Raw genomic sequence first — 144,179 nt, forward strand, 5'->3', positions numbered from 1 at the left:
AACGTGCCTTCCGAAGCACTTCGACAAAGGATCATCTTACTTTCGGACAATCAGGTGGTTAGCCTGTAATGTTCTAATCAAACTAGGGATCACAAAATGATTTTTGTGATATGTTTCCACCGGGATTCGAACCCGGGATCTCCGGATCGTGACCCCAACGTTCAACCACTGAACCACGGAGGCCGTTCTGTCTATTAAATACCTAGCAGCTTATGACATAAAATAGAAAATATGTAAACTTTCGCGGTTTATGTAAATGTATTCCACGACGGTTAACTTCAATCGCGTCTAGTTTCTCACATCAAGAGCCCACTTCTTGCAGTCTCTCAATCACAGCTGCACACACAATATCATCATCATCAGCGTACGGATGTCTGCACTCCAACACTCGTACACTACTTGCTTTTAATAACATTACCTACTTTCATACATCCGCTAAATGCAACCAAGCTTTACATCGCTTGAGACTTTGGTTTGTATTGGCATTCCAAGTAATATCGAAAACTAATAGAATGGGATCAATTTGCAGTTACCGACATTTTATACGATTCTGCTTTTTATCAGACAATGTATCTAAGCCGATCTCCGTACAGGGCATCGTTTAATAACGAAGAAGTGCCTTGTGCCGTTCAGTAGAACAGTTATTAAAATTATTAGTTGTACTTAGTAAATTATGTCAGTCATGTCAGGGGCCTATGGCGGCTCGATAATAACCCTGAAACCAGGGTTGATGGTGTTGGTAATCCACCTCACAACCCACACGATAGAAGAAGAATAAACAGAAACAGAAAAACGGTCACCGAAGCATTCTTTATTCCGTTCCGTAACTATCCAGGATGAGAGAATTCCATTTTCAAATTTTCGTTAAGTAGTTTCTATGCTTATTAAAACTATTCTTCCTTTCGAAAAATTACACATCCGGAGAAATGACTTTAATACTGGTGGGTGAATTTTGTTTAAATAAGTATTAACTAGGGTACTAGTGGGTGTATCCAAACCTAACCCTAACAATATAAACAGCCTGTATAATAGATATACGTCCCACAGCTGAGCATAGGTCTCTCCTTCCATGACCATGTCTTTATTTATAACTTGCTTTTCGGGGTACATTTAAGCCTACCTAAATATAAGAAAGATCAGACATAACCGGCGTGCGTGTATGAAACGATTGATGAATATGGAGGAAGCAAGAGAAGTGTGTCCGGATCGAAGCAAATGGAATTCCAGTCTCTGCTTACCCTGGTGAGAAATAGGTGTGAGTTTATGTATGTATCACATTTATTATCATTACACCCAATCGGTAGAAAGTTAAGCTAAGCTCATACTGGCTTATACCCTGTGTACTACTTTTACATCGGAGAAAGTCTTATCTTAAACGATAGTGGGATCTGGACACACGACCCACATAAATGTAAATAAACACGGGGATGTGAAATGGGTGAATGTTAAAAGAATAGTGTATAAGTGTATGGTCAGATACAATCTCTCGGAAACTTGGTCAGAGCAGTTGTATGTAGTTCTAACTAATCGTGTGTAGCTTTCCCATATTTACATGTTTACCTAAATTGAAGAACAATACTTACTTAAGGAAAAGAAAACAGTTTAACTAGCAGAAACGTTTCGTACCGTGATTTATTTACCCACTCGGGTAATCTATTATGTACCTGTGTAAATATGTAGGCTAGAAATAAAATACTATTCTACTTTCTGTTTGAAAAGTTACCTACGTAGGCATAACAAAAGCTCAATTATATCTATTGCGTCGAACAAAGCTACAACAAATCATAGAAGACAACATGAAGCCGCTGTTTTTATCGGCGTTCGAAGAAAGTGCTTTTACTAAATAAAATGTGACAAGACGATTTTAGCTCTATTAACATAAACTACCTTTATGAGTAGGCAGAGAATGACTTCCACAACGGACTACATCAAATCCATATTCAGAAACTCGTTATGCAAGATTAACGTTACATATAAACGATATTACAATACGAAAGGTTTTTAACACCGTAAGACCTACCTAATGGACACAATGCGCCATCCAGTCACCCACGGAAGTCATAAATTACATCTAAAGTGTAATAAAACCAAAACAAGATAGTGCTTTCTAAAAATATATTAGATAACTTAACATCTAATAAAGTGGTTAAATCACACATTTTAATCTTATTGGATAAATACGTATTGTGTACTTTTAGGTAACAACTTTCCCAGTTATTTCTTAAAAAACGTTACAAATGTGTACCCCTATATTTAAAATTACGAGGCCTTAGAATAGTGTTCCTTGTTACTTTCCGAGTTGGTGGGTAAGGACCCATCTGAACACAAAATGGTCTAAAGAAGAATGGCCAGGAAAACTCTATTAGTGAATATTATACTAAATCGCATCTAAAGCATAACGATCCATTTAAGTCACTTAGCTTTCATGAGAAGATCTGTAAAAGCAAGTGCTATACGACTATGAGAAAGTGAAATATAACTAAGTCCCTAAAACAAAACTCCAGGTTTTAATCAATCAGTAGTACCTCATCATCACTAATTTAAGAGCCACGCTCTTGCGACTTTTCTAGGGAAAAAATAGAGCAGTGGTTTCCCTCTTGCCTTCCGCTCTGACGTGACCAACTCAAACTACTTTTCCTTAATCCTGAATATAGATGTGTGGTGCACAATATTCTATTAAATTGAATTATAACTATTAGATTTTTGTTTATGTTTATGATTGTGTAGCCTTTTTAAAACCCTCAGTTTCTGGCGGTATCATCCTCCCCCATCCCATGTAGACAAAGACTGTTGAGTATGAGTACATGAGGCTTTTTGCAGGTTCATGTTTGCGTTTCTTGGCGATGTGAGGGGGTACAGGGGGAAGGTCGCGCGGCGGGTGGTTGACCCCCAGCTCGCCGTTGCCAAAGCAACCGACCAGGGGCGTATGAGGGAACGCTGCCCTGAAGTAATCCTGTTCTAATATATGCTTCCTATCGCGACCGACACACGCCAACTTCAGAGCCACACTGTGCTCGAAAGTCGGGACTTTCTTTGCGAACTGAAAATAACAAAAAGATTTTGAAAATTACAAAATAGGCCAACATATAATAAGACATAGGTAAATAAGCATTCACGAAAAAGCCATTTTATAAACAATACTTACCTCGTTTATAGCTTTCTCTATCTTTTGCTTTGACCACTCAGATGACTCTATCACTAACGAAAACATATCAAAGTTGCAAGTTTCGCCCCTCTCATTATTGTCTTTATTCTTTGGAACAGTAAACAATCCGATAGATATAAGATTTTCACTGACAAAGTCAAATTTACTGTTGATATTTTTAATCAGTGTCTCTATATCTCTCTCTCCAAACATAGTTTCTTCAATAAGGCAGCCACCCAAAGCATAAGGGATTTCTGGTTGTCTGAAACAAAAGTCACAAGTAAAAGAGTTGTAAAGTCGAATATCAATACAGAAATCTCATATTATAAATAAATACAAAATAACCTAACAAATTTTATAAAAAAGACAACATACACTTCCTTCAAATAATTGAGCAACATTATATCTTCCACAGATTGCAAAATATATTTCTCTGTTACAAAAACCAGCACTCCTTTAAATATTTGGTCTTCACACAGCTTGTCAATAACATCATAGAAATCTGTCTGCAAATCCATTGTATTATGCTCTCTCTGTTTGATGTTCAGTACATGGTACTGTACCCCGGGTAGTACGGGAATGTAGATACCAGCGTAGAATGGGAAACAATCCCCGTGAATACTGGGAGACACGGGGAACCCGTCTGTCTCTGTATTTGCCACTGGCATACACGTTAGAGAACTGGACACCACAGACAACATACAATTCTTCGGAACAGACACATGTTCTGAGATAACATCTATCACTGCAAAGTAAACAATATGGTTAGTATTATTTTATAAGACAGAAAAGTAAAGCCTTTATAAAAAAAATAACTCACTACAATGCCATTTATCTTCACAAGGTGTCTCACACATACTAGGTGATACATCTTTACATTCAACAGCTGTGTTTAGTGCTAGAGTGTTCATAAATGTCAGAATTGCTAGTGGTTCATTATAGAAATTGTCAGACTTCCTGAATGTGTTAGTTTGAGGTGTAGGATTATGCACCAAGATGTACAGAAAGTCTACAGGTGACAGCTGCTCACGTACAAGTGAATTTACAGCAGATCTCCAAGTGGAGCACACATGTTTGCACAACAACTTATCCTGCCAACATAGATTACTGAGTATATTCTTTGCAATTATATAGTTGGACATCACCTTCTCAACCAAACTTTTGTCACAAGATATTATCTCAGCATCTCTAATCAACTCCTTCTTCTCATAATATGCGGCAATATGTGCTGGAAGCTTCAACTTGACACAAGGGTCTATAAGCTGTGATTCCTCCTCGGGAGATGAGTCCTCACTAGCACAATCATCACTCAATGTTTCTGGATCCTTATAACTTAATATTTTGAACGGACGGGTCTCCATTGTTTAGATTTCAGTTACAATTTCGTCATCAGATCCACGTCTGATTGGGTTGCCCTTTAATAGTGCGAGAATAAAGCAGTACAGGTAAATAAAGAAGAAAACTAGGTAGTAGGCAATGTTGTACATAACATGCCTAAGGTGTCTTTTAAGCTGACCCCTGTTGTGGATCTCGGCCGGGTCGAAAGCCCCTAGGTTCCCGCTAGGGATCGTGAAATATTCAAACGTTAACCATATAAACATAGGCAGGTTGCACAGAAACAGAATCACTTGTCCATGTAGCAACAACAAGAACGTAACGAACGAATGAGCGATATACTTCGGCAGTAGCCAATAGTTCAGTTTCTCACAGCACTCTTGTGCATTTAGATAATCACACTCTAAATCAGATAACGTTATTATGTAGTAAACCAAAAGGAACAATATACCACCGCAATCGATCAAAGATAATGAGAACAACAAAGTTTCAGCCAATATCATAACTAAAACAAAATTAGTCTCTGTAGATAACCTTATAATGTGGTTGAACTTTGGAATACAACGTGTGTTAGTTGTTGGTAAACTGAAATTATTTGATGGAACACTAATAAAAACTAACTTGAGACTTGCAAAAATACAATAAGTTTGCTTTGGCAAACCAAGCCAAGCAAAATTAATTATTGATTTATTTTGACAATTTCAATTTTGACTTTGACGTATATTAACTTGACATAACCCTTGACAGTGACAGTGACAAAACAAAGGAAAAGGAAGTGTAATGATTTGCCATTTCAATGAATCACAATTTATTTTTATTGAAAACACAATCGATCGATTATAAAATTCAAAATAACTCAAAGAAAGTAATATTAATATTAAAGACAATCTGCAATATCCCATAACAGAACAGCGGAAATAAAACCCCTACCAATGCAATGCCAGAAGACGTAGCATGAAAGGTTCGATAAGCCCGTGGCTATTTAGGATACAAAATTCTGCAGTGAAGGAATGTAACCAGCTTTTAAATAGAAGCAGCTTCCCATGTTTTCCAATATAAATTATGGATTTGTAAATAAAACAATATTAAATTTGTGTCAAAAACTTTTTATTTCAACATTCTTTCCTTAAGCTAATAAAGGCTTGGTAAATATTTACAAGGCTTCATTACAGGGCAAGGTAAAAAACTATCCAATTACTCTACAGACACCGACTCCTGTGTTTATCACATCGTATTATTGAATACTTGGCTCTACTACTGACGATAGGCTTCAAGCCGACTTTATCTTATTATACTAGGAATAATTGTTTCCAATAGCGAAAATACGTGATTTTTATACTCATATATGCATTCAAATAGAGGTGATTAATACACTTCTCATCAAAAAAATCGAAACACTTCCATTTTCATTGTTTCTGTCCGAATTTAACACAAAAAAGAATTCATACGATGAAAAAAAATACATAAATGTATAGCTGGCAGTTTGGCCATTACAGTAATAAGCGAAAATTCTAAATTCAAAATTAGAATTTCATTTGTTTATCTTATAAACGAAATGAATCACTGTTTTGAGACAAATGTGTGTTTAGGGTTGGAGTACATTTAGCGTTTAAAAACTAAAAATTGGCGCCTATCCTTAAACTTTTTGTTTTTTATTTCAATACTGTGACTTTGGGACGTCTGAAAAAAGGTTTTTTTTCTAAAACGTATGGATACTTCGCCCACAGAAGCCGCCCAAGTTGTGGCATTGCTGGATTCTGGCCTTAGTCAGCGTGTTGTGGCTGCAAGACTGCATCTAAGCCTGTCATCTGTTCATAGAGTCTATAAACGTTATCGGGAGACTGGTTTGTTCACGCGCCGTTCAGGATCTGGCCGGAATCGGGTCACTTCTGAGCGAGATGATCGATTTATTGTAACAACTTCTTTAAGAAATCGACGCCTTAACGCTTTTCAACTGCAGCAGCGGCTTCGTGTTGTACGAAGGGTGGCTGTAAGTGACTCTACAATTAGAAGAAGGTTGAAGGATCGTGGACTGGTACCGCATAAGCCAGCAAATGGGCCGAAATTAACTGCAGACCATCGAAGAGCGCGCCTTAACTTTGCACGTGAGCACCTAAATTGGTCATACCTACAGAACCGCCACCATAGCTGACCTTTTCTTCAATGCAGCATTGTGCATAGCGTTCTCCGTCTCTTCTGTAGACCTTGTTCCTTCCGTCGTTACCATACAGCATAATTTTACACTCATCAGAAAAGAGAACTTTGCTCCACTGTAGGTATGACCAATTTAGGTGCTCACGTGCAAAGTTAAGGCGCGCTCTTCGATGGTCTGCAGTTAATTTCGGCCCATTTGCTGGCTTATGCGGTACCAGTCCACGATCCTTCAACCTTCTTCTAATTGTAGAGTCACTTACAGCCACCCTTCGTACAACACGAAGCCGCTGCTGCAGTTGAAAAGCGTTAAGGCGTCGATTTCTTAAAGAAGTTGTTACAATAAATCGATCATCTCGCTCAGAAGTGACCCGATTCCGGCCAGATCCTGAACGGCGCGTGAACAAACCAGTCTCCCGATAACGTTTATAGACTCTATGAACAGATGACAGGCTTAGATGCAGTCTTGCAGCCACAACACGCTGACTAAGGCCAGAATCCAGCAATGCCACAACTTGGGCGGCTTCTGTGGGCGAAGTATCCATACGTTTTAGAAAAAAAACCTTTTTTCAGACGTCCCAAAGTCACAGTATTGAAATAAAAAACAAAAAGTTTAAGGATAGGTGCCAATTTTTAGTTTTTAAACGCTAAATGTACTCCAACCCTAAACACACATTTGTCTCAAAACAGTGATTCATTTCGTTTATAAGATAAACAAATGAAATTCTAATTTTGAATTTAGAATTTTCGCTTATTACTGTAATGGCCAAACTGCCAGCTATACATTTATGTATTTTTTTTCATCGTATGAATTCTTTTTTGTGTTAAATTCGGACAGAAACAATGAAAACGGAAGTGTTTCGATTTTTTTGATGAGAAGTGTATAAATACGAAGCTATTATATTAGCTAAATATAAATACTTAATCTGCAGAGAGCTAAAACGTATTCAAGTCAGCACAATTTATCACTTCGGAATATAAATCTAGTTATAAAACAAATATTAAAACTCTCCTAAAATAATTACAACAATTATAACAAATATGCAGATAATACGCTATTTACCAAAACATTAATCTCACTTAGTATCTCGTTAAATACATTTAAACTAGACTCTTGATATAGAGTGTGTATGCTACAACAAAGCACTAGGCCTGTTTAACTTGTTGGAAAGTATCCGTAAGTTGACTCGAATATTTGGCTAAAGGGTAAAATTTGGATAATGAGCAAATAGAATTTATTAAATATTTATATCTAGAGCAAAAGGTTTATAATTTACTTAGATAATGGAATATTACTTAGTTTACACACTAAACAAAGCAAAAGTATGGTGACAGTGATTCAATATTAAAAAAATCTGCCCAATGATAATTGTTTGGTCGAGTTCACTCGGAAGGAACTCTTTCTAACCTAAGGATTGTTACTTGTTAATTTATTATTCCTTTAACATAGATCCACACTGTTATGATCCATTTACAAAATTACGAAAGATGTTACAATATACTTCTATATCAATCTTAACTTACATTAAATAGCACCATTCCATATGTGAGTGTACTTTAAACATGTTTACTTTCTAAAGTACCACCACATAACCACCAAAACATTTATACCAGACCATAAAGTTTCCTGCAAATGAACGACACTGTGAAACTTTCTAACACAGGGGGAAGTGAATATATGATTTATTTAACTGTAATGCACAAACACGATCGCTGTACACAAAATTGGCACATCAACGGCAGTAGAACCGTATTCGTTGTCAAAATGTTCTATAATTAAATTAGATAAATGCAAATAATGGCAAAATGTTACTGGTAATAATTTCTATCCCGATGAAATGGTCGACATGGCGAGCGAGGCAGGACACCGCGCCGCCGTCTACACTATATACATTAGTAGAAACACTCACACATAGTAATGAAACAACTGAACAGAACCAGAAGGTACACTTCAAGTGACATAAATAAATAAATTATACACAAATCACTCAAACGATTATGCAAACAAACCATACCCTCTTTTATAATAAAATTCGTATTAGTTGATACTACCGATAACGAAGTATATCGGAAACTTATCCATAATGATGCACCTATCCTACACTTTTAGACAATACATTGGAATGACACATTTCACATCGAGAATGTTTTGTTTATGCAATGTTTATGGGAAGAAAAGACAATAAAGATGCCCTTTTGAAAGCATCTGCAAACACCGCAACTTGTACCAAATTAAGGGTGTACAAGTCTTGGTAAGTAAATAGAGTACGGAATGTTTGCATAACCATTTGCGAGCGAGGAGCCGGCTCCCTACGTTACCTAAATGAATTCGTATCTAACATTGTTCCCGAGCTGGTCCCACCCATGACGATGGCTTGTGAATATGCACCTGCCTTCTCTAGCAAAACATGGTTCAAATAAACGCAGCATAATTCTTATACCCTTATAAGAATATCTTTACAATACATATGCATACAGAACAACCAGCTAGAGAGACAAAGCTTGGTGTGCCACATTCTGCACTTCAACAAGACTGGAATGTCACTTATTGATTTGGGAAATGGCCGCCCGTGCGACAGGGACAGCGGAAAGCGGACTTTAACATGCGACACAACATCAATCCTATATATTTAAACAAAATCGTAATTATTACTTATGAATGTGTACATAACCAGGTGTCTCACAGATTGAATGCTCGTGCCTCAACAAAAACAACGTTTCTTATGATAATTTTTTCCCTAAGTTTTAGTCATCGGGCGGAATGCAGAAATCCACAACTATGTTGAGTATTATAAATTAAAACTTCAATATATACATAAGTAGATATGCCTATAAATAGTAAATAAAATGGATTTATTACAATATGTGAGCCAAGTATGTATTACGCGCGTGGTGGCGACGCGCGCTAAACACTCACTACAATTTATCTATATTAACAACTAGCGACACAAACAATCCTATCAACTATTAAGTACCGAATACATATAAATTATGTCCTCTGTCGATGTCAACACTTTGTGTTTCACAACATCAAACTTTACGTTTAGGTTACACTAATAAGTTCACCATGTTGGAAGAACGAGTCACTGAAGAGAGACTAGCGCACGGCCGACCGACTACTCAGTAGCGGTAGCTCATAAATTCTATTATAATATTTGTTATAAATAATTCCGCACCAATAATTAAGGTCACCGGAACGTTCACGCGAAGCGTATCGCTCGCGACACTAGCGACATGCTATCGATGGACGAGTATGTGTCAGAGATCATGTGAGCAGCGTCAGAGAGCGACGGAGGGGCGCCGGACGGGAGCGAGGAGGGGTCAGGTGGCGTCGAACTCGATCTTGTCCCACGAGTAGTGCTTGCGGGCGGGGCGCGGCGGCGGCCGCGACAGCACGCCGCCCAGCAGCGGGTCGCACTGCGGCACGTGGCCACGCCCGAAGTGGTTGGGGATGATCTCCGTGTCCATGTAGTCGTACGCGTCGCTGTCCACGTTCATGTTCGATCCGAGGTCCGTCACGAAATCCTTGATGTCGAAGTCACACGGCCGCTCCTCGAAAGTTCCGAATGTTGCGTGGCGCGTGTCATCGTTCTGAAAGGAAGGCAGCGAGAGGTCGTCCATGTCGTCGAAGCCGGGCCGCGTGTGGTCCAGAATGTCGCCGTTGGTAAGCGGAGTCATGCTCATCCTTTCCGGTGGGTCCTCGCCGATGTCCATCGCCACGTGCGGCCTGTCGTCACGCTCCCCGGAGAGCAAACTCCGGAAGAAATCGTCGTGGTCCGACGTCGGATCCGAGCTCCCGAAGTCATGAAACCCGTCGTTCGACAGAAGATCGACGCCGAGATCGGGGTCGATGTCCGTCGGGACCGGTTCCGTCTCGTGTATGTGGTCGCCGACCGCGTGGAGGTCCGCATGCGACATGATCTCGTTCTGAATGTCATCCAACTCGCGCTGCAGCTCGTCCGCGGCGAGCGAGTCTCTGATCTGCGCGTCGCCCAGCACCTCCGCCGGGGAGAAGGGGTCCGGCTCCGGCAGGTACGACTCTATCGAGGGGTCGGTGGGCTCCGACACGGCGGACGGCGGCAGCTCGCCGTTCTCCACGAGGATTTCGAGCACGTCGTCCATGATCTGGCTGTCCTCGGTGCGGTCCAGCAGCGGCGCGGGCGGCAGCTGCGGCGGCGGCGGTGGCGGCGGCGCGCGCTCGGGCTCGTAGTGCGTGGGCAGGATGGCGATGGGCACCACCTTGACGCCGTTGAGGATGTAGGCCGGGTTGGCCTTGGCGGGCGCGGCGTCGGCGGGCGCGTCGGCGGCGGGCGGCGTGACGGTGAAGAGCCGCACGAGGCGGTCGGGCGCGGCGTCCGAGGCGGCCAGCACGAGGCGCGGAGGCGGCGCGGCGGCCGCGCCAGCCTGCAGCGCGTCGAGCTGCGCGCGCAGCTGCGACACGCAGATGTGCGCCTGCAGCAGGCGCCGGCTCTGGTCGCTGGCGGCAGCGCCCGCCGCCTCGCGCCGCACGCTCTCCAGCTGCTGCCGGCTCGCCTCCAGCTTGCGCTCGAGCTCCTCGATCTGCCGCCGCTGCGATACAACGATGTCCTCGGCCTCCTCGAGCTTCGGCTCGGGCGAAGCTACAGACGCGATGGACGCAACCGACGCGATGGAAGCGACAGACGACGTGACCGAGGCGGGCGACCGCGGCGGCTCCTCCTGCTTCTCGGCCAGGTACGGCCGCAGCCGATCTAACAGTTGCGGTTTCGGCCCGGACACGCGTAGGTTGCGGCGTTTGCACTCGGCGCGAAGGTCCGATACCTGAAAATAACAATTATGCTATAAAATATTATTCCTTGAATATCGAACTTTCTTAGGTTACATATTTAAATAAGTTTTCTTTTAAATATTGGTGTCAGTGAATGGACATTCTATTATAAATTTGTCCGTACCTTCATGTCCTCAAAGCGCGAGACAGGCGCGGGCGGCGGCGGCGGCGGCGGTGGCGGATACACGTCGGAGCCGTCCGAAGCGACGGAAGCCACCGAAGCGGCGGGCGACGCCGGCAGCATCAGTTGCAGCAACAGTTGCTGTTGTTGCAACAGCAACTCGTACGGCGTCTCTGTGCTGTCTGGTGGCGACGACGCCTTCTGCGCGTTCGGGGGACCTGTTCAATATAACATGTAAGTTGATCAATCCCGTGTCTCAATGTTTTCGTCCACATCCATGTTACATGAAAGCCCTTTCCATTACTACACTAGTCTAAAAATTTCATAGGATTAAGATTTTGGACCCATGGAGCACCAGACGCGCTATTTTTCGAATTTACTTTGTTTTTGTCTGACATATTGAAGATTTTCCTAGAATGGCATTTACTACTTTGCCGCAAGATTCCAATTAACGACAGTCCTTTAATACTCTATAAAAAGTATGTACTGACCTTTATACTCGTGGAACTTGAACCGTGCTTTGGGCTGTTGTTTCTGCTTGCTCTTCTTGCGGTTCTTGTCCTTGCCGGGCGCGGGGTGCTGCGGCGGCGACGCCACGCTCGCGGGCGACAGCGTCGACGGCGGCGACGGGGATGGTGACACCTGGGCAAATCATACGCGTCAATATCACACGTCTTCATATCAGTCTCAGTGAGGTGAGGGTGTTTAGATTATCTCACGATGGATGTACGTCTGACTACCCTAATTGGGATATAGCCGAGAGCTTATGTGTGTTCTTAACATAAGCTCACGACTATATCCTAACGGGTAGTCAGAGGTACATCAATCGCAAAAGGCCCGGTGAGTTATGAGTATGAACTTAGTATGAACCGAGGTTTTTGTTAGACCAACGTGATAAGTGGTGAGCCGTATCGTCGTCTAAAATGGTCGAGCCAACTGTGTTAGTGAAATTAATTAACTCATTGGTGCAAGACTTCTTCTAGCATGGTTTATAAGGTCAATGACACACTATTCAGCCGCACATTTAAGTACATAGCAGCCGGGACCGACGGCTTAATCTTTCGAACGCCGGAACGCGGATCTCGACCAGACACAATGTAAAATCTATTGTGTCTGGTATCTCGGCATATGAGAGGTTAAACATGCCCTCCGAAATACGCATCATCTTACTTTCAGACAATCAGATGACATGAAAATGATACATTGAACTTCCCCATGATGCATCTCACAAAGACAAATGAATTATCTAGCAAGTGAGGTGCCTGTGAACTTCTGAGCTTCCAGAAGGAAGGGAAAACAATGAGCGTTATCCACCGTGAGATCATGATCGTCTGTTGATCGAATAGGTAACTAAAATAATGAATAGGTTACCTCATCTGGTGGTCCGCAGTAGGAGGAGGGGTGCTGCGGTCTGCCGGAGGCGCCTTCGCTGGTGGCCTTAAAGGCGAGCACGCCGCTCTTGACGGCAGTCTCGATGTCTTCCTCCGTATGCAGGATGTTCTTCTTTATCAGTTCTAACGGCCCGGGACGGTGGGACAGCTGGTCGTTCAACTGGTCCGCTAAGCGCGCCTTCTTCAGCATACGCTGCTTTTCCGCTAGACTCGGATCTACATGACTCTCCTGGAACAAACAACATTGCATTATTAAGAGTTCATCTTAGGATGGCGTCTGTTTACTTATTCAGAGGAGTCTCTACCGTGGAATTTCACTTGCTACAACTTATGACACACTACTGTAAGTTAGAATGTCAGTATTGCAGTGCCCTTGCAGAGCCCATATGTATTGGATATAATTGTACCTATACCTACCGGGGTAAGCAGAGAACTAAGGAATTCCATAGAAGCAATAAATCATTTGAATTTGAATTCATTTCTTTCACTCTCATCAAAAGCTGGTTTAGAGAATTTTTGACCTGACCTTCTCAAAAAACTCCTGAATATAATCACGGCAAGTTCGCCTGAGCTACCTGTTTTACACCTTGATATAGGTAGGTATACTCGGTGCAGTGACCGAGATAACCTTGGGAGTTGCTACAGAGGTGACAGCATCGACATAAAATTAAAGTTAAACACCCTACCGGTGGCTTTTAGACAACGGGCATAAAGCCAAAGCTTAACAGTGGCAGAGATAGAATAACAAGAATACAAAACGTTGGGTGTGTTGAATTGAACTTAGCAATGGAATATGTCACGATGTTCATACCTGTTCCAATATATGTCTCCGTTCGAGCTCCTGGCGATCCGGCCGCCGTTGTATCTTTGCTTTCAGCAAGTCTCCAGTTTTGGCTCTCTCCAGTTGCTTGCATTGTTCAAAATATGCCGGTGGCGTTTTCAATGCTGCAATTAAATGACCAAAATATAAATTATTCGAACCGAATAAATCATCCGGTCCCACATGTGTCCTGTTTGTCTACCAGCTCAAATTTTCTTAAGTAAAACAGAATTAGGTCAAACACATTAGTCATCTACATTTACTTTTGCTCCATGAACGCTGTTTTGTTGTAACCAGTAAATCTAGTCAAACAATATGAAAGCTTATTTCCTTTATAATCATATTAATCAGAAAAAAAAAATGACTTTGAAGACATACAGTTACAAATTTACGACTCGCTCCAAGAGAAAATTATTTTTTATGACAGCGACCAATAAAATTGATTTAAAGGTTAACTATTAACATGGCTACCGTGTGTTTAGAGATGAGGCGGATTATTTCTTTGGTATTGGCAAGTTAGAAATCCTCATTAGCGGTGGCGTTCAGATCGTAAATAAAATTCTTTCTCCCACGCGCAACTCGCGCGCGGGCGCCGCCTCCTGCGAGTCGTCATTGTGCCGCTAACTGCTCGGCTTCGAATCACATTTAGCCACACCGGCTGCTGATATAACACTTCACTAAACAAATATGTTGCTTTATACTCACGCGGCATTATCCCCTGCGCCACCAGCTGGTTGATAGGCCGCCGCATCATCAGCTTCACCTTCAATGCTGCCCAACAAAACAGAATATTCAATTGTTTGTATCGATAAAACACGTCATTATACTAACGATACTGTTTAGTTGACTTATGGATATATTTTCCTCGAGTTCAAAACAATTTTCCTTCCTTAAAAATATTATAAACAATGATAATTTGAAGAATGTACTGAGTGTCCGGTCAGGATATTTCGATTAACATAGCGACGTTTATACTGACTGCCTTTTGCATACAACAATGAGCGATGATTGAATAGATGGCGCGTGTCGCAAAGAATACGCTGTTATGACGCCAGGTGACGAACTTTGACGTAGCATACCAACCGAATTATATGGCGACGTGATCGATACGTCGATCTACGATTATATCGATAAACTCAGCAGATGAGCGTAGGCGAAAAGCGCTATATTCTTGTTTGCGTGTAGACGGGCGGACAACGCTGGCCTGAAGCCAACATAAATAAACACTGCACAAGGAAACTAGTGTTATGCCGCGACCGTATTACAGACGAAACATTCACTACCACTGGGCCGAATATTGTGGGTTACTGGGCGGCTCAACTTCGCTCCATCCTCGCTACAGATAAACCTTGCAGATATTTACAGTTTTGAGCTACGAAGGTTGGTTTGAAAATATTGTTCAGCATGTTTTAATTAAACATCTATCCAACCAGAATAATATACACGTACTAAAGTGAATGCCAGGAAGTAGGTAACAGTCAAAATTTCATATCTCCACCTACACACCGTTTTATGATTAGTCACTTCAAAGTCTCAAATCCGTGAAGGCCTTTCAGAAAATATTTAGGTTAATTTGAAGGAACACTTTAATAGTTATCAAGAACACGAAAAATATATTTGATGTGCGGGTGGTAAGTATGTTTGTGTTGTATTGATGTGATGTATTGGAGTAGTGAGGCGCTGACAAGGGCCGGGCGCGGCTCGTTTGTTTATTCGCGAGTGCGGACGGACAGCCGCGCGGCATGGCCGGAAGCGCGCACCGCCCGAGCATTCTGATGCGGGACCAGCCAAACGCTGAATGCCTAATACCAAAACATGAGAGACGTCCACCATCCAAGGTAAACCAAGTTCACTACCCACAATATATCTTCAAAAACAATCACAAATAACCGCATGACCGTATGAACGTATTTACGAGTGAAAGGTTATTTTTTACACCAACCGAGAATAAAATGAAAGTCAATTTCCACATCAGTAAACATGGTATCATTTCCCAGCGACGTCTAGTTAGTACATTGTCCCAGTTCGCACGCGAGAGCTCTTCTTTCATTCACATTAATTCTTCATTCATAATTTAATCTCTAGATAATAATCTCGACAGTAAGTAAGGCTTAAATATTCAACTAGAATAGTATTATTGTTTCAGAGAAAACATTGTCCATAAAGACGACGTTTACACTACCTAGTTGTATGCAACAATTAAATAGTAAAGACCTGACAAAATATTTGAACGCCGCATCATTTGTCTTGAGGCAGATCCCAAATTCCCGATAGCACAATAATTTCGCATCAAACAACAGACTCCGAACCGCAAACTTCGCATAAATGGGTGCTGTTTACCTAGTCGTAAACATCGGTACGTTGTAAGCCCGATAAAGTTAGTTTGTAACCATAATTATCTGCTCCTATAGCATTTTCATGATCTCGTAAAAGTTCCGTTTTTGTAATTATAATTAGACTTTGTGAAATGAGGGCAGCTATCTTAGTTCGAGGAAACTTATCTATTTTTTCAGCGTACTGCGACTCTGAAAAGCGACAGACACACAAGCCACAGAGTCGTCATTCGTAATTGCGCCAGCTCAAGTCTGCGCGTTGTAGACCACGTAGCCTAGATCTAAGCGATGATAATTTTTCCGTTGAAATTTTTCCTTTTTCCTTTATTTACTATGAAAAACATGACAGCCTTCTTTAAAACAGTTACTCCCAATAGATTTGGAGCATGTGACATTTAAATGGATCATTTCAAATCGACGCCTGTATCGTCGACTGACATTTACAGACAGGGCTATCATTAGGATCAAAAAATAAAGTAGTAGTGTCTGAAGTAGTCTGAACTCGATTTGTGAGTGTCAAAGGTTAAACGCACAGTTTTGGCCCTAGATGTATCGATTACAAATTATACTTCTAGGAATGTTTGAGGATAAAGTCAAATAGACATAACGTATACATTTGTATTGTCCTGAATTTTTGGGAACTAAAATTCAACAAGCATTAACCCCTTAAATGCCGGAACGCGGATCTCGACCAGACACAATGTAAAATCTATTGTGTCTGGTATCTCGGCATATGAGAGGTTAACAACACTGCATACCATACATTTATACTACACATTATTGTATAAATCTCAAATGCTATTTGATTTGGAAATTACAAATCTCTGACAGGCGAGCATCGAGGTCGTAAGTACCCGAACCGTAAATATAACACTGACACAATAACTGTAATAATCTAATAATGTACAATAAGTACCTAGATTACAATGTTTGTTACAATTTCCTTCTGTTGGAGCAATAAAGTGTACTTTGTATCGGTATCGGTCATATCATAAATCATAAACTTCTTGTTCATCACAAAAAATACTATAAATAATGAAAATTGTCGCGGCTAAAGTTCATAGTCGTTACGTGACCTAACTTGTTTAGTCTATTTGCACTTCGACATGAAAAGTCAGGCTGCTTGTTGTTTCCGAGAAAACTGGACCTGTCAATAACATCGGTTAGGACTTTCTATTCTATGCTTCAGGTCATTACGCGGATCCCGGTATGAAAACGTTATAAACGCTTGTGGAGAAGGTAATGTGTGTTATAGTAGTGGTACTAGTGGCGTTGATGGTACTCACATTCCTTGTGTTTGCCCATGGCGGGCTGCAGCGGGCTGTCGTCGACTACCACCTTGGGAGGCGACACTCGCGGCGAGCTCGGCGGCTCGCTCGCGCTGCCACCCGCTTGACGTGTCGCCATCTCCTCCGCGCCCGAACTGTACAGTGAATACACTTATAATTCCTTGGGACACAAGCAACCACTGAACCAATACACAGTACTCTTAAGGCTGAATTTAATTACCGATGTCGTATGGGTCGACAAGATATTAGTCTATCAAGTCTATCATATATTTGAAGTCAAGTCGGAGGCCTATGAATTACTTTAACACTCTTGTGAATTGGTTACCAGGGCTAGAAACCTCCCTAATGGAGTACGCTACATACGCCCTCCGGTTGATTGAGGGAAGACATGTTGCCCAGCAGTAGAACGTACATACCATGATTATGTTACATTTCGATTGGATAAGTGAGACAAGGAATATAGAAGCGGTACCTGAAGGTGTCGTCCGAGGGCGGCGTCTGCGGCGTGCGCGGCTCGGCGGAGGAGGCGCACGAGGCAGGCGAGGCGGGCGAGGCGGCGCGGGGCTCGCGGCGGTGTTGCGGCTTGAACCACTCGGGGTAGATGGCGCTCAGCGTCTCCACAAGGTCGTGGTCCAGCGTAACGCGCCACGACGCGCGCCCCTCCGACCCCTCCGACCCGCCGCCTCCGCCGCACGGCGAACGGCTCTCTGGATGGAAAGGAAAAAATACCTTAGGTTCAAATTCATAATTGTACTGTCCGCTGCAAAAAGCACAAAAGGTGGTGTGCGTCAAGCTAGCGGCCTCAAAAAAAAAATGGGCACGAAAAAATAATTTGACCATACCAAAAAATAGTACTCTTATTGAAAAAAATAGTACCTGTTGTAAAAAAATTAGTACCATCACGGTTCTGGATTTATAGCCATGTTTTATTGCACTTGCTAGCTTGACGGTGAGCGAAATTTGGCGAGAGTTAACGACAAGGTCTTTCGCTTTGATTTAAACGCCAAAAAATAGTATCGAAATAGTACTCACCCCCTGCAAAATACCGAAAGTAGTACTTCAACGGTTCCAAAGTTATAAAGGTAGTTCTTTGATCCCGCTAGCTTGACGTTTTGAAAATACCTATTATCTGGGGAATGCTTGCATACTTCAGTTTGTAACTAATGTCAATAAACTCGTATGAAATAGTACTCCCTACCATCATAATTTGGACCTGATTCTCTTTGTAGAAATATGTCAAAAAGTCATTATAACCTATGTCATACATTTATCAAGACGAGTACAGTCGCGAACAAAATTATTACACATGGTCAAGAATGTTGTCAGATTTCAGTATTTTTCCCCATTTTTGGGTAAAAATTGGTGAAGTGCCAGGGTTGTTAGATGAAAGTAATATCATTGTTGAAACTCTTTGAGTTATTCTACAAATACTGCAAATTGTTTATTAACAAACACTTCGATCCGTAACAAATTCAACATGAAGGTATAAATTATAAAATAAAACAGCAGATTAAAAATGTATTATGATGTATTAAAATCACAGATTGTTTTCGATAAGAACTAGACCCATGCAGCCATTTTCTATTAAAATTAGTGCATATGGGTGTATGCAATAGGAATTTTTTGTAATAGCAGCACTGAAGTGCAAAGAAATGGTAGGGTAGACCTCCAAAATGGCAATACTTACGAATAAATTGTGAGGTTATGTAATTGTCTACGTGACTGTATCAACAACAAATGTATGGCATAGGTTATGATGATTTTTTAACATTTCTACAAAGAGAATCGGATCAAAATTATGATGGTAGGGAGTACTATTTCATACGAGTTTATTGACATTAGTTACATACTGAAGTATGCAAGCGTTCCCCAGATAATAGGTATTTTCAAAACGTCAAGCTAGCGGGATCAAAGAACTGCCTTTATAACTTTGGAACCGTTGAAGTACTACTTTCGGTATTTTGCAGGGGGTGAGTACTATTTCGGTACTATTTTTTGGCGTTTAAATCAAAGCGAAAGACCTTGTCGTTAACTCTCGCCAAATTTCGCTCACCGTCAGGCTAGCAAGTGCAATAAAACATGGCTATAAATCCAGAACCGTGATGGTACTAATTTTTTTACAACAGGTACTATTTTTTTCAATAAGAGTACTATTTTTTGGTATGGTCAAATTATTTTTTCGTGCCCATTTTTTTTTTGAGGCCGCTAGCTTGACGCACACCAAAAGGTGTTGCTTTGGTAAATCCACGCAATTTCGGCATCAGATTAGGTACGTTCAACAAATACCATGTTCTCTCTCATGAATGAGATTACGATAATGTTCAAACTAGTTTAGTATCACTTTGGTATGGATACACGAGTAAATAAATATTACGATTTAAGTGTAATGGATTATAATATTTTAACGAACGACAAATCACGACTTACTATGACAAATCCCCGAAATATCGGCATCAAAGGACGATAGACAGATCTCGCGCACTATGACGGTGTGATGGGAATTTGTATTCGCTTATAGGCTGAATGGAGAAGGCGCGGCTGGATATTGGGCGAGTTAGAGCATGTCATAATTCACCGGTGGCCCGGTTTGATTGTTTCGGGTCCTTGAACGTGTCCGTGTTCACGTTTCTTGCTCGTTGATGCAAAGAAGCTCGAGAGCCATTTGCTACAATGCGCAAACTATTGCAACAAGTAAGTAGGTACAGACCTCAATTTTAATTTTTTGGAATTCCAAAACATATTACGCATTAAAAATGTTCAGAAGCTAAACTTCGATTTGTTGAACAATCTCCAAACACCATAGCTGTAAAGAATAAAGATGTTTTCGGTTTCCAGCCGCGCGGAAAGATACGACGTGTTACGTAATGTTTAAAACTCGCAATAAAGCTGAAAATACGAGGGGGAATAATAAATAAAACATCTGTCCGTGTACATGAGTTATGTATAAAAACTAAAGTTAGGTAAACATAATGCGGACATCAAAAACTTCATACCTAATTATCTTTTACAAAAACATTAGATGCAGCAGTAAACTTGTCACTAAGATATTGACGACTATTTTATGGGACGTGTGGAAGTAAAGCAAATCTGATACTAGACCTTTCGAGAGTTACCTTGAGCGAGTAGGTACTTAATATTACACAAGCTCTAAGTTGAACGTCTGTTACGCATCTTTACGTAGTTATTACAGAACACAATTTGTAAACAAACTGACGCACGTGCGTGGCTGACTCATTGCAAAGTTAGCTGCGAATTATGATGGCAGATGTAGATCATAACGCTACTGCTAACTTAGGTCAGAATATGCAACGGAAGTATTTTAAAAACATGCTTATATTCGTCATAAAAATACTACATGGCAGTGAGCTTCCCAAATGCTATAAATATCATGTTTGTCGACTTTCATCCTCATAAATCACTAACCTACGCAACATACCTCTACAACGCGATATTATTTATACATTGATATTATACGTATACTACATGCGTAGGTGAGATAGGTAGGAGGTATGTTCAGAAAATAAGACAATTCACACAGCTCATTCTATTCTAAACTGGGTTACCACCGCTATAGCAGTAATTAGTAACAAGCTATAAGTAAATCAGATAACACGGATTTAGTATATCAGTGACGGATCTTTACTTCGACAGACAGTCAAGAATGGGACGGGCTATTAGGATTTAAGACAACCAAGACGCAGCCCACTAAATATGCAATCATTTTCTTTATTATTAGAGACACAGACAAAGCTGGTGATTAACAAAGTGTATTTATAGACAACCTGACTAATGTAATTTTACTCATTATTCTGGCTGAATTTGCCAAGAGGGAATATTTCTGCATCGGCTTTGACCTTGCCCTGTGATCACGCAGCGAACGTAAGAAAGTCGTTGCTTGTTTGGAGTGCGCATGTCGCATAATATGCCTCTTATGCTTCCTCTGGTTGTTTGTCTGTCAGGTTGGTAGTCATCAGTACTGATTTGTTTCGTGTCGTCGCCGCCCACGCACCTTGTATCATAGCTTTGGCATCACACGGAGCCAGTCGGTTACTTAGTCAATCGGTCAATGGATGGAGTCACCTTGTTTCTAGAAGATTATCCACTGTTTAAAATAAACACATTATATTATTATTAATAGCCGGTAGACACTGGGGTCAACTTGATAATTTTCTGTTTTGACTCGCGAGTCATAGGGCTCGTAAACTATTGTTCATTAAGTAGGTCAAGGCTTTACAATTTCAAACGAGTAGCGCATGTATAGGCACGTCAGAAAAATACGACAAAATATAAAAGCGGCGAGGTGGTCGCATGCGCGTAACACATCAATCAAGATGTCAACGTGAAGCAGACGCGGCGCGGGAGTCTACACCGACCACATGTGTACTGTGATTAAAGATTGTGTACAGCATACCAAAACATAAACCTTTTCCATTTGACTTCGATTTGATGAATGGACGTATATACATAAATTTAAATCTGATGACATCATCCTAACATAGCGCTATAGACACCACACGCATATGTATGGTCGATGAGAAGGAACTGTATGCCGCATGGAGGTTTGTGAATGGCAGCAGGTCAGCGAAGGTCCGCGTCAGGAGGCTGCTGCGGTGACGTCACGCGTGCACACGGCACTACGAGCGTGGGCGCAGCACCTGCTCCGCCCACACGCAGGACTATTGACAATCTCCACGATGACGCTATCGATTAGTAATTACAAGGGACGAATCATAAACAACCAATACAAATAAAAGTTGATCACAATACAGCATCGTCTGTGTTAACTAGCCAGTCTCGGATTTAATGCAGTAGTTTTAGGCGGATGAGACGTTCGTTATGTAAAAATTGACGATTCAAAGTGTAACTGTGTTACCTACTGAATAAAGATATTTTTGAATTTGAATGAAAAACAAACATTGAACACACATTTTCTGCTATGAAAATCATACAAAATAATTTAAATGGTTCTGTTTAAAAATATGTAGGTCGTGTCCAGTTGTTTTGAGTATCAAGTGCCGCTTTCATTAAGGCGTCTAGTCTATTCCAAGACAAACAGAATAGTCGCAATTCCCGTAGTACAAAGCTAAATATGATTTGTGGAACGAATCCCGGTGCGCCGGCGGCGACGGAGTGGCGTGCTGAGTGGCTGACCTCGTTCTGCTAGACACGAGCATTCCGCCACACCTGTCACCTGGACCCTCTGATCGTCTCCCCAATACACACTGACAGATCCCTCTGGCTAACTGCCTAACCACATACCATTGAAGTAAACCTTTTTATCCCATATAAAGGCTATTGAATCTCATAAAGTTCAACGTCCCTAGTCTCTACTGGTTCTGACGTACGAACGAATATATTGCAAATGTTTCTATGTACTTTAAACATGGAAAATACTGCATGGGAACAAGGCTATTCCATTTCGGAAAGAGGATAAATCTTCCACTCAGCGTGAGTCATTGTTTGGATGGATTAGACGCACATTTCAGCAAAAATCAACATCACACACTGTTTATCTTAAACCGCGATATTGCATCAATGCTGAATGTTATAACATTTTTAGGTATCTGACTTGACTTCACCACTGCGCGCGCGGTTACACGTCAATAAACTGGGTACTTGCTAGCGATCCCTCGTTAATAGAAAAAGGATGTGTACGTTAAATGTATACGTTTTTACAATAAGACTCCCATTGACATTCAGAATTTACTTTTAAACAGAAACTTTGTAAAAAAGGTTATTATAAGGTTAGTAGTGGGATAGAATTAACTGTCTGGGAACTGATATTAGGCAGTCAAATTACTAAATTGTATAACAATATTTTATAGTTTTTTTTAAAGAACGTCTAGGGCCCTGTTCCGATGTTTTCCTTGCAGCTTCTTTTCCCGGCTATACAGGTTGTGAGAAGCTGCAGTAGTTTTAGGCGATGAGACGTTCGTTATATAACAAAATACAATTCGAAGTGTAACTGTGTTACCTAACGAATAAATATATTTTTGAATTTGAATTTGATAATGGAGTTAGCTAATGTCAAAATTTCGTTATGCATGTGATATCAAATACATGACGCACGGATAAATCTGAAAACGAATTTAGTTATACGGACTCTTTCGGATTGGTACCAATTTCCTTACGATGATGCAAGACAACCTCCGTGGTCTAGTAGTTAGGATCACGATCTGGAAGTCCGTCGATTCCCGATGGGGACATTGTCGAAATCACTTTGTGAGACTGTCTTTTGTTTGGCAAGGACTTTGCAGGCTTGAATCACCTGACTGTCTGAAAAAGTAAGATGATTCCGGGCTTTGGAGAGCACGTTAAACCGTTGCCGTTGGTCCCGGCTATTAGCTGCAACAACACCTCCACCAACCCGCAGTAGAGCAGCGTGGTAGAGTATGTTCCATACCCCCTCCGGTTGATTGAGGGGAGGCCTGTGCCCAGCAGTGGGACGTGTGTAGGCTGTTTATGTATGTACATGTATGCAGGACGCGCGTATACCACTATGTAGCTATCGGTTTTTATTTAATCGAAATACTGGCCCCGATTCCTGCAGACACCTTCTAATTTTATTTTAAGTTATACCCGTCATTATCTTGTCCGCCGAAATGGAAAGGGACGGATGATTGTTAACAAGTTAATTTTAAAATGAATGAATAACCCGTGCGAATAAAATAGGCATCTCGCTGGTATGCAATCCGTTTCACGTGCTGTCTACTTAATTCTGTCGGGTTATTGGCCGGTTGTTTTAGACGGTTGTTTTAAATTTCTGCTTAAAATTGACGTGTATTCCATAAATTTTATGCCTGTCGATTACCCGTTCCTTTCTTTTTCAACGGATAAGAAAATGACAGGTATAACTTAAAATAAAATTAGATGGCGTCTGCAGGAATTAGCACCACTAGCTAGCTGACAGTAGACCGCGGTTACTCCCTTTACACTTTAGACCGCAGTAGCTATTGAGTAGGAATAACACCTAAGTAGTTTAAAGAACACATAAAATTGGAATCTAAACCTTTAGCAGAGCATCTAAATATTATTTCATGCATCATGAAGTTCGCCGAGATGTCACCAGAGCAGGCAGACGCGTGCAAATTATTAGACGCGTCGGCGCACATTGGGTCGAAAGTGCTATTGCAGGGACTTACGATTCAACTTTCGATTATCACATATTTGATTATGCCAATAGATAGAGCTAATCAAACACAATAAATGTTATGTTAGGTCATTTTTTCCTAAACTTTATACTTTGGTCAGAAAAAAACATTTTCTGTTTTTTTTGTATGAAACGTATCAAAGACAGTTAAATTTCTGCCAAGTCCATACCGATCCAGCTGCGAGACCTTATTTTCTGAAATCTTTGTCTAGTTGACTACTCAAATGCAAAATCAGCATCTACCTAAAGTTGCAATTCTTTGAAAGAAATGGGTCAGAAAAGGACAAAAAACTCAACATTTCAAAATTCAGTTTTATGTTTTATTAATTTATTATAAGCTTAGTTCTATGTTAAATACTATATAGAAATACATTACAACACAAGTGACAAAGTTAAAATGAACAAAAAATTATTTTGAAGGTACCTACCCAGAACATATATAATTAATGAATAACCTTTACTTATGGTTTTTCGTTATAAAATTTCTCAAAATTAATTAACCTCTATATATCACTATTGCTCGCCATAAATTGTGACAATACATTCTTACAACTCTTATTAATTGGTTACCTACATAAGTTTTAACAAGATAATAATATAATCTTAAGAGATAAACAAAAATATACTAAGTACTTAACTTGTAAGAGACAAAAGATATTAAATACAAAAAAGTTAGCCATTATTTTAAAATGCTATTCACTTCACTATCACTAGAACTATCTTCTAAGTTACTTATGTCTATAAATTCTATATCAGATTCAAGCGGATAATGCAGCAAAAGCTCTCTGGCTTCGGAAGAAAGAATCATTCCCTTTTGCTTTGTCATTCGACGTCTAAGACTCGTTATCACTGGATCAGAAGACAATAGAAGATTATGCAAAATGTCTTCATTTGTCGCTGTCCTACTTATTTTTCTGGAATGGTTTTCTCTGTATTTCCGGAAGTCTTTGTTACGAGCTTCTGCTGCTTCTTCAGATAGTTTTCCTATGGGCATAGCACCAAAAATGGATAAAATCCAAAATTTTCTCAGTACTGTAAAAACACTGGTGGAATTTTATCCATGGTATTACATGCCATCGAGTTATTGATCCATGGAGCAGATATAATTAAACATTTTGGTGCTATGCCCATAGGAAAACTATCTGAAGAAGCAGCAGAAGCTCGTAACAAAGACTTCCGGAAATACAGAGAGAACCTTTTCAGAAAAATAAGTAGGACAGCAACCCTGACACCAGGGTTGATGGGGTTAATTCACCTCACAATCCACACGATAGAAGAGAAGAAGAGAGTAGGACAGCGACAAATGAAGACATTTTGCATAATCTTCTATTGTCTTCTGATCCAGTGATAACGAGTCTTAGACGTCGAATGACAAAGCAAAAGGGAATGATTCTTTCTTCCGAAGCCAGAGAGCTTTTGCTGCATTATCCGCTTGAATCTGATATAGAATTTATAGACATAAGTAACTTAGAAGATAGTTCTAGTGATAGTGAAGTGAATAGCATTTTAAAATAATGGCTAACTTTTTTGTATTTAATATCTTTTGTCTTTTACAAGTTAAGTACTTAGTATATTTTTGTTTATCTCTTAAGATTATATTATTATCTTGTTAAAACTTATGTAGGTAACCAATTAATAAGAGTTGTAAGAATGTATTGTCACAATTTATGGCGAGCAATAGTGATATATAGAGGTTAATTAATTTTGAGAAATTTTATAACGAAAAACCATAAGTAAAGGTTATTCATTAATTATATGTTCTGGGTAGGTACCTTCAAAATAATTTTTTGTTCATTTTAACTTTGTCACTTGTGTTGTAATGTATTTCTGTATAGTATTTAACATAGAACTAAGCTTATAATAAATTAATAAAACATAAAACTGAATTTTGAAATGTTGAATTTTTTGTCCTTTTCTGACCCATTTCTTTCAAAGAATTGCAACTTTAGGCAGATGCTGATTTTGCATTTGAGTAGTCAACTAGACAAAGATTACAGAAAATAAGGTCTCGCAGCTGGATCGGTATGGACTTGGCAGAAATTTAACTGTCTTTGATACGTTTCATACAAAAAAAACAGAAAATGTTTTTTTCTGACCAAAGTATAAAGTTTAGGAAAAAATGACCTAACATAACATTTATTGTGTTTGATTAGCTCTATCTATTGGCATAATCAAATATGTGATAATCGAAAGTTGAATCGTAAGTCCCTGCAATAGCACTTTCGACCCAATGTGCGGCGACCGCCGACCGCAACGGAATGTTGAATACAACCCGACCATACTAAATATAAAATATTAATATCTACTTCAATGTAATCCAACCGAAAAAACATATTTTTGAAATCATATTAATAAATTACAATATTGTTCACACTAAATCGTATTCGCGGTTACAAAAGTAGTTTCGGTTAAGTGTGAATTGGAGTTGCGCACCAAGAGGGTGCCGTACTAGCGTAGAAAAGTTGAACTCAACGGATAGGGTAAAAAACGCAGCTCGAAATGTCGTTATAATTATTAAGACACTGCAATTGACTTTAATGGACACACATGAATAAAGGCTCATACAGCATTCCCAGTGGGAATAGGCGTTATCTTACGTTATGTGTGTAAATAATGACAGAAAACTTTGAAGATTTAACATAAAATATATTAAATCTAACAAAGATCGTTTCAAATAATTTCTTGACCCTTTCCCCTTTAGTCAAAATTTAACAAAATAATAAGAGAATATAAAAGATGGTTTATTACTTTTTATTATTATTTTTTGGCAAATCCACCATAATAACCATAATCTGTAAAAACAATAATCCGGCCTACAGCCTTTTAAAATTGACAGATTGACCGACAGACACACAGCGTAGGCTTAGTATTAGGGTCCCTTTACAGTAGGTAAGTCATCATCCTAGCATTATCCCGTTTTTCACAGGGTCCGCTTACCTGTCTGTCTGACCTTCCGATCCGCGAAGGGAAAACGAGCCCAATATAGGTTAGGTCACATACCTCCGAAAAGGCATACAGTAGGTAAGTACGGAACCATAAAAACCTAAAAGCTCGCGAGGCTTACGCTCTTTATATAAGCGAAATGATACAAACAGTGAAATTAGGCAAATGGATACGTATCGCCATAGATGCCATGCTCCAACCAGAGCTTGCACAACGCGTATTTGGCTTACCACACTAGGCTAAATTCGGATCTAACTCAATTGACTTTCGTAAGCCGATGAATGAATCGCCAAACGACTAGCGCAGTTTCCTTTGCGAGCTGCCCGGAGATAACGACAACCGGCACGTCCAGGCCACGCTTCATATTTCAATTACATGCCAGGATAAAAGCTACGTTATATTATTCTATTAAATAGGTTTATTAACAACGGCGAAGAACAGATGACGGTCGTAAAACAACTTTGTTGTCAACTGTAGTTTCACAGGAACGTGTTAGCATTTTGCGAAATACCATTGGGTATTGAAATGTATTGGTAATAAAGAATGCCTTATTAGAGTATTTCAGGCCACGAAAATAACAACGGGAGCTCGGCACCGGCCATAGCGGGCCGATGACGTAAAAGGATGTTTTCAGCGGGGCGGCAACAGCGGCCGTCTGTTTATCGTCGGACCACAGTTAGAGCTACGGCTAGGCTGGCCTAAGCTGAATGCAGCTGTAAAAACACACGGAATTGCTCACTTATACCGCCATTCCATTTCACTGCAATAAATGTGCACGCGTACATTTTAATTGCCCGTCGCGTAAGCGCACCCGCGTATTTAAATGATCGCATACTCCCAAATTTCACAGACGAATTCAATTTATCACTACATTTCAGCAGATTTCTGGTATCAGTAACAGTAAAATATACCACACTCAATTAGTTTTCTAGATGGCGTATTCAGTAGCTTTGAGCAGGGAATGCTAAGCTTATTACGATATGCACGCAACAACTCGCTCATCGGCGGCGGCGGCTGCGCGTTACGGAAATTGTGGCAAAAGACCATTTAAAAAAAAATCCTGTGGTCCAGATTTTCAAACAATAGTTAAACAATGGGGTTTGGATATTAAAAGGATTTTCAACCTTAAGACCGTAAAACAAGTTTCCTGTTACCATATCTAGAACATGTATTTATGACTATTCTGAAAGGTAAATTGCATAGCCTTTAACGTCATCAATAATATTGACAGTAACAACATGCCATTGAGATTAGTCTAATACCTATTTCTCCTTTAAATATCAGCATTTTTTTAAAATTAATGTGAGAACGATTGTCATACCTCTGGTGCTTAGAAATGTTGCCAGAAATCCAAAAATAATCGGACATATTGTAATTGCACCTGCCTGTCGACAGATGTATAACTCTTCGCAAACTTGAATGAAATAAATGCCAACAATGCTAATTCCTATACACAATCAATCTAAATAAAAGTCACATTACATAACCAAAGACCTAAAAGCTAACAACATTATTCCTTGACGATGGCAAAATATGTTCCCTCAATATAACGGGTGGAAAATTAATCTTGTCGAAACCCAAATAAAAATCAAACATTTCTTAAATTAAATTTATAATCGTTTTAGTGAAGAAAGGCGTGGTAACCTTGAAAACTAGTTGCGTAATATTCTGGGACATTTTTGTCGTTCAGTAGGAAAAGTGTAGGTATGAAGATAAACATTTCCACAGTTTAAAATGTTCACTAAATTATTACCATCGCAAGGCGCGCCCCCGCGGTTTTTCAATTTTACTATGGCTACCAATCACATAGATCGTAGTCTAGCTGGAATATACGTCAAACATTAAAGATTTGCGCACGATTTTGAGACCGAGACAGATAACTTCATATTCTGTATCTACGTCTGTATACGTAATCCAATATAATGGAAATATATTATTTTATTATTAGGTGTAAAAGTCTCTGTCACGAATGTGCTCGTATGAACGTGAGCAAGAATTGCCGCCACAGTGGCTGCGCGGCAGAGGCATTTCAATCGGTCGTCGGTCTCGCCGCGAATTAATTTCTTTCCGCACACCGAGCACCGCCGGAGTTCTTTCACTTACACTCGTTTTAGCGCTAATATTTCATTCAACTCGAAATAAACCCAAATAGACATTTCTAAACTATGACGCAAATCTCTAAACGTAAATCATAATAACGCGTAGGTAAAAATGCATAGTACATGTGTGTCTTTCAAGACGCGTAGGTAAGTAAAAATATATATTTTATGTGTAAAGAAATGCTGCAAAAATAGAAAAATAGAGTTCCATTTCCTGAAAGTTTTATAGAAAGCAATGTAAATGAACTTAAATAGAGATGACGTAAATCGGACTACAACAATTTATTGGTAAATGAAGTAGAACAGCTGTTTACAGTATAAAAGATAATGTCGAAGCTGTGAGCCTGCGCCGCAACCTTGGCTGGCGGCGGTAATAGCCGAGACAATCACGACCGCTGATTAATCTGAATTTATAGACATTGGCAGCCAGGCGGAACCCAGTGGACAATTAGGTGAAACACTTGTAGATTGTCTTGAGAACGAAATAACTTTCCACTCTCTCGTCCGGCCACTCATTCCTTGGCAACATGTTAGGATTCGCTCAATATCAGCACCGCAGGTACGCCGCAAGAAAGAGCCAACAACCGTTAATCAAAAACAGAATTCTAATTTCAAATTAATAAAAAGTCACACATTAATTGGTAATATTAAGGTCAAACAGCTAACGAAATTCTGGTTCATATTTATGAATATCATCGAGCAATGAACCTCGAAAGAATTTGTTATAGGGTTGTGTTGTCGAGATCACAAAATAGTTTCGTTTACCTGTCGGGAACTAAGAAAATACAATGCTGTTTTGTCCATAAACAATAGCTCACCCACGCCGTTCAGTATTCTAGCAAGACGTAGTAGTCTAGTAACTCTTTACAATTTATGTGTGGTCCGTCTCTATGAGTGACAGGAGAATTCAGAGGGTAATGTAGTGGCGCGTGCGGTGGTGACCGGTGCCCGGTGCGCGGTGGTTGTTTCGAGCTGCGCGAGAGGTGGCGCACGTGCTGCCTCCCATTCATCCGTCACGTACCACGTGCGGCTGCGCTGGCACCGTGCCCCGTGACGAGACCACGCCGCACTTGATGGAGAACATCACTCGCTTGCAAAAAGTTATTGTTTACTTATTACTTCACTATCACTACGACTGGACTGGACTAGCAAATCCCGTCTCAGCCGCAGACTTACAGCTAACGGTACATTTACAGTAATAACAATCTGCAAACAACTGAAATGCACTTACAATACGGTACCGTAAAACGACATGTTGATAAATCAGTGGCCATCCATAAATCGTGAGGGCATAAGCAGAGGCTAATACCGTTCGGCCAATATATCTAAGTATGATGGCCAGCTAGTCGGCCACGCGAATAACAAACGAGCAAAGCAAGCTCTGTTTTAGGTCAACGTTGAACAAATACCAAACGGGTCGGTCGGGCGCTTCCGTGGTTTATTTCTGAACTGCACCTAAGCCGAGGACTGCTGTCGCGACTTTTGCGACGTCGTGCGACTGTACACTGCCGAGCTTGCTACTCGTACTACTAGTGAATCTTACGTTTACCACTCACTACACAAGGACGATATTATCGCTTTGTCTTTTTCATTACAGTTACACAAGCCTTCAATTCATTGTAAGACCAATTCGTAACTAATCAATGTATAAATTACCCATGGCGAAATATACTAAGAAATGGGTAATTAAAGTGTAGTCGACGACGTGGCCACATCTGATTCGGGCGGAGATGAAGGATGGATTCGGAGCAGATTGCGGAAGCTATCATTCGTATTTCGCAGAGCGGGCCGGCCCGAATGCGTCGGTCGTCTCCACTCCTATATCTAAATAAGGAGCAAAAGTTCAACGGCCGAATGACTAGGAAGAAACCGTCCAGAAAATGAGACACATGTTGTTCCATATCACGAAACTGTCCACTTTTTGTATGTGCCAATGTTTGGACAAGTCACTTTAAGAAACACGACCGACATACTTATAGGGCGCTTCGGAAAACCGTGGTAGGGATTGAAATTTACATTCCCAAACATTCGCTTGGAAATCTAGATAGTATTTTCATTTATGAATTATGTATGAATAATTTTCTGATTAGATGGAACTATAAAACATCAGAACTTAGACAAATATGTCATTCACGGTGTTTCTGTACATTCAATGTAATAAATTGAGCACTAACAGCAGCACATCGTGATTACCTAGTAATTAACTAGGTCATTATACCTGCCGTCATCCGCTCGACTCATTTTTGCCAATCGTAAGTGTGAAGCTCGCGTGTGAATGTAGGTCTAAACACATATGTCTGGAGGAACACTTTCCCCTGGCAGTTATGATGGCGATGTGTGTGACGTCGCCCCTTGGCAAGCTTCAAGGCGTGAGACAGAAATTGCGTAAAGGTGTCGTGAACACTTCATTTGAACTGTCTCTGGGAACTTTTCACGACAACACGAAAGTACAGAAATACCATTATCGTCTGTCAACAATGTCCGAAATAGCCACACGTTCAAAATAATAGTCACCCAGCCAATTGTTTATCTCGGTGCAGAATTGAGAGGTCTGTGTCACAGTTCCAAGTCCCAACACAATTTCAAAATCACGGCGCATTTGATAAAATGGCACGGAATGTATGTTTGTTATCGTTTTAATCTTATTATTCATTCAAATAATACTATTATTTTTTCAAAATAGCACATTAATTTCAATTTAAAATCAAACGATAATGCTCTTCCCATTGTGCAAATGCAATTTACAGAAATTAATGTAACTGCTACTTTTTCTCAGATGCTCTCAACGATTAAATAAATAGTACTATGATTTACAAAATAGCTGCACGTAGCCAGCAGTTTTGGAGACACTGGAACAAAATGCTTCTTTAGCTACATATAAAAATATCCTAAAATATGTGTGAAGAAAATAAAACAAGAGGTAGAGGGAGGGCGACAAGAACTAGTTGAAATATTGAACTAAACTACGAAACCTAAACGTGGAAAAAATCTTGGACTAGCTCCAAGCAGCTGATTGATGAGGATGGTCATTTCGTACACGGCCAATCCCGAGCTTTTTCTTATTATTTAGCAAAGTAGTGGACGAGTCTATTTCTGTGACGCGAAAAACAAGCCGCCACAAAATATGCCGTCCGCTCACAAAAAATCGAATCATACGATTTTTAACACCGGTATTACATTTTATTAGCAAAATCTATACAGGCGTCGGAGTATTTTAGAACACATAATCATGTGCGGAAATAAAACTTAGTGAGACACAAGTTTTTTTAATGCAGATTCTTTGCCAGAAAATTGGCGAAAAATTCACATTTATCAGTAATAAGCGCGAATGCCGTTTCCAACGTCATTGGTGCTGTCGAATTCCGACGTAAGTGGTCACGTTTGAGTTGGATAGAGATGGACAGCGGTTTATCACGTGTCGATAGGTTAATAGGTAACATGGAAACTGATTAACAAATAAGAAATAACGCACACTAATAATTATAAGAGGTATTTAAGTTACATATTACGATTAGGAAAATCATCGCCTGATTGCTATATTCACTAATTTTAGATGTAAATTTTTGAAATCATATTTCATGCCTGCGTAAAGCGGAGTGCATCAGCGAGTCACTTGTGCCGAGTAACAGCCTCGGCACCGTTACAGCTAGTGCTCGTCCCGCTATCTCTAATTAAGATTTAACACAAAATCCTCCACACACAAGCGCGGATTTCAGATACCTAACTCACATCATCAAATTCTTGGCCTTTGCAAATGGAAAGATATAGATCTAAAATCACAAGCAGTTAATTTGAAAGTAGCGCATGTTTTACCCGGCAGTGCAAACGTGGGTGCGCATGCGCTTAGCGACCAGATAAATAAAGCTAAACGCTCCACATTTTCAACCGAATTACATGTGTAATTTGCTCCGCGATAAAAGAAATAACAGCTGTTTTTCTTGATCTTAGAATTTGTATCGCATCACACTTTCAACTTCCTGTGATGCACTCGGCCGACGAGTCTAAGATATAAAGCAGAGCTTTGATTATACGCGTAAATTAGTTAGAATAAATTGTTGCATCGACAGCTTGCTAGCCATATTCAACCGAGAATTTTGTAAGACTTTGCTATGTAAACATAGATAAGTTTTCATCAAACTTGGATACAGTACGAGTACAAACCTTGAGGTTGCATAAAGACGTAACATTACGCAGTTGGTAGTTTGTTGTGCGCGACTAATTATTAGATGTTTGTCCCCGGACTCACCGAAATATTGTGGATTTGCCAAGCATTAGTCGTTCAGAATGGAGGAACGTGAAGGTTAATTACCTGAAAATATAAAATAAACAATTAGTACTGGTGCCGGCGGTCGCGGGAAACATTGCTAAAACACGACCGAAACCGCAAGGAAACATGTTTACGATAATGTAAACAATCGTGCGGCACAAGCTAGGCTGAAAAATACGGATTTGGCAATAACTGCGGTTTAAGCCAACAATTTGAATAAAATGTATGGCTCGCTACTAGAAATTAACTGCTAATTAGTATCGAAATAGAATTAGATAATTAATCACGAACGATTGCGCTGGCCAAAGGTTTAAAGTGGTTGGCGCCAGAGAATGGTTGTCAAAAACCAGTAATTGGGCACACAAATAGACAAATCGCAGTAAACAAGCTTGACGGTACGATGTGACCTGCCCACGCGCATTGTTGCCGCATACAGGGGGAATTATTCCCGACGTTTAGTGCATTAGGTACTCATAAATAAACAGGTGATTTAAAAGGTATTTTATATTTAATTTAAAGAAAATTGGGAATAGTATAGTCGGCTAGGTTCAAATGTGAAATCAAATGAAGTATCTAGATCAGTGGTTGCCTACCAGTAGGGCAGGCAGAGGTGTATTAGCATATTCTACTCCTCGCCAGTTATGTTTAAGGCCTATGTAATAGGGGGCGAGCCAAAACCTGGAATCCATGTGATATCAATTATCAATGCCAAAAATAAATTCAAACTTTCACAATAAAATTCGGCAGTTTAGAGCCATTAATAGCAATGGCTATTAATAGCAATGGCTATTAATGGCTCGACGAAAAATTCCACTTGATATTAACTCAGAATCATGGCCTGAATCATCCCCCTGAGTATTCGTTACGATGTCACTAACACCCTGTATAATAAATATGTCATTTATTGATATTACGATTTTTTTTTCTTATGTTTAGGAGGTTTTTGTCCCAATTTCGGAGATACCACGCCACGCACGGTTCACGCCAAAATACACTTTGAAACAATGACGTCATAAGAGGCGAATGAAGGTCATTGTTTTTTGGATTTTTTTACGTAATCGTTAACTTTGTGAGTCGAAAATATAGTAAATCAAATTATCTTCAAATGGTTTATTTTTCTATACATACCATCCACAAAAAATAGCATGACCAATTGAAGAATTCTATCAGTTGGGTCAAGATGGGCATAAAATCAAAACATTCTATATCTGAATGAATTATGATAGAGAATGCTTCTAATTCGGGGTTTACCTGCACCTGTTTAATAGGTCAGGCGGCTGAAGTTCGTTAATCTCTGAACTGACATTATTTTCGCCGACGGAGCGTTACGACTAGCGTATCGACAAGCCAAAAGGATCGGTCGTTCTGGCCACGTACCAAGGAACGCGATCGTCGGCCTAACAAATGTGCACTTCGCGACCCAACTTGGCATTTTGTTAGGCTACGATCGTCCGACATGTCCGACGCGTGTTCCCGCTACACAACATAAACTTTACTCCAACTTACACATATTGTAACATAAACATAAACTGCCTATATACGTCCCACTGCTGGGCACAGGCCTCCCCTCAATCAACCGGAGGGGGTATGGAGCATACTCCACCACGCTGCTCCACTGCGGGTTGGTGGAGGTGTTTTTACGGCTAATAGCCGGGACCAACGGCTTAACGTGCCCTCCGAAGCACGGAATCATCTTAATTTTTCGGACAATCAGGTGATTCAAGCCTGAAAAGTCCTTACCAAACAAAGGACAGTCTCACAAAGTGATTTCGACAATGTCCCCATCGGGAATCGAACCCGGACCTCCAGATCGTGAGCCTAACGCTCTAACCACTAGACCACAGAGGCTGTCACGGAAGTTGTACACATATTGTACAACTTTATTTTTACCTACATCTATGATATCATCTATAATTCCACACACCGGGCTTATTATGTCAACAAGGAGTTAATTTTTCTTTACCATACCTAATAACACGTTAAATAGTGAAAGCCAATTATTCGCGATCTTTCGTATGATATAATATGTGTAACAGGGACATATTCATCAGTTTTATGTTGCGCCAACATTGTACGACTCGTAATACCTTGTTGATCTTGGACGCGCAAAAGTGGCAGGTGCGACGTGCCGTTATTTTCAACGAGTAATATGTTTAACATAGTTGCAAATAAATACACGTGTCGTGTTCAGTGTCTAAATAAATCATATAAAAACCTGACCCACACTGCAGTGCAAAAAGTGTACTAGGTACTGTTATATTAATAACCGTAGCATTTACTACGAAAACGAAATACTCCAAGCGGCAAAATCAATTCAATTGTATGTACCGATTGCAGCGAATGAAATAATTATCTGTTTCGCAAACGCTTATGGCCCGTATTTCCATCGGCGGGCGCGCATCCGAGATGTTACGAAATTCGCGACAACAAGCGCCAAGCGCATTAACCGGCCGCTATGCCGCGCGTGCACCGCGTGCAGTCCCTGCCGAAGATGACGCCCCCAGATGACACCTCATTGCAGACAGAAATAAATCTGCAGGCTAAACAAACCAGGCATTTCCGCCGCCACGTGCCTCATGACAATTAACTCCCCAAATAAACCGCAATCGACGAGGATTCGCGCTCGACGGAGCTCCAAGTTTCTTTTTGGCGTCAACATGCCATGAATGGGCGTAATGTTACGCAAGTTGGCATGGTATTCGCTCGCGCTGAGTCACCAACACCAGAATTAACATGTCTAGAGTGCACTGGAGCCCCCACAGCTGCACCCCATATTTCATAACTGCGGCAATATGTATAATAATGCATAATCGGAATCGGGTGTTATTCGAACGCAGTATTGGGGCGAGACCGGTACAAACTAGACGGCTGATCGTAGCCACTCATCATTTTGCAAATTTATTCAGTTAATTAATTGTAGGTGACATGATAACAAGCGAAATGTCAGCAAAAATATTTAATATTTATTTATAACGCTGTGTATGTAAACGCAGGCGATGACTGCCTTGTCACGAGTGCCGGTTGATTCAGATGCGTTTAGTCAACGAACGGCAAGTCTGTATCGTCGCCTGGTGGATTGGCAGTTCTTGGCGGCGACTATTTTCACGCAAATTATCCCTTTGCATGAGTTACGGGCACGGCGGCGTAACGAGCAGTCCACATGTTTGCCAAAACTAGGATTATTGCCGACCTGCCTAACCGTCATAGATTAAGAACTAACATAGATTATGCAAGCACGTATGGAAAATGGGTTGATTAAAAACACATGTGATCGTGTTTAGACTATCATCAAATGCTAATTTTGCATATACAGGAAACTCCGTAAGAACCGCTGATGGACCTTATTTTATTAAATTGTTAAAGGTTGCTTCAACTGATTCTTGCAGTTGGTACAGTAAACAACAACAACGTCAGCTAGATATTGTACGGAAAACTTATTTTAACCGCCGTCCAGGGCCGCGCTGCGCACGGATACATAACAATATATAAATGCTCCATAACTGCAAACGCGCACGAGCCGATTGTGCGAACTATTTATTATTTATTACTTTTCTGTAACGGACCTAGTCTAAAACCAGAAGTCTACTCGTCGATAAATAATTTACCTATAAATAATAAATTTTAGACCTTCGTTTAGAGTTTTTAAAGCGAGAATTCTTGCTAAGTGAATCATTTACACATTACGCGCCACGTCTTGCATTTAAAAACATTGACGCAAAACGACGCTTGTTGGCGGAAAACAAAACTATTTATATATAAATCATTCTGAACTATGTCTGATCATTTGATTATATATCAAGTCTGATATTATCGATTGCATAAATACTTCTCACATGTGCTTTCGTAACGATAATACGAGAAAAAAACACATCCACCCAGATTAAAATAATAAAAGAAATCCAAATTCCTAAACCGAATACCAGCGCTGTGAAAAGCAACCGTAAAACTTTAAGCTCAGCATAATAAAATGCTACAAAGTATAAATACGACAAGAGTTATAACTTGTTCATTGGAGACACGAACCGGATAGACGAAACCAAGCAGCCACAAGTGATCGTGTCGTATGGAGCGATCTTTATTTTGGAATATATTTGGAGATGCTTCACGCTAGATGCCGAGCCACATTAATTACAACGGCTTTTCTTATGAAAGTTGTGCCTCCTCATTCCAACGCAACATGACCGAATTAAATTTTAATAAAAATGACGTTGATAATTTCCAGTTAAAGCAAATTCTTCTTCTTTTATCGTGTGGGTTGTGAGGTGGATTACCAGACTCAGCAACCCTTGTGTCAGGGTTATTATTGAGCCGCCAAAGGCGTCTGACATGGCTCATATAACGATTACTCACTTACATCAATAAGTAGTAACCGGGACCAACGGCTTAACGTGCCTTCCGAAGAACTTCGACAAAAAATCTTCTTACTTTCGTACAATCAGGTGATCAGCCTGTAATGTTCTAACCAAACAAGGGATCACAAAGTGATTTTTGTGATATGTCCCCACCGGGATTCGAACCCGGGACCTCCGGATCGTGAGCCCAACGCTTAACCACTGGACCACAGAGGCCGTTGTTACAGCAAATTTGACAAAGTAAAAGACTTTTGAATAGGTATATAAATACTATTGACTGAATCAAAGTAAATAAAGCCGTGACTAGATCAGTAAATAAATCTGAAAATCATTGAGATTCCACAAACAACAAGTCAGCAAGAAAATGTATCATGTCGAAATTTCAAATTATTCCAGAACGATGTTTTGAAAGCGACCGAGATATGTCCACACATAACGTAGTAAAGGATGACACAATATAACCCCGTCCTATTTCTAATGTATAAAAGTTGTTCGTACCCGTTAAGAAAACACGAGTATCCATTTATCTAGCCGAGCAGCGAATGTTTTTCCAAAACACGATCGTACGCGAAGTCGATAGGGCGTAATTAGAAATTGAAAGTGGTTTGTCAGCGTCCAGTTGACACGGGTCCAAGATGCTGTCGGCAGATAACGGTAATATGGTACGTGTGGTCGCACCTTGCGCTAATCGCGTTCGACGACACCCCAACGTTAATCATAATACACGTTCGAGAGCCAACATACTCTAGCGCTTATAATTTCCTGTCATTATTGGTAATGCATTTGGCAGTAAACCACGGCGGCCTTTATGCCATAAGACTCGTTCACGTAACATTATGCCATGACGATTACTCTCAAGAACACACATCCATTAAACCCGAACCAAGAATTACAGTGCATTGCTTAGGTAGTATTTTCATCGATTGCTCTTTTAAAAGAACTTTCTCTATTTTACAATGTATTGTTTGTGAAGAAAAATGCAAAGCCGGATAGTGTGAGCCGTAAAGCAACGAGGTCAAGGTAGAGAATTAGAACGAGGACGAACCCGCTAATTACAACGTCGATAATGTTAAAACTGTGTTTATGTCGAAGAAAAAAAGGACAGAAAACTCAAAAGTAGAGTTAGCACTTATATGTAACTCAGTGCGTTCTTATTCATCATCACCAGCCCATTAACGTCCCCACTGCTGGGGCACGGGCCTTCCCTATGGATGGATAGGGAGATCGGGCCTTAAACCACCACGCGGGCCCAGTGCGGATTGGTGGTTATTAACGACTGCTAATGCAGCCGGGACCAACAGCTTAACGTGCCTTCCGAAGCACGGAGGAGCTCGAGATGAATTATTTTTTTGTGGTCACCCATCCTAAGACCGGCCTTTGCGAAAGTTGCTTAACTTCAACAATCGCGGACCGAGCGCGTTTACCGCTGCGCCACCGTGCTCCTCCATATCCATGAGGAGCTCGGGGGCATTCTTATTACTGATTATTTTTTAAAATAAACGGATCATATAGGGAGTAAAGAGATTGAATAATGACAAAACTACAAATGTTTAAATATCAGTTTATATAAGTCTAAGGGTTAAAAGTAATGTGAAATTAATAGTAGACATAATTAAAATAATTAATTCAAATACATAAATATTAATAGCTATGTCTTGAACGCGAAAATTATGAATGGCATGTAATATTTATCACAGTTGGTAGTTGGTAGCCAACACCGCCGGGAATTTATGTAATAATAAGGGCCGACATTTATTAAATACCTCTGAGTTGGTGCAGTTTGTATTATTATAGTGAACAGATAGTTTAAACACAACAAGTGGTTTATAGTGAATTACACAACCACAGACAGTCAGTGCCAAAATTCTATTTGTGACGACAAACCGAGACGGGTATATTTAACTGCCACCCATAAACTGTCGAATACTGTCTCTGACAGCGCCGGGCTGTACACAACTAAACAAAACGTTTTATCCCGATGTTTTCAATTCCAAAAACCAACAGACAGATTAAACGATTTTCAAAGCGGTTTTTTCACCTTCAAACTACTGTATACTTAAATACATCTGCAGCTGAGCAAACAACAAGAAATTGACTCCTGTCTTTTATTTAATTAAGTACTTACGTACCGGAAAAACATTAAAATAACTTTTTTATTCTGTTTCTTTTGTCTTCAGAAAACATAAATCAGAATTGTTTCTCTGGATAAATGTCATGTCAGTTAGTTAGTATTTTATAAAGTCATAAAATGCGTTGTACGGTCCAGTTTCAAAACAAGACCCAGTAACCATTTTTCCTGCATATAATCCGAAGCTAACTACACATTGTATACAAGTACTTCTTTGAATAATTATGAGTTTGTTTGTGATTCTTCAAACAAACATTCCTTTCATATGTGTGGGACAGAATTATACCTACAGTACAACCGAAACGCCGACGCCTGGTGCATAAATAGACTCATTTCTTGCATGGAAATTCACGACTTTTATTTTAGGGCCGCCATCAAACCCGTGGAAATGTTGTCATAGTCACAGTTCTATTTACGACGCGAAAAACAACGTGACGTTCTCACGAAACTATGTAAGTGCATACATATATGGGTTAAAAACGCCGTCCACGTAAATTAGACAGATTGTAAAAATGTCACGACGTAAATATTTTTTTAAACAGATTACGAGTTTATTACCTTGGCATAGACTAATTATGAGAGTTTTACACGCCTTTCGAAAATTCTACAGCTCTGTATTAAACGGTTATGAGACCCAATCTCGTGACCGCTCTACCGCGGATGCGCGCGCGCACGTGGGCGTGCATATAGCCCTCGATTCGCGAAAACAAAGTTAGTATGTACTTAATGTATAGTTTCGTTTTACTATATATTCATTGTTCTATAGCACAGTGCAAATGATTTTACAGGACATTATGTAGTGATGTTGATAATATGGTCAAAAGTTAATGGCTAAGTATAGTTCAAAGAAGTAAATCACATTTAAAGATAGTATTTCGCGCTCACCCACGCCCTGGTCCAAGGAAAATAACGTCCACCTTCTCAGAAGTCATAAACACGATTAACAAGTAAACAGGATAATCCACGTCAAAGACATAGTACTCGTCAATAAAACTTTTGAATGGACGTGGTAGGAAATTTGAGATTAGGTAGTAAATTAAACAGTAATAATCTGATTAAAACCAATTGGCACATGGCTTCAATATAATTATCATCAATTATGATCTGTATCAGCACCACTACACGGCAGACGATTGTGACAGTCTGTAATACTTTTACGAGAGGACTGACAACTTGGCAGACCAAGAAGTTGTACGGTATTTGAGTCATTCAAACACTATTTCCACATTTCTATTCATAATAAAGGTCTAGTTATGTAAATTATAAAATAAAAGACATTATGAAAAAATACGTGCTATTAATTAGAACCGATAGAACCTCGCACAATGAAGTAGATACCGATAAATAGAGATACAGCGAAGCGAAATAATCTTCATTTCTCCAATGGTTGAACGGTTAAAGAGGATTGATTGTAAGGAACATACTTAGGAGATGTCTAGCGGCAGTGGATGAGAAAAGACAAGTAATATAAACGGATGAATAAACTGCAACTGATATGCATAAACAGATGAATCAGCTTCAGTGTGCTGGTACCGGAGAATGACTGCTTCGCCAGGCGGCGTCTCCTCGACAGTCTCGACGGCCTGTACTAATTAACTTCCGTCGCACCTCGGCGGCGGTTTACCAGTCACCTGTCACAACACGCCCGAGATTCTCTCACTACTCCACCATTTAGGTACAAACCCGAACAAAAAATACCCAGCCAGAACGCAAGTTTACGCACAATTACCTACTCCGAATTACCGACATATCTACACCTCTATCGGCACAATTATCGCTGCGAAATCGTCAAGCGTAAATGACTCATTGATTTTACGATGAGTACTACAATATTGCTATCATTATACGAGACACGTGTTTTAAACGAATTCCAATGCAAGAGTGAGACACGCCCAAATTATGCACAGAACAATCTGTACAGCGAAACATCGGTAACGCACGCAAGACATCCAAAGTGTATTTGTTTACGAGCTGCCAGTTACATAAGGCATCCCACTCCAGACCATTCTGGTAACTTATATGCACTTTTATATTTATATGCACTTTCCATATTACACATTTATATGCACTTTCCATTCCCGAGACTCCGTGACACATTTACTTAGTGCCATGACTAAGGGCGAGCTAAAGATATTTTTCCTGAATCTTAACCGGTCGTTAACTGATTTTGAACGCCGCCCATCATATTAGCATATTTATTTCGTAAAATGCTCACAAGGTGCACCCAGTCCCGTTAAGTACAACTACGGTACAGTAAGAGCAATTTAAAAGTAGAGGAATGCCGTATTTATGCCATTAGGTGTACAACATACCCATCTAGTTTATAGTGTTCGTCACAAATAAGTTACATTCTTGTGCACAAAACTCACGTTTATCATGATTTCAAGATTTATAAAGTCCTAATTACGACCGATAAGCACCGTAAGCAATTTGTAGAAATATGATTAGCTTGAAATATATTACTACTATCAAGTAATTGACATAAATTTGTCATATTTGTATTGTTTTTATTCAGGAACAATCGTCATATTTTAATTTTTTAATGAGTCAGAACCATAATTTTGTTTTAGTCCTCTTTTATACGAAACTATCAGATATAACTTAATCTTAACAAATATGTGACTTTGTAACATTCATTCATAGTTACAAGTTATCTCTAAACGTAACTACAGGAAGTAGAACATAATAACTAGTTCTACAATATAAATGGTGTGGCACATTTGCATTACCAAGTGCAGAGGAACAATAAACAAAACAAATATCATCAGAACTTCCTACCACCACAGACAATATGGAATTTCATTTTCTTTTAATAAAATATTATCTTTAATACTCAGCTCGAAGGCATTTTAGAAGGGGTTACGACAATCCTTACAGTCAGATTAGAACATGTTGTTTTCGGAGTAATTCATTATTTCACAAAAATAATATTAATTTGATTAGCTTAGAAGTAGCTAAATTGCCTTATCAATGAATTAGATATAGTTCAACTTCGCCTTTTCTTATCATACAAAAATTAGCAAGCAGGTGTCATCATTGAATGATGGAAGCAAGTTGGTGTTGTCGTACCGTCGCAGTGCTTGCAGCGTTTTGGCTGGGGGGGTGCGAGCTCGTCGCCGAGTTCGCGGTGTCGCACCGGCATGGCGGCGCATCCCGCGCCGGCGCCGCGCTACACCGCCGGGAGCTGCGCAGGCGCCAGGACTTGCCTCGCGCTCGGGCTCGCGATGATCGGCCGCTCCACAGGCGGCGGCGTCACGGCTGCCACTGAGCCTCACCAGTCCCGCCCGCCCCGGCCGATAGGCGGCGCCCATTCCCGATCTATTTTCAGCCACCGTGACTCACGGCTCGAACTGCTCGCGGCGCCCGCGCATCCACAGGCTCTTTGCTACCCCGCAAGCCTACGTGCCTTTCTCTACTAACCCTTCGCGTGTCCTTCTCTCCTTACGTCAAGGATCCACCCGTTATCCTTGCATGTTACAAATATTTTCATACTTAATTGAGCTTTAATTCTTATGTATATTTCCTACTTGAATTGTTGTTCTAAATGATTTGTGTTTGGACTTTTTGTATCCTTTTGAGACTTTCAAGGGCTTGACAAGGACATTGTCACATACCTATTAATATTATTACTGAAAGTATCAAGCAATCCATTACAGGTGCTTGCAACCAAAAATGATATTCAGATTTTTACAATTTCTTATTGGTTTTTCTAAGAAAATCTTTCTTGATTTATAACATTTTTTTATCTATATTTAGTTATAAGAAAAAAAATATTAAAATCTTAGTAAATATATGTTATGTATTATAATATATCCAAAATAAGGAAAACATTAATTGACACAATTATACTTTTTAACATACACAGTTAACTGTAAATATATTTTTTATAATACACCTTGGTATTACAATTATTACTAACTTATAGCAACAGCACAGGCAGCACTGGGATATTTATTTTGATTATACTATCAAGTGAGCAATAGACAGAGCAAATGCTATCTATGTGGATAAACATTGTATGGCAAAACAGAACCCACACAGAATGTGGTAATACCTGGGAACAGGTATAGAAATAAAAGCTATCATAATACTATATTTATGGACAGTCTTCCTTACGCATTTTTTGCTCCAATTACATTTTATTGAGGGTTTATTTTCATTAGAATATGCCATGTTCATAGTATTCATAGATTTATGTTTATTGACTGATGCTTGTGACTGAAAATTTATGTTCAACAACCCTTTGGATTTAACCAATAAACACATAAACGTGATATGGCACCCGGGCACAGAGATATTAAACAAACGCTGTTATAATACTACATTTACGGACAGTCTTCCTTATGCTTTGTGTGAATGATTGTTTCCTACAATTACATTAGGTATAATGAAGTATTAAAAACATGTTCTTTAAATAATGCATGTTTATATCAAAAGTTGTGCACATCTGTAATTAGTACTAGTCTATAACAATGTCATATTCAATGTAATTTGTTTGCACTGCTGGTGTGCTTAATATTAAAATAAAATGTTCTAGTGTGTAATTTAATGTAATGAGACTTACTTAGAATTTTATTATAATAAATCACTAACCTAATCAGGCTATAAGGCATTTAAGTTGTCCTACTTCCAATAAACAAAACATAGGTAACAAGATAAATTATGTAAATATTATATTAAAACCGCATTCAAAAATAATCACAAATGTTGTAGACCTACCTATTAACTAATACTTTATAAGTACTCAGTACCTTGATATTAAAAGTCCATAATATTTATGAATATGATAGCAGTGTTCATATTGGAAGAAATCACTTTTTAACGCATTGTTATTTACAAAAAAACGCAGATTACGTACTGAAACATTAAGAATGAATTTTAGACCAGTGAGACGTTCTTATAGAGAAATTGCTACGAAAAACAATGCCGGCGTAGAGAACGATGTGGAAGTCAAACGGGTCACATCCACAGCCTCTGATACCCTTCAGCTACCTGCCTGTCGAAGCCGCATGACCCTCGATAAATGTTCTAAACGATTGATCAACAAGTTAATAATAACTTACTAATGCGTAGTGTCTGGTTACCGAGCAAAATCCATGACAGCTGAGCTGAACTATTTGAAGCAAACTATTTGTCCCTAATTTGCATTTTAATACCAATGTTTACCATGCAACAACCGTTTTTATTGTTTGTAAAACAAATCTAGACAACATGTGCCACTGTGACAAGTAAAATAGTGTAAAATTTTTGACAAAAACGAAGCAGGTTGAATAGTGGGCGGCCAAAACTTACCTTTGTTTTGAAAGAATAACGTTTCATCCAATCGAACGGCACTCGATGAATTCAATATAAACCCTCAGATTATCAGTCCGAAATCACCAAAATTCCGTTATACCACGTCACTATGTACAAATTATCGTACAAACATAGAAATAAACACTATCGCTAGACATTGTTCTGCCATTTTGATCTGTGTTGCCATTGCCAAGGTACCGACCGACATTATTTTATTTTGAACTTATTGCCATTTAAAAAATTAGGAAACAATGTTGCCACATTAGAATATTTGTGCTTGGCGTAAAGTGCGAAAATACTGCCATAGATGGCGCTACAAGTCAAATAAGGCAAAGGCATGGACAACGTGGATATAAAATAGGTGTACTCTCCAAAAAAGAGCACTTATCGCCTCCGAAAGTAGTGAAATAAACTCATCACAAGAGCAAGGGTATGAAATGAAGCCTGATAACATTAGTAAGCAATAAAACGTTTCAAATTAAATGTTGAGCTGGAGGTAAATCAAACTCTTATCTGTGCGGGACGGAGTGTCCGTTCTAAAATTTTATTCTATGGGCAGACTAACTGCTAACACTTTGTATTTCACCTTCACAAAGTAACAAACTGATTAATGAAAATAAAAGAGCAATTTATCGTTACTATTTTATTTAGAAAGCGAATTCAATATTTCATTTTAATAATTTATTTGCAGAGCTGATGTTTTATTCAATTTTAAGTAAATAAATAATTTATAAGTATTTATAAATTTAAGTAAGTATAATAATTTGTACCTATTCTGAGTCCAGCAGCAGTTTATGTACATGCATAACAATTTAAATAGGATATACAATTGTATGTTTATAAATAATTAATTTAACTTATTTACAGTCACTGAAATGCTAACAAGTTCTGTCCGAATATTGTGTGTTTGTAGATAAAACATAAATTAGTTATATTTAATTTTGATTATAATATCTCGATGTTTCTTGTAGTCGTAGGAGTTCTTCATATAAGTATATATTTCCCGACATTAGGAGTAACTTAACACACAAATTTTATGTAGTTTAACTACTATTATTATTTCGATATACTTATGCAATATTGCTATAGATTATATTAATTTTAATGCATATAGGCGGGTACACGGAAATTTATATCCCTTCTACATTTAACAGGAGCTTAATAATTACAATACAGTATATTCTGCTTATAATTATAAACATTACACAGATATTCGGGATTTATTTCGATGAATATTAAAAGCAGAATCAAAAGTGTTTAGAAATTCACATTATAAATACTTTATGTGCTGAGAATAAACTTTTAATCTAGCTTCTATCAAATGTCTCAAATATGAATTAGGCCCCGACAAAGAACAAGTCTGCTTATATCTACAATTTTGCTACAACTTTAATGGGGCAGGTGGAAATTATCCAACATCCTAGGACTTCGTTCTATTGATGTATAGACTGAAGTCATGATATGAAATATATTAAAATGCCGTCTGAGAGTCTTCGATTGCTTTATTACCCGTTTGAGGCGACATTTTTAGTTACCGGCTTAGCAGTATCACTGAGCTACAATTACTGTTATCAGAAGAATATTTCAGTAGCCTTTATTATAAATTCTAATTCAGTAGCCAAAAATGTCACCTTCATACACGTTCAAGTATACCAGTAGTGGGCTTGAACATCTATGGCATCTTTTAAATTATACTTAATTTACATATCACTAGTATTTACTGTCAAATAGTACATGATTATTATCTAGCTTGATAGCACAATGAATCTATGGTATTTTTGGTATGTTTGACTTAGCTCGTAGTTTCGAGGACACAATCTCCGTTTTGTTTGGCGTGTTTCTTCTGCGAGGCCTTGACTACGGCTATTTCTTTCTGCTCCTTGCGGTTGTTCCGGTCCTCGAACTCGAGTCGATGTCGGATTATTCGCTGGACGATGTCGTCTGTCGTCATAGTGTTGCCGGAATTTAGAATCTGTTGAAGAATAGTACTATTTAAAAGAGTCGCATATTCAGAACAGCATATGTAGTCTCTTTGTAATTATAAACTGCGGAATCCCAACAGTCCTACCAACCCAAAATTAAGTGAACTTGTGAATTTTTCCACTGCATTTCTTATTCGGTTTTCAAACATGTAATGTTTTGAAACCCAATAGGTAGGTATAAAATGTTATACCTTAAAACAGCCCCTCTTCTTAGGCACGAGGTAGGGGTCGACCCCGTCGGCGTCGGGCGATATGGGCGTGAGACCGTGGCAGACCACCTTCACTTTAAAGTGGTCCATGAGATCCGCTGTCACACTGTATGGCGCGCCGATCACTACTTCGTGAACGTACTGGGGAAAAGAAACATATAAATAGGTACTCAGTTTATTATACACCGGACAGAACATAAAATCAAATAGATTGCATATAACCACAGAATAAACAATAATACACTGCCTCGCACAGACGCGAGCTTTTTTACCTCAACCCTGTAATGTGATTCAAGCCTGAAAAGTCCTTACCAAACAAAGGACAGTCTCAAAGTGATTTGAAAACAAAGTGATTTCGACAATGTCCCCATCGGGAATCGAACCTGGACCTCCAGATCGTGAGCCTAACGCTCTAACCACTAGACCACGGAGGCTGTTGACATAACACAGACAAACCGTTCTAGTTGAAATATCTTCCAGAAAACAATAGGTAAGAGATAGGCATACACTGTGGTTGACAATATGACCATTCATGCTACTACGTTAAACTATTTCAATTACTGTGTTATCATAGTAAAAACATCGAGATATAAAACATAATTGAGTTGCTATAATTAAACACGTCTTTCTCAGGATTCATTGGTGTAATATTGTATTCACATAATTAATAATTAACTGCTCGCACGGTAATTTCCGAGCTAAAATTATGTTTATATTTCTTCCTCATCTAAAATAGCCGCAACAGGATAAATCATTTAATATTCTTATGCGTTTTTTTGTTTGCTCTAAATAATTTTCCACTTGGCCACAATCTCAGGTAACGGTAATTGACAATGTGGCATTATGCGATTTATTTAGTTTTTATCAAAATCAAAATAGTTTATTTGCTTTAAATAGTACATCAATATATAACCTCGTTATTGGGACTTCCTAGTAAGCCTCATTTAAAGACCTGTGTCAGGAAGCCCCGCTCTTCCTAATCGGTCGAACTGAAAAAACTTCCTAATCGAACTGTAAAAACGTTAACTAAATATATAAATAAAAATAGAATAAAGCTCGCTTGTTTGCATATGTTTCTCTCAACACTAACTTGCCTTGTGCCGAGTTTCTACCAAAGCGGAAATCGAGTTACGGAATTACAGAGTGCTTGTGTGCGAGAGAGGTGACGCTGTATTGCCCTCTCGCTCGCGGTAATTGATCGATTGCTGTATCTCTTTCGACTTCTTTCCGTTTTGGTAGAATAGAAACACACCCTTTGTCTTCCAAAAACAGAAACGCGGTTGTTAAAAAGGCCACATCAAAGCAATTCATCTAAAAAAGCAATATTGCGACTTTTTGGCGGGAACGGGAACGGGACAGTTGCTTTCTTCATTGAATAATCTAAATAATTAATACGAAGTGGTGTTTTGTGGTTAATGATCGCATTAAGTTAGTCGGAAAACATTCGCGATAGTGTTATTATATCGGAATATTCAATAAACAAAGTGTACCTATCTAGTTTCGCTTCGTACCAACAACCCGCTTTATAACTCGAAAGTTGCGAACTTTTGAGTTAATTTGTTTAGGGGTTCGGAGTAGGAGTCTGCTCCGAGGTTGGGGGCTTAGGTTTCATCATTCATCGTTATCACCTTTCATCATTTCATTAACATCAAGAAATAAATACATAAGACATGGCTGTATGGGCATCGTTCCCTTTGCCTTGCCCTTCGGGGAAAACAAAAAAAAAGGAGCAATATTGCTATTAGACATTTGTTTGCATTGCGAACTTCCTTTTGTATGAGCAAATGTCAAATTGCAATATTGCTTTTTAACCTTTTAATGTGATAGAGATCACATTATGAGTATTTAAAGCTTACCTTACAAGCTAGGACAGAGAGCACACGCTCATGTAGATTCATGATGGGATAGTTGGAGCCTTTGTACCGGTTCACCTCCAGGTCGGTGTGCAGGCCCACTATGAGGAAGTCCCCTTGTTTGTGCGCCGCCTCTAGGAAGTCCAGGTGACCCACGTGGAATAGGTCGTAGGCACCCGCTACGTATACCACCTGGAATTGTAAGGATTATTCTTTAGATTCACGTCCTAGCTAATGATTTTTACCTACTAATTGTTAATTTAGTTCATTATTGTGATACAATATATTGCGATAGACATATTACTATTTGAGACTCTGTTTTTGTTGTATTTACAAGTCATTGCTATATTTTATATTCAGAATTAAGTATTAGCATAACGTTTCATTTAAAAATATAAAAAAATATCTTACATACCCAATTATCTACGGCTTAAAAAACACACATTGAGAATACCTACACGACATCTACACATAGCTGAGTAATGTGTAATGGACGATAACAGATTTGATTTATTAAGTCGTATTCTTCTTTTAAGTACTTTTTCTACTCCTCTACTTTAATCTGGCATTTAAATAACCAAAAAGTCTAATATAAGTACATACATAATTAAACTCTTTGAAAAAGTGTACGCTCTATGGCCTATAAAAGCATTGTTTACAAAGTGTAACTGTACTATAATGTCGCCAAAAAAGCATTGTTGTTGTTTTTTTTTTTTTGACCTGGAAACTGGCACCTTTACTTTGTTTGGTGCCATAGATATACTATAAAAAAAAGTATACATTTGCCGCCATTTTCCCGCGCGTTGGAAAATAAATTGGAAAATTTTTGTGTTTCGTTTCAAAACACTAAAAAGTATAAAATAAAAAGGAAAAATGGATGAAGAACTATTGATTACCATATCACACAATACCATTCAAAATTTACATCTTCATTTTTATAAATAAAATTTTTCTTTGTATAATTTTTGTTTCATTTAAAATTACGTCGTCGTAGAAAAAGTATTGTATGCAACGTTGTATAACTAGGTCAAAAAATGCTCGTGGCGTCTCTTATTGCGATGTTCGCCAAGGCTCACATCGCAACTCACGCCACTCGCATTTTTTGACCCTTCTTATACAACTGTTGCATAAAATACTATAATCTACGATAAATCATAAAGATGTTAGTTCGGTTTTTATCTGCCTTTTATTGCATAGTAATATCTTCTGAAATATCTATTTCATAAGGACCAACGATTAACCGATTGTTGCTTCCGTAAATAACGCAAACTGTAGACTGATCGGGGGATTTGTGGTGGCATTCCATTAGTTTCATTTATTTTAGTGAGTAATCGTTACATGAGCCATGTCAGGGGCCTTTGGCGGCTCAATAACAACCCTGACACCAGGGTTGCTGAGGTTCGTAATCCACCTCACAACCCACACGATACAAGATTTATATTTCCAAACACATTTACATCGAGTTCGCTCGAGTAAGAAGATTTGTGTGCTAGAATAATTTTTGTTTGTCCCATGCATGGTCTGAGAAAAACATACAAATTGAAAATTCTGCTGTTCTGCTGTGCTGTAACCAGCCGACCATGACAATAATTGAAGTAGAATTAAAACCACGGTTTGTGCATCTATAACCCAAGCCAGCTTATAAGCAATGACGAACTTTTCTCTACATACTCTGATGCTACCTCCTTAGTACTTAGTGTTAGCCTGTATGATCCCACTGCTGAGCAAAGGCCTCCTCCATATCTTTCCAAGTATCCCGGTTCTGTGCGAGCTCTATCCAGCCACCTCCAGCTCCGGCCTACTCACTGAATTTAAAAAAATCAGCAATGTTATGGAATTAACTCTAATTGTATCACAATATTTACGCATGATACGACATTATGTTAATAATTTGCATAACTCTTTTGTACTACTACAAGAATCTGTTTAAGTTTATTATACATACATAACATCATGCCTATTTCCCGTTGGGTATGCAGAAACCACGGAATTCCACTTACTATAATCCTAACACCACTATCGCTTCGTCCACTTCATCACAGGTAAAGTTTATTATATATTATTGAATATGTTAGTTCGCGACCCGAGTTGGTTTAAATTAAATAAATCATGTTCTAATGTCTTCTCATTAATATTTACTTCTAATACAAACCGAAACTAGGAGAATTTATTGGTTCTTGGAAATTCTTACTAAATACCGCTTCCTCAACGACACATAATTATACGTCAAAATATAACCCGAATAGGGAAGTTAGTAAATAATTAAGTAGGTATTAAGCCACCTAGTTAGTCATACACATATCTTTCTTAACAGGTTATGGAATAACATAAGCCTCATGGCATGCTTATGCACCGCTCATAGAGTCACGATCTTGTCGGTGTAGCATTCTCCAAGCTACTTTTTTTAGAAAAATAGGGCAGTGGTTTCCCTCTTGCCTTTCACCCCGCAGGGATGGCGCCCAGAGTAGTCTATTTCAACGCCATAATGGACTCCTGTCCTCTATCAGGTTGCAGGTTACAGCCCTGTTTATTAGGTGTATCAAATCAAAAATATGTAAGAATAAGACTTATAAAGGTCAAGGATAACCACTTGCAAGATCGTGCTTTGAGTGTATTAAAACATATCATTCAGACACTACATAACATACTAATGTTTCATACATATTCATATTAAGGAAGTTGCTCGTATAAGAACTACAAAAGACTTGTTTGTTATAGAACAGGTGGTATGAGTAGGAATTGAATTATATTTTAACTGACATGGTACCTGCGAAAATATGAAGAGAATAATGCTTTAAAATGTTTATAATAGGAAAAATTCCCTGCGGTTCCTAAGTGTACACGTTGTCCTTAGAAAAGTTTCAGTACAGTCATGAGCAATATCATGTACCCACTTTAGAACCCTGTCGCACTATCTTATTTGACATTTAATGAGAGTTACGGTTTAATTTGTCAAAAAAGTTAATGTGACATTATATCAAAGTGTATTATGCCCACTGTAATAGTTTTGTAATTCTATGGTAAATTCATCCTGATTAACAATAGCTGGTATTTCTGAGCTTTGTTGATGGACAGGCTGAATATCCGACATTATAAATGTTATTAAATAAGTTCACATTGATTCACAAGCATAAAAATATTAAAACACGTAAAATGTATGTAAGAATTTAGACTATGTTCGGTGACTAACACTAACTTATTTATCATTCAAACTTCTCTTATTTTGTTAATCACAGATTCATTTCACTTTCACAATAATTTAATATAACGAATTCTAATACTGTGAGTTATTTTCGGCACGAAATCAATTTATAATCACCAAAACACTGTTTGTTTACATTCGACAACAAACGAATTAAGAAACAAACATGGCGGCGCGGGGCATATACCGTTCAACCAATCAGCGCGCAAGGTGCGTTTCGTTTCACAATTTGACGGTTTCACTTCGATAAATTATAATCTACCGAAAAATAATGCGTTAAATTGTAAGCAATATGTTACGATTCACAATTTTTCGACAGTTCACAATCTCACGAGATAGATTATAATCTAACGTTATTTACAATTTTACGGTGACATATACATATTAATACTCGTGACTGTACGATCTACTCTGAACCGGTGTGCGTATATGAAACGATGAATGAATGTGGGGGAAGGAAGAGAAGTGTGTCAGGATAGAAGCAAATGGAATTCCACAGTCTCTGCTTATACCGGTGGGAAATAGGCGTGAGTTTATGTGTGTATGTTTCCTAAGTCTCAAAGAAGTTATGGTTACAAGACATCGTGAAAGCAACGTAGAGCCATGCGCTATTTATATAGTACATACGAGCATTATCTATCACAAATAGGTAGTGCATAGATAAACATTATCATTAGTTTATTAACCCCGGGATGTTATGAAACTTATGAATTGTGTGTTCTGGAGGAAGTCAGATAAACCTACATACGGGGCATACAGTAGCGAATAGCGTGGCGTGGTAGCATTCGGCAATTTGAGATAAGCAAGCGAAACGTTATCGGGACCTCGGTAATTTGCTAGGCGTCCATAAAGTCTTATAGCCTATTTTGCAATATCGCACTTTATTTACGATGATGAATTGTATAAATGTATTTTCAGAGTAACAATTGCATTGAGAAAATTGTGTGAAAACTTTTATAAATAGCAAATTCAAATAAAAACGTAGAGTATGTACCTAGGTATTAAAAGTAAGTAACTAGTGGTCTAGTGTATAAAGCGTTAGGCTCACGATCTGGAGGCCGGGTTCGATTCCCGATGGGAACATTGTCGGAATCGCAGGCTTGAATCACGTGATTGTCCGAAAAAATAAAACAATTCCATGCTTCGAAGGGCACGTTAAGCCGTTGGGCCCGATTATTAGCCGTAAAACACCTCCACCTACCCCTCCGATTGATTGAGGGGAAGCCTGTGTCCAGCGGTGGAACGTGTATAGGCTGTTTATGTTTATTTATTTATTTCTTTGTTGTTACGTAACAATTCTGTTACATTATCATTTGAAATAAGAATATATTTCAAATGATATACCCATATTGGAGAAGCTTCTCCAATGATCACGAATAACGCAAAACGCGGAAAACAGCTAATTTCCGCGTTTTGCCGCAGTCGTGACTATTTACAACTGAACGGTGATTAACTATGATATATGATAGATTGCTGACTCATCGTTCAATTAATCCAACTTCCTAAGCAACGTAACGGCCAGAAGGTCAGGAGTAAATACACTGGGTCGCCAAAAATGCTAATAAGCAAACTAAGAGGCGAAGTACGGTCACGAGCATTAATATGTATACACTTTGGTACCATGTCACATTAACTTTTTTGACAAATTGAACTGTAAGTCTCACTAAATGTCAAATATGTTAGTGCGACAGAGTCCTAAAGTGGGTACATGATGTTGCTCATAACTGTACAAGGCAAGGTCGCTGCGCATGATTGCAGTAACTCTATTATTTTTACCAAGTTCACCGAAATATTACTACTTACAAATACTTAGAAAAAGTGTGGTTATAGAATAAATAAACAATACCGTATGGCCTCAAGGTAGTATTGCCAAGTTGTTGAGCTCAGTGTAATACTAAAATGTAATATTTTTTTCATAGATCATAAAAATGAAACTACAACTTTTATATGAGTTCAAACTAGCGTGTCTATTGCGCGAGTTTTTGTTAACAATGATGTATTTTTCTGTTGGCAAAATCACATCAGAATGTGTTTTTTCAAAAAGAAGCCGCTTACGAAGTTTTCAGTATAAAGCGACGATATAATGGGTACCACCTACAAACAGCTGCGTCATATTCCCACACGTTCGTATAATTACATTTAATAGAGTAGATAATTAGATATACATACCTAATTCACGGCTCAGAATTGTTTATCATCGTAGTACGTGTGTATGTATCACACACATTCATAATACCTAATACAGTGGGCAGAACCACATACAGGGTGTCAGAGACATCGTAACAAATACTGAGGGGGATGATTCAGGCCATTATTCTAAGTTTATATCAAGTGGAAGTTTCCGTCGCGAAGTTCATGATTATTTTTGTGTTTTAATTCTATAAGATGTCCATGATGGACTAATGTTATGGGCGATAGGCTGATCCCTTATCACCATAAGGTTCATCATATCCATCTTTGGACTTCGTATCAACAGTGGCTGCAAGTTGTCTTTGATTGCTTGTGGCTCTGCCCACCCCATTAGGGATTACGGGCGTGAGTTTATGTACCTATGTATGTATGTTTAATTCTATACTTTTGCGATGGAAAATTCCACTTGATATTAACTCAGAATAATGAACTGCATCATCCCCCTCGGTATTCGTTACGATGTCCATGATCCTGAGTTGAATTTCCTGTCGGTAAATTCATGAATATTTTTTTTTCAGTTTCATACTATTACGACGGAATATTCTTCTTCCACTTGATATAAATTATAAACTCAGAAACAAGGTCTGAATATCCTCTCAAAGTTTAAGTTACGATGTCACTAACACCTTGTATAATCAGACGACGACTTGCAGCGACTTTGGATACGAAGTTCTAAGATTTAGGTATATGTATATTGTGATGAATCGTATAATGACAGGTACGTACACATGTTAATATAATTAAATAAAAAAAATATAGATAAACTCCATAGTCACAGGCGCGTCTATCTATACGACAGTGTGCCTGTCTAGCAGCCAGTATCCTCGCCCGTTTGTCTTACGAGTAAAATACAAAATAAAACGTTAAACTATAAAAAATAATATTATAACAAGTTAAAGCTAAAATATTATAACAAGCCGTGATGTTTTACAGTAGACGTTAGTGACAACACTTACAAGTTACTTAGTTATGACTTAGAATAAGTAATAGAATTGTATTATTGAAAACAAAGAATATGAAGCAAGTAGAGTAACTATACTTGGGTGAAGCAGAAAATCACCAACATGATAAAATTATCGATCGATTCATTACATTTTGTCGAAATCTATAACTTTGTTTTTTCCCTGGAAATGAAAATGGAACTGCTAAATCTAGGCGCAGCCAGGATACTCCATATAAAAATCTCTGTGAGGTAACTCAATCTCGCTCCATTCTCGTACTTGTACAGAGAGAGAGAGAGAGAGAGAGAGAGAGAGAGAGAAAGAGAGTGTTGTGGAGTGTCCCTTCTATACTGTTTGTTCTATGGCATTGGGCTTTATTATCCCCTTCTGTCGTTAACGTTTTGCGGCCGAGATTTCCAGACACAATAGTTAAACAATGGGGTTCTAATGGGGTTTGGGGTTTAGGAGGTTCTTTTTTTAAAGGGTCGGAGGCCTGCGGACGGCGGGCGAGCTTACAAGCTCTACCGAATTACTACTTATCCAAAACTACACTAGGATACTGGTGGTTGGCTTACTGGGTTGATTACTAGCGTAAACACCTCCACCAACCCACAAATTACACAGACACTACACATTGACGTTATCGTACACGCGCTTTGTGTGTGTGACATCTGACACCATACGATTCAAGTCTAAACTATGTTCGAGGGGGGTGAGGTAAACCTATCATAGACGCTGGTGGGGAGCGGAGAGTTGTCGTTCTATACGTAGTATTATTCCTTAATCTATGCCAGCAGTGAAACATATTAAAATATACATACACACACAAACGCCTATTTCCCACCGAGGTAAGCACAGACTATGGAATTCCATTTGCTTCGATCCTGACACACTTCTCGTGCTTCCTCCACATTCATCAATCGTTTCATACCCGCACGCCGGTTGAGAGTAGATAGTATTAAACCTTTTCTAAGGACATCTACAATTTGGTCAATGTACGTCCTTCTAGGTCTTCCTCTGCCAACCTTCGCTTTATATACCGCTCTATGTGTCCAAACCAACTTAACATTCCCTTCTCAATCTTAGTCACTATATCGTCTTTTACACCACAAAAAAATAATAAAATAAAAAATATACATACACGTTCACGAGCATTAATTATGGTATCATGTCACATAAATAAACTTTTTTGACAAATTGAACTGTAAGTCTCACTAATTGTCAAATGTGTTAGTGCGATAAGGTTCTAAAGCCCGTACAGGATGATGTTCATGACTGTACATATAGGACTTAAATGTTATGTAAACTTACTTTGTCAGTCGGTTTGGGAGATAGTCCACTGCTGAACTGTATGATCTTCTGTGTGGTTGGCAGAAACTGTGAGCAGCCGGTGTAAGGCGAGCGCGCCGTGGAGTCCGTGCCCAGGTTAGACGAATGCTCCAACGCCACTGAGTATTCTTTGTCACCTCTCCTGAAAATCATAGCAAGCCTTAAGTCTTAGGCTTAGCGCGCACTATCGTAAACCGGTAGTGACAGGTTGAAATGGAACGCAATCGCTTTTTAGTTCCTATGTTTCGTCACTTGTGGCGCTGTTGCTCTTCCCTCCTTTTTGTAATACCAAGCCGTTGTACATTTTTTCTGTTCTATTTCTTTATTTAATTATACACCGAATAATATTATAATTATATCTTTTATTCACGCCATCCAAATCACAACATGGTAGCAGAGCGTAGTTGTGTCTGTCTGGATCCGAAAGCGTGAATAAACCGAAAATAGTTCGACAGAAAATTTTAAACCAAAAGTGAGGTTAGTGCGTGGACGCCGAGTACATATTGTAAAACTAGTGAGCAATACTAGCAGGAAGATGAGCTCAAATATGTTTAACCTGGAGAAATTGACCGGGCGTGAAAACTTCGCGACATGGAAGTTCAGTATGAAAACATATCTGGAGCACGAAAACTTATGGCAATGTGTGGAACCGAGTGCCGGCAAACCAGTTGACCCGACGCAGGACGTGAAAGCGAAGGCTAAAATGGTTTTACTACTGGACCCACAGAACTACGTTCACGTACAAGATTGCACAACGGCAAAAGAAGTGTGGGACAATCTACAAAAAGCATTTGATGATAATGGTTTGACAAGAAGGGTGGGCCTCCTTAAGGACTTAATCAACACCACATTAGAGTCAAGTCACAGCGTAGAAGATTACATTAGCAAAATAATGACGACCGCTCATAAACTTCGTAACATAAAGTTTGATGTCAATGACGAATGGCTTGGCACCCTGATGTTGGCTGGTCTCCCTGATGAATACAAGCCTATGATAATGGGGCTCGAGAGTTCCGGTACTACAATCAGCGCAGACTTGGTGAAGACTAAACTAATACAAGAAGTCACAAATAAGAGCACTGCATTGTATACAAATTCTAAAAATACAAAGAACAAGTCACAGTCATCAAAGCCAAAGGGACCCAGATGCTATAACTGCAACAAGTTTGGTCACTTTGCTAAGTTTTGTAGAAACCCAAAGAAACAACAGAACAAGGAACATGATAAAGGAGAAAGTTCTAGTTTTGTTGCAGCGTTTTCAGCCACTACCGGAGAAGCAACTAACAAATGGTACATTGATTCAGGTGCATCCATGCACATGTCGTGCAGGAGTGATTGGATGTACAATATCACCGAGCCATCAGTGAAAAACATTACAGTGGCTAACAAGGAGCCACTAGCTGTAAAGGGAGTTGGATGTGTCGATATACATCTAAACCGAGACCACAAAATTCAGGTAAAAAATGTTTTGTACGTACCTGGTTTAGCTGTCAATCTCCTTTCAGTCAGCACGATAGTTAAAAGTGGACACAAAGTCACATTTGGTGACCAGAGGTGTGAAATACATGATGCCCATGGGAAGTTCCTGTGTTCTGCGAAACTGCACAATAATCTGTACATCATGGACACAGATAATAATGAAAGAGCTCACCTGTCAGTAATGATGTAAATTATGATGATACTTACCTTTGGCATCTCCGTATGGCCCATTTAAATGTTTCAGATGTAAAGAAGCTGCCTGCCTGTGCCGAGGGTGTGACTCTGACTCCGGAGAAAAGTGATGTCACCAGCTGTATCCATTGTCTAGAAGGTAAACAGGCAAGGTTGCCGTTTAAAAATGTTGGTTCCAGAGCAACGAAGCCGTTAGAACTAATACATTCAGATTTATGCGGCCCAATGGAGAATGTATCATATGGAGGTATGAAGTATTTTATCACTTTCATAGATGACTTCACTCGTAAAGTTCATGTATACTTTATGAAAGATAAATTGAATGTGACAGAGATTTTTAAAGATTTTAAAATGAAAGTGGAGAATAAACATGAACATAAAATTAAAATCATTCGAACTGACAATGGCAAAGAATATTGTAACAGCAATTTTGAGAAATTCTTGTCTAATCATGGAATTGTTCATCAGACTTCTACCCCATACACCCCTCAGCACAATGGCATGGCAGAGAGAATGAACAGGACCCTAGTAGAGCGAGCAAGATGCATGTTGTTTTACGCAGGCTTGGACAAACGCATGTGGGCTGAAGCACTGTCAACTGCTGCATATATTGTGAATCGCTCCCCCACTAAAGCTTTGCAAGGTAAAACACCCTATGAGATGTGGTCAGGTAAGAAACCTAATTTGTCTCACATGAGAATATTTGGCTCTGTTAGTATGGTGTATGTGCCTAAGGAAAAACGCCAAAAATGGGATAAAAAATCTGCAAAAATGATACTTGTTGGCTACTGCGAAAATACAAAGGGTTACCGCTTAATGGATATGAAAACGCATAAAGTTGTAAAGAGCAGGGATGTTTCTTTTATTGAAGGAAATAAAGACATCAGTATACCAATGTCATGTAAAAATAATGTTCCAGTACACTTACCAGTTGAAGAGAGACAGTCAGCACCAGCAGTCGGCGTAAGTCCAGCACCAGCTGTCAGCGTCAGTCCAGCACCAGCTCACCAGGAGCCCGATACCACCTGTACCAGGGAGCAAGCACCAAGTCACTCTGAAGAATTAGCCACAGCAACAGCTTCAGGTTCAAGTGAATATGAAACTGACACTGATGACCTTGAAGAGACTTACCGTCACCCTTATCAACTGAGACCGCGTGATAAGAGACACCAACCGCATTGTAGGCAATGTGATGATTCTGGAAATTGTTATTTATGTTTATCCGCTGACTTAACTGACCCACAGACAGTAGAGGAGGCTCTGTCATCCCCGCAAGCCGCGCACTGGAAGAGCGCCATGGATGCCGAATACAACTCCTTGATTAAGAATGAGACTTGGAGTTTAACAGAGCTCCCTACTGGGAAGAAGGCACTACCATGCAAGTGGGTATTTAAGACGAAAACAGACCAGAATGGCAATACTGTTCGTTATAAGGCTAGGCTTGTTATTAAAGGCTACGCGCAGATCAAGGGCACAGACTTTGAAGAGATATACTCACCTGTCGTAAGATACACTACCATACGTTACCTGTTTGCTCTAGCAGCTAAATATGGTCTCCAGATTGACCAGATGGATGCTGTGTCGGCGTTCCTTCAAGGCGAGATTGATAGAGACATTTATATGCTACAGCCAGATGAATATAAACAAGGATCTCAGGTATGTCTTTTACGCAAATCGATATATGGACTGAAACAAGCGAGCCGACTATGGAATATCAAGCTGAATGATGTTTTGCATAAATTAGGAATGCAACAGTCAAAAACTGACCCCTGTGTCTATTACGATAAAGAGAAGAAGACTTTCATTGCTGTATATGTTGATGATTTGATTATGTTTACATCAGACAAGGCTACCAAAGATTGGTTGAAAGAAGAATTGAAACAACACTTTGAAATGAAAGACCTGGGAAAGGCAAGTCAGTGTGTTGGTATAAACATAACAAGAGAAGGAGATAAAGTAATGATTGATCAAGAAAAATATATTAAAGAAATATTAGTCAGATTTAGAATGTCAGAATGCAAACCTGTGAAGACTCCCATTGAAGTTGGCTTAAAGTTTAATGAAGACAAAGAGGAAGAAGTACTAGACTGCCCTTACCAGCAAGTTATCGGCAGCCTACTCTACTTGGCGCAAGGTACACGACCAGACATATCTTTTGCTGTCAATACATTAAGCCGCTTTAATAAAGAGCCTAAATCTGTGCATTGGAATGCAATTAAAAGGATTTTTAGATATCTACAGGGCACAAAAGATATGAAGCTAATTTACACCAAAGATGGTAATGAAGATATAACAGGATACTGTGACGCAGATTGGGCGAGCGACGTCCGTGACCGTAAATCGTGCACGGGTTATACTTTTATGTTACAGGGTGGAGCTATATCCTGGCGCTCGCACAAGCAGCAGACTGTGGCGCTGTCCACGGCCGAGGCCGAATACATGGCCATGTCCTCCGCAGCACAAGAGGCGTTGTGGCTGCAGCAACTGCACGGCGAACTTCAGCAACAGAGCAACCAGAACCCCCTTGTGATCTTCAGTGACAATCAGAGTGCCATAAGACTGTCTACTAGTGACTGTTACCTACCTAGGTCTAAGCATATAGACATTCGTTACCATTTTCTGAAGGATCATGTAAATAATTTAAAGATAAAGTTTTGTTACATTAGTGGTGATAAGATGATAGCTGATTCTCTTACTAAAGGTACTAGTGCAGATAAACATTTGTATTGTGTTACGAAAATGGGCTTGCGTTCCAGGGGTGGGTGTTGAAATGGAACGCAATCGCTTTTTAGTTCCTATGTTTCGTCACTTGTGGCGCTGTTGCTCTTCCCTCCTTTTTGTAATACCAAGCCGTTGTACATTTTTTCTGTTCTATTTCTTTATTTAATTATACACCGAATAATATTATAATTATATCTTTTATTCACGCCATCCAAATCACAACAATTTGTACGACAAAATCTAACGAATATAATTATATTACAGGCAGGAACTTAGTGTAGTCTACTGGCAGCATTGGAAGCGATAACGGAAGTCCAAGCGGCGGAAGCAATAATATTCATTCCGATCATACAGTTAACGATAAAATAAAGTTACATTATGAATGATAAATTCTTAACTAGGTACTTAGAACAATATCTTTTCACTTAATTGTATCTATAATCTACTAGCTGTCCGCCCGAGACTTAGTCCGCGTCGTAATACTAACTTTAAAAATCACCCAAGTATCATACAAATTTTCGAACCCATTTTTTAACCCTTTGGTGGTTGAATTTTGCAAAATCCCGTCTTTCTGAGCACCTAGGAGGAAGCCTCATGCGAGACTCATAATATGTAGTGTCTGAGATTTCGTGATTAATTACGGAGTGGTATTTCTTTTATAATTATATTGGGTTTAAAAAATCGACGATTCATTTCGAGAAAAGGTAGGTTACACCCTTGTGCTTCTCTTTGCCCGTCTTGGCGGAGGCACTCCCGTGCCCCCAGATATTAGAAGATTGTTTCTATTCATAAAAAAGATATTTAGCGAGAGAGACATTACTTGAAGTGTTCTCTTGTGAGGAGCAACATTCTGCCCACCAGATCTGTGGTCGACACTCCTGCTGTTCGCGGCACTTCTCTGAAAGAGATAACATACATTTTATCTTTTGTTTACAATGACTCGCGGACATTCTAGTGATAGATAATATACCTAAAGCTCACTACTACTATTAGGAATACCCAATTGGGGATATTCAGAGGTACATTCGCAAGATGATTAATTTGAGATATTGAAGACAGTTGATGATTTGTATCTGGTAATTAAATTAGCCTAGAAAAACTCTCATCTCAAAGAAAGTGCAGAACAAGAGTTTTTTTAAACTTGTGCCAAATACGAAAGATATTGTGGGAAAAAAGTCATAGAATAAGGAATAATACTACATATAGAACGGCAACTCTCCGCTCCCCGCCAGCGGCTGAGCTAGGTTTACCTCGCCCATAACATACTCATACAACACTTCACACATACTTCCTCCTCGAACATACTTTAATCTTCAATCGTAAAGGCATTAAACGTCACACACACAGATGCGCGTGTACGATAACGTCAATGTGTAGTGTCTGTGTAAAGGTGTTTGAGGTATAAAGTGTCCGGGGTGTGTCTCTACCGATTGCAAGCTGAATGATCGCTTAGCTTAGCTACCACTAGGTTTGTTTTTCTACTTACCTATATCTTTACAGTTATGAATTATTATCACAGTAGCATCCCTTTTAGTGCACGCCAGAATCGGATGTCACAATACTTAGGTAAGGTTCAAAATTAATATTTTAATCTAAGGAGGTCGGTATATGAAATAATACAATGTTTAAAATTAAAACGAATTCAAACAACGAATGATGACTATTCAAGTTTCGAAAACTCATTCTTAATCTTAGCAAACGTAAATATCATGAGTCTTGCATGAGTCACAGTGACATAATCAAATATTTTATCTAGTATAGTGTCCTTCCTATCAATCAGCGTGTGATCATTTTGGATGAGATATGTATGTTATCATTCGCACACGTGATATAACTATCATTGTAATTGTGTCAACGACTTGCGAGTCGCCTGCATTGAAGATGCAATCGAGATAGTTACCTATTCATTTTTATATCTAGATTACTAGCTATACTCTCTCTACTAGCCCTATAACGACCGCCGTGATCTAGTGAGCGATAGGCTCATAATCCTGAAGTCCTGAGTTCGATTGCCGGTGGGAACACACCTAACAAAAATCACTATACGTCTATTTCTGGTCCACACCAGGACATTGCTGAAATCACCTGATTGTCCGAAAAATAAAACGATTTCGTGCTTCGGAGGACACGTTTACTGAAGTATGTACTCGTTACTTGATGCTATGTCAGGAGCCTTTGGCGGCTCAATCACGTTAACACCAGGATTGACGACCGGTCATTGACCTCACAACCCACATGTGAGAGGAACTAAACCTATGAAATTCAATAAGTTTATTCAGATTCAGGGGAAAACGCGGCTTGCACTCCTTATATCGCGGGTTTAAATTCTGAACAATAACATTAAGGACAGTCTCAGCTAAGTTGTCAAAAAATAGTAACACTTGTAACTTACTTGTATCTGCCTGCTTTTTTGACCATGTGATATGTGTCTACACCATCTGCAGTTACTGTGATGTCATCTGAAAATGTGATGCATTGTTACAAACATGTCCTTAATCATGTTATGGTGTAGGTACATCATAATTATCAACAAAGTATTCCAGGCAGTATAAGTCAATATTATAGGTATAAATTACTATCAGAAAAAGTCTAATGTATATAACATACCAAATACTTTATTGCACATGCAGGGAATACAAATTACAAATTAAAAGACCCACACCACAATGAGCTTAATTCGGAACAAATTAGGTTAAATTTACCTACTTTAGGTATTCAAAAATTTGTCCATTACAGAATTTACCATGGTTGCACTTGATAAGGTGGGTATTGTGACCGATAAACCTTGTATGAAATGTGCAAACTTGAAATAAGTTATCAATGGTTGGATATAGGAATATTACTTGAACTTATGTTGATTGTAAAATTTGTGAATGATAATGAATGTCTCCTACCTCCATGTACGCAGAAATCACACTGGTATTTGTCTAACGTCTCCAGAGTGGTCACATATGGTGCTCCCTCAACTACTTGATCCACCCATTTGATGGCACGGACCATTTTATACCGCTCTTCCTGGGTGAACACCGGTGGACCTTTATGTTTAGAAATCTCTTCATCTGTGTGAACGCCCACTATCAACACATCCCCTAGAGCTTTTGCTTGCCTTAATGAATTTGCATGCCCAAAGTGTACCATGTCGTAACTGAAAAAAATTTAATTGTAGCATTAAAATCTCATTAAATAAACAGAATATTTGTCATTTTTGTGTAATCAAATTAAAGATTATGTTACAAGTTGAGGTTAAATAAATATGTTAATTCAAAAACTAATTGTATTTTAGATAATATATTATGCTAATAGGTAAGAGGTAACCTTGACAATATTTTAGTAAGTTTTCAGGTTAAATACCAAGTTATGAATTTATGTATTTATTACGCGATGCTGTTACTAGATAGAGAAAATAAGTATGGTTATGTACAATAACATAGTGCAAGCACATTGAAAATAATAATAATTGTTTTTACTGCAAAAAAAATAATTAATTAGAAGCTGTTCTATTATAAATTTGTTCCTTAATATTTTATTACTGAAAAGAGTCAGTGTTACATGTGAAGAGGTGCAAATTACAAGCGCGAATTGAAAAGCCTTGGCGCCGGATGTTATGTTCCTTACCAATTTACCATGTTTTTCAGGCTGAAGGGGATAAACAGGATGGAACATAACATTTGCGTATAACTTTTTTATGCGCCTATTACAACCAACGCATCATTATATGCTGTAGTTTTATTTATAGAGGAAATAGCAGCTCAAAATACTAAAAAATCTTTACTCACCATCCATCGCACCACACACAAATTTGTTTCTTTTCTTCCTTATTATCACTCATATTTGAAAATGTTGGTGTAAAAATATATTTTTAAAAATAAAGTAACATAAAGATGTTAATTACTAATCATTTAAATTAAATTAATCGAAATAATTGGATTGCTTCCACCCACCAAACTCACGACTTCACTTTGACATTTGCCCAGGCAGACTGACGTGTGTGACGTTTGCCGACTGACGTCATATAAAATGCGAGATCCGTGCGAGATCCTGTAGATCACAGAGTACTTTGCTGTAGATAAATTGAGCGAGAATTGTGCGAGTTTCAAACGAATATTTTGTAATTAAAAAGTTATTTATTTGTACGACTACGGAAGCATCAGGGACTAAAGTACCTATTGATATGATTATCCTATCAATGCGTAACACCCATGAAATTTCGTCTGCCATAATAGGTATATGGCAGATATTATTTAATAGCTTTCATTTCAGGATCTTCCGAACTTAGGAGTGCACAGTGCACATAAACTAAAATGGTTATTGGGCTGTTGGCTGGCTTTCAAACTATCGAATGGCTGGGTTCTACAATACTTACTAGTAAAAAATCTACACGAACCCGCAATTATTCGCAGACGCAGCTTTTGGTCTAGGCCCGGCTAAGGGGGGTGGTGGCCATTAGCCAAAAAATCAGGGAAAAATCTGCTAAATATATGGTCAACACCTACCTACCTATCAAAAGTTTTATGTCGAAAGTCTAAACTAATAATAAGTACTTTCAAATCGCAGTAGAGCGTTCGTCGCGGGAAATATTTTATTTATCTAATCGTGCGCGCAGAAATATAATTGGTTCATTCGAATCACGCCACTTGGATCGCGAGATGACTTGTAGCGTGGACTTTGTTGCTTCGCATGCTTCATTCACTGCGCGCAAGGGTTCATAGAGTTATCAAGGAGACTACATAACGATAATTTACAGGCCAATAACTTTAATACGATACGATAATCAGTTACAAAAGCTGAAAAATAGGTCATTGTTCTATAAAGTGCAGTTGATGATTAGGTAAGTAGGTAATTATGCTTTTGAACTACTAAATCGGCCTTAAAATGCCGTTGAATTAATAACAAAAGCTTGTATGCTACTAAATTTTAAAGGATTCTATATCCATAGAAGTACCTATCTACGTACAATAGCATCTGAACAGGGATATGCCGTTCGCAGGAAAGATCCCACTTTATGGCGCGAAACTTATGTAGGTACTTAACTTAAATAAAGGTTTATCTAACTTTAAAGTCGTAAGACCGAATGTTCTTTTAAAATCCAAATCCCATTGTTTAACTATTGTGTCTGGAGAAATCTCGGCCTTAGGAGGTTAAGGCAACTAGACTCGAGTACAAGAAAGAACAATTTGAAAAAGAAAAGCAGCCAGCCTTACTAAAAAGAGTTTTTACAACAGGAACATTCCCGCGGACGGCACATCACTGCACCTGAAGTCTAACCAAACAGAGGCATATCTAATATATATTATATATTCTGTATATTCTAATTGAGCAAACAACACATTTTTTTTTAAGAAAGTTATTTTAATATTTCTAATCTTTAGCATCAGCAACTCCACCATTAGTGATAGAGAACGTAGCTTCACTCTCCGGCAGGTCGGGCGAGTCGTATATCTTGGCTATGCGATTCTCGCCCCGGCCTTTGCGCAGGGAGATCCTAGTTGTAGACGCGTGCGCTAGAATGTTTCCCCCGATAGGCTTCTTCGGGTCTGCTTGAAAGGAAAGTGTGGCACCCGGATCGGACGTCATCTGGTTTGTTATAAATACAGCCACGTTGTACTCTTCAGATATCTGGAGAAACAGATATAACTTGTAAAATATGATGTGGGATATTCGATCAAACTGTCTTACCGTTACTAAGTAGTGTTACTAAGTGGTGGTGTAGCTCTGTCCACCCTTTTGGGACCATGGGCGTGAGTCTATGCAGAATGTGTTAAATTATCTTTATGGTTTTATTCATGAAGTGCTAATAAAGATGAACGCGAAAGTATGTTTTTTCAATTTCCAATTTAATAAGACATGATAAGTTGTCAAGTAAGTATATTAATTTTATTTTAGTAAAGTTATCTCATTATGTACGAAGCGAAGTCCGGGGTAGTCCAATACCCTTAAGACATCGACGTACCCGGATACATGGTTATCTCGTAACCCCTTGATCTTGAACTCGTTGCAATCCTCGATTCGACGCTCTAATTTTATTTATAATGATAAAAATAAAAATGATCAACACAAACTCGCGTTTTACTATTCGAATAAATAAACAACATAGTTTTGAACTATGAATGAGTTTGTGAATTAATACCTATTGCTTGATTGAATGATTGGATTAGTTTCAAGGATTAATGAAGTAGCTATACATAGAACGCGAAACTCGATTTCACTAATTAGTTACCATCCAACAACGTAGATATTAGTTTAGTTCGAGTAATCTTACATAACACAAACAGCCTATTATACGCCCACTACTGGGCACACGCTTCCCTCAATCTTAAGAGGGGATACGGAGCATACTCCACTGCAGGTTGGTGGAGGTCTTTTTGTGGCTAGTAGCTGGACCCAAGGGTTTAGCGTGCCATCCGAAGCACGGAATCATCGTACTTTTCAATATTCAATACACTTGACAATGTCCCTTTTCATTATCATTTAATAAGAATCTTAGTTAAGAGCGTAGGTATAAACGTAATAAACTATCTAGAGTGGGCGACAGGTTGGTAAGCCGAGACTGTACAGCAATATATCCGTTTTTTTTTTTAAATCCTGGTGAGAGTCCGTAGCACTCATTGGTCCGGCCAAATAGCAAATTTACCTCTACAATAAGCGACATAAAAAAAACACCTTTCTATGCGTCTGTTGTGTTGTGGTGATAAGTCAACAAAAAAGTTAAGTTCAATCTTAAATGGCTCTGTCCACCCTGATGCTACTGGGCTAGAGCGCTGAGGGCTCTCACCCGGTATAAGACGGATATGTTGCATGGTACAGTCACAGCTTACCAACCCGTCCCCCGCTGTAGTTAGAATACTACGTTGGAGACAATATTTATTTTATACGTACGTAAGCTGGTACGGTCACGAGCATTAATATGTATACACTTTGGTACCATGTCACATTAACTTTTTTGACAAATTGAACTGTAAGTCTCACTAAATGTCAAATATGTTAGTGCCACAGAGTCCTAAAGTGGGCACATTATATTGCTCATGATACCTTGATACCTTGTGTGCATTGATACCTTTTGAAGCCTAGAAAGCACCTGCGCCAACTTCTGCTGTCGGTCAGCTAGTTCACCGCGGCCGGAGAAGTCGACACGGAATAACGCCATTATTGAATCAATAATCAGCAGTTTGAATACCCCGGCTTCCTCGTGGAACTTTGCTGCTACGAAATCTAGGAGTTCCGCCTGTTTGTAAACAGAAAAATTATAAAATAATTTATGTATGTTATTGGAGTATGTTGCCTTTGGTCTTGGTTCCATACAAGACTATTAACCCGGTCCCAGGGAGGACAGAGTCATCTTCTCTGCCCTCCACTGGGGCAATTCCTGTTCGGCGCGTCCTTGCCGCGGTGGTGGGCGCCTCTTACTTGAGTAGGCCGGAGTGAGATGGTGGCTGAGTTCGAATAACGTAGAACCCGTTGCCCGGGGATACGGATGAAGACCTCAACGGTTGCAGAGGCGAAGATGGGAGCCATCGGTACGGCAATGCAGGACGGAAGGGGCAAGTCACAGGGACTGTAACCTGGAATCTGACAGAGGGCAGCAGTAACTATCAGTACTATTCAGAGGCGGAGGATAGGAGTCCTAGTACGGCTTTGAAATAAGTAACTGTCAGTACTATTCAGAGGCGGAGGATAGGAGTCCTAGTACGGCTTTGAAATAAGCTACTCTAAGCACCATCACACTCGCGTCAGACAGAATACTGCGGGGTGGAAGGCAAGAGAGAAACCACTGCCCAATTTTTCCCTAAAAAGGTAGCATGGAGAATGCTACACCGACAAGAGTGTGGCTCATGTTATAAATGTTGCTTTGTATGCTTGTACTACGAAATAGATCAATTACTTTTTATAAAATTATAAAATCATAATTACGTATGTAATGTGTTTATTTAGCTTAAGCTGCTTATCGTCTGCAATGTCATAAAAACCGACTGAGGATCATTTTCCTCTCTTTATTACTTATACAATTTCCATCTTATGACTTCCATCTTATGAAGTTATCTGTTAGTTAAGGTTTTATTACATTAAGTACACAATTTCTCGGGTGGATTTCAAGATTCAAGGTGGTATAATATAAGAATCAGGGAGAAAGGGTCCTGAATTCCCGAAACCCGCGCCACGGCACCGTTTTACGTCGAGCCCAAGAAATCAGGTAGTATACTAGAGCCTCCACTTGTAGTTCTGTCAACTTTGGCAGGCGTGATTGGTGATAAAAGGAGTGCATTGATATGCAATACTCACAGTGCTTACTCTACTCAATATGATTATTAAGTAGAGTAAGCACTGTGAGTGAGCTTACATGGAACAGATTAAAGTGAAGGCGAACGTCATGTCTTATAAGGTCTTTGATAGACAAAAATAGGCAATGCTATACACCGACATCAGCGTGGCTCTTAAATTAGTGATGAAGCATACTTTACCTGATGTTCCGAAGTATACGCTCTTGCATAAAGAACGTTGTCCAATACGGCATTTTGGTCCAGATTGAATCTATCTGCTATAGGCCGCAGTCGATCTGGACGACTATATATTGTCAAGGAAAACAATAATTGTTGGTGATTGGGTAAGCAGTTGATAACATAATACATAACATAGCATCACACCCCCTATAGGGGTAGGCAGGTGTCTAGTACACTCACTCTTCGCCAGCTTCCCATGTAATATAACAAGGGGCGTAAGGCCATTGCCATCAACCGGGCACAAATCCTGAAACCACATGATACCAATTATCTACGATCAAAACATGAGTTCAAACTCATAAAGTCGAATTCAGTGGTTCAGAGCCCGAGCCGAGATCGAACCAGGGACACTATTCATAATAACCCTTATACCCAGAAGTTGGCCTATGTTTTAAAAAAAATACAAAGTAAAATTAATGGGAAAAGCGAAGTCTTACTATTCAGTAAGTCTATTGGGAACGAAATTCCCAGTAGTTCTAGTAAGACTACTGGGAATAGGGAATTAATAAGGAGTAAGTCACGCGTTCTCCAAACAGGGCTATCACGGGAAGCTGGTGGTTTATATGTTGGTGGTGTAGGTGTTGATTGGTTGGCTAACTATAAAACAGTATAGTAATAGTTTAATTTGGGTATTATAGGATTGTTAAGGTTTGCGGGGCGATATGGTGATAATCTTAATGGCATAAATTGAAGAACTCCAAAATAAATTAAGTATATTTTTGATTTGTAAAGGATACAATGTATGTTCAGTATCGAGGAACATGACCTTTCCACCCTGGTAGCCTGTGGCGTTGGGAATCTGCGTAGTGACGCATAACGTGTGTGATAGTTGAGTCTTCCCAGTACGGAACTCGCCGAAAACTTCTGTGATTGCCATCGACTCTATTCCACCTGCTAAAAGCTTACTACAACAGATAAAACCCAAGTTTTGTATATTAAGCATACTTACAGAGCACAATCTAAGAAATTCAAACAAAAAGATCAGCTTACTCCAACTCCGTGCTTCCCGTGCTAATTTTGAAAACCTGCTTTCGCCGATCACTGACTTCTAAGGCAGTCATGAATCCGAGCGTCACTACTTTTTGGCAAGCTTCCTTTATTTTCTCTACTTTTGCATCCGAAAATCCTTTTATATTACAAAGTTTTTTCTTGGTCGACATTTGAATACCTTTTATTGTGCAAATTCCTGCACCTTTCAGTTTCTTGATGTCAGCAACATTTATGCCGTGCTTTTGTAAAATATCTACATCCTGGAAGAAACTTTCTTCTTCTTCATTTTCTGAAATATTGTCGTCAAGTGCCTGGTCCAACATATTGTAAAAAATAAATTATTATAATAACTAATTTCACTGAAAGTTACGAATTTCGGCGCGAAGCCAATATTCAGATATACTTTTTTTGAGTTTTTTTTTTGTTTTGGCATAACGCGGTTTGCGTATTTACCACCGACAAAACGCAAAACATGAATTTCGGAAGAATAGGATAGATTTGTAATTTTATATCATTAACACAGATAAATATGGATAATAATTTATATCCATATCAAAGATATTATATGATAGGTATACTAGTAGGCATAGACATAGAAAAGAGTAGGTAAAGGGATATTTCTAGAAAGTAAATTACGATACAAAATATGAGTGTTATTTATAGGACAACAAAATCCAATACTTGTTTTTTCCATGATCGGCAGCGTCCAGCCAGCCCAAGTCCAGCCATAGAGCAACATGGACCTCCGCTTGGACCTCCGCATGTTGCTCTTTACGTCCATCCAGCTCACAGTTTTTTTTTTTCAAAGAACTTGGTCCTTGGATAGGACCGATAGGACAAAGAAAAAAAAGCAAAGATGTAGAAATGTAGGATTCCTGGTGGTGGTAAAGAGTGACAAAATAAATATTTACCTAAATAAACTTTTTTATTATTTCTTTTATAAATCGATCGATTGTTGTTGTTTTTTTAAATTCGTGTAATTTTTTAGTATGGCAACACTGAGATTTATGGTCAATGTTTTTGAACGACAGTGATCAGAATAGGTTGTCTTGTCTACTTATCAATAGTATGCAGCACGCCATCTAGTGTTTTTAACAAGTAACTAACACTTAATGAAAACGAAATGAAGGATTTTGCAAATTACGTTTCCAAAAAAAAAATATAAATGGCGCAGCGTACTTATAATTCTTCTCTTTATTTTGATCAGTTTAATAATAGGTGGCAGATGTGTTGAGCCTGGGTGTAATAACAAAGGCCATCATTTATATAAAAAATCAATAAAGATAAAAGATACATATGTTATCCATGAAATTAGAAGTTTAAATTTAATGAAGGCGACTCTGTACAGTCCCATCAATATTTTTTTGGGGAACGTGAACGTGGAAAGTCCCTCATAGAATATTTATCTATAAATTATTCAAATTCATTTAAAAATATTAGGATATTTATAACTCCTTTTGTGTTTCGTTCCACAATGAGAGATTTTCCAGGCTACGTTCGAAAAAAAATAGCGCTGTCCAACACGTACTTACTAATATTCTCTTTACATGGGTTTATAATTATTCAAAAATATAATGTTATGGCAGAGACACGTATAAAAAAATGCTTGATATTATAATGTTATACGAAGAAAGTGTTGGACAGCGCCATCTATATTTATAATTGGGGAATGTCGCCTGAAAAGTTCATTAGAGTTCGTGTTTTTTTATTTTTCTGAGGTAAATATGGAACGAAACAAATAAGGCGTTATAAATCATATTTATTAATACCTACCCTAACATTTTTTTAAGAATTTCAATGAATGTTCAATTAAGTTTTTCAAAATATAGAGGGCGCTACAAATTCATTCATTTATAAATTAGCCCCTCAGAACAATAACTAAAGCATAGAAGGAAGGCTAAAATAAGAATTCAGAAACTATAAACCGGCTCTCTTCTAGCTTACGACACAAACTATGAGTGAGAAAAGGACAAATGATTCGCTCTTTGCTTCATTTTTTCCGAGGTTGTCACAACATGAAATGTCATTTGGACCTATTGGACTCATTTTAATTCGGCCAAATACATAGTAACATACATAAGAAGATTTTACTTATATTTACCGAACTATTTGACACGGTCGCGTGAACTTTGTTTACGAGTGTCTTGTGTTCAGATTGTTTTAAGTGATAATTTAACAATATTTTTCCAAATAAATGGAAAGAAACTTTTATTTATATCAAATAATTGAGTGTCTCGACTCTGTGACATTATGTCTTGTGTGGTATGGGGCTGCAGCTCACATTCAGGAAGAAAAGAAAATAGCCAACAACTTCTGTCGTTTCATCGGTAAGTTTTTTGTAATTTTCTAGTGAAATGTGAACTGCTGAACAATTTTAGGAAAGTAATATGTTTTGCTGAATAGATTTGTAGCATAAAATATTTGAGATATCCATTATATTATACGTTTCATCGATGAATACGGAATTGATTTGAGGTTATGTTGATTGTCCATAGTGATGTACTAAAATTATCGATACTTTTAATTTTTAGATTTCCTGTAGACGATAACAAAGAGAAAGAATGGATAATTCGCATTAATAGACGAAATTGGATTCCAAATAAGTACAGCCGTATTTGCTCGAAACATTTTACTGCGGATTCATTTATGTGTGTTCCTAATTCAAAGTGGAGGCGTCTTCGAGACGATGCTATTCCTACATTGAACATTATAGATCAGACAGATGAAATGGTGTTTAAATTTATATTTAAATTTCAGCCTAGCTTGCATCATCTCACTGCTGGCTAGATAGATAAGATATTTGTATCATGTTATCACAACACGTTTATATTATCTATCATTCAACTACATATTATTATGTACTTAATAAACTTAGTATATACTAAGTCTGTAGTTGTTTTATGTCTAAACAATTATGAGTTGTACACGTTTTATATAAGTAAATGATTATTATCTTTGATTTCAGATATTAAATCCAAAAGTGTCGACTGGATTTACATGAAAAGGTATATCAAATAATTTTCTTTTTATATTTTTATCATGATATACATATATAGAGTGTATAATTCAACCAGCTGCACAATGCACTTAAATCAGATATATTTTACTTTTATTTTTATAGATTATTTTGTACATACACTATTTTAACATTATTATTAAACTTTATTTCAGTCAGTTCAAGAAGACGAGATGAAAAATTTAAAAGAAAAGCTGAACAAGACACGCCTCAAGATCAAACGACTTAATGAAAAAAAAAGTCAATGTGACAGGGTGTCACAAAGACAGTTTCTAAACAAATTGACACTGTTTAGAAATTAATAAATTTGTATTTATTGTAAATATAATGTACATAATTAATAACGTGTAAAATAAATACTTGCTAATGAACAGATTTACGATCTAATTTATATTTCATTTTACCTCCTGTTCTTATTTACTCCTACTCCAACACTCCAGGTTGATACGAACTGCGCCCAATAAAGAATGTAATGAATGTTATAGATTTGTGTAAGCGACTTAGATAAATCTTGACTAAACCTTCCTTTACAAATACAAATATACTTTATTGCACACAACATACAATACTTACAAGTTTTACACGAAAGATACAGTACACCACCTACCTACCTTTTACTTTCCCTTTCTGTTCTCTTATGAATACTTGTATGCCGTATTTTTTTTTAAGTATAATGCTATATCTAGTAGGTACGAGTATGGTAATCCTAGTATTGAAACAGCTTGTAGCCCTAGTAAAGACCGCCATTTTATGTTTACAGAGTGGCACGTTTTTTCTGTAGGTATTTCCAGTCCATACTCTTTTCTATGTCTATGGCGTGAGCCCATCGGGCCTCTTACCGTCTGTGCGGCTTAGACCCGGCGGTTCCAATTTGCACGGCACGTCGATCGACACCAGTGCACGGCGGATGACATCATAAATAAATTCGAATATTACAAAATACTTACCGATGAAACGATAACAGTTGGCTATTTTCTTTCCTTCCTGAATGTGAGCTGCAGCTCCAAACTAATATAAACCAGACAATATAATCCAAAAATGGTTAGATACTTACCTATCAGAGACAGAGTCTCCTTTCATCAAGAAGAAGATAATTGCATCCTACAAAAAGAAATCTTGTAAAAAAAATTTATCGACATTAATTGTAAGTAAATTTAATTTTATCGACATATTAGTAAAGTGAAACCCCACACTAGGCAATGAAAAACTTGTGACAACCTACGAAATTACGAAACAATTTTTGTATATGCGTCTTTGTCTAACATTACGCCGGTTCCGTAAGATAAAGTAGAGCAGAATTATAGAGTTCTGTTGCTATTTTAGCCTTCCTTCTATGCTTTAGTTATTGTTCTGAGATTAGCCCCACTCCTGCCACTCCTGCTATAAGCAATACTAAAATAATTTTATTTAGTCTATGGTTTTGACGACTGCGTGCGATGACGAGAAAAGCTTGTTGCGGCGCAAATTAAAAGGATTTTATAATAAACTTTATAATTCCATCAAGATATTTATCGTCTAATCCATCTCAGTTAAGGTAAGGGCGTAAGTTAACCCTACGGATGTACTGGAAGTGATTATTTATTATGTTCATATTTCCTCTTGTATCACAGCCATGTTGAAGTAGTGTTGATTTTACTAAGTTATCGTCAGTTTATCGTTTACAAAAGTTAAAAAAGTTGCTCACAAGTATATGTGACAGACCCGAGTTTAGTTTGTGTTGTGAATATAAAAGTTGAAAGTCTTTGCAATATGAAAAGTGTTATAAAGTGCCATCGTTTCTGGCGTCGAGCCGTCGTCTTCAAGGTAAGGCTGGATGTGTCTTCAATATACATCAGAAGTAGAATTACAGGTGACTTCGACCTAGATTACGAACGATTATAGAAATAATTATCCTTTGTAATCTATACAGTTAAAAGTAATGTTAGAATAAGTTCAGAAAAAATGCCATGCCTTTGTTTTCTTTCATTGAAAATCGAGCATTAAAATGACACTTGGGATACGCCCTGAGTAAAAAAAACTGAAAAGGAAGAATCAGTATTAAGTTTTGAAGCAATAACACTTAATTTTTATTTATTTTTTCTTGTTGAACATGTGTGGAATAACTAACAATGGATACCTAATGTTGTGGACAAGAGCAATAATACTCCAGGAGTGCTTTTTGGGCTGGGTATCTGTAAATTAATTGTTAAACCTTCACCAAATATTGCAATCTGTTCCCAGGAATGGATTCTGAAGATTCACGAGATGGCTCTGGGGATACTAAATCCTCATCAAGTAGTAGCAGCTCAAGCTCCAGAAGTCGACGTAGTTCATCTTCAGATAGAAGTGAAGGTTCCAAAAAAGATGCAAAGTCACCTCCACGGTCACCTCCGGCGTCACCACCAGGTTCACCGTCCGGTTCCAGACCTGGGTCACCCCCAGCGTCTCCTCCTCCTCAGTCACCTAGATCTGAAGGGCCCCGATCCCCTTCACCAGAAAGTCATTCTCAGTCCTCAATACGTTCACCAGAATCTGATAAGCCCCAACGCTCTCCCGATAACTTGAGTGGAGCCCACTCAGACATAAACTCACCAGAAAATTCTATGCCAACCTCCCCTGCCGCCCCCAAGTCCCCTGATGGCCCAAAGTCACCTAGTGACACTGGATCAAATATAGGTTCACCAGATAACAGGGAGCAGTACTCTGCCCCTTCAGGTGGCGAGGGTCCAAAAACACCTCAAAGTCCTAGCAGTTCAGTAAGATCAGGTCCTGGTTCACCAGAGCCTAGTTCCCGACCGGCCTCCCCTGATTCTGCATCACAACCCACTTCACCTTCTAGAAATCGAGATCAGACTTCACGGTCCCCTAGCCCTTCCCCCGATAGGATCTCATCCCGGTCATCACCTGTGTCAGTGAAGAAGGATGAGTGGAGTCCTAAAGACAAGTGGAGGAGGCATACTAAAGCCGAACAGAAGATGGTTGCAGTTTCAAGAAGAAGCCGATCTGATTCTAGTCGGTCTAGTAGAAGTAGGAGCTCTTCTTATAACAAGAGATCTAGCAATAAAGACCCTGCTACTGAAGAGATATCGGAAGGTAGGTACAATTACTACATACAATAATGTCCGATCATAATTCTTCACTTGATTATCAATGTTTCTAAAATTCTCATTGTCTCCAAATCAGGTGAAATGGAATCAGATCAAGAAGATAGAAAGTCAAGGGGTAAATCAGAAACTAGTGACAAGCCAGATGGGAAGGATCTCAATATTAGTCATGAGGATCTGTCAGATGTATCCGACTTAGATTCTGGAGCAGATGACACGAAAGATAGCAAGGTTTGTATTATTTATGTAAGATATTTCAATATCTTTGATTTGTATTTGTATCATATTATTAAAGCATTAACATGTATGATAGGCTAGAAAACACAAGTACACCAGGCTAATAGTTTTTAATAATTTCCTTGCAGCCCAAATCACCAGATAGGTCCCCAAAAAGCAAGCAAGATGTGAAAGTAAATGGTAATGGTAGCACACAGTCTTCACCCAAGTCTGACGGTGGAAAAGTTGACACACCAAAGTTTGAAAAGGTAAGAGAAAAATGACATAGTGTACATATATTTGGTAGGTTATCACTAATTTAAGAGCCATGCTCCTGTCGGTGTAGCATTCTCCATTCTTGTCTATCAAAGGCCAATTCCATTTCCATTTGCGGCCTAGGCATTTGGTAGGTAATTAACCAATTATGTAAGTAGCTAATTTGTAAAACTGTTGCATTAATAAATTCAAATTTTTTATCAAATAAATTATATACCCATTTGGAATAAATATGGTAATCATAATTATAACTTATTTTGCATTAATGATTCATTAGGCTTAAACATTACGACAATTTAAGTTAATTTCTTTAAATATGGTCCTTTTATTTAAAAACAGATCTCATTTAAAAGGGATTGTGTTTAACATGTTCCATAATTGACCAGAATTGTGATATGAACTTTAATTTTCGTAGGTACCACAAGAAAAGACTAGCAACACAGAAGATGGGGAGGAGCAGCTGGACTTTGAAGCTGAGGAGGGAGAATGTATTGATCCCAAACCCAGGGAACAGTCTAACGGCGACACAGACATCCAGGGCGAGGAAAAAGGTATAATTGATGGATTTAAGAAAACAGAGCAATGGTAGTAATATTTAATAAGTAATCTTATCTCTATCACATACTAAGACGTGACATTTACCATAACATGTTAGAATAGTAGTGTAGTTCAAAAATCTTATCTAACAGGAATTTGAATGAAAATGAAAGTAAGCTCCCTCAACTTTTAATATTTTTGAAATAATGTTGTAAATACTATCATTTGACAGTGTTAAATTGGGTTGGATCATCAATGATTTTTGTGATTAAATTTGACTTGAAAAGTGTGACTTTTTAGGGCCGATTATTGGGCTTGTCAGTCAAACCTGTAGCTGGGACATTTCTATTACACATATTTTTATTATTACAAGGCATATCAAGTTATATATTTTGAGTTGATAATCATATTTGTTCTAAGTAGAGGACGTAAAGGCGGGAAAGCGTTCGCGCGGATCATCGCTAGAGGAGGGAGAAGTCTCTGACGAGGCGGAGCGCCGGCCCGAGGAGAGCGAGCCGCGTCCTGTCTGCCGGTTCTTTTCGCGGGGCGCTTGCACCTGGGGCGTCAGTTGCAGGTAAGGTGTTTGCACATGCAGCCCATAGATCAAATATTCCCGTTTTTCTTTGTAATTATAATTCGGCGAAATCGAACCAAGTGCTAATATTGAATGAAGCATTATACTATGCGCTACTTTATAGACTAAAAGCTAGATAATGCAAGTGTTACCCATGAAGAAGACTGGCTCCTCCTGGCCTGGCCTTCCATGGCACTGCATGAAGAATGAAAGATAAGATGTGACGTTTCCTGAGGCCGATTCGGCCGCAGAATACCTGTTTGAATATAGATAGAAAGATGAACCACACTAAATAAGTCTCACTTCTATCATTTGTTATTTTTGCCAAAGGGAAGTTTGGCAATTTAGAAAGGCAATGCTGCTGTTGGGTACCTCTGAGTGCTGAGGTGTCTTATTTATAAATCATGTGTTTGTATTGTTTTTAATTGTTGTGTGAATACATGGTAACAAGATACTGTTGTCCCACCGCCAGGTTCCTCCACCCGGGCGTGACAGACAAGGGCAACTACAACATGTTCGACGTGGTGCGCGGTGTGCCGGCCGGGGGCTCGTACCCGCCGCCGCGCGACACGGCGCCGCCCGAGTCCGCCTGGGAGCGCGGCCTGAGGACTGCCAAGGAGGTTCGTGTACGAAAACCTTTATAATATCTATTATACATAATCAAGCATAATCTACATACATACATACATACATCATCATCACCCTAGCATTATCCCGTTTTTCACGGTGTCCGCTTACCTACCTGAAGATCTACATCTACATACATACCTACAAAGCGAAATGCCACTCACAAAATGTCAGAAACTACAAACGCTATAAGTCTCAAATTTTGCATGGGGGTTCATAGATTGATTTATAGGATACTACCCAATTGTATTCTAAAGTTATAAAATCAAATTCTTCTATGATGGTCATAAGGCCCAATATCCTTTTAACTCAATTTCAAACTTCATATAAAATATTGTGTCAGACAAACCGGGTCTTACTAGGGCGTATTCCATTTCAACCGACAGATGCTCCGAATAGCGAACAAGCGTAAGGAACAAGACATGGACTTTGAAGAGAAGAAGCTGCATTTGTCTGTGGGCGGCGTGGTGCACGACCCGGACGCGGAGCTGGCGTACGCGGCCGCCGCCGTGGGCGCGTCGCCGCCGCACGCGCCGCACGTGCCGCACGCCGCGCATGCCGCGCATGCGCACCACCACGACTTGCCGCCGCATCGCGACCCTGAAGCATTCAGGTAACTTGTGGCACTCACTCGAGTTAGAAACTGGAGTACGCGCCGCGTGCATGCGCATTACCACGACATGCCGCCGCATCATGATTCTGAAGCGTTCAGGGGAGTGCTTGGAGAGCGACAAATGGGCTGGGCTGCTGGGCTGATTAACTTTTACCCATATCGGATATAATTATATGCAGCTTTTAACCAGTGGTGTGCTGTTCCCGGGAATGTTCCCGTTGTAAAAACTCTTTAATAGTAAGCGCACTGACCTGTTCGTTCTTGTACTCTGGTCCCATTTACATGAGTGTTGCGCTTTTTTACTGGAACGGAACGGCACATCAATGATTATGACATTAATTTGTCCCACAGACCATACGGGCCGATGTACCGCGGACGGTTCCCGGGCCGGCCGCCTATCGACGAGCGGGAGCGATACTACGACCGCGAGCGAATGTACGAGCGGGAACGCATGTACGAGCGCCCGCCGCACTACGACGAGCGCGCCGCCGCCCCCGTCGGGCCCGAGGAGGCCTACCATAAGGTAAACACGCTCATACACATGGCTCACTCATGACCAGTTTCCATGGTGTTGTAATTGGGTAGTTTCCTAAGTCAAAGATAAATTATGAAATTCTAATTACTAAATAAAGACAGATCTGAAGGTGACAAAAAACTTGTTCTTTCTATTTAACTTGTTTGTGAATTTTAATAAAGAAAAATGTAATAATAAGCGCGACATTTTATCACGATTTTCTATGACGTCACAGGTTGGTTCTTCATACAAATTCCATAGTACAAATTTCGTGTTTTGACGTTTAGTAAAAAGTGATTTGACTGGTTGGAAACTATCCTATTGTCCCATCTGTTATTGTATATTATATGCCTGAGCAATCCGCCGCCGCCGTCCACAGCAGCGCCGCGTGCGGTCGTCGCGCGAGGTGATCGTGCAGCGCGCGGAGGTGGAGCGGCGCGAGCGCTCGTCGCGGCCGCGCGAGCGCCCCGACGACTGGGCCGACCCCTGGATGCGCGCCGAGCCCGCCGCGCGCCGCCGCCGCCCGCCCTCCACCGACGAGTCCTACTCCTCCGACAGGTACCTCACGCACCACTGTCCTATATCTGTACTCTGGTACCACAGCCTCGGATCTAAGAGACTGTGAGGCTCCCTACGAGTACTCGTACCACGGACTATAATACCTTGATTACACGTAGCGAGTAATGTGTGTAGTGTTTATACGCACCGAGTGTATGATCAAGGCATTGAAATGGGTTTTCACCAAAACGGAGCGAGTGGAGACGAGCGCAAATATGCAATCGATCATTAGCTGCGAGGAAGAGAGCAACAGAGCTTCTCTCTCGTTCTCACGCACGCCGTGATTGATTCAGCACATCTCTCCTTTTTTGTCGATTTTTCAATATTATACTAGTATACTTACTTAAAATTTTGTGCGCCGCAAGGCAAACATGAAGAACTTATAATGTGAACACTGTCATCTGTATTTATATTACTCATGTTTAAGCAAATAAATTATCTTTATCTTTTATCTTCACTGCTCTGGTGGAAATCCATTATGATTCGCCCTTACATTTATTTACGAGTAATGGAGGCATTATATCCTTACTTCTTCACTTTGATATTATAAAGGCGAGGCCGAATAGGGTCGCCTCTTAGATCCGTGGCTGACTAGGGATTATAAAAGAACAAAAAAAGTCCAGTTCTTGACGGTGAGCGACGATTTTGGGTGTCGAAATTGGACCCTATGTTGCTGTCATAGTAAGTCACTATTCGTATTAGCACCTGTATCAATTTGCAGTTTATTTGAACTAGGCCACAATCTACAGGCTTTAGGCATGTATAGTTACGAAATTATGTTAATGAGGTAGATTTTTGATTCGATGTCCATTTTAAGTTTGGATGTTGCACCAAATAAGCAGAATGTTCAAATATAGTAAAGTTGTTGGAATAATAAAATATTTTCACCTGTACAAAGAGACTAAAGGACTAATTGTTTCATAAGAGAATCCCCTAAATATGTCCAGCAGCAAAATTATTCTTATCGCGTTGAAAAGAAGAAGACATTTTCTATACAGGCAACCTTGACCCAATCTCAAATACAGACAGACAACCCTAAAAGAAAATTGAACAAATGTTTCAAAATTACTAATTCCAAATTTCCATCATGCTTGGTCCCCCCTCCTCTGGCCGTTGGTTTCGCTATCATAACTGTAACATTCGGTGTTTTGGTGTTCCACACTGACATAAACGAAACTCATCTCTCATTAACATTTGCATGCGTCTTCATCATTGGGACTCGCTTCAATTTGAACGTGTGCGGACGTGTGCGTGCGTGCGTGTGTTTGTGTCTGCGTGCGTGTGTTTGCGTGTATTTGCGTGTGAATGCGTGTATGTTCCCCCTCCCCGCCGGCTCCCGTTGACCCCGCAGCTCTTCAAATTCCAGTTCACGAAGCTCTCGTTCGCCCAGTGCGCGCCGCAAGAGGAGGGCCTCTTCGTCGTCCAGGCAGAGGTGAGTTTAGTACCCCGTATCGTAGAGTTTTGCATTGAATTTTAATTAGATTAGAATCTCCTGAAGCCCTTTTTTGATTTTTCGAAGTTCTTTTAAAATTTAAACCCTATTGTTTAACTATTGTATCTGGAAATCGGCCGCATAAATTAAAATCGAAGTGCATAGACGACATTTACAGCCTGCTGTTCATGATCTCTTTAGAGCTTCGGCTGCTAGCGAGCTCATGATACGGCGTCCTGCATGAATTACTGTAAATGTAGCTCAATAGTTATTTACTTTGTGTAGGATTGACTTATAATAGTGCATTGACTAAAACAAATATTTTCGTGTATTTTAAATATCAAAATGCAAGCAATTTTATCATTCTAATATACTTACACACGAGGTAGATCAAAACGCATTTAATGGACCATTCAATTAATTGCATTAGAATCAGAAGTTAGATTATGTATTTTATCCGACTTTTTTATTAGGAATTTACCCACAGCACCGGGTAGATTGGATATGTTGAATAATGTGTATGGCGGTATGGTACAAGCGTGGTGCGTGTGCGCAGGCTGTCGCCGTCGGTGATCGTGCGCGAGCGGCGCATGGCGAGCGCGCGCGCCACGGCCATGAACCCGCCCGCGCCGCGCCGCCGCGCGCCCTCGCCCGCCGCCGCGCGCCAGCTGGCCGCCAACCCGCCGCCGCCCGCCTCGCACCGCCACAAGGTACACCACGTGCCTCCCACTCAAACGGACTCGAGCACGGGCAGGTACACCTGTACCTGGTCCTCTATGGTAGTAGACGAGAGATGTACGGACTCGACCAATCATAATGAAAGCGACAAAGCGTCTTCTCGCTCCGATCCAGTTCAGTGGAAGACACCTCATAAAGCGAGGTACTAAGTTTAATCGTTATAAAGTTTAGAAGAAGCATCGTTTAGACAGCGTCGTTTCATTTCGATGTTATGGCGATATAGTGACAACGTCAACATAGTAGGTACAAGGCACAAGTATTTACCCGCCTGCCTTAGGCGCCTTGTAATAAATAAGCCACAAGAATTTAACAGCTTTTAAATACCTGGGCGAGGTGACACCATCGTAAATCTTTGGTTTTCATCGTACAAGACATTGAGATAAGCAAATAATAAAACATATTTCTTTACAGGAGGAAGTTGACCCATACGGACGTACCAAAGCGTCGAGCCGAAATAGAGACAGAAAGAAGTACTCCAGATCGTCTTCTTCGGGATCAGGATCAGGTAAGCTATTTTGTATTACTAGTAACGTACCAGGAATAATAAGTCCGACATTTTATCACGTTTTCCTATGACGTCAGTGTGCGTTTTCATACAAATTCCATAGTAATTTTGTGTTTTGACGTTTAGTAAAAAGTGATTTCACTAGTTGAAAACGAGCCTATTCTAACAGTCTTCAGTATCAGCTTCCGTGGTCCAGTGGTTGAGCGTTGGGCTCACGATCCGGAGGCCCCGGCTTCGAGTCTCGGTGGGGATACATCACAAAAAACACTTTGTAATCCCTGGTTTGGTTAGGACATTACAGGCTGATCACCTGATTGTCCGAAAGTGCGATGATCCGTGCTTAGGAAAGCACGTTAAGCCGTTGGTCCCGGTTACTACTTAGTGATGTAAGTAAGTAGTCGTTACATGAGCCATGTCAGGGGCCTTTGGAGGCTCAGTAATAACCCTGACACCAGGGTTGATGAGGTTGGTATTCCACCTCACAACCCATACGATAAGAAGGCAGTCTTCAGTAATAGTCAGTAGTAGTCGGGGTATGGCACATTTTTTATCCTTCTCTCTTTTTTCCATAACAGAGACAACATCGTCGTCGAGCGAGTCTGAGAGCGAGTCTCGGTCGTCGTCGTCTTCGGGCAGCTCGGGCGCACGGCGGGCGAGACACGCGCGCCTGCTCAATGCGGCTGCGAGGCCGAGGTTAGTTATTTCATGCTAAATTGTACCTGGGTGCACATATATGTATTCACTTATCGTCCGCGACTTCGTCACATCTAAATAGTAAGAAAATCTATATAACACGACTGTACCGTTACCAGTAGAAAACTACCTGAAGCGCAAACTTGCGGGCCAATCCCGCGTGCGCGAGTATCCGCATGACACTAAACGTATGTGCCAATTTTCATCTAAATCTGTCGATTGTATTATGCTTGGAAGAATATCGGACATTCATAATTATAGTATGGATTTTCCTGATCTGATTACTATATTCTTATCACGACGCTTGTCATAACCGTTATAAGCGTTTTCCATACGCTGCGGATATGATGACAAGATACGCTACAGTGGTACATATGTCGACCTAGCTTTACTAACTTTGTCTATAGCACCGCATGTCCTTTGGTTTTTTTCGTTAACAAGTAATCTAATCTAAAATTAAAATATTTATTCTGAGGTATTTAGAACAATTTTGATTTTTGTTTACGTGGCTTTGTAATTTTCTAAGTTTTTTTTTATCGGAAACGTACAAACAGTTTACGTTTGGTGTGTTAAGTGCTTTTACTAACAAAGGATGGAGAATGAGGTAGCGCAAGATTTGTATGTTAATAATAATACTGACGTGTGAAGAAGATTTTAACTGAAGGAATACTTGCAGGTTGAATGCCAAGAGTGCTGTAGCCGCGGCAGTCACTATTCCGAACAAAAAAGAAGTCCCAAGTGATAAAGGTAAGTGTCCTACTATTTTAATCCCTTAAATTGGTTGACATAGTTCATTTCAGCACTGTAACAGTTATTTCTTGTTCAGAATCTGGCAAGAAACGGTCGGCTACGTCTCCAGTGAGCGGGGTTCCAGCGAGCAAGAAGTCTGTGTCCAGGAGGGAAGAGCTTCTCAAACAGTTGAAGGCCGTCGAAGACGCCATAGCCAGGAAGCGTTCCAAGATATAGGACTGGTGCTTGCACGGCATCCACCACTTGTGGGATATCGTAGACTGTACGTTGAAGATAGAGAATGTTCCAGACAATACAGTAATTTGTCAAATGCTCATTCAATTTAAAGGCGGCCTACGGACAGTACCGTGAGCGGGACTGCAGGCGAGTTGTACAAATAAGCATTTAAGTTCTTTGTGATGTTCATGAGTAGTGTAAATGTTGACTCTGAAACCAAAATGGAATATCAGTAAGATTCACTTTTTAAGTATTGTATCGAGATAACAGTGTTCATCTATTTATCGTTGTGTATACGAAAACTGTATCAATTTTTTGACTATGATGATTACTAGAAAATGAAATAATGGAAAATAGTATTTTTGGTATCGTTTGTTCATCACAAAGTGAAAACGGAACCTAAGCTAGGTTTTTCTGACTAGATTATGTAAGGATGTTCACGAGGATGGAAATAAAACATTATTTTGAAGTACAACAGTTTTATTTTCTGCCTTATCCTGATTTCACTATATGTAAATCAGCCAGTCTATATTTTCTAGAGGAAGTATTACGTATAAGAATTTGATTATGGCCACTTTTTAATAGTGTGCTTAACGCAATATATGGTATGTAGCCTATACCACAGCTTTTAGCTTCCGAGAAGCTGAATGCACCCTGTGACAAGTAGCCAACAATCTCTCGGGCGGCGGAATGTCGCACAGTTTGCGTGTTAGAGGGAACCCACAGCTCTCTCATGCTCTTTACATACTCTGAGGGTACCTTTTTACAAATCTTTTGAGTTTTGTTAACAGTCTGAAATAAAACAACAATGTTAATGCAATTTTTCAAAGTGGAAACTTTATAATTTTTTTGTGATATTCTTACCAATACACCTTTCTTCCTTAGCTTCACTCGCTGTCGTCTCCATTGTTTTAAATTCTTTAAGTGTAGTGTTCGTTTTTGTTTTCTAAGTTTCTCGTGTGGATCCGCATGGTGGGGCTCAAATAGATTTTTGATGTCGCCTATGTCACCTGATTGTGGTAAGCACATCAGTGCATGACGTTTAAGATTGCCTTTACCATGCATTTGTATGTACACTGCAACCAAGCATTGAGCCGCGTGTTCCATTTCCGGTAATTTCTTTTTCTGTTTTAGGCAGTCCTAGAATGAGCAAAAGTTCACTAAGTTAACTTATGACGATATAAGGAGGAATGCATTATTTGTTGAGGTAATTTCCACATTGACTTTTGTTGATTATTTTTGTCAAGAAAATAGAAAAGCCTGCATTTTATGTGTGTTGGCAACATGAAAACCCTGGTAGTTGCGGCTTCCGAATACATCCCGCTTAGGGACGGTACTGAAAAGTATCGGCGTCCGAAGGACGTAATATACGATCCCGACGACCCGATTACTCTAGCCATAGAGGCAGCCAATCAGCTCGCGACACCAAACACTTCAGGACCCCGATACCGACCCCGCCGGCGTGGTCGACGATTTCCCTCATTCAGCGCTTATCGCTATCGACCCACTAGGGTCGATTAATTCTTTCAAATATTTTTCCTCTCAGACGACGCCCTGAGCCGAGGTTCGCGCCCAACTGGGCACCCTCAGGCCTGTTGTCTTAAACGTTGTACCGGGTGAGAGCCTTCAGCGCTCCCCATTTGTCCGGCCAAGTAGTTAATGCCATCTGCGGCAAATCTACAATAAGTCACGTCAAAAAAAAAAAAGCAACATGAAAAGTCTTATATATTTTACTGTAATATTTCCATAGTAAAATATATGACTTGATTTTGCCAACAATGTGAGTGAAGGGGCCTCTGCCTATGTTCCACCTACATAGTTCACTTGGGTGTACCACAGACATTTTGTTACTCCCCTAGAGTGCATCTTAAGATAGCTAGTTGTAATTTGCATGTTACCTGTAGAGTATCCAAAAGCTTTTTATTACGCAATATAAAGAAATCTTCAACAGTTGTGTTACTCCAGTCCTTCAGTAACACTTTCCATGGGGGTATAAATGGACTGTTCACAGCCAGTTTTGTATAATTAACTCTCTTACTAGGAGGTAGTTTAAAATACCTCTCCCTGAGCTCAGATTCTATTCTTTTTTCTTCTTCTCTCCCAGCATTTGAGTCTGGAGGCATGTAGCATTCACCCATTTCGAAAGCCAGGCTTTCTGTTTCTCGCAAACCACCAGATCTGCCTCCAAACATAATAAATGTGTGCCAAAATGGTACACCATATCCTGAAGGCACTATTATGTCCCAGCCACTTCCATAACCTGAAAAAATGATAAAAACCTTAATGCTATCTACATTTTAAAAAATCAACTACCATTTTGCGAATTTTGTTTTGTATTTTACACTTACCAAGTTTTTTGTAAATTGACTCTTGGGAGCCTGGTCTCTGTACCAGTACAACTGGAACACTTTGCACTGCTGGATCCTCCAAATAAACTGTTCCAGGTACCAGCTGAGTTTTTCTGACATGGTTAGTGAACTGTAGATTTGACAATTTGTTTGTCTTGATGGCCTCATGTGCATTTGTATCCCAGAGTGGTGAATGTGATATTGATTTTGGGAAATGTAATAAAGATTTAACACTAATTTGATCATTATTTTCAGTCTGTGCTTTTGTTCTTTTGGAAGGTCGACTCAAGCGGGGGTCCCGTACAACCAACCCAAGAATTAGTCTTGAAGAAAGCTGGGATGGAGAGCTGCAATATTTGATATCTTGCCAATAGTCATGATTTTCTTTCAAGTATAATTCAGATTTTTGGTTTAGACAAGACAGCCATTGACTTGATTTCAGTTTTTCAATGTTGTCTACAGATTTGAGGCTATGAGCTAACACAGCATGACTGTTAGGTCCAGTCAATCGAAATCTGTTGAATATTCCAGGGAGTACTTTGATTTTTACTTGCTCAGAGTAATTGTTTACAAGCTTTCGCCTTTTTTCTGGGATTTCATTATTTGAGCTCTTTATATCAGAGCATAATAAATCAGCTAAAACTGATTCTATTTGATTAGCTTGTGCAGGATGTACAAACAGCCATAAAGTTCTGGCAGAGCTGTCACTAGGAACCCAAATGAAGGTTACTTTTCCAATGTATCCATAAGGATAAGAGTTAGCTTTGTACATGTGGATTGTTCCTTCTCTGTTGCCTGTCATATAAGCTTTAGCACATATTCCAAGTCCAGTTACTGGAGTGGATAAACAACTAAACATTTCTTGAATATATTCTGGCCGTCCAGTGACTTTAATGGGGGTATAATATGAAATATCTTGTAAGAGGCAGTGGGCTGAACTTGCTCGATAGCAAGCCCTGAAGGCTTTATCACAAGGAGCATGAGCTAGTCTGTGTCCCCAGCGCTCAATCATATGGAATCTCTTAGCATGCCATATGTGGGTTTCTAACCAAATATTTCGTTTTTGCCTCCTGTTATATTCCTCTAGGAGATTCGCAGGTCGTCGCCTGTATTTTCTCGAAGGTCGCTTTTGTTTTGGCGGTAGTCCGCTTTTTTTCAGCTGTTCTAAGTGGCCTTCTCTTAGTTTTCTTGGCAGCCGTTTACAGTTGTGACTCATAACGCGACGCCGCATGTGAACGGGTAGGGATTGGAATATAAGTTTAGTATTACTTGGCCTAAAGATGCTCTCGGTCATTGCTGCGATTTCTATACTTCTAGAAGAGGCAAACTTTAAACTATTCGCTGAATTAGGCAGATGTTCCGTTCCACCTAAAGTGGAGTCGAACTGAGACTCCTCCATTTTACTATAGCTGAAATAGGTAACAATTAGAAGAGTGAATGATTTGATTATATGTATTTAACGAATTAAGAAATAATTTCTAAAAGAACTGGTCGACAAGACAATAACACACGAACATAACATAACCTCACTAATTTGACAGACAGATATCATGTAGCGATTTATTGTTGCGGTTTTGGCACTAATCTATAGAACCGAGACGTGCTTCGCCATACTATTCTATCTCTTTCATGGAAGTTATTGGCGCACTTTTGTCGCTGTCCAAACGAATTAATTTCTTAAAAATAATTTTAAGGCTTGGATAAGCGGTATTTAATCAATACTTGTTTCTTTTTATGTAGGTACTATATTATTTTTATTGGTTCGTCCTATTATAGTTAACATTATGCTAAAATGCGCAGTTTATCTTATCGTTATAGAACAATGGATGTGATGGATGATGTTCATAATGTTATAACTTATAACAAACAGGTGGGTTAAGACTTCGATCTACGACTTCAATATTATTCTATTAAATCTAACCTTTTCATGTCTTCAGCCTTTCATATAGAATTAAACAGGCAGACTAGTACTACACCAATTTAAAACATTTCCTCCATACTTTGATTAGGATATGGCTAATGTATGAAAGTTGTACTTCGGGTACATTTCCTACTGATTTTAGATGGCTGATAGAAGCAGTTGGGTACTCTTGTTACTACTTACTATTGGAGAAGCTTTTTTAATTACCAGTAGGAATAAAACTTATCTTTGGTGTTTTGTGATGATTATGTGATCCAACCCAGTTCGGCTACGGCGACTGCTTTACCTCCGTCGCGCGTCGTTCACGAAGGATACGTACCTACCTAGTTAGTAGTAGATGATTCTAATATGACTTACCACCACCATTATATAATAATCTTACTTAAATTATATTTTACCAGGTCAACTTCCATCAACCTCTAATGTTCTTGGATCGGTACCTACAAATATTTATCTACTACTTACCGTTGTCTAAGTAGGTACGTTACACTGCTGGGGGGGAGAAAGTATGGAACATAATATAACAGCGCGGCTTGGAGAACTAGATAGTATTGTTGTGTTTATGATATTATTATTTTTTACCTCATATTATTTCGCATCATGGCATTTATTACTTGGACGGAAATGTTGATGATGATAACCAAATAGAAGGCCTGAATAGGTAGGTACTCTGGGTTAAGGATTGGTTACTACGAGTACACCAAACATCAATGACCCACAGTGGCGCAGCGTTGTGGAGTATGTTCCATACTCCCTCCGGTAGATGGGAAGCCTGTGCTAGCACTGGGCTGGGACGTAGGTTGTTGATGTCACAGGTTTGTCAAATCTTCTTTAAGTAGGCATATTTATTCGTGCGTATTTTATAATTTTGAGAAATATGAACCGGTGTCGAAGCTCCCACTTATCTTTGTTGGTACTTCTGTTACATAGGTATGTAATGTACCTATGTACCTACATTTACTTCTATTTATATAGAACCTTTATGTGGATGGATGTAGTGGACGACTCAGAAAGTAGATGTAAAAAAAAGGAAAGCCCAGCAAGCGGTCAGGCAAGGCAGGAAAGGAAGGGTGGAAAACAGAAGTGTGGATGGATTGTGATAATGAAATACTTAAGTGTGTGAAAAGTGTGAGTATATACTGAGTTGACGACCGACAGAGCTGAATGATAGGGTTATGAAAGCGGTATATAAAGCGAAGGTTGCTGGTAGGGCTGGCAGAGGAAGAGCTAGAAGGACGTACATTGACCAAATTGGAGGTGTCCTCAGAAAAGGTTCAGTGCGATCTACTCTGAACCGGCGTGCGTGTATGAAACGATTGATGAATGTGGAGGAAGCAAGCAAGAGAAGCAGGTCAGGATCGAAGCAGATGGAATTCCATAGTCTCTGCTTATCATGGTGGGAAATAGACGTGAGTTTATGTATGTATGTATTTAGGAGATTTTTGAATGAAACCCAAAAAATTAGTCGATATTGAGGGTATACAATGTTAAATGTTAAGGAATGGAATTCTCTGCCGTCATCTGTATTTCCGAATACATATAACCCGGGTGCTTTCAAGGCCAGAGTGAATAGGCACCTTCTGGGCGAGCTCGCTCCATCTTAGGCTTCGTCAATCCCTTGGGGCAAGTCTGGGGATAAGAGCAAACCCATCAAAGGTAAAAAAAAATTCTTAGTGGTAAAAATACCTAATACGAACACTGGGATACAGCCTATCACACGATAGGCAAATATAAGCTCGGAAAGCCTAGTTGAGAGCTGTTAGCTGAGTTGAGAGATGCACGTGACTTGCTACAACGTAAGGTCACAGGTTCGATTCTCGGGTTGGGTTCTAAGGTAAACCACTTTCAGAATTAGTTTTTGAATTCTCGTTTGATGTTACTTAACACGTTGAAAGCCAGACTGAATATCATGGTTTACACTGTCTTTTCTAACATGTCAGGGGCCTATGGTGGCTCAATAATAACCCTGACACTAGGGTTGATGTGGTTGGTGGGTCACCTCACAACCCACACGATAGAAGATTTTATAGTTATTTCTAGACAATATTCGCAAAAAAGTCTACGGCTTTTGGACAATTCTCACATTTTTGGTGTGACCCCAGGAAGGTACATCGTCGGACACATGGGGTCTGTCATGGCGTTCAACGTGTTAATGAGAAACGCTCGAGAAATGTGTTTTTGGACGTGGTTGTGTCGTCGTGCGACGTGCGCCGCGCGCGAAAGATGGGTAGCTAGGTGATAACACAAACAGAGTAAACAATACAAATTCATAATATCCTATTTACATTTTCTATGAATTCGTATTTGTTTATATTACTATATTTACTTACTGTTTATAATACATTAATTACTATGATTATACTAACATTATGTATTTATGTGTACATTTTTGTGATAATATTTGTTTATGTACACTTTAATTCTATTTAAGTAATGTGGTATTGTGTAATCCATGTACACTATTAACGCATATTATGGACCACGACGTCCGTGCCTCACCGGAGTCCACATAACACCAGGATCGTGGTCCACGCCGCGACTTGAGCTGAGTGAGGGCCCCCACCACCTTATGATCATTTCGACGAACATCCTTTTTGCTTCGTTGTAATTGTTATGTAAAATAATCTCCCTAGCATTATCCCGTTTTTCACAGGGTCCGCTTACTTAACCTGAAGATTTTACAGGTCCGGTTTTTTACAGAAGCGACTGCCTGTCTGACCTTCCAACTCGCGAAGGGAAACCCAACGCAATATAGGTTAGGTCACATACCTCAGAAAATGCATTTCTCGGGAATGTTTGTCATCACCGCTGAGCACGTGATAATCATTTATGATCCAACATGAATTCGAAAACAAATTAGATAATCATTGGTTTAGGCCTGCGCTGGATTTGAACCTGCAACCTCAAAGTGAGAGGCAAGCGTTCTACCAACTGGGCTACCAAGGCTCTCGGCGGGTTTACGTTTATTTTTATAATAAACAATTTCTATTCTGTTTGTGTACCTAATATGGCTTTCTTTACCTGCGTGTTAGAAGGACAGATTTGGGGTCTATATTGGGACGCATTATTTTCTAATTCATATTCTAAATACGCACAACTTTTTTCTGGCTTGCAACAATATCTCGTCACGTATACCTTTGCTCCTCATAACTGCCAATATCATAATCATTGAACATTGACCGGTCGGACAAATGTTTCGTGAAGTTATAATATTGATAAGTTCTGACGGGTAATGAATTCGACAATGTCTCTTACTTTAAACTATATAAGTACATACACATACATACATACATAAACTCACGCTTATTTCCCACTGGGGTAAGCAGAGACTATAGAATTCCATTTGCTTCGATAGTGACACACTTCTCTTGCTTCCTCCACATTCATCAATCGCTTCATACACGCACGCCGGTTCAGAGTAGATCGTAGTAGAATTATATAAGCAAAGGATATGTAAGTAGGTATTTAACTAAAGTAGATACAAAAATGAAATAGAGATATGATATTGATTACTTATTTATGTTAAATTAATACGAGGAAAGAATAGAAGAATGAAATACTTAATTAGGAAAAATGAAATTAGGTAATTACCTATTAAAAGATATAAGTACTTATATATAGGTCTATTTGACACTCGTTTTATAAATTAATGAAATAAATGCTTAGTTAATAATCATTTAGAAGTTAAACTCAAATCACCAAACGTGTTTTCAAATAGACGCCTAGGTATTGCTTCGGTATAATATTTTACAAGCAGATTTTTCAATGTCTTTTTAAATTTTCAAAATTAGAGTGAAATGTAATTATTTGGTTTATTTCCATAGGCGCTGAGCTGTAGAATGCGATAAAGCCATTTGCGATTTTAAAATATTTTTTTTCCACACTTTATAAATTTTAGAAGTTTTCAGCTCTAGTCTCAGTTAGGTATAACCTAGGTATCCTAGTGTCTAGATATAAGGGTAATGATATCAATGAAGAGGATATTTTGTGTTTTATTAAACTAAACGTGTGGGATTATTGTCTTTATGTATTTAAAACTATGGTTTACAATAAATTATATAAAGGAATTAGACATTTTTGGGCCTTTATTATACCTCTGACTGACCACTGCGGGCTGAACAAACATACTTAAATCCTATGTAAAAATGAGCTTTATGGAACTAGATAACGAGCAGTGGTAGATATTACAAGCATCCATATCTGAGACCCGGGATAGCCCTGTACGGAAAATGCGTGACTTACATCTTAGTGAGACGGGTTCGACTCTCGGCTGGGGCTCTAAACGATTGAATTCGACTTCATGGTTTTGTTTTCATGTTTGGATCGTAGATAATTGATATCACGTGGTTTCAAGAACTTGTGTCCGGTTGATGGTATTAGGCTTGCCTCTCTGCGGGACTTGAAGGTAACTGGCGAGGAGTGGGTGTATACACCTCTGCCTACCCTTTAGGGGGTACAGGCGTGATGCTATGCTATGCATTTCACATGGTAGTATAAAATTGTTACAAAACATAAATGTGTAGGTACGTCATCTTTAAGGCACAGGATTTTAGTTCTGTGCAATAAAGTATATTTGATTTTTTTTGATTTGACACTGTGTGTAACCGGCTTGCTTCTCAAACGAGGAGCGCGGGTTCGATCCCCGGTACTGGACTCGCACCGATACATACATACATACATAAACTCACGCCCATTATCCCTAATGGGGTGGGCAGAGCCACAAGTAATCAAAGACAACTTGCAGCCACTGTTGATACCGATGAGTTTATATTTTTCTTAAGTGTAATCATCACTAATTCAGTTGGCTTGATCATAGCCTATCAGGGGGGTTAAAACGGCCACATAGAAGCAATTCATCTAAGAAAGCAATATTGCAATTTGGCATTTGCGCATATAAAGTAGGTACCTAACTGCGCAATGCAAACAAATGTCAAATAGCAATATTGCTTTCTTTGATGAATTGCTTTGATGTGGCCAATTTATTCCCCTCCCCTCCCCAGTTATTGCATTTCAGTTTAAGCATTGTGGTTTTCTTTGTTTTTTCCATTATCTTACGTATAACCTATATACATAGCCTTTACATCTTGACCAGATGATTTATACAGCGTTTCTGTGGCAACGTCTTGTATGGCTGAAATGTCCATTACGGGAACGGCAATAGCGGCCGCACGACTGGCATTTCAGCTGAGGATCGTTAGATGGTGGGGATAGTGAAGCGACCCCCTTAAAACACCCCCCACATATCCCACATACACACAAATACATACATACACATACAACATACATACCCCTTAAAACAACATGCGACATAGGTATCCCTTTAAATGCGTAACATTGATAAGTAAGAACTTTAGGTTCGCTAGTTAGATAGGCTCTTTAATTTGGATTGGTAGATGAATTTAGATTTTTTTCTCGGGTTTTTGCATATGTCCTTACATTCCTTTTCCTTTGTCGAAAGTGTAGTGGTTACTAATAACTTTTTTTACTAATAACCTATTTACTAAATAGGCGTGAACTTATGTAAGTATATATGTTAAACCAACTTACTATTAATTTCATTACTTCACGACGACGTATTTGGGATTCTTATCGGTTAGACACGTTATTTTTGCAAGGATTGATAATGAAAAACGAGGTATATCGATATCTTTAGTGTAGGCAGTTTTCCTTCGTGTGCCTCGTCCATTGTAGACGGCGACACGGCTCGCCACCTATCACGTCTAACAAAAAGCTCGGGTGTGGGTACTTACTTTATCTTGCGACGTAGTACCTCTGACTACCCCATTGGGATAGTCGTGAGCTAATTTAGTGTAGGCAAGGACTTATTTTTAGGGAAAAATACCAGGGAGCACGTTAATATTAACAATAAGATATGATAATTCTTTGGTTTTTATAAATTGCCATAATAGCTGCAGACAGAAAACATACCAAAATAAAAAAAAATAGTGTCATTCACGTCCTTTTTTATTATATTAGAAGTCAAATGGCTTCTAAAACTTGTTTTGCATTTTTATTTTATCTGTGCTACCTTGACTATTGCACAATGCTTCTTGGTCAAAGTGCCAACCTTTTTAAGTCAGTAAATCGTAGCTACAATTAGAATAGCAGTGAATAGCAGATGTAGGAGGTGCCGAATGTGATAGGAACATTATTTATTAGATAAGCTGCATTGCTGGGTGTCGCTGGCAACCTGTTTATCTACATACCTATCACGGTATCATTCGCAGATTACATTATATACCTACCCGCTTTACGCAGATATCAGCCAGCTATACAGGGTGTTAGTGGCATTCTAACTAATACTGAGGGGGATAATTCAGACCATGATTCCGAGTTAATATCAAATGGAATTTTTCATCGCAAATTTCATTATTATTTTTTATTTTTTTTAATATTTTAAATTTTATACCTTTGCGATGGAAAAATCTAATCGTTATTAACTCAGAATAATGAACTGAATCATCCCCCTCAATATTCATTACGATGTTACTTACACCCCGTACGAGTACGTACAGGTAAACATACAAGTACGTATGCGTGTTAGTGATACCGTAACGAATACTGAGGGGGATGATTCAGACCATGATTCTAAGCTGATATCAAGTGGAATTTGCTGTCAAAAAGTTCATGATCTTTTTTGTATTGTTTTTAATTATTTTCCAATACATACTTTTGCGACGGAAAATTCCACTTCATATCAACTCAGAATCATGGTCTGAATCACCCTCAAAGTTTTCGTTACGATGTCACTAACATCCCTGTATATTACTAACTGGGTAGGTACGTATAATAAAAATTATCGATTCCACTGCTTAGGCAATTTCATATTATTTTAAGTCTTTAATACGTACTTTAGCTCAGACGGTAGTGATATATAGCGGTTAATTTGATTATAATTGAAAAATAAACTATTTTTCACAATTGTAAATTTATAATTATAGTTAAAATTTATATTACATTCTTCTATCTTGAAGATTTTGAAAATATACATATTTAGGTACATAATTCAGACTGCAATCAGGTGACTAATTAGCCTAGATTCATTTTCTCATATTACAAGTATCTACCTACTTACATAAAGCAGATAGTCAGTTTCTTAACAAAGCATTTTAAAATCTGCAATTCAAGGGACTTTACATAGTTTATTTTCTATACAATAATAATACAGTCAATATATAAAGTTATATACACACACTCACACACACACACACACTCTCTCACACACACACACTCACTCACACACACACACACACACACACACACACATTACTCCATACCTAGAAGTTTTATTTTTGTTAATTTTAAATATTTTTATTATGTTTCATTATTGTGTATTTTGATATAAGCAGTTATAATTTTTCATAGTGCTCTGTATTCTGTCCGTGTGTCCATTTTGTAAATCCTGACAGGAAATCGTACTCTGGCCCCTGCGATACAAGCTGAGCTTAGTGCAGGGACCGCCGCATATCTAGAGTAATTGGTCTTATTATAGTTGTCTATATTTTTATTAATGTAAAATTGTAAGCCTATGTTCAAAAAAGATTATTATTATTATTATTATTATATTCTCTAGCGGTAAATCAATGAAAGCCTACGTCATGGGCTTAAACACCAATCAGTGTCGCGACAGACGCCAGGACCAATGATATCGATGTAGGTCATGACGTCTTTCTGATAACTGAATGAGGGACAGCTACCTAGGCAGCTTAGACTTTGATTTGTGGTGATATTGTTGAATACATATACGTGGTTCCTATATCTCCGGCTATTTAACAAATAATAACAATAATTTATTTCAGTCTAATTACACACACATATACAAAACACACACACATAGATACAAAATATGATAAAATAAGCTATTATTTACTTTTGATGTGTTTGCTCTTGGCCCCAGACTTGCCCGAAGGCATTGACGAGGTCTAAGATGGAGCGAGCTCGCCCAGAAGGTGCCTGTTCGCTCTGGCCTTGAAAGAAGCCGGGTATATGCATTCGGAAATACAGAAGATGGCAGAGAATTCAACTCCTTGCTCCAAGCTACTTGATTTTGTGTTGCCTGTATCTTAGGCACTGATCACTTGAAAAGGTTCCAAGTTTTAGTTCTGAGATGACAAATGAATGAATCAATGCCCCTCGCGGGACAAGTTCGATTCCGATATAAATCGCATAAGGGCTTTTATGGAAGTAGTTCTGTACTAGAAATTCAAATGATTATCTATCACTTAGAAGAAATTGCTGTAGGACAATAAAGCCGTTTACTTTCTAGTGTATATTTTATCACGCCTGTATTCACGAAGGGGTAGGCAGAGGTGGAGGTGGATAGTGTAAAAATATCTTATATTCACTTAATTGTATGCACATCTTTACCTTTGAACATTAACACCTACAGTTTTGAATTACTTAGTAGTTGAATGAAGAAAGGGCTTTTCGTAAATTATTAAGTTAAATAATAATTTAAATAACAATTTAACAATTTATTGATTGGTGATATTGAGATAGGTACTGGAGGAAGCTGTAGGATTGTAGATTCTTCGTCTTCAAGTTCCTTCTACATTCTTCTTTAGTCGATACAGGAACAAAATCAGCTTTCACAATGATCTCAGAATATGGAACAATCTGTCAAATCATTATGAAAACCAGTTTCGTAATTCCTTTTCTCTTGCTTATAGTATTTTCTGTCTTCAGTCTTCTGGCGGTGGCGGCTTCTAGCTTCGCTTATCGTCGTCGTCGTCTGGAGGAGTTAATAAATAAAAAGTAATTGTCGGCACATACAACCGCTAATTACGCTGGAATCGAAAGAATTCCAAGTAGAGTAGTTAACTCAATAGAGGAATATGAATGGATTTGTCATCGCTCGATTGGGCGAAGCATTCGCGCGGGATGCGACGTGACGCGCTCGCGCCGGGACGCTCCCATTAACGTCGCACATAGCTCGCATGACATCATGCTGACTCAGTGCTACTCGCCTCCTTTCCTCCTAATTGTCCGCCATCTGTAACATGACGTTATTTGCTCATTGCTTGTCAAACGATTGTTTTACACAAATGAATTGATTCGAGGGCCGCGGGCTCGTCTCGATGATTTGTCTTTGTGATAATTCAGCACATTTCCTTTTTTGCCCATAGTTAAGCATAAATTCTGTACAGCAGAACAAAAGCTTAATAAACGAAACTAGGAGATTGGTCGAAATTGGACCTAATTAACGTGATTTCTATGAGTGGGAGCCGATATCCGGAGTCCGCCTAAGTTGCGCATTATTAACGAATTCATTAGAGCTCATTTGGACAATTATTGCGTTTACTTTGGGCGACTAAAATGGTAATAAACGAAGGCGGCGGGCGGACGGCGCGGGCGCGATGCGGGTTCACCCACACCGTGCTAATTGAGCGGCGACTGCGCCCGCGCCCGGCGCTGCTGCCGCGCAGCCGCACATGGCTTGGCCTCGCCGAAGCGCGGGAGTCACGGCGCCACAGCTCGTTTCGCTAACTCGCCAGCAATGGCTCTATCAATGTGATACCCAAGTAAAGGCGTCTATAATGACCATATGGTGAGTAAAACGCAGCCTTTATTGGCTGCGATTAGTTCCTACGCTAATTGGAATGAACTCACCAGCTATCTCACTGGGGCCGTGGGAGATGTCACTCAGTACAGGATAGAGTAGTTGGAAGAAGTAGGAGTGAGTTTGGGTGGTGGGCCGGGGGCGCAGGTGTGCGTGACGTCACGTCCGGCGCGATGTGGGCCACACGTGTCCGCCCCGCGCCCGCACCCACCGACGCTGCTCTAATTGCTGACAACTATGGGAAATAGCGCAAATGTGTTACTTTTTATCGCGAAGCGTGTTTACACTTGTGATAATGACATGTGTGCCGTCTTAGTAACATCTCCTACTTATTTAATTTTTTCGTTGTTACCACAGACCACAGCGTTTTTAGAAACTCAGGTCCGTGCGTCGACACGCAACGAAAGACAATAAAGTAAAATGGTATAATGTGTGCGGAACGGAGGCATGGCCGGACCGGCGGCGGCCCAATAAAATATGAGAAACTGTCTGAATGAAAGTGTTACTTAGTGGCAGTTTTGGCGGAATTAGATCGTGTGAATAATAAACATCGAGCTGTGCTGGTGTGGCGGTGTAATGGCCGCGTGGAGCGCGGGCGGCGGTGATGGCGGGAACAATGGGCTTAAAAACGGAATTTAGCGCGAGAGGTGACGAAACGCTCCCGGCCGCCGCCGGCGCCGCGACAACTATGTAGGGCGGGTGACGAGCCGACTATAGATAGTGCGACGTGCGCCCGCGCACCCACCACCTACACTTACCATTATTCTACTGTTCCGAAGCTCCACATTCCGGTGCAGTAGGACTGCCTGCGAATCCGGTCTCGTTAATACACAAACGATTACATCGACAGTAGGGTATAGGTATGTACGTACTAGACTCTATACTTGGATTACCATTGTTATAGTAGATACACTTGGCTACATGTTCAAGTGCCACTTTTGTGTAGGACTCGCAAATACCTACGGATATTAGTAGTGCTTGATATGATTTTGTACTCACTGCAAAAAATGATTTTCGAAGATTGTACCTACTTTCATATTATCTTTGCCTGTTTGCCATTAGGTAGGTGCAACCGAATTATGTAGGTACCTACTTCTACAGGCATTTTAAATAACTAGATTTACTAGATTCCGGAACCGATCGGTAATTGGTCGATCGAAAAGCGGTGTGAACTTGGTCATAACCGGCATACCTGAGCTATCAGGTACTTACCGAAATTAAACCATAAAAATTCTGAGGAAACGTAATAATGGCACGCTCGACAAATAAAGAGAACGTAAAGTCGACTCAAATTGAGATCTCCGACGTTATCAGTTTTATCTCGTACTCCGGTGTGGTATGTCGTAAAGTGGGAGCGAGCGCGAGCGGCACAGGTACTCGTATAGAGATAGAGCGAGCATTCCGCGGCTCTAACGGTGACTTATTTCGCCGACCACACAGCGGCGCGGCGTGAATGGCCGCGAGATGCAGCGCAGGCTGCAGCGCCCCCCCTCCCCCTCGCCCCGCCCGCGGCGCCCGCGCATTCCGCGCCTCGCGCAGCTTGCGCAACCTCCCGCCGCATTCCATTCATAGCGGCGCGCGACGAGCTACCCGCGCACCGCCGCGCGCCGTGGCCCGAGCCTTCCCGGAATGGGGAAACGAAATAGGTAGGTTTTTGAAATTTTAGAGCGTTACGCCACATTTCTTCGTCAACGTCACGCCGCGGTGTGGATTCTACCGGACGTTGACCCTCGCCGGCCCTGCTTTCTCCGCCATGATGTTTGCTATTGGAACGAATCTATTATTGGAGAAACTTAGTTCACACATGAGCGTGGAAAGCGAACTGATGAGCTTTACCTCGAACCACAACGCGAACCGAAGTCGTGAAGGGGAATCGACTTAAAGGGGCTTAGATATCGTTAGATCTATTAGAATGTTGAACGAGCAAAGAAGAATCTGGTGTTGCGGAAGATTGGCACAGTCTGAAGAAGGCATCAAGATTGAAAGTATGCACCGACGAGAAGCTCCGGCGTGGTCGGCGGCGCCCGGCCAAGTGCGCGGCTCGGTTGCATTCCGCTCCCCGCCGCCCGCAGGTGAAATGTCACCAAACAGCATTCCGAAATATTTGAAACGACCTTTATGGCGCGAAAGAAAGTGGCCGGGGCGGGGGGTGCGGGGCCGCGCGACCGTGGGACAGCGCCGCGCGCGCCAGTCGCACGCCGCCCGCCCCGCGCCCCGCGGCCCCCCGCGCCGCCTCCCGCATTCCAGCGCGCCTCCCTCCGAATTTATTCAGCCGCGACCTGAGACCCATTACTTCCACGAGACCTGGACCAGATCATAACCTTACACCTCAAACTAGCAGTCGATAGACGGATAAGTATTCTGCATTTGTCTACGTTTTGTATAGCGTTGACCCAAGCGTAGGTATTCATAAACATTTAAGTTAGTAGTAACAAACAATGACACTTCCCTACGCGTTATAAACGAGACACTGTACTGTTTTTGTACCGTTAACTTCTATTATTTTTTACAGTTTTACAGAAAGTCGTCTGACTGACGTCATACTTTAGTAGAACAGGAGCTTTTCTTAAGCACGTAAAAGACATCAACGCAATCACAGCTGACTTCTGTTTAAAGTTGCTACTGGGAGCTTTTCGTTTGATATTACTACTTAGCTTCTTCTTAGGTGTCTTTATCTTAGATTTAAATACGTGATATGGATGTTACGATAGTGGTGAAGTCCCGCTGAGATGTGTACGTCGGGTACGAGTGGACAGAGTGGAGTGTGGGAGTGCGGCGGGCGAGCGAGGCGGTCGCAAATAGCCCGTGACGCGGCGGGCGCTGCACTTTCGCGCGGTCATGCGCCCGCGCCGCGACCAGACGCTAGTAATCGCTCCTCTATTTAAAAACGTCGTCGGCGGGGAATGCGACAATGCACGGGCGTCAACGACCGCTGGCGGCGGAAGCGACACACTTCCAGCCCGGAAACAGCGCCTTAAGGGACGCCGCTATTTATAACAGCAGGGCGCGCGTCCGGCCGCCGTGATGTAACGCGGGCCCGATGGCTCGCGGTGCCTTCTTATTTGTACTGTAAAGTATTATACCGACTGAAAAGAAGACTGATTCCTCTTAGAGATTGAGAAACATTGGGCCTGTTAAGAAATATAAGTAATTCGGGGCGGAAGCGAATATGTTAGACCTAATGTAACAGAAAAATGGACGCCGCCATAATAGGTTAAAATAGTAGACACGGCCACTAGCGCGCCGAGCGCCAGCCACGACGTCACCGCGTAGAAATCGCGCGCGATGACGCGCAACGGATGCTGACGTCGATCGCAAACGCCCTTCACCTCGCCGAAGGGATTTCTCTATCATAATTTACGGCATTCGCGGCGGATCGATCAAGAATTTTCGAAAGTAACGCTCTATGTTACAACGTAGCTCGCTCTTTCCGATGGTACATCCAAACCTTCAAAAACGGGAAATAACTCAATCGTTGTACTGGAGGCGGCTCCCAGCGCGCTTCGTTCCGCTATCGCGCACCTTCCTCATTAACGAATAAGCAGGTAAAGAAAGCGCAAGGCTCACCGGAGATAAGGTCAATAAATGCGCGGCTCTGGGGCTTATAATTAATAAGTGGCGCGCGATAGCATCTACAGGGCAATTACCGAAATACATCGGGTGTGTGCACATCGCATCGGAAACTCGTTGCGTATTCAATTACTGGCTGTGCTGTAATGAGCGTGCCGAGTCACCGCCACCACGCCACCACGCGCCTCTCATAGCTGCCTCGCTTCGTCTCATAATATGCTTATCGATATCATTATCAAAGAATCAGTTTCTTTTGTCTTTTGACGATTGGTTTACAAATCCCAGGCTCTTTGTTTGTTAATAAAGTTTTACGAGCATTTAGTTGTCATGATATTCCAATATTGATTAATGGCTTAATAATCATGTCGTCCTGCTGGTTAATGGGTGATTGAATACAATTAGTGTGTGGACAATGGTGTAGAGGTTGTTCGGGCGGGGTGGGTGTCACGACACGGGTCCGTTAATGCCCGCGACGTGCCCACACTGCCGCCGACGCGCCCCGCATACACATACACCGCAATTAACTCGCACATAATACATTTTCAACTGTTAATCACGATTATGCATTGATGTAAATATAGCTTCGATACTGTTAAACAACGATAATTGGCTTCTGTCTATGGATAGCAGCGTTGCTATAATGTTGTTTAGGGCACTCAAGGGTCCGTGTCCGTGGGTCGTAGCACTGGCGTAGCAAGCTACGATTTGCTACGATGTTTTGTTTGTGAACTGAGCGGGTGATAAATTGTTATTATTTATTCCTTATTTACGACTTTAGTCGACATATTTTATTGATATTATATTACATTAATGAGCGAGTAATAGAAATGGGGACATAAGTAATGTTTTATTGTTTCCGCGAAGCGGCGAGTGCGCGCCGTGCTTTCACAATACAATCTTGCAGACACTTCACATTCTCTGGCAATGCGCACCTACTTGCATTTATTTACACAGAATAGACATTCCTCGGGGCAGATCATATGACTGGCGGTGTATCGTTTACGAAAAAATATCCAGTTTACTCGTATAGTTTCTCATACAAGAATGTCAGTAGTAGCCAAGCAGATTTTTGACCTTTGATAGTGTGTCAACACGTGTAATGTCCGGTTTGAGGTATACAATTTACCGATTTTGCAAATTATGCGATGGAATCACATTTATTTTTGAGTTTTTTCTTCATTTTAACTAAGTATAACTTAGGTACATTGTCGACTTAGATTTGACCAAGTTCATTTCAGAGTATGAAACACGTTGAAATTTAATATTAGTTTTGATAAATTCAGCGGGCGTAGAACGGTGTGACTAGGCTAATGTTTCAGGTGGTGCGAGAGTGGCGAGTGTGTGAATGTGGGACCTAGATACGGCATTGTGCGCTGGCGCCGGGGCGCGGCGGCATGTTTTATTCAACGAGCACGCGCGGCCCGCGACCCGCGCCGCCCCCCGAATTTGGTTAGCCTCGGCTCAGGGCTGGACGAATACCAAATAGTCTGCTATAATTTATTTTCCACATAACAGAAATACTTTGAAAAAGTTGCTGATATTTGGAAATTGGCAGACCCAAGAAAAGCTTTTTTAGCATCTCTTTCCTTACCTAAATCGATTTTCTAACTTTCAGTTATCGTTTAAGTTTTATTATCCACTTACTAGTTTGTAGGTATATTTTAATCTTTATTTGGGGCCAAACAAGTGCAAGTGCTTCATAAGTGCCGTTTTCACCAACATACTTGGCTCGACTCACAACCTATCACGTTGGACTAACAGAAAGCTCGATGAGGTGTGGGTACTCATTACATCCTGTAATGGATGTACCTCTGACTACCCCAATCGGGATATAATCGTGAGCTTATGTTGTGTTGCCAAACCGAGGTTGAATTTTGAAGACTGTTATCATTAAGTCATTTCTAAAGAGGGCAACCCTGTTGCTCGCGGCGCCTCTAATTACATATTAACATGACCGAGTTTGCCGCGACTGCCACGATTATTTCGGTTATCGTCCAAGTCCATTACAATAGACGTGCAACAGAAACCAGCCGTCACATCTGATTGAGTAAAACATCATTGCATATGGATTTACATCAGTTTTGATCCGTTGTGGAGGGCAGAAAGGGTCACTAAATAAGATTCATTTTGGAATCATGAACGAAGGAGATTTCTTGAATGGTGACAGCGTTAGGTTAGTGAATCAAATGATCTTATATAAAAAGAAAATGCGCATAATCTAGTTAGAGGTAGGTGTGGGCGGGGGAGGTGCGCGGGGCGCTCCGGTGTCGGCTCGGATGTCGCGGAATCGTCCATTGTGTGCGCCCGCGCCGGGAAACAGGTCAAGGCCTCGCTGGCGCCTACCTGACGTCCAGGCCCCACTCTACTCCACATTACAAATCGCCTCGCGGCAGGCAACCTCGACCCTCCGAGCCAAATATGTATGACATACATGTTCCGTCCAAGTGTTATACAAGGCCGAATATTTGGGCTTTTGTCTACTTATTCAAGGGAGATTTTGTGTAGACGTGCGAATATGTTAATATATTAGGGGAACCGAATAGTTCTTTAAATAATACTTTAGGATTTTTTTTTATGATTACAAATATACCTACTTAAGGTCTACATTTTAAAATGTTTATATCGCATTGTATATTGTATATTATACAATTCCATGGAACAATAACCCAGATAAACCACCTAAGCTTTCATAAGTATTGCGATAAATTCTACAACAAAGTAGGTACCTATCACTCACCAAGTTCTAAAATTTCGTACAGTGCGCGCGCGCACCGAGCGAGATGTGAGGCTCAGTTTAGGTGCGAAGGTCAATGACCGATAAGGTTTGTACGCCGACCTCTGCTTTCCCCTCACCTCTGTCGCCAACTGAGTTGCCAACAAATTCGCTGCCGAATACCTACACCGCCCGCGCTCCGCGCCGCGGTAACAGTACCTAGGGACGTATTTAAGAACTGATAAAACTGGGATCTGTGCTCCTACACTGACTGCTCTGGTCAATAATAATATATTTTTCTGACACGTGGCATCATGGACACACATTTAATTTGATTGGACACACCGGGGATTCAGTCTAAGTCTAATAGAAAATATCACACCTTTGTCACGCCACAAATGACAAAAGTTGCCAGTTACATCAGCGTCGTCCTCGATGCTTCATGGTTTGGTCTCACGCTTCCCAGGACATAGCTCTATAGTTCAGCAGTTGTAGGACGCTGAGCGACATAGTGCCAGAATGTTTTGGCTGCGGGGTCGCGGCATGCGGGGCGCGGGGCGCTATCGGCGCAGGCGCAAGGTGTACCTTATCGCGCCATTGTTCGCGCCGACAGATTTATAACTTCCCTTTGCCCTCAATAAGGGCCCGTGACCTGTGCGCGCACCTAAACAACGCAAATACCCCGTGTTAGAATGTTTACTAACGTACGCTTTTGGGTTAACGCTGATTGCTCACACTACTCCGCGGCGATCATTGGGTATTCCACGGGTGTCCCCTTGGGTTATGACAGTCCACGGACACTTCATACAAAAGATCTCGTTTTACACAGACACTACACATTAACGTTATCGCACACGCGCATCTGTGTGTGTGTGACGGCTGTGGCGGTACGACTGAAGACTAAACTATGTCCGAAGGGTTTGAGGTAAATCTAGCTCAGACGCTGGTGGGGAGCGGAGAGTTGCCGTTCTATACGTAGTACCTATTCCTATTCTATGGTTATGGAAAAAAAAAACATTTGATATCTAAATTGTATATCTTCGCTAAGCCAAAAACTAACTGCTTTCAATATCTGTCTTCTGATCTTCTAAGTATATATATTTTTTTAATAAATGATTTCTACATACCATCATAAGGCGTAGTGAAAAGTATCAACTGAGAAAGCAGCTAGATACAATAGTATTCTGTGGCCATGGGTTATCGCGCAGCTTATTGAAGTCCAAACACCATCTTGACGTTGTGGCTCGGACTCTCGATTAAGCTGAAAAGTGATAAAGGCATTTGTAAGATAAAGTTCATAATTTGAACAAACTAATTGTACTTAATGTGGGATGACAGTTTACAATGGTTGTCACTTGTTAACCCGATCACTTGCAACTTAGAAACATAAGATAACAACTATAGTATCTCTAAATCGGCTGGTCAGAGGTACGTCCATCATGAGATGAAATAAGTACCCACGCTTCACTGAGCTTTCCATTAGACCAACATGATAAGTGGTGAGCCGTATCGCCGTCTATAATAGTCGAGCTGTGTTACACTTATAATAAATTTAACATATAATTTAGAATATTTTCTACCTTAGAAATAAAAATATTCAGCTGACCTTTTTATCAGATTCGATATTATTTTTAGTATCGATTTCAATCTCGAAATTGATAATCAATCGTAGTACTGAGTACCATTAGGAACAAAAGCTTTATAGCAGAAACTGAGTAGGTACTTAATAGCAATCCTAGCCGAGCTTATCTTTACATAATTTTCTCAGTGCACAAGAATAGCGTTAACCAGACAATCAGTGAGAATATTGTTTATTGCGACATTTTTTATTTGTTGTGCGAAAATTTTCGTATTCTGTAGTTAATTCGTTTCCCGTGGGTACGTTATTGTAGCTAAAGCCTGAGAGCTTTAATAACCTCCTTCCTTTTTGAAGTCTGTTAAAAACTGGGAATCTCTATTAGAGTACGAGTACCTATCAAACAATGCGAGGAATGTTTAGTGTTTTAGTTACAGTATAAAAATCCATCACACGATTCCTTAATGATTATAACTATCGAGTACATCCTTTTAATTGCATCTGTAGTTACATAGTAAAATAAATATACATTTTATACTTACAAAACTGAAGTATTAGATAAGTGACAACTTAACACAGATAGTTGAATTTAATGGAACTCTTAAATTGTAACTGTAACTGATGTTCCCAATGCAATACAATTCCAATAAGAATATGGAATCTAGCAATAGAAGACAATAATAATAAATAAGACTAATTCAGAACAATATTTGATAATGATATAAATATATTACACGGGATTATCAATTATAATATAAATAATAATTTAAGAATAGACAAATAATTAATTCTATTTTTGTTTATATCTAGGTAAGAAAAATGTTTTAATTTCAATAAAGTCACGCTTTTGAGTAATGGACATTCTGTGTTAACTAGTCAACCTAGATGGATGGATGTAAGCTCGTGTGTAAAACTCAGTTATTTTTTGTATTAGATGTTAAAAGTAAGCGCAATATATCACATATTAAGCATTTTGATTTTCAAAAAGTCAAATATTTTAGTTTCCACGGAATGTAAGTATAGTTAGTTACAAATTTACCAATTAGACTTAATACATTCCTACTTACTAATGTTTTTATTAGTCTGATTATATTAACATAAGCAATAAATAAAACGACTATGTGACTATGCCATGGAGATAGTTCTAGGTAGTTACATTTTATTAAATGATGATTATAACACAGGCACACTAATCAATCATACATATGTATATATTTTTTTACAAGCAAGTAACCATTAGGTTCCAACTTTTGCACACAATAGGTATGTCCACATAAACATGAGTCTTTTCTCACAATCCATACGTTGCCGTTAGTAGCTTTATGTATAAGGGAATATTTATAATTGGAAGGAAATACACAATTTGTTAACTTATATGTGGGTTATCTACAGTAATATTTTTTTAGAAATTACATTAATATTTCTAAAATTTAAATTACGTCCAAACTCTTTGTTATAATTTTAGGAACGTCATGAGGTGGCAACTAGTTTTATTGGTTATCATTGAGTACATAATGTTTGGAGAGTGAAGAAAATGGTATCTATGAATACTGTGCGAGGTGAGCGTGCGACAGCGGCGATGACATGTAGATGTGGAGTAGTGGCGGCGCGGGCGCCGGTCCGTTCCCAGGCAGTGCGAGATCGCAACCGAGATAAGCCGTCCTATACGAAACCCAATAAGCTATTTCCTTGAAACTCTCACAAGAGAACCGCTCTTGTCAAAAAAATGACTAAAACCGTACAAAAAATGCCGTGAATAAGGCGGGAGCGCGAAATAAGAATGGCCCCAGTTCTGGGAAGGCCCGGCGCCGGTGCAGTCTTTACATCCTTTGTAATGATTGCTTTTTGTGGAGCGACCCTTAATGGCTTATCGTGGGGCTCGGGCATAGCGCACTGAGCGTCTACAACTCGCGCCGGAAATCGACGATCAGTTGGAGGCTTCGAGCGGAGATTATGTGGGGACGATCGAGTCGTAACCAATTGTGACTGAAGAAAGGATAGCACTCTAACTGCGGGAGCAATAACGTCTGACCGATTTAGTAATGTGACATTTGCATTGCGGTCGTCCTACACGTGAGTGTTGCAATTCACGGGTTGAATGGCGTGGTGACGACTTCCACGAGGAGAGCGGCGCTCGGAGGGAATGTCCCTCGGTGGGAGGAAGTGTGGCGAAGGAAATGCTTATGAAACGTGCGCCCACGCCGCGTGTATTGCACCGGAAGCGGAGGCGCACCACGCACGGAGCCGCGGCTGTAGGCGGCGCGGATCGAATGTGTCACTCGCATTCTCTTTGGGAATAGGACCAGATCGTCGCCTCTGAAAATAAAATCAGCTGAGAGCTAACCGGCGGGTGATGGCCGCGGTAGTGGTGGCATGGCGGCGACGTCACTGCGAGATGGGGCCGTGACTCAGTCGTACACGTGGACTGACGTCGCTGCGCCCACCTGACTCATCTGTCACTTCATTACGCAGTCGCTCTAATCTAGGATAGTCTAGCCCGTCATATTTATGCCCACATATCCGACATACTTTCGTATCATCCGTGTCTTGTATTGAATAAATGCTTTAAAGTAGCTAACTTAAAATACGTTGTAACATTTGTTATAAGTGGGAAAAAAATATTGGATTACTTTAAGGCAGAAATATGAAAAAAAAAACAATGAAGAAATTATAGTGTCAAATGCGCTTGATAGATTGCAATGCATTTAAGGATTTATTATTGTACGAAAAATGGTGAGCAAAATCTTTATCTAAGTATGTATTAAGTGCTGATTACATATAACATTTAAAAATTATTAATAAATGAACGTTTGCAACAAGGCGACCAAAGAAACCAAAGAAATGTTAATTGTTAAATAATTGTTGATTTCTTTATAAATTAAACAGACTTGTTTTAACATATTGATAAAATCAATTAACTTAAAACAAAGTAAACTGATTCGTAAAAAAATAATACTATAAGTATACCAATATGTCATAAAAAAGATATTATATTTTAATAATTTTTAACACCTATATCCCTTAATAAATATACCTGCAAGATTTTTGTTTAAATAAAAACAGAATCCAATTAGAATGCAACATAGATCTCAGTGACTAGGTAACAGAGAGTACGGCGGGTTTAGTGAAATAGTGCGCGAAAAGTAACGTCAGCGCTGAGCGCGGCGGGCGCAGGGAGCGGGGCGCGCCCGCGCCGCCGCCGCGCACACATTGTTTCAGATCACCCACAAAAAAACACGCACTCTATCACTGATAACTGATAATTCACCCGACTTAGGAAAGTCACTATTAGAATTAATGATGGTCGACAGGCGCTGCTGCTTAAATTGTGGAAGTTATTTCAAATAAATTATTTATTTAAGTTAGTTATTATTAATTTGCGTTTACATTAAAAATGCAGGTATTAGAAAGTAATAAAATGTGGGTAGGTTCTCTCATTTTTAATTTCATTGCAAAAATGTTAGCAATAGCGAAAGTGCAAAAAAAAAAAATATATAATCTAATCTTACGCAAGTGACGGTAACATTCCATTGATTCGGATCGTAAATCACCATGTTAGCACTATTCACATTTTTTTCACATTTGAACGGACATCAAACAGCGGTTGAACTGTCACTCATGTTTCCAGCACAGAGCACGAAGTCCGGCTTCAGCTAGCGACGCTCACTAAACATTTTGATAATACGAAAAGAAGTCAGAGGTTACGATGTTATCGAGGAGACATGAATATTCGAAGACGCGAGGGTCACGAGTGAGCGATCGGCGTAGCATCGCACTGCGGCGTGAATGGATCGACCGACATTTTATGAATCGAGAGCCGTCCGTCGCTCATTGACCTGGCAGCGCGAGCGGCGGCTGCGGGCGGCCAGCGGCCCGGCCGTGCCAGCAGCGAGCGCGAGCGCCGGTTCCGGTCACGACGGAAGTGACGTTCCGACCGAAACCGAACATGGCGGCGCGCGCAGGAAGTGCGCAGCTTACCTATCGGGACGTCTCCGCCAGCGGCGGCCTGCGCCCGAACGACACCGTCACATTGTACAGCGCACGCGAACCCGCATGCGCCAGTACGGATATCCACAAAAGTGCGCGCGATCACTAACTTTGCGAATAAATTATTCGCGCTGTTATCTAAAAATATTCGTGTGCGACGCAAAGCGGTCGGAGCCCGCAGAGTCGGAGCGCGGCGACGCGGTGTCGCACACGCGAACTGCTTCCCCGCCGCGGGGAGACTGATGAGGGCAGGCCGCGCCGGCGCCGGCGGAGGCTCCGGCGCACGCGCACACCGCCGTCTGTCCCGCTCTGCAGCCGCGCGCCGCCGTTCGAGCGAGCGGGACCACGGTTCCTCATTATCACAACGCCGACTCGTGAACACCAATAGACCGCGGAGTAGGGACAAAATATTCGACCTTCACTTGACGCACACGAGCGCGCGGCGAGGCGACGACTGCCACTCGACACACATGCGCGGCTCGCGAATTGCCCGCCGCCGCCGCCGCCACCGCGCACCGCCGCCGCCGCCGCTGCCGCCGGCGTGCTACTTTTGACAATTTTTCCAGAAAACTGACATGCACCGCGCGCCTGCCACGTGCTTATTATACCATGCATTATCATACTAAATTTCAGTTTAACTGAACTAAAAAATATAATATTTGTACTATTCCAACCGAAAAAATAACAATGCTTCAAAGAAGAAAAATGATAAAGACTTGCAATGCACATATTTGATTTCTTTAAGTATAATTTAGTTTTTTAGGTTGTCTAATTAAAGTTAAAGTATCATTACTTACATTTAACTACGAGGTACCACAAATTGTTGCATTTTTATATAAAAATGTATTTACAATTTATTGTAATTGTGGTGAGGAGTGAGTTCAGGCTCTTTATATCACAAGCCACACCAAGGGGCTTCAGTATATACAACAAAACGTTTATAAACACAAAAAAAAATAGTTTATTATGTGAATGGTATATCTACTGTCTCTTTAATTCTCATTTTGACCATTATTAATTTAACGGGCCTACTTAAATTACATTTAACTGAAAAATATACTTATGTTTTAACTTTAGGGCTAATACATTAACATTCATCAATATAGCAGATTTTAATAACAGTATCTAATAATTTTAATTAAGTTCATAGTTTTAAATCTGTACCTTTTTTTATTTATACACACACAATAATATTTATTTTTACACTTGTTATAATTAAACAAAATATATAATTTATTTTAATTTTAATTGACACCTATTAAGATCCTACAAATTTCAGATTTTAATAGTGAAGAGATACATTTTCTCTGCAAACACAGTACCTATATAAAATAATATTTTATAAAAAATAAATATAAAAGCGCGTGATATAAAAGTAAAATAGGAAACAACGTTAGTTTTTTAATTTAATATAAATAATCACTAAAGGGAATTGTGTATCTATCTCCTTATGTTTAATAATTGTAATTCTTAAATTAAATATTTCTTCATTAATTGGAAACCATTACTCGCAATTTATTAAACTTTGAAAAATAATACAACTAATTTAAGAACATTATTCAATAGAATAACGAAATATCGTTATTTCCAAAATTGTAATATTGCTATAGATAATTCCATAAAAATAACGCTTACTTAAATAATATTTTTTTATTAATCAATAATGCATAAGTCTTCAGAAACAATAAATATTATATAAGTATAGGATAATAATATAAGTAGCAAAATATACGTTATACTTTATTATAAGTATATACTTTGTCAATATTATTCAGATGCACTTAAATCACTTTAACTAGCAAATACTCATATAGCAAATAATAATATAAAAACGGAATAAAGAATGTTAGTTTTTTAATATATATCAGTACTATTTCATCAAATAAATTATTTTAAACAATAATTTATGTTTCCTACATTTATGTGGTTAAAAAAACTAGTATCATTGACTGAAACGGAGTTAGGTGCTCATTTCGTTAATTCCGTTGTTTAAATGATATTATATTCAAATTATATATATTTTTTTAATAAATGTTAATATATATTTTTTTCCTAATGCAGTCCATAAATCAAATGATTTGTTATTTTTTATAGATTACAGATATGGTACCAAAACGCACTAAAGAGTGTAGTATTAAAATTTACTATGCAGAAAAGGCCTTAATAAGCTATTAAAATATGAATAAAAAAAATATTTTTTCTTTTTTTAGTGAATTTATATGTCCATTGTTATACTGAAAGCGATTTTAAACAATTAAGTTATTTTGTAATATTTTTAATTGCCACTTAAAATAGCAATGCGGAGTATAAAAACGCGTTTCACAGGCTGTATAAAAAAAGTCTCTAAAATAGGGAAATTATTCGAAATAGTAGAATTTTTTGGAAAAATGTTATAGGCGCATAGGTGTACTGTGGGTAGATGCAAAAAAAGTTGACAGGAAGGGCGTATCAGTGTTGCCACACGGAGCGGTAGTGTTGCGCTCCTACCGCCCCGATCCTTCAGTGCTTACAATGGTAAACTCTACTTTATACCCACAATATTTTTAACTAAAATATAATCAGTTCAAAAATTGTGTGTTAATCCTAATTATTGTGATTTTTATATTTATTTTAATATTTAAATTATGATTAATTAATAAATTTTATAATATTTATTTGAAAATTTAATTTTTATAGAGTTTAGTGCACGTAAAACTAATATAAATATTTTTCTCGTTTGCGTTTTTTATACATGATGTTAATTATATAATAAATAGGAAATAATCAAAGAATAAATAAATAAATTGTCTAGAGTTTGAAAATACATGGCCTTTTAAAATGTATAACAATATTTTTTAAAGAAATTTATTTTCTATTGAGTAAAATAAAAAAAAAGATCAGTGTAAAGTGGTAAGTAATTCTTCTTTATATTAATTTGTTAGCATGTATTATATTTTTTTATCTCATGAATGTTAGCTGGAAGAAATTCTCAACTTGTCTGTGCAGTTTGATTTTAGTATACTTTTAATTGTATTTTTAGTGTTTATGAACAAACTTAATTTTAAGCTCATTTAAACTTGTCAAGATCACATTCAACGTTAGATATAGTCCATAAGACTCTTGGAATTGAGATGAGTGATTGTATAAAACTTACTTTTTATATAAATAAATACATTAATGATCATGATATCTGAACTAGAAGTAACTGGCAAATAATTATTCAAAACAAGGGTGAGTTGAATAAGATAATATTGTTTAAGATACACGATAGTTCCCATTGTTGTTTAGGCCCCATAAGCTAGGACAAAGTAAATAAAAAATGAATGGTGCGTTTGATGGGACAAAATGTGTCCAAACTGTATGTGGGGCGTGTAAATCGCGCTGGAATCCGGCGCTGTTATCGCCAGTAGGGCTGCGCCTGCGACTATCTAATCTTGGTCTCCCACTTTAACTCCTAGATAAAAAACTCACTGCTTTCCACGACAATTTTTGATGATTTACAACATACACAATTTCGGTCTTAATGTTTTGAAACTATTTTCACGGCTTTTTTAAAAGATTAATTGTGTTACCAAGTTATAAGCTTTAAAGTAAAATTAACTTGAACACATGAATACATTTTCATCTTAATAAATAATAGGTAGGAAAAGATTGGTAAATGTATTATGGAAAATTATATGAAGTATTGTTAATAAGTAGCTACATACATTATAAAACGATGTAAATTAATTGTGACAGATATTAAAATACTGATTTATTTAACTTACTTTTTATACTTACATTACCTACCTTTTCTTGTTTAATTAAATGTAAGTAAATAGAAATAAAAATCTACAAATAAATATCTTCCTTTATTTTATTAAAGATATAAAACTTTATTTTCATATGAACAGTCACTGTACCGTGGGCAAGTACTACCTACTGACGAAACAATATGGCGGATCCAAGATGGCAGGGCGTATTGGCGGTGACGTGATGTACTTTTTGTAGGTAGGTAATGTAATGCATGGAGTTAGGTCGACCTTAGATTTACTACGGTTTTTTGTACTAAGTTTCTCTAGTCTTTATTATATAAAGTATTTCTTTTGTCAAGTGAAAAGGAAATTGTCTTAAAATGCTTAATAAGTAGGTGTAATTCGTGGGTGATAGACAGACCTTTGAAGAGGGAAATAATTAAATTAACCATTATATTGACATTCATTGAATGGGCTAGCGACTTATCTACATCGTTTGTGTAATTATGAGAGGCTGTAAAAACTGAGACTTGAGACTATTGTGGATGATTGGAATAATGGTTGGAATTGTGGCGGGCTGGTGTGGCGCGGGCGCGGGGCGGGCGGCTTCCCTCAGCCGTGACGCGGGCCGCCGGGGTCAGCGAACGCTGCGCTTTCTTACACCGCCGCCGACAAAACACCCTCCGAGATGTCATTCACGTGCTACGACTGCCGACCGCCGCCGGCCCTTCCCGCTCTAAACTCAACTAATAGTTTCATTGTCGTTTCCTCCGCAGGAGCTTCGTTCTAGCCCACTTTTCGACGCAACAGGATTCGTCTCATCTTGTCTACACTTCTGTGTTTATGAAAGTGTATTGTTGTTTAGTTGTTTAACATCCTACCATATAATTTACCTGTCCAAAAGATTGTTGGTTGAAATGAATGATAGCACTGATGCCGAATGTATACAGATATATCAGCACGATCAACACATTAGCAAACACAACAGTTGCGCTGGCTCGCAAATACCCTTCCCGTCAGTTGGGATTACGTCGATTTAACAAGTTTCGGGTAATAGTGGTCGCGGGCGCAGCCATCGGCGCTAACAGATTAATCGCGGCAATGTATCACACGTGCAGTCCGCGTTAGCGGCCCTTCTATTTGTAAACCGGCGCCGAGGGCCGCGCATTCCGAGCGTGCCTCGAGCCCTGCCGCCGCCCGCACGCCGCCGCTCGCGCAGCGACAACTACCCGCGATCGTCGTACACATCCACCGACGCACTGAACCACCGCGACCCGCTCCCACACTACCGCCGCAGTGTAACCTATGCACTTCTATACCATCAACAAACGCATCGGTCGGCCCATACCAGCACTCGACTCTTAAGTTCTATTAAAGGCAATGCCACTGTAACTGTCAAACGCACGATATTGTTGAGAAGATCTCGTCAAATTCCTTAGCCGTATATGGAGTTGTAAATAGCTTTGAACGAAGGGTTGAAAATATTATAAATTTGAGTGAATTCAATGATCCCTATGACAAGTGTCGTAGTTAATGGACCATATAGTAGTAATGGAATATGGGGATAGCCGGTACTTTTTCATTCGCTATTAGGAATAATTTTAAAATATAGAAGTCTCAATAGGATTGCCCTCATAAGAAAAAGTAAATGCAGTTTATGCCAAAAGTAGGTAGCAATTATAAAGTATGGCGAAACATATCCGTCGAGAAGGTACACGTGTCAAGTCCACGGCCACCTGTTCCATTAAGGGCTTTCAACTTAAGTTAAGCCCAAATAAGGCTAAACGTTTGCTATTGATAATGAGGTGTACCGAAGTACTAGCACTGCATTCCGATGAATGGTGAGCGGCGCCGGGCGGCGGGTGAGGGGGGGCATGTACGCATGCCTGCGCGTGCCCGCGTGCGCCCGCGCCGCCCAACCTACTAACAGCCACTACACAACAAATAATTCTAACAGGTGTCCACAACACTCCAATTTTGGTCTTACTTAACAATGAAATTGTTATGCAGATGTTTCCACCATAAAAAATTAAATTATGCTCTTCCTATAAAGAATTAACTAACTATTGAACTGTGCAATTGCAAAAAACACGTGCGCATGATCACCACCTGCCCGTATTGTACCTACGTCAAATCCAATGTGTAGGTAATAACAGAGAAGACCATCCGATCAGAATTTTATTGAACCTTGTGAACACCTTGTGTATTTGGGATACTTTTCTGGAGCAAATATTGATTTTTTTTATTAATGCACAATATTTAGAGAAACCCCACAAAAATGTATTTCTTCTAAGGTATACGTCTAACTTGTATGTACAAGCCCTAATGTAACTAACATACTTATGAGCAACTTGATCAAAGCTATACAAAAAGTCAATTAAAACCTATGTCCTTAGTACGTTTGTGGAATGCAGAAGGGGTCGTAACTCGATGACCCGCCGCCGTAATTGTAAATTAAACAAATTCCGCAATTTGTTCTACTCGAGCAGTAATTTCGCAAATGTTTCCCGAGAAGCTTGTACTTCCCATATTAAAATTTACATGTATATTGAAAACTGCTGAGCCGTTTCAATTCAATTATAATCCTTTAATGCCCAATTGACCCCCTTGAAGTTGGGTAGACACGGTCGAATCTTGGAGATAATGTGGTCGGTATACAATATCAGCTCTCATTGTTTTCACACACTGGTGAGTCATGATGATGCACTGTAATTTGCAATGTAATCGTGTCAGTGCAATGTTTTTGTTTACATAGACGCGCCGACACGCGCAGGACTGTTGCAAATTGCAGCGTCGCTATTTCGTGGACATACTTGCAGCGCACTGAATGTAATCTGAGAGCTGGCTGAGAGAGCCTCGAGTAAGTTTCAGTTTTTCTTGGTCTCGCCGCTGGATTGCTCTTGGCAGAATCGATTGCAGGGTCAGTAATAGACCAAGTCGATTGATCTGTTTTCCAATGGTTAATGTGATGTTGATGTCGGTTTTTCAGATCAAGGGCCAGTTCCTTATCACGTCTGTCGGTATTGATTAATAGGTGGGTAGGAGTATATTGATATACAACTACTACTAGTTGTATATCAATGAGTGGGAGTTACAGAAAAAGTTGTCATCGAAAAGACTTAACGAGACTTAAATTGGAAGTGATATAAGAATGTATGTATCTATTACAGTCTATTCACAAATAAAGGCTGAGCTGAATGGTTTTGCGTGGGCATCGGTCGCGTGAAATGGGAAGTGCTAATTGAACTTTAAGGAATTGTTGATTAATTAATGGAATTCGAATCATTTCCGCACCTTCGGCGTTATATCGATGAATCAGAACACTGAGGAATCTCATTAACTGCTGATCAACTTGTTTGTTGAATGACCCTAATGTGGCGGTGGTGTCGTTAGTGGCGATTGATGAAGTGGCAGAGTTTACTGGAATGTTAATTATTGTAGACCTGTCGGTTGCACTGTCGCGAATGACTCATAGAGCTGCTCCCGGCCCCATACCGACAACATGCCGAGGAATGCGGATGCTTCCGTGAATTAACTGCGTGATCAATTCCATCGAGGAGCTGATCATATCAATGTTGAATGAAACTGATTTCTTGTTACTCAGAAGTCGCATGCAAATCAATATATGGAGTGTTATGTTTTCAACGTACCTAACATGCGGTCTCTCAGTTGGCCTGATCGAGATATAACTAAGTAGATGTAGGTGCTGACCTAGCTGGCATTCCTAGGAACGGTAATATAATTTGCCCCACACAGGAAGTGCCACAAAAAGGTGGCCTGAAGAAGATGAGGATATTTAAAGAAAGCTGGCTGGCCGTTTATCGGAGTATAAACCGTAATTACAGGTATTTATCTGTTCTCGGAGCATTCACACCGACATGCCGCAGGTATTTACTGCAGTATCAATATACGCATTCCTCAGCGGTGTACGGTGGACGGCAGACGGTGAACCACTCACTTACATTGTACCATGTAATTTAGGATCTGTTAATAAACTAGGTACATTTGTTTGTTTGAACTGCCACTTAATAGTTTCATAGTGATGTATATATAAGAAAACATTTTTTTTTTTCAATGAAGCAATCTAATCTAAATGAAATGATGTCGAATTTAACAAGTACAGTAAATATTTTCATATATTTAAGGCTTTAATGGTACAAATAAAGATATTATTATTATTATCTTTAGCATTTATATTCATTGTTACGTTTAGGGTGTATTGAAATGTAAAAGTAATGGTATCAGCATTGCCAGTTATTTAATAAATAATGACTTTTGTGAGCATGTTATATAAATACAATCGTAATCTATAGGAGGTATTCCATCTTTACTATCTGCTATCGACTCACCGCCTGGTAGCGAAGAATTACGGGGAAACCAGTGTGTTTGTTGTATTAGTTCATGTCACGAACTCGCGTACTGTCTGTCGGTACGTCAGCTAGAAAGAAATTGTAATCATATCTGAAGTCTAACACGATTCACTGTAGGTGCTATGATAAGTTTACCGACCAATTACCAATACTTTGGCCATACAATAGAAAACAGAACAACTTATTTATTTATTACTAATCTAAATTGACCGCATCTAACATGCACGGAAAGCGGGAGGTTTTTGCGTCGTGTGTGGAGGTTCCCCGGCCGCCGCAGCTTGCGCGGGCGCGGCGCGTGCCACAGCAGGTGCGCCCGCGCACCCGGCCGCTTGTTACAGCGCGAGAATTCTCCACCCGTTGCAATTACTGTTTAGGGTTCCCCACGAGCCTCCGGTGTTCGGTTCCACGCATACTCCGGAATGATACACTATTTTTATTATCATTCAATCCAATCCAATCTCAAAGTTTTATGAGCTGAGCTTTCTTGATCGAGTTAAGAAGTAAATTTATTGCATCGAGTAGCTGTTTGACTGATACTTTTTCAATTTCAAATAACATTTACTACGTCAATTTGATATTATTTTCATATCGTATCTAAATTAGGTCTATTGTTATGTATTTCATGATAATTAATTCACAGAACCCTTATTTCCACGAAGTATACAGTCAATTAATACGTTAAACCATATTTCCATGCAGATATCTACAATGTTCTGCATGAAATAGGTAGACTAAGTAGTGCGCGTACCTCGTGCGAGTGCGCGCGATTATTAATTTAATTACAGTACGACAAGATAATATCTTCATATTGGGTGCATGTCCACGATTACTCCCTTAATACGTGTCTAAAGAGAATTTATTGCGGGCGATTGAAAGGGATGTACGCATATGGGCAGAACACATTGCGGGCAGGTGGTCGGCCCCATGGAATCTGGAGGGCCAAGCGAAACTTAGTTGGCGAATGCAAAAAATATTAACTTTTGAAAAAATATCACTCATTTTTATGAGCGTGGCGAAAGAGAGATGGGTATCTATAGAAGTACGAGTAATAGGTAGGTATCGCACGCGTAGATATAGAATCGGCGTTAAATTCGTAATTTTTTGTTCCATTCAGATTAGCAGGTAATGATTGAAAGTACCGCTCCAATCTATTCGATCTAGAGAACTATGGTTACACTTACAGTACTTATTACCTCTTGTCAAATTTGCGTGCGTAATGCCAAACGCAGATACGCTTGGGCATCTTGAATAACGACGAATTCGCAACGATCTGATCAATCAATTTCGATCATGCATATCTTGTGTACCAATTGCAACAATGCACATTGTTTATTTAATTATGTTATCTGGTGTTGACGATAATACCTAATGCTGTTACCTTGGTCACAACGCGCGTTCTAATCTTTCAGTCCCTTAGCAAACCTCTCACAAAGCATAAAGAGTATTACAACGGAATGCTATGGAGCAACGATATTCGATTGATAAGGCTAAGTCGGCGCGGGCAGAATGAAAGTGGAACAGGGTTTGTCAACATGGACCGTCAGCTGGCCCCGACGACGATAGCTTATCGCCCGCGGGACATAGTCCGCTCATTCACAAGCCGGCTCATTCATGCCTGCGCCCGCGTCTCCACCTCTCCAATTTAGTCTCTAAGACGAAGCCACGAGAGTCCACATTCCCCTGGCCACCTCCGAGGGTGGCGGGGCGAGGTGTAATGTAGATCGAGGATATCGCGGGGTCAGCGCGGATTGTAGGCGCCCGATAAACGATGATGGCGTCCCACAAATCGGCTCAACTGGATTCGAATCCACGATATAATCCGACCAACTGCACCATCAATCAATTTCAAACCGAGCCACAGAACGTATTGCACTCATTTGGTAGCTTTAACAGTAAGTAGGAGACGATATGAACAGTTTCATTCAGTAATAGCGTGGTAGTAAACATGATAACAGTTACTATAGGTACGTGTCGAAAGCGGCCGCTGATACAAACAGCTATCGTTTCTTAAGTAGAGCTTCAGTTTTGGTAAACAACAAATAAAAATGTTTCCATTATAGATTTTGACTTCAGATATCTATAATTTTCTGTTTACATCACTGCACAAGATCAGAAAGTTTTTTTCTAATAAAATTGATTTATATTTCTGGACAAGTACTTCATTAGCTCAAATAATCAATCAGATCATCCAATGTCCCATTCAATTCACCCAGGTGGTGTTAGATTAAAAGTAAGCTTAGCCAAAGCTCGTTGTAACGTGTAGCGTGTGCAGGATCGGAATGCAGCGTGGTCCTAAGTACAATGGTATCACGCATACATACCTATGTAAATGAATATGTATCTGCATTAGTCATCTAAGAGGTAAAACTGATAACCGCATTGATTCACCGGCCATCGGTCATGCAAAATCATGACACATATATGGAAATCGTTTCCGTAATGTGTCTAATTAAGCACACAGGGTCGACCCCGATGGCTTTTGAAGTTATTGTGTGGTGAATCACAGCGACAAATATGCCATTCATACTGTTCTCAGCAGTACCTACTAGAATATCCGTCATTCCGGGAACTTTATCATTCATCTGCCCTGATGCGTCATACACAATGAACCAAAATAACAGTTTCGTTGTGTTGTGCAAACTTACTGAATTCAGATACTTGTCATGGGCATTATTTACTTCTTGGATGTGACCGCGCTGCACTGACAAGACAATTCGATGTTCTCGTGAGCAGAAATGGACTCTTGACACGACGACACAAGAGCCATCTCACGATACATAGCTATCTAAATTGATATGCCCCGCTACTGCGCAACAAATACAAACGATGATATATGGATACAATAAGTATGTATTTATAGTTTAAAAGATAAAACAGTCGTGATCGGGAGGATTAGTTGATGCATCCCGTAACACGAGCGTGACATTACACATGGCTATTCAGATAAGGTTGAACTTTCATTGAACTTCACCACTAATGAGCAATTTTTGCACACCAAAGCGAAATCGCTTGCCATTCATACAATCACATGCACGAGTTATCAGAAGCTTTGATAAATCGACAAAAGATTGATAGGGTCTAGAATATTCGCCACTACATTGCAGGAGGTATTATAAAATATTTCTCAATTCTCTCGATTTCAAACGAATCAAGTGCTGGGATTTGTTACTGTGCTTAGAATTAAGCTCGAAATCGGAACTGGCTGTACTTGAATTCAATTACTTCGGAATGAAAACGCATCCAACGTCATGCTTACGACACTGGAATGCATCATTCAGCCCCGTCATAGTGACTCGAGACTTCGCAGTTAGCTGGATCACAACCAAGAAACTGTTTACGAGGTGGCTTGCTTTGATTTATTCATGTAACTTGTTACTTGTTGATCGTTTAAATCTTACAACGCTTTCTTACAAATCAGTTCAATTGATATAAATATTATCTACAATAGCGACTTAGTGTCGTCATCTTTTCGGGATGATGTCAAACTGATTTGATTAATCAAACTCGACATGAGTTCGTCACGTTCTTCCTTGATTGTAAATCACACTGCCAGGCCAGGACCGTTACATTCCCGATGTTTTGCGAGGAGCTTATCAATAGCAAAGTCCGTCAATTGTAGGACGTCATAGGCGCCATCGCAGAAATGCTAACGAGTTATCAATGTAAACGGTTTGTTTACACAGTTAACCGTAATCTTATCCGGTGACCTCCTTAGACTCTCCCGTTTCGAAATTGTATCGGTCGGTATCGCGTGTTGTCCTTATTACCCGCCGGAAGTGCTCGCTCGACGCGGCGAGCAAACGTTCATTCATGTTCTACGTATTTATTTAGTGGCCGAGTACCTACCGCTCAGATAATGCCTGCAAGACGTTCAGGAATTTTATATTTATACACGACTAGTAGCTACGTTTTCAAGAGGCATGCTGCCGCAGCCATTCTGAAGGAACGTAAAGTACTAGATACTATTCTTATGTTTGTAATTTAAAGAGTTAAGAGCTACCTCTATAGTGAAGGAATTTCATGTCTTATTCCGAACATCATCTAAATAACGTCTTAACGACTTAAATTTTCTTTAAGTACTTAACAAAACGTTTTTTTGAAAACCATAAATGCTTTATTGGGTTTGCCGTGGTTTTGACTCACGTTTGCACTGCAAGTTGTATATCTACACCAATATTTCGTGTGACACCTAAGCAAGTTCGTGTACGTTTTCAGCCCAGGAAGTCGCGTCAATCGACAACATACAAGTTGAAAGAATGAGCGATCTAGATAAGTGTTTGATAACATATCTGTAATGTTTGCTGAAGCGAAGGTGAGGTCGGGAGCTGGGGTGCGGGTCGCGGCCGGAAGTGGCCCAGGAGCGGGAGGAAAGGGTCGGCGCGCGCGCAGCTAATTGTCGGGAATTTCGGAGGTCGCGCGATAACCTCCGTCTGCGCCGGATGTCGATATTGCTTTGATGTGGAGCGATGCCAGCGATGGCGACCGAAGGTACTCCCGCTGCCCGCGCACGCCGCACGCCGGGTGGCCGTCACTTGATATTTTGATGTACTTTTTATTGCCCGCTTGCGTTTTGTTTCTAATGGACTCCACGCACCGGATGGAGAGAAACAAAAGTCGACTCGATAGGTACATATTATCGAAAATAAGTCTAGTAAAATACTCCATACACAAATGCGATGTGAACATTTATCCTTAAGCATTCTAAATACCAGGTACCTATTTGCAATTCGTGGTTCATTAATATAGACTATTGGTTTAGATCATGGAAAGTGTGACGAGGAAAATAAAGGATTGCTCTTTGTGTCAAACGACACTTGACGGAAAACAACGCTAACGTCAATTCATAACGATAATTATGAAGACCTTTGACTTGTTACTCATATCTAGTTGACCACACTGCATCATACAAAGCTGTTAGCTAAACTATGCAAACGCATCAAGAAACGAAGTCTTGCATCAGTAATCCTGTCAAAATCCCAGCAGTTTGTATTGATATAACAACAAAAAGTCTTTCACGGTAATTAAATACGTATTTGAAATAGTCTGTTTAAGTTTGCGCTGGTATCATATTAGTATATTAGGCAGTCAAAAAACCTTCACGCCTCGAGTGGCGTCAGGTCACCTTCAGGATATGAAGGCGGACGGCGAGTTAGTTATTGAGGATATGATGTGCTTGTAATGTTCTACCTATAGATGGAAAGGTTTATCGAAAGAAAAGTCATTTTAAGTCAAACCTGGAATATGTTCGATTCTCGGTGGGTTCTGATAAAATGACACTTTGCGAAACTGTCCCTAGATTGATCATTTGAATGTCCGTAAAAACAAAATAATTCCGTGCTTCGGAAGTTAAGCCACGTAAGCCGTTGGTCCTGACTGCTAACTGAAGGAAGTACACGGAGTCGTTACATAAGCCAGGTCAGGGGATGTTTGGCGGCTCAATAATTACTCTGACACCAGGGTTAGTGAGCACAGCCCACGCAAAGCAGAAGAAGAGACGATTCTCGCCCTAGCTTGAGTGGGAACTGCATTGTAAGCGCGTCTACTTTGTATAGTCAATCATGTCAAGTTGAATCAATTGAGACGGACATGAAGACGCTGCGACAAGTGTGTGAGGGAGCGTCCACTGCACGTGTGTGTGTCCTGCACGTTGGACGACAGGAGATCACTTCCTGTGTTACACGAAGCCGACTTTGTCCTGCTTTCGGGCTGTATCAGTGTGTCTCTACCTAGCGAATGAAATCTTACATGGTAACGAATGCACACCATTACGGAGTAGGAATTACTTAGATCTAAATACTCAAGTATATGTCAAGCTCTAGGTAAGTAAGTGAGTGAGTAGATTGATAGAAAGTAAGAGAGAATACTATGGAAGGACAATGAATGGGGATTTGGTTGTTTATGCTATGAATTTAGGATTGTCTATTATACCATGGGATACTCATCTTCGAAGTAAATTTTTGCGAAAACAATGACGGACCTATTCACATGTCATATTTCGTTAGAATAAATACAAAACCAATTACGCTGCATTTGCCATCCAGTAGGATATGGTCGCTGTCTCAGACACGGTATCAGTAGCTAATTAAGTTGGTTACGACCGGAAGGGACACTTGTAACAAAAATATTGACGCAACCAGTGTGTTGTTGTAGCTGAACGCCAAACATCTCGATGGAATTGACGTTAATGGCAGATAAGAAGCTGTTGAGAAACGCGCCGATGCTATTTCGTCACATTTCCGATGATAAAAAATCAATTTGTGTCATCCCAGTTACTCTGTTTAACGTTTATTATCGACGAGTTTAGAATCGTCATTTCTGTTTTGTTACATTAATTTATTACGGTTGAACTGCCAATCAACACACGCTTGTAAATATTGTTCTGTTTACATTCTAAACAAATTGATATGATTTGCGCACTAAATGTTTAATATCCGGTTAAACATTTACTTTATTACATTCAAATAATAGGTACCTGTAGGCCAAATTTAAATTTTGTGTGGATGTAATTTGGACATAGTTCAAGAGATAATGGGTACTTATAGCGGCTTGTTCTTTGTGGGCTCAACACGGACACAATTCCAATTTTAAGTAAACGTTTTCGAGCTCAAGGCGCAAAGCAACCGCAAATTATAACGGGGTAATTTTGAGAGATAAATGTAAAATACTAATAGTGCGTGTGAGTTGTCGAGCGGTGCGCGGCGCGGAGTAATTCGGCTGCGAGGTGACGCCAAACAATGGCGCGAGCGACACTGCGCGCGCGACGCACTTATCGCGACCTATTTCCACTGCGCATAATTACCGAGCACATACGGATTTTTGGTACTAATCAACCGACAGCAGCGCTCTAATTAGGTTCGAATCGCAACTCCACAGCGGGATCGTGGTGTTGTAATTGTGACATTTGATTCTTTTATTTGCTTAAGTATTAAGTTTTTCTATTCTCTAATGAATAACCATAATCCAAGCGGGTTTAATTAAGTACGTACCTAAGTTATAACACAGTCGCCTAGAAACATTTGACGGTTAGGATCCTATAACAATCTGTAAATATTTGAGAACAGCAACAATAGTTGCTATCTGAATATGCAACGTGTCGTCATGTCTTCGACCGATACCGGCAGCTGCCGTCACCCTACTAATTACCCGCGTATGACCAAACAAAAGAATTCACGCACTAACCACCACTTTTGTATCCATTACCTGCCTCAGGTACTCCGTTTAAATTGACTTTAAAAGAAAAGCCGCAATAGTTATTGTCATAAACAATATCGCTTTTGTTTTCGTTTAAAGTTTTATCAAGTTTACTCTTGAGAGGTTTGAACTAAGCGGTTTATTTGTCAAAAAATAATAGGGTGCTGCGAATTTAAAGCTGCTTCATTATATCCAATGGCCTTTTTATAACAATAACAGTGTACTTATTTAGGTAGAAACTTATTCATGTGTTACGGTTTTCATATTTAGTAATATATCAAATATTAATACTCACTTTGCTTCAATATAACGTTGGATACATATGCAGTTATACATCTGGAACAGAAGAATAATAAAATCGTTAATTGCCCGGATACGTTAAATGTTACGAGAGTTGGCTGTTTCACAGGGCGGGCGGAAAAAGGAAAACATAATCTACAAACTCTTTGGTCAAACGCCATTAGATTTTTCAAATCTATAAAATAAATGGAGGAAATCTATATTGAGACAGATAATGCGGAGATCCCTCGACACCGTGTACAATTGGTGGCCATCTAAGTAACTAAAACCTTGGACAGTACAGGTGCATAAACACTCGGAGCGGTATAAACTGGTATTTTGCAAAAAGTGGTCAAGGATCGTTATGTTTTACGTCTGACGCAAATTGTGGGAGTCTCTTGTACCGGCGAAGGCTGCGCTCGAGGCTGAGGTGCTCCAGAAAGCGAAACTGGGCGCCAGGCAGACAGTTTGCAATTAATCGATTATAATAATTGAATTACGTGATGACGTGGTGACAGCTGCGCAAGCGGCGCCGGTGCTGTGTGCGCAGGTGCGGGACTTGACGCGCTGTTTGAGGAAATCAAAGGAAACCCCGCGCTCGTAACGTGCGCTACCGACACGGTTCCATTTGCAAAATATTGGTGTTACCACCTGTAATTCTGTCCGACTTGGCGCCTACGCCGCTATGCCGCGAAATATGTCTAACGTTAGTCTAAACTTATCCATTGATTTGTTGTCAGAGTATAAGACCTACTTACCATGTGTCTGAACCATGGATTCTGTAATTTATGTTACGTACGAGTATATCTTTCCACAGCCAGCACGCCCCGGATCAGGTTACATTAGATTAGGGGTGGTACGCGAGAAGAGCTTCCCGCTTCATGGTCAACTTGCACCTTGAACCCACAAGGTGCAGTAGAGCAATACTTAGTGGAGCTCTTTATACTGTTTTCGATAGATAATGCAATATAATTAAGTATGTGTTGTTTCTCTTACTGGCACAGTTTTAGCCACCCAGATAGCGTTTTGTGAGTAATTATTCTTTCTATGTTATTCTCTATGTAGTTACGGGTGTTTTGAAAGCTCCAAACACTTCTTCGGTTAACTATCAAAACATCACATGACCTATTTCGAGTGGTGCCGAGAGGAGTGCAGCGGGCAACAATGATGCAAGTGCAGACGTTATTGATTCGGCCCCTGTGTGTGTTGAATGGGGGAGCGCAGATTAAGATTTCCGTTATAATAAAGATTGTCACAGAGCCGCGAGAATGAACCTTCGAGCACTTTGGAAACTTTCCTGCCTTATCTATTGTCAGAAGCAATTGAGTGCGTTTCGGTTTAGCGTGAAACATCTATCTCTACAATTCTACGCAATTGAACTTAATACAGGTCGGTTTTTCCTAAACCTACATTTAACCTAAATATACAAATAATTTAACTAATAGCTACGTATAGAACGGCAACTCGCAGCTCCCCACCCGCGGCTGAGCTGGGCTTATCTCACCCCCCCTCAGTCTTACTTTAGTCTTCAATCATATGGCGTCAGACGTCACACACACAGTTACGCGTGTATGATAATGTCAATGTGTGTGTCTGTGTAAAACGAGGTTTTTTGTATGAATTGTTCGGGGTATGCTAGTGGTAAGATCCAGTAGTGACGATGGTCTGTATACCACCGACGTATGTCGAACACTTCACTTATTACCTTATTCTTTAATAGTAAGAGAACTTGCATAAGATTGCCTATATAATTTTTTTATTTAGGAAAGCTAAATTTAGCTGTGGAAGGCAAGAAAGTAACCACTGGCGTATTCTTCCCTAAAAAAGTAGCATGAAGAATGCTACACCGACAAGAGCGTGGTTCTTAAATTAGTGATGAGATTTAGCTGTGCTTTCCTCTGATACTTACTTTTTAAAAGATATTGACTCTGGCTCTTTGTCGAATTTCCAAAACTATAAAACCTACAAACTTGAGATTGCACATACAAGTGCAGATAGTTGTCATTTTTCTTAATTCATTATTCACTAAGGGCTTATCAGATAAATAGATGAAAGGATCATGATGAAGTCTTGTCTAATGTGATGGAAGAATTGCCTGTAGGTGATGGACTGATAAGTAATCTGCCTGTTTTTTGGGAGGTCTTTAATGTAAGTAGATATATTATGTTTGAGAATAATAAACAAAAAACATATTTTACTGACTTAAGTAAAACACAACAAACAAACAACAGTAACAGTAAACTAAAAGTTATCTAAATCTTAAACGGGTTGTTTTTAATGAGTAGTTACTGTCTTCCCCAATAAGGATTACGGGTGTGTATTGTGTAGGTATGTATAATATATATCTACATCCATACACATCTGGGAATAGAGCTGTTCCGTCATCAACCCGAAAATATACTTAATACTTAGCATACAAATTTACTACGCCTACATGTAGAGTCGATGGGATGGCGGTGAATGGTACCTACCTAATTTGGGAATACTTTTTGGCTATTTCTATTAAATTATATTTCACCAAAATAGATATTTCTAACTATTATTAAGTTCAAGAAAAGATATCAATGGAAAAAATCATGAAAAAGCATTGCTGCTCTACTTACTATAATTGTTTAGCAAATTTTAATTTTGTAAGAAAAAAAAACAAAAAAAAACAAATAAAACATTTCTACGTCTAAATTAATGAAATAAAAGGTTTTTCGCAAGTTATTAGGCAATGCTCCTGAACATGGAACTTAGCTACAAAAAAATGGAAAGGGGAGAGACAGGTAAGCATGTTTCTCCTAAGTATGTAGTAGAAGATTAGTCACTGCCTTCCTATTTCTTATTTTTATTATGCATTTTTTTTACTTCATTATTATTTTACAAATACAAATATGTATCTACTTAGATATATTGTGATAGATATTAATTATCTAAAATAAAATTTAAATTTAAAATCACCTAGGTAAATATAAAATACTAAATTCAATTACTTACGTATAGATAAAATTATGTCTTTTTTAAAGAAAATATATTTTCAAGTCATGTATGAATATTTTCGTCACTTTGACCTTTTGACAAGTTTGGGATGTAAGTGAATAAGTGAAGTGAATACGAATCGTTTTTTTATAATATGAAATTAAAATAAATAAATATTTATATCAAAACACAATAAGTAATTTCTTAATTAAAAAATCTTTATTACATTTCCACTAGGTTAAAATGACATAAGAAAAAATAAGTAGGTGCCTATTTAAAAAGAGAACAATATCGAATACATTTTTATAATAATTAAAATGAAGTACAAAATAAAGCGATCGTATGACGCGCAGTGTGCATGTGTGCGCAGGCAGCGCGGCGTGTGCGCGTGCGCGGTAGGTATGGCGGCGCGCGGCGCGGGGCGCGGGGCGCCTGCGCGCACACACGCGCGCGCCGCCAATCGCCGAGCGCCGCACGCGCACACGCGCGGGCTCCGACACATGCCAAAAACCTAGTTTTCTTGCGAAAAACGTCCTCATTCTATGCACGTTTAGGGTATATCTGCCCCCGCGCATACTACCCGCCTTCGAAACGAGGACCATTCGTCCTCCCCTGAGATCGGAACACTGTAGAAAAAATTCACGAATATTCGCCCTCTACCTGACGACTGGTCGGCGTCAATTATTTTTCCCGTTTTTTCCTACTACCTTTTTCTTGTAAATTTAGTGTAATTGGGAGCGTCCCGAAATGCGCTTCTTGATGTAGTACAATAGAATAAAGTCGAGAAAAAGTTCAGCGAGGAAATATGAGTTGAAGTTCGTCGTCCCTCAAAGGGCCCCCAGATGGGACTGAGGTGAAAAATTCAGGTTTTTTTGCTTTGTTCGATTAGAGGATATCCTGTGGATTCGTTATACGCGATAAAATGTGAAATAATGCAGATAGCAGACGCATAGTGGACCGCGCGCGGGGGCCCGCCCAGGCGGCGCGGGCGCGGGTGGTGCGCCCGACCCTCCACCGACACTGCTCTACTGGGGAAAAAAAATCCCTTCACTTCGCACCTTTTGCTCTCGTCTCGCAGGCGCAAGCCTAAATATCACGTTCCTGCTGTAAAAGTCACTGAACACCGCAAGATTTTCTTTGGAAAATTGTTGGAATTTTTCCGGCCTCACCGCAACTATGACGTCAACACCGCCTCGCGGATGGTCGTGACGTACGCGAATATGTACTGAAATTTATTTAAAGAAATTAATTATTTACTTTTTAATAAGAAAATTAACGAAAGTTAAGTGAAAAGTGGTTAAAAATAATTTTGAGTTTGTAACAGGAACTTGAGACGCGATTTCACACTGGGCTCGAAGTAAGTCCTATAAAATTCTGTTTTTTTAACTTGTAATATTTGTAAATGAACTGTACATGTAGTGCAGGATATATAGAGTAGGATTAGCGCATAAAAGTGTAGGTTAGTATTGCGCGCCGGCCGCAACCCGCCCTTGTGATGCGCTATGCGCTTTGTCGGAATTTTATAATAAGCTGTCCATGCTAAACTTCCTTACCTATCCAAAACTTGAGCGTAGTATTCTGTACAGTTTAAATACATTAATATAATAAATAAAATTAATTATTTTAATTTTTTTTTTTGGAAGTTGTAAAATATAAAGCATAGATAACTGGAACTTTACAAAAACGACCTATTGGATTTATGAAAATCATTTCTGTCGTTTTTTGAAAATGGAATATTTTTGTTTTCATAAAACAAATGCTCTAATATTGTATATATTTTTAACTTTAGTTTACCCAATAAGTACTTACTTAAATAAGTACTTACTTATATCATACAATCAATAAATACTAAATTACTTATGAGGATAATTATTCATTAGACGTTTTTTATTTCGTGATAGGTACTATATAAATTACTTCTAAATGACTTTTTTATTAGTTTATAAATTTGTGGCTATAAAACGGCGTAATTTTTTTTAAAATATACAAACACAGAACAATATACATTTCTTTTAAAAAAGAAACTCCAAAGCATATCACCGAGGCAAAATGGCCAGAAGACTGGCTGCCTTTCCCCTTAGAGTTAAGTAGTTTAGCTGCTGAAAGTCTTTTAGTGTAAATATAATTGAGAGTTTAAAAACATTTGCAGGAGGTAACCTTTTTGCTAGGTGGTTCTGTGTTCAGAATAAAATATAGGTAAGTACTTGGGGTCTAAATTATATTCAGGGCTTGTTATTCCACACGCCCAAATAAAGAACTCAATCAAGAACGCGTTTAAAAACTTTTAATAAGATACTTAAACATAATATCAAATGAATAATGGTAAAGTAATAGTAATATCTATTGAATTGTAAAACATTTTGTGGCAGTCAAAGGGAGGTTATCGAATGTTTTCGATGTAGATACCGACCCTCGGGTTCCTGGAATCGAACCCTGCCCGTGCGCACCATAACAGCGGCAACTACTTAAGTCCTGCGCGCGGGCACTCTATATTACCAACCTCTACGTATTTATAAATTTAAAAACAAATATATTTTCTAATAAAGTAGAATACTTTACACAAGAGTGATTATTTAATACCTATTGTTTAACGTTAAACCTAAGTATACCTACCTCTAATTTTATTTATTCAGTTTTTAGGTACGTTACTTAAGTGCTTCAAAATATTACATTTGACTTTTCTTTCGTATTTTGATACTATGTTGAGTATATGATGAATTTTGGCTGGCGAGAGTGAGTGATTTAGTATTCTAACAAGATAAAGTTTAAGTAAAACTCAACTATACTTACTGGAGAGTTGTTTCTGAAAAATACTTACGAAATACTGTTAGTATTTATTTTCGGTGGTGTTATTAAACTGGAAGATGTATGATAGGAACTTCATAAGTAATCGTTTTAAAATATCGTTTAAATGTTATATCTATCTATGTCTGAATGGTGTAGGTGAATTATTTTTAACTAAGGAGGGTTTTTACCTAACTGAAAATAATCATCATGCTTAGTAGAAACATCTATTACGAAATTAAGCATAGTTTTAAAATAAGTAATTGGAAACAAAAACATTTTAATCGGTTGCAAATTGGAGTCCAATGATTGTATAAAAAAGTCTCATGCTTAATTAAAATATCAAAATATTAAGTACCTGGCCTACGTTCGGGCCATAATACCGAACTGATCCCCCTTTCATTAAAATCAGATAGGTGATTTAAGAGCTACAGTGAAACACACTTAAATAAATATCTAAGAACACAAATAGACTGCTAAAACTTCCTTTTGTTTTGCTGAAGTCGGATAAAAGACATTCGAACTTATTAACTTAGATCCGTTGTTTAGAGAAGTAGCAAACAAATATGAAGAGTGTAGATATTTTTTATCAAGTCACGTCGAAGGGGTTGCGAGGGCAACGACCCCGTTAAGGAAGGGAAGGAAGTGAGGGGTGCGCGGGGCCCCTTGTGGCGCAGGTGTCGTCTTCATTTTAACTGCGTTTTTAGCAATACTAAAAAAATTTAAGGTGTTTTAAAATATTAAGGGATTATGCCATGTCTAGAAATCGCTGCTTCTTCTCTTCTTCTAGGAATGTAAATATGCGCATACGCATATGACGTCATACTATTGCGATATGCATTGTGTAGCATATTTGAACATATATTGCCTTTTTAAGTTACTGGAAAGGGTAGAGTTAATTGTGTGTATAACATTAGGAATTTTTGGAAATACTTTCGAGAAATACTCCATAACTTAATTGGCATTCCACAATACCTATCTGATGCGCTTACTTATATAAATGTCTGTGATGAAATTTTTGTGTTTTAAAAAGATTTTGTAATATATAACTTTATATTCAATTTGAACGTCCTTACAACTAAAGTCTCTAACAAAAGTAGATGGGGTCAAGACCAAATCGAAGTGTTGCAAGTTGATTGAGCATCTCCTAATGCTATAACCTAAAATAGGACAAATACATACTGTATAAGTACACAATATGAGTAGGTATTTGGTTTATCGAAGCTATTGTGTCAATGATAACATAAATTTCATCCAACACGGTCACAATACCGTAAATGCAGGATGTTTAGTCCATTAGAGGAAAATATAAGTATTTCTGTTTGCATTTCAATGTAAATGTTAAGCTTATCTATAAAGTTCCTACTAAAAAGCACATAGTCACAATAAAATTTAAAGTTCCTAATCAAACTAAGGAAGGACCCAACAATCCGAAAGTCGTTTCCGCAATTAAAGCTTTAATTACGATAGCTTAGCGTTTAAAGTTGTATATTCATGTTTTGTTGTTGTGAATGTTCCAAAATGGTGAATGATGACATGTTCCGGAAAATTTTTGTACTTAAGCGCAAAACTTAAAATATTTTTTGAAAAATATTTCTAAAATAGTACCCACAAAGTCACAATTTAAACTGCACGGCTTCAGTTTTAGTTAACTTGCACGGTACCTACAGTAAAATCACGACAGAATTCATTTTTGGCGTTTTCTTAACGTCATAGTTGTTAGGTTTAATTTTCCATACTAGCTTCCGATTACTCCGAACCTGACAGCTGTCAAAATGGACTTACTTCAGTCTATATTTTGCACGTTAGTGTAGGTAGAACTTAACTTTATTTTTTTGACCTGACTTATTATAGAGTTAGAGAGCGCTGAGGGCTCTCACTCGGTAAGGTTAGGTAAGGTAACCAATCAATGTTTTTTTTTTATTCCTTATAAGCTCATATAATTACTGACGGCAACATAGTCTACTGTAATTAAGTTGATGGTGTATTGAGTATTGTGGAGTAATTAAGAGAGTTTTATTGTAGTCCTTGCGGGCACAGGAAGCACGTGTGTCGCACCCGCGATAACGATGCGCCGGCGCCGCGCCCCGGGACTAGGAACGAACTGTTTTTTTAAACGTCTAGTTTTAGAATAGACATACATAGGTAGATACATTTAGAAGCTCAAGTCGATGAGATAAAAGTGAAGCTTCAAGTAATCGAGAGGTAGGTATGATGAACCGCATGGTGACAGGTTAGATTAGGTTAGGTTAAGAAAAAGAAAAATGTTAGTACAAAATTAAGTGTAAGTAGGTCCAGAATTATTTAGGATTACCTACTTGTGTGTTACTTCATTTTAATTGTGAAGTCAATAGTGTAACAGGGTACGTAGACCAATAGATAGGATGTTAGTTCAGTTCTTATATATTATTTCAATATCGAATTATTAGAGATAAATGATTAAAGGATAAAAAATGAAAGTAACTATATGTATATATTATATTTTTATGATACAATGCGCGCGTTGAAGTCTTTTATATGCGTGTTTTTGCATCTGTTATAATTTTGAGGTTAGGCCATGAAGTAATAACTTATTCATTTGAAATGTGATGATTTATATTTTGTATTTAGTAAATTAAGTTAACAATTTTACTAATCTGCATATTATGGACATTATGTTAACATTCACATGAGTTGTGACCGTTTACAACGACTCTTACATTCCTTACGACAAAACGTGGAGATATGTTTAAGGTTTAGATAACGGTTTCCGAGAATAAGACCCGAATGTCTAAATACAACTAATTAGTAGATATTTGTCGGCGCCAACTGCGCAGTCAGTTGTGCCCTTTGTTACTTACTCAAGACTTCCAGGTACCGAGTTCTATATTTAGATCCCCAGTGTTACGTACTAATAGGGACAGGATGACGTCAGAGAAAAAAAAAAACAAAATTCCCCTGTGGAAGAAAACGACACCGAACGGCAGACTAGTACCTATGCTTACCTAGAAATCCTAGAATGTGACACGTGGAAGGGAGTTCCAGGTACTAGGTAGGTATTACCTACAGTGTGCGCTGACGCAGTCGAGTATTAAATTATTAGCACCGGTCGTAATCGCAATAGACGCTGAAACTATCATATTTTCCTTGTTGGCTTCTCGTTTACATGTTTTTATAACTAGTGTAAATTTAATTGAACGGGTTTTTAGAAATATTTGTGGATTGGTTATTAATAAACTGAATAGCGTGAAATTTTTAAATAGGTAGGTCCTATATGTTGACATAGGCGTACGTAATCTACCGTTTTAAAGAAAAAAGCGTTAAGAAATTGATAAAAAATGTTATTAAAGTATTTAAAATTCAAATTTACATACCTAAATATATATATATATATATATGTTATTGTATTTTATTTATATTTATTGTAGTTTTTCACAAGTATACAAACTTGAAATAATTGGTAGTGGGTGCTATTTTCCACTTTTAATCGATTACTATTTAGTAATCGGAAACTACCCTACCTAACCCTATAAGATATAATTTGACTGAGAACGGCTTGTACCTAATTTTGTTAATTAATCTTATAGTGAAAAGACTTCTACCGGTAAATATAAAAGTCGCAAATGTTGAAAAGGAAAAGAGGAAGGAGGGGTCTTCATCGTACCTTGACATGTGTCTAGCTAAATATTAAAACAAAAAACAAACATATCTTCACACCTGCATCCTCGAAGGGGTAGGCAGAGGTATATAGTATATACAGCCACTCCTCGACAGCTATGCGCTTAATGTAAACTATAAACAGCAAGGGATGCAGAACACATCCTTTCAGCAACCGATTTACTAACAAGCCAGGGTATATGGTTATTTATATTCTTTGTGCTGTGCAATCATAATATACCTACTAGAACAATTCCAACCTGCAACAGTGTGCAATCTATACCATTTTTAGACAGAAATTGAAAGTGCTTCCCTATGACAATCTTATCAAAGGCCTTTTATAAATCCATAAGACTAACAGATACTTTGTGACTGATAGTTGGAACCCGTTTTGTATGAATCTCTTTCCACAATACCGTATATTCAAACCTATTCCTGCTCTTCATGTATAGAGCTAAATTATTATATCACTTGGGGGTCTAAAAATACCACATTGAAACAATCATGTAAGAAAGCAATATTGCTACTTGGCATTAAAATTTGTTGTCATTGCACACTTACTTTTATACGCGCAAATGTCTAATTACAATATTGCTTTTTAGATGAATTGTTTTTCATCATCATCAATTTAAGAGCCACGCTCTTGTCGGTGCAACATTTTCCATGCTACTTTTTTAGGGAATTGCTTTTATGTGTCCTATTTTAAACGATCTACAGCTATTGATATGTATCTTTCTGAAAGAATGAAGTTTAGTACGGAAAAGAGAAATGTTATAAGTATATATTTTTGTAGTTCTTGATTGTACATAATTCCGTATTATGTGACTACTAACCATATACATTCAATTGATAAGTTTCACCGAAAAAGAGCTGTGTATGTAAGTAGGTATATTAGGTACCTATACCAGTACAGCACAACACTTATGTACGTTCGATAAAAACCGCGATAATGTGTAGGTAGATGAACTGCCGGCTAGAAAATATACCTACCTAATGATCGGTCATTTTCTCCCCGCCTACTTACACACACATACCTACACAATGCGAGTACCTACAGAATACCTACTTGTTTTATTCTCCGTCCACGGCAGCCCTATCAATCTCTTCACCGTTACTCTGCTAAATATTTGCTCGACGGTAAAGATATAGCGACGTAAAATGTACCTATGATGTATGTAAGTTAGCTTCAAATTTTTATTGTTATATTAATTTTTCTGTACGAAAATAGGAGGAGTACTTATATGGATTTAGGTAGTTTTATACGTTGAATTTCAAATTTAATATGAGTGTTTTTGAGAATCGGTTCTAATAGGTAAAATCAACGAAGTATTTTACATAACAGGCGCTTAAAAATTGGTATAAAAGTTTATAAAAGATGTAAAAGTATAGGTTATTGCTTCAATATTAATTTAAAAACTTGTGAATTAATCTAAGTTAACCGCCAAATGTGTGTAGTAATTAGATATGATATGTATAGGCAGTTGAGTGACTGTAGAGTAGGAACACGTTGAGCGCCATGCGCTATGAACGTAACGTACCGACCACGTGGTTGCTGATATTTAGAGGTTTTCAAGAACATTTACTTATATATACTCTTACTGATGTTTCTTTAATAGTTTTTAAAGTGTGTTAGATGAATAAAAATATCTAATATCTTAGTTACTAGGTATCAATATAATCATATTGGTACCTAGTAACTCACAATCCGCTCTACCATTGGCACAATATAATTATGAGTTCACAAAGACACTGTTCTGAAAAAGAAAGCTGTGCGTTTGACGTGTCTAATTAGAACAATGTACGGAGCCGGTACCTACTACAGTTCAATTTCCCTAATCGGCGCGCGCTGCCTACTAGGGGCCGCGAGGGTGACTCTACGCAGACACGCCTCACACCCACCGCACACATTCATTCCTCCTCGCAAAACAATTTCTACTACCGTTCTAACCCAAATACATTTCTAATACTGAAAATACAATTAAAACAACTGTATTTTCCTTAAAAAGAAAGCGATTGCTGAAATTCTTACGCGTAAGCTCTTGTTATGGCCTCCTCACGCACACACTTACATCTTCTCACAGCTCGTATTATACACGAAGACGTGTTGATACGACACGCACACTAACGCAGTTTTCCTTGAAGAGTAATTTTATATTTTTTACGTTATTATTGGATTGTTAAGGGGTTTTACGTTGTGCATTGCGTTTAAAGAACTGACTGGATGCGTCCGATGACTTGCAGCATGGAATGTACGGTATAAAATGTAAACGGCAGCCCGGTGCGAGTGTGTGCGTGTGACGCCGTGTATGCGCGCGTGCGCCAGTGTGCGCGCGCGGCCCACCAACGAGGTTATCAATCTTTAATGAATCGCTTAATATTACTATTTTAAAAAATAGCGCGTTTTGTGTATTGCGTTCATGGACCTGTGTTGAGTTTATTCACGTTTATATGTATAACATTATTGACGTTTGAAATAGATGAACCATTCAAGTAATATCATAAATTATTAATAGAGACTTTTAAAATACTTACGTTTTTGGTTTGCCTTTGTAGTAACCGTTCCCTTGATAATGTTCTAGTTTAATAGACAATTAAACAAAAGTACCCACTTACCTAATGACTTTCTTCATTCCTTTACTGTGCATTGTGCGTTTATGATCTGTTTATTGCCTCACTCTACTTAATTTTACATTAAAATGCTCTTCATAGCATAAAATGTCATAATTAGAAATAAAATATTAGGTAAGTATAGGTAATTCGGTTACATGCATAGGTAGGTATGTACGTATTATCTACTTACTTATTTATACATGGATCAAAAATCGTACCTAGTGTCTTGTTGTGAAAAGAAAATCTAGCCATTTTTATAACCACCAATGGTAAATTATTAAAATATTGGTTGTATTAACATCCCCTGGTAAAATATGTTCTGAAAAATGTTATGCTAATAAGATGAGCGTGTGCTTAAAAGGTATCATCATCATCCATCAATAGGCTGGTGTTAGTTTCTTCACCTTGGTTTGCAACCAAAACACCAAGCGCTCTACCCGTTAGATTCTGAACTCAAAGTACCTACAGCTTAAACTAAACCTCCAACAAGCGAAGCAACTAAAAAATTCGCGATGGCGAGCGCTGAGAACTTGAGAGTCGGCCCTCGGGCACGATTAGAGCGAGTGCATTGCTATGCAGCGGGGCGCGGGCGCCGCGACCGGCGGAGGAATGCGACAGGTAACCGATTCCAGGAAGGCCGCGGCCCGTTACCGCGCCGAATATCTCTGGCAGTCAAACGAGCCGACAAGTGCGCGGCCACTTGCGACAACACGCCCGATGCGCCCGCGCTGCATCGCGCTGCATTCCACACAGATAGCTTAGAACCAGTCGCACGGCCGCTGCCTGCTTGCTGTGCCTCTACTGGGCGCTTGCTGTGATACTCTCATGATAGCTTAGTTACTCTCACGCACCTACTATCCTTCCAAAGACTTCGGCGATCGAATACATTTATTGGTTAAGGTAACAGTTGCGGATTTGGTTTTTCTTCAGAAATTCATGGATAGAGTCGTGGTTGTTGGATACTGCCTACTTTTACTAATGTTCCAAACAATTTAAACAAATCTTAGTTTTCTTGAAGTGGTGTTAGCTTGACTGAAGTGTGCTTTAAACAGGTTCTGTTTTGGTACCGTCCCTCATTCCGAATCCTTCAAGTTTTATTTACAACTGGAGTTAGTTCCAAAAACACTTATCTGTCAATCACCCTATGTTCCGCATGCTTTCACTTCATAGATGCATATCATAACAGCTAAATAAAGCCGTTTATTTATAGAAGCCGTAAATGCGTCCGGAGGGTGCCATAGGAGGGTGCTTAAAGTGTTAACTTCACGTGAGGATCAGCCAAATGTGGTGTCAATGTGCGTCCAAATGACGGGGGGTGTTACGAGCTTACACTAAAAGCTTCTCCGCCGTGTGCTTTAAATGAATCCTCCGCGTTAAAGATGGTCCAAAATAACAGGCCAATCGTCAATAACACTAATAGGAAGTCTTAAAACTTGATCGACAAACAATTTAATTCAGAATACGGCCTTCGCAGGATCTGAGACAGGAAGGGGCGACACATGCGCCGCAGGACCTACTCGCTCATTCATAGACAATCATTCACAACTCGCAAGGACACGTCCAGGGTTCATTCATAAAGATGCTACGTTTACATAAGCTTCATAAAACAAAAAAGCTAATGAAGTTTTTGGGTCAAATGTGTTCAGCGGAGCAGGGTAGTGACAGATGAGCGCTCAGTTCCGACTTGCCAGATGTGAGGCAGCATCATGTCTCCACTAGATAGGGTTGCGGGGGGCGCTGGGCTGCCCCGGGGGCGGCGGGGGGGGGGGGGCAGGCCCTCCATATGGCACTCAAACAACAGGAAACGAGGATTATTTGCTTTTCGAGTACCGTAATGTGTTATTGCAATCAAATGTTACAGCCATGAGATTTTGTGGCGCTTAGATAATTAGTTTTAAATACTTTGGTTAAATAAAATGTATACACAGTTATCATACAGGTACCTACTAGGTACTGTTATAATATTATTAATAAGTTTGGTAACTATCGATTTTGGATTAAGTAAAATTTGAAAATGTCTTTGTATTTGGTACTCTAGTATTTTTTTATTGACTGTAATACATGAGTGTCTTCATAATAATTGACTTTCATCAGGTAATCCAGTCGTAAATGTCGGATCTGTGAGCAACAGGCGACACTATAACTGTCGTACGGGATGCTGAGCAATGAAATATAACTGGAGATGTGAGGGAAAGATTAATGAGTGGAGCGAGCGCAACACGTCTCCCACGTGGGGTGACGCGCCCCGCCGGAAATATCTCCGAGTACATCAGGCAGCGGCGCAGCGCCCCCTGCGACGCATCTCAATCATCCACTAATAAGCAGACGGAAGGAAAGTAATCTAGACAAAAGTTTAAAAATAAGCCCGCTAGGAATAGATCGAAAGGTGAGCTTGAGCGGCGCGGCCCCACGAGTTAAAAATACGTCCGTGTGCTACGCCGGCGCAGCCGCCCGCCGCGCCCGCGCCGCCCGCCCTGCGCGCACTTTGCTCTCCTGCTTTACATTTATTAAATAATTCACAACAATATATTATTAGTTTACACAACAAAGGGAACTACACTACCAAAGTCCAATAGGCTTTGATTGAACTTCAGTCAGTTTTTTTTGTTACCAAGCATCATATTTCCCTGAATTAGAAAACCAACAAGCTGCATATCTCTTACCGATTTGTGAACTTACGTATGAGCAACTGAAAAGAAGATTAATTCGAAAAGTCATATAAGAGAGTTCTAATTGGATTCACTGTATATTCGAACGTTTTCAAATAGGATTTTGTGTGTCTTAAGGTAATTAGAGGAAGTACATCTCGTTTGTAAAAAGTCATACAAACGGTTAATATTTGCAGCAGGATTGTTTTATATTTTTAATTTATAATTTAAATTCATTTCATTCTTAATTTTTAATTGCGTCCAGTCTAAAACCAGGATACAAAAACACTGTTTCTAATTTGTCAATTATTCAGTTTGAAAAAGCTAACAAAAGTTCAAGTTCAAGTTTCAAGTTTTGCAAAATATCTACATATTAGCAAATATATATATAAACATATATTTATACTGTGAGTAGCAAAGTGGCCAATTATTTTTTGTTATAAGTAACGTATGGATGATAATGGCACATTAATTACGCGGCACATAGGTGGAATTAGGACAACTGTAAGATGGGGCACTCGCTATGATCCGTTAGGTACGGTCACGAGCATTAATATGTATACACTTTGGTACCATGTCACATTACCTTTTTTGACAAATTGAACTGTAAGTCTCACTAAATGTCAAATATGTTAGTGCGACAGAGTCCTAAAGTGGGTATATTTATTGCTCATGACTGTACACCATCTACATCTGCGATTAACATGTTTAATTGCTGTTTTACCTACAGTTAGCGCTTCACTTCCACGCTCCGTTTCGATGTCCAAAAATTACTAGGTATGAGGTAATACTTACTATTTTTAGGGTATCCATATTTTCGAAAGGCATAAAATGTTAAGCTTTTAGGTTTTTCATTTGCATATTTATTTATAATTATATTTAGCCTATTTTTTTCTGCATATAGGTAAAGCACTACAGTAGCTAATTACATTAAGTAAAAGGTGTTAAGACGCGAAGTCCTTTTTAATTTTGAACTCTATTATTAAATTGTTGTAACTGGAAATCTGGGCTGCAAGGAGTTATTGTCAGCTACATTAATTAAACTAAAACACGCTAGTCGTAATTGGGTATCTATGTAACTTCGCTATAAAATTGGTTAGGTTAGTATGCTGAAAACATGTTTATGATGATTAACGTTAAGCTTAGAAAATGTTATATACGTTAAACCAATATGCTTTATAATTTTATGCCCATAGTAGGTCATGATGTTAGCAGTTATGAGGAACAAAAGTATGAGTAGTTATTTGGTATTAACGTTATGCGAAATGTAAATAGGTACTTATAATTATAACTAAAACAGTTATGCGTATTCAGAAAGTGACTTAAATATACAGGGTGTTAGTGACATCGTAACGAATACTCAGGGGGATAATTCAGACCATGATTCTGAGTTAATATCAAGTGGAATTTTTCGTCGCAAAATTCATGATTTTTTTAGTTTTTTTAAATTATTTTCAATTCTATAATTTTGCGATGAAAAATTCCACTTGATATTAACTCAGAATAATCAGCTGAATCATCCCCCTCAGTATTCGTTACGATGTCACTTACACCCCACACAAGTACATAGGGTAGCCATACAAGTAGGTATGGGTGTTAGTGACACCGTAACGAGTACTGAGGGGGATGGTTCAGACTATGATTCTGAGTTGATATCAAGTGGAATTTTCAGTCTGAATATTCCTGAAATTTTTTGTTTTTTTTTTAATTATTTTCAATTCCATACTTTTGCGACGGAAAATTCCACTTGATATCATCTCAGAATCATGGCCTCAATCACCCCTCAAAGTTTTCGTTACGATGTCACTAACACCCTGTATATGCGATCCAATATAGACCTACTATTTTTGTGGTAGGTCCTGTTTATTTATTAAGTAGTTTGAAATGGTAAATGTTCGGTGTATTTCTTTCGGTAAAAGTATTTAAGTTTTTGACTTTAGAGTTAAGTACAAATTCTAGTATCCAAGTACTAAAATCTGTATAACTATCGCAGAATAGAACTTAGTGGAGTCTCAACATTTTCGTCATTCATTAATAACAAAATCTACACTGTAAGATAAATTTTGAAACAAGGAAATCAATTTGCTTTTGAAACTGCTATCGGGGATTCCCATGGAATTCTCTATAAACAATTGTTATTCCTGTTCTATTTTCCCCGATTCATGTTCACTCCAGAATTGATAGGGTATCGAATGGAAACCATAGAATTATTCCATAACACGTATTTAAAATTGAATTCATACTTTTTCGCTATACATTTGTCATAAGTAATATTTTTTGCATGATTATTTTGTTGTTCACTTTGCTGTCTTTACAATACAATACAATAAAAAAACGCACATATAAACACAACACTAAAAACAATTACAAACGTCTCAAGAGAAGTAAAATCGGCGGCCTTATTGCTAAATAGCAATTCAAGTCTTTGATCTTCGTTTTGCTGGGAATGCTACCGTATACTATAAAATTATTCCATCTAAACAAAAACATGGTCTTTGCTATAGAACTTGTTTACTCCAACGATTGTCGGGTCTGCGGACCACCCTATGAAGCTTTGAGAGTAAGAATAATCTGGTAAGAGACGTTCTCCTGATTTATTGGGGTACCTAGTTCACCTTACAATGAGACTTGAGTATGGGATTATAAATCCTTCGGAGAAATTGTTCCTCAGCTTTTACGAATATCAACAAACACTAATTTCCACGTTCGTCAAATATTAGATTTATCGTGTATCAGAATTTGAAATCAGAACTAAA

At 39.2% G+C, this 144,179-nt stretch overlaps 7 protein-coding genes and 2 long non-coding RNA genes across 18 annotated transcripts; 2 read left to right on the forward strand and 7 right to left on the reverse strand.

Moving 5' to 3' along the window:
* Positions 1-2,098: 2,098 nt before the first annotated feature.
* On the reverse strand, positions 2,099-4,506 carry LOC126372303 (uncharacterized). The gene is made up of 4 exons (XM_050017993.1): positions 3,966-4,506; positions 3,521-3,890; positions 3,146-3,407; positions 2,099-3,040 (listed from the first exon to the last, which is right to left on the reverse strand). The coding sequence occupies exons 1-4, from the start codon at positions 4,504-4,506 to the stop codon at positions 2,714-2,716; spliced, it is 1,500 nt and encodes a 499-aa protein (XP_049873950.1). The 3' UTR covers positions 2,099-2,713.
* A 3-nt stretch (positions 4,507-4,509) lies between these two features.
* Positions 4,510-5,016, reverse strand: LOC126372320 (protein cornichon homolog 4). The gene has a single exon (XM_050018020.1). It carries the CDS (start codon positions 4,981-4,983, stop codon positions 4,510-4,512), a length of 474 nt encoding a protein of 157 aa, XP_049873977.1. The 5' UTR covers positions 4,984-5,016.
* A 2,833-nt stretch (positions 5,017-7,849) lies between these two features.
* Positions 7,850-45,821, reverse strand: LOC126372293 (myocardin-related transcription factor A). Of its 2 annotated transcripts, none has more exons than XM_050017977.1 (9): positions 45,624-45,821; positions 17,865-18,099; positions 17,390-17,526; positions 14,476-14,541; positions 13,762-13,895; positions 12,931-13,179; positions 12,051-12,201; positions 11,563-11,777; positions 7,850-11,431 (listed from the first exon to the last, which is right to left on the reverse strand). In XM_050017977.1, the coding sequence occupies exons 3-9, from the start codon at positions 17,508-17,510 to the stop codon at positions 9,953-9,955; spliced, it is 2,415 nt and encodes an 804-aa protein (XP_049873934.1). In that variant the 5' UTR covers positions 17,511-17,526; positions 17,865-18,099; positions 45,624-45,821; the 3' UTR covers positions 7,850-9,952. The 2 variants fall into 2 exon arrangements, with proteins under 2 accessions (XP_049873934.1, XP_049873933.1); XM_050017976.1 differs by lacking the exon at positions 45,624-45,821 and adding an exon at positions 43,401-43,574.
* Positions 31,817-43,359, reverse strand: LOC126372328 (uncharacterized). Its single transcript, XR_007567147.1, has 3 exons — positions 41,191-43,359; positions 33,831-33,893; positions 31,817-32,433 (listed from the first exon to the last, which is right to left on the reverse strand). It is a non-coding gene; the product is annotated as an uncharacterized LOC126372328 (long non-coding RNA).
* A 433-nt stretch (positions 45,822-46,254) lies between the features above and the next one.
* On the reverse strand, positions 46,255-65,713 carry LOC126372311 (ethanolamine-phosphate cytidylyltransferase). 2 transcript variants are annotated; one of them, XM_050018008.1, is made up of 8 exons: positions 65,501-65,713; positions 64,619-64,869; positions 64,117-64,183; positions 62,545-62,622; positions 57,315-57,471; positions 49,674-49,862; positions 47,800-47,958; positions 46,255-47,598 (listed from the first exon to the last, which is right to left on the reverse strand). In XM_050018008.1, exons 1-8 carry the CDS (start codon positions 65,551-65,553, stop codon positions 47,419-47,421), a joined length of 1,134 nt encoding a protein of 377 aa, XP_049873965.1. In that variant the 5' UTR covers positions 65,554-65,713; the 3' UTR covers positions 46,255-47,418. The 2 variants fall into 2 exon arrangements, with proteins under 2 accessions (XP_049873965.1, XP_049873964.1); XM_050018007.1 differs by having other exon boundaries at positions 57,315-57,474; positions 65,501-65,712.
* Positions 65,714-66,967: 1,254 nt separating this feature from the next.
* LOC126372313 (meiotic recombination protein DMC1/LIM15 homolog) lies at positions 66,968-71,955 on the reverse strand. Its single transcript, XM_050018011.1, has 6 exons — positions 71,891-71,955; positions 71,210-71,498; positions 70,957-71,124; positions 70,181-70,283; positions 68,779-68,946; positions 66,968-67,340 (listed from the first exon to the last, which is right to left on the reverse strand). The coding sequence occupies exons 1-6, from the start codon at positions 71,946-71,948 to the stop codon at positions 67,083-67,085; spliced, it is 1,044 nt and encodes a 347-aa protein (XP_049873968.1). The 5' UTR covers positions 71,949-71,955; the 3' UTR covers positions 66,968-67,082.
* A 1,124-nt stretch (positions 71,956-73,079) lies between these two features.
* On the forward strand, positions 73,080-75,574 carry LOC126372326 (uncharacterized). Its single transcript, XR_007567146.1, has 3 exons — positions 73,080-73,536; positions 74,175-74,214; positions 74,381-75,574. It is a non-coding gene; the product is annotated as an uncharacterized LOC126372326 (long non-coding RNA).
* Positions 75,575-75,643: 69 nt separating this feature from the next.
* LOC126372291 (zinc finger CCCH domain-containing protein 18-like) lies at positions 75,644-86,026 on the forward strand. 8 transcript variants are annotated; one of them, XM_050017968.1, is made up of 16 exons: positions 75,644-75,759; positions 76,446-77,297; positions 77,388-77,539; positions 77,674-77,793; positions 78,216-78,351; positions 78,758-78,911; positions 79,384-79,537; positions 79,925-80,151; positions 80,503-80,674; positions 81,045-81,223; positions 82,575-82,655; positions 83,212-83,365; positions 83,805-83,898; positions 84,474-84,591; positions 85,268-85,338; positions 85,418-86,026. In XM_050017968.1, the coding sequence occupies exons 2-16, from the start codon at positions 76,448-76,450 to the stop codon at positions 85,555-85,557; spliced, it is 2,802 nt and encodes a 933-aa protein (XP_049873925.1). In that variant the 5' UTR covers positions 75,644-75,759; positions 76,446-76,447; the 3' UTR covers positions 85,558-86,026. The 8 variants fall into 8 exon arrangements, with proteins under 8 accessions (XP_049873925.1, XP_049873924.1, XP_049873930.1 ...); XM_050017967.1 differs by having other exon boundaries at positions 75,651-76,028; XM_050017973.1 differs by having other exon boundaries at positions 75,651-76,028; positions 82,590-82,655.
* LOC126372297 (ribonucleases P/MRP protein subunit POP1) lies at positions 86,020-89,442 on the reverse strand. Its single transcript, XM_050017986.1, has 4 exons — positions 87,906-89,442; positions 87,456-87,817; positions 86,422-86,697; positions 86,020-86,349 (listed from the first exon to the last, which is right to left on the reverse strand). Exons 1-4 carry the CDS (start codon positions 89,302-89,304, stop codon positions 86,050-86,052), a joined length of 2,337 nt encoding a protein of 778 aa, XP_049873943.1. The 5' UTR covers positions 89,305-89,442; the 3' UTR covers positions 86,020-86,049.
* Between the last annotated feature and the right edge of the window lie 54,737 nt (positions 89,443-144,179).

Source organism: Pectinophora gossypiella, chromosome 14 (assembly GCF_024362695.1).
Source record: "Pectinophora gossypiella chromosome 14, ilPecGoss1.1, whole genome shotgun sequence".
Lineage (NCBI taxonomy): Eukaryota > Metazoa > Arthropoda > Insecta > Lepidoptera > Gelechiidae > Pectinophora > Pectinophora gossypiella.

Coding starts and splice junctions, on each gene's coding strand:
- LOC126372293 (XM_050017976.1), bottom strand. CDS start 43,473: ATGCCGGTGCGACACCGCGAACTCGGCGACGAGCTCGCACCCCCCCAG. Junction 12,202..12,930: donor ACTGCGGACCACCAGATGAG/GTAACCTATTCA, acceptor TGATTTGCCCAG/GTGTCACCATCCCCGTCGCC. Junction 11,778..12,050: donor CAAGTTCCACGAGTATAAAG/GTCAGTACATAC, acceptor TATATTGAACAG/GTCCCCCGAACGCGCAGAAG.
- LOC126372311 (XM_050018007.1), bottom strand. CDS start 65,553: ATGAGTGATAATAAGGAAGAAAAGAAACAAATTTGTGTGTGGTGCGAT. Junction 64,870..65,500: donor TGTGTGTGGTGCGATGGATG/GTGAGTAAAGAT, acceptor AATTTTTTTCAG/TTACGACATGGTACACTTTG. Junction 57,475..62,544: donor CTCACAAGAGAACACTTCAA/GTAATGTCTCTC, acceptor TATGATTTTCAG/GAGAGGTGACAAAGAATACT.
- LOC126372297 (XM_050017986.1), bottom strand. CDS start 89,304: ATGGAGGAGTCTCAGTTCGACTCCACTTTAGGTGGAACGGAACATCTG. Junction 86,698..87,455: donor AGCTTTTGGATACTCTACAG/GTAACATGCAAA, acceptor TGCTCATTCTAG/GACTGCCTAAAACAGAAAAA. Junction 86,350..86,421: donor TAAGGAAGAAAGGTGTATTG/GTAAGAATATCA, acceptor GTTTTATTTCAG/ACTGTTAACAAAACTCAAAA.
- LOC126372303 (XM_050017993.1), bottom strand. CDS start 4,506: ATGGAGACCCGTCCGTTCAAAATATTAAGTTATAAGGATCCAGAAACA. Junction 3,891..3,965: donor TGAAGATAAATGGCATTGTA/GTGAGTTATTTT, acceptor TTTACTTTGCAG/TGATAGATGTTATCTCAGAA. Junction 3,041..3,145: donor TAGAGAAAGCTATAAACGAG/GTAAGTATTGTT, acceptor TGTTATTTTCAG/TTCGCAAAGAAAGTCCCGAC.
- LOC126372320 (XM_050018020.1), bottom strand. CDS start 4,983: ATGATATTGGCTGAAACTTTGTTGTTCTCATTATCTTTGATCGATTGC.
- LOC126372313 (XM_050018011.1), bottom strand. CDS start 71,948: ATGTTGCTCTATGGCTGGACTTGGGCTGGCTGGACGCTGCCGATCATG. Junction 71,499..71,890: donor GCCGATCATGGAAAAAACAA/GTATTGGATTTT, acceptor ACAATATTTCAG/AAAATGAAGAAGAAGAAAGT. Junction 67,341..68,778: donor TGCTTTCTAGGCTTCAAAAG/GTATCAATGCAC, acceptor CTGTTTCTCCAG/ATATCTGAAGAGTACAACGT.
- LOC126372291 (XM_050017968.1), top strand. CDS start 76,448: ATGGATTCTGAAGATTCACGAGATGGCTCTGGGGATACTAAATCCTCA. Junction 81,224..82,574: donor GAGTCCTACTCCTCCGACAG/GTACCTCACGCA, acceptor TTGACCCCGCAG/CTCTTCAAATTCCAGTTCAC. Junction 83,899..84,473: donor TTCTTCGGGATCAGGATCAG/GTAAGCTATTTT, acceptor TTTCCATAACAG/AGACAACATCGTCGTCGAGC.